Source organism: Lissotriton vulgaris, chromosome 1_1, assembly GCF_964263255.1.
Source record: "Lissotriton vulgaris chromosome 1_1, aLisVul1.2, whole genome shotgun sequence".
Taxonomy (NCBI): Eukaryota; Metazoa; Chordata; class Amphibia; order Caudata; family Salamandridae; genus Lissotriton; species Lissotriton vulgaris.
In genome coordinates this window covers 206,369,856-206,514,034 of record NC_141685.1, presented here as the reverse complement: position 1 = coordinate 206,514,034, position 144,179 = coordinate 206,369,856, and positions in this window count along the sequence as shown.

Sequence of the window (144,179 nt, the reverse complement as noted above, 5' to 3'; positions counted from 1 at the left end):
AGCCTCTTAAATGTTGATTATAAACTTCTGATGAAAATCTGGGCTAGTCGATTCACCTCTGTTGCACAATATGCAATTCATAAAGATCAATCATACTTTATAGCAGGTCGGTCAATGACATCATTCACCTGGTATTTAATACAAGCAATTGACTATTTTAATACACACCAAACTCCTGCAAAAATAATGATGTTTGATTCAGAGAAGGCATTTGATCTTGTGAACTTGGGTGTGTTATTTTATGGACTTCAAAGGTTTGGGTTTCTAGCACAAACTATTACTATGCTCCAGAATATCAAGGAGCTCAGGCTCAGATTATGATTAATTCAAAATCTTTAGGTACAATTGATATTAGACGTGGGACCCGGCAGGGCTGCCCCTTGTCACCAGTTTATTTACTTTCTTTATCAATCCCCTATCCGTCAGCATATGGGATCATATGGGATCATTTAGATATAAAAAATCCAATAGAGGGGATGTCAAAAATAAAACTATTTGCAGATGACATTATACTTTATCCTGAACCAGAGTAACAAAATATCAATAGGATTTTGAGGGAGTTCGTTAATTTTGAGGCAATAGGAGGACATAAAATCAATCATAAAAAAAACTGATGTACTGGAGTTAAATGCTGCTGAAATTTTCTCCCAGACAATTTAAAACAACAAGCATGCTCTTCTGAGCCGAGTCACTATCTGGGAATCTATGTTTCAAATAATTAACGGATTTGTTTAGACTAAATTATGAAGCCACAAATTAAAGATCTTTTGGAAAAGTGGATTTTTCTTCCCCTTACTCTGATAGGCCGGGTTGCGCTAATAAAGATGCCAGTACTACCCTTACTAATTTTTCTTTTTCCTAACATACCGATCAAAGTCAACACAGTTTATTTTAGAGAATTGGAAAAAGTATTTTGCCAGTTTATCTGGAACAAAAAGACGCCAAGGTTAAAATTAACAATTCTTCAACTCACCACTAGCTGGGGTGGGTTGGCATATTCGTACCTATTAAGAAGCAGCATTTATGGACATAGTAGTTCGTCTGCTTGATAATAGGGGATCTTTGGTAAAATGGCTCATGAAGCCGGGACTCACCATCCGGTCTTTTATAAAAACATCAAAACTTCCTAAAAAAGTAATGTACAGGACGCTTCAAGCTCTTTCTAATAGGCTACAGAAATTGTATTCTAAAAAGGCCCAATCTACAGGGTTTGAATATATGGGCTTGACAGAGGCCAGAAATTTGGGCCTTTACATTCGTAATGGTTATACTAAACTTTGGGAATCAAAAGGTTTAAAAGAACTAAGGCATAGATGCATCAAGGTAAAATCCGCTCGCTAAGGGGCAGATTCTCAGAATCTGCCCCTTTGCGACCGGTATTTTTGCATTTGGGATGCATCATCCCAAATGCAAAAATTGCAAATTAAGAAATCGCAAAATTGCGATTACTTGCATTTGAGGAATCTCAAATTGAGATTCCTTAAATGCAATGCATTCAAGTTTAAAAAATAGTGATTTCGCTAATAGGGCTCGCAAATTACCATGAAGTTGAACTTCATGGTAATTTGCAAAAACTTTGAAAAATGCACTAAAGTGCATTTTTCAAAGTTTCATGTTGCGCACACACATGCCCTAAGGGCATGTGTGTGCGCAACATATGTGCACAGATTAATTTCAGTGGTGCAACAGGGCGTCCTTTGGACACCCCTGCACCCTTAAAATCGCATTCTCAATTTGCGATTCGCTAATTGCGATTCACAAATTGAGAATGTCTTCCCATTCATTCCTATGGGCCTCTAGGCACATAGGAATGAATGTGGAGGTATTCCTTAATTGAGATTTGCCAGTCGCAATTAAGGAATTAAGGAATTTTAAGAAATCGCTATTTTTTTATGAATTTCTTCATGCATTGCATTTTGCTATTCCTTAATAGCAAATCGTTATTTTTCGCTATTAAGGAATAGCAAAATGGGTTCGTGATGCATCTGGGGGTAAGCCACTTTATAATAGGAGGCAGATGTATTAACTGGGAGGAGGTTCAGGCCAGATGCTGTATTCAGAGCATGTTACTTTTTTTTAGATTCCTTCAGATTAAATCATTGATAAATAAATATATACCATTAGGAAATTCAGGGACCCCATCGGTTCTTGCTGCTGTGTTTAGAACTAAACTGCGAGGTATCGGGAATTGATATCAAATTTTTCGAAATCAAGGGGAGCCCTTAGTTAATACTAATTTTCTTCAAAAAATAAAACATGAACTGTTCTGCAATTTTTCAGTTAGAGAGTGGCAGACTATTTCTCAACATGGCAGCAAGGCTTTGAGAGCCGCAAATTTTAAGAGAATGGCGTTCCTGTCATGCTGGACAGTCTATTATACCCCTTACGCTCTCCATAAAATATATCCTCAGGTTGAAAATAAGTGTTTTCACTGCCACCAGGCTGGGGAGGGCGGCTGGCTTCATATCTTTTGCAAATGTTGAAATTTGAGCGAGTTCTGGGGGAAAATGTGTGCTGAGCTCAGTCGTGCTCTTGCAAGCATTATACAACGAGCCGGAGCTTGTACTGTTTGGCCTGTTAAAACAGAATTTAAACCAGGTTTTAACAAGAGACGGGCAAATGTTTTTATCAATCTCCTTTCTGGTTGCACGCTCACTGATTCTCCAGAATTGGAAAACTACCAAAGCCCTGACCTTCCTCGAATGGTACAATAAAATGAAATGAGTAAGAGCATATGAAGAAGCCTATGCAAAAAGAGTGAGAGCTAGTAGAAAATTTATCTCAGTTTTGAAAAATTTTGATCAAATGAAAAGAGATCTTCAGGGGTAACATCTCTATTGGACTTGCTGGCACTTTAAGCGCTGTCACTTTGACATCTCTTTTTTGAATTAAGACATAAATGGAAAAGGACTTCTAGGGATATTATGTTTGTTTGTTATATGCCATTATTTAGCACTTGGATTTTACTTTATATGAAGTGATTTCTCTTAAATTTTTATCGATTTGTGATGATTTTTCTCTTTTTTGCAAGAAAATGATTGTATAGCATGAACTGAATCTTGATTTAATAGAAATGATTTTTAGGGCTTATACATCCAATGGTTCTTTTGCACTTTAGCACCTGCACTTTAGTTGATACGAAACGATCTTTTTCAACGGTATAATATATACCATGTATATAATGCTTTTTCTAAGTAACAGGATACCTCAGGATGAATTGTATTTGTCAGATTATTGCACTTTAGCATTTGCACTTTAGTCCATATGAAATGATCCTTTCCCAGATTAGAATAACTTGTGATGAGGACTGCTTTTCGCTATGTCAAATTGCTTTTTTCTATGTTATTAATCCTGCTCAATAATAAGATTTATTTTTAAAGGAATGAAACAATTCAACCACTTTAGATTCAAAACAGGTCTGAAGTCCCCGGTGCGCTTTTCCACCAGGAAGAGAATCCTCTGCTGATCCACGGGAACCGGAATGACAGCGTCCTTTGCCACCAGACAACGGACGCCTTCCGACAGAGCCATCAGCTTCGGAGAGTCCCTGGGGCAAGGAGTGACCTGAAAACAGTCTGGGGGAGTCCGGATGAATCTAAGGGAAATTACTTCCGACACCACCTGAAGAACCCATTGATCTGAAACAGTATGGTTCCAGGCTTCCAGAAAGAGGGACACCCAACTCCCCATGGGACCCAACCCTGGAGCAATCCAGTCATGACTTGGAGGGGGCAGAAGAGGAAGAAGAATTGTCAGGGAACCAGGACTTGCCAAAGGAAGGAGCACCCCGGCACGCCCCCTTCCACTAAAGGGCTGAGGAGCCCTACCCTGACGGGCAGGACCAAAGGCCCTTCGAGCGACAAAAAAGCGGGCAGGCACAGCACTCTCCGGAGCCAGCAGTTTACGATCCTCCGTAGAGTTTTTGACCATATCCTCTAAGGGGGCACTAAACAACTTCACACCAAAAAAAGGGATCTTCATGAGCAAACCCTTCTGCGCAGAATCAGCTTTCCATGATCGGAGCCACAACTTGCGGCGAGCAGCCACAGAAGAACCCGCAGTCGAAGCCACTTCCCCTAAAGAATCAAATGCGATGTCAGAAAGCAGACAAAACTGCTGCTCCATCAGAGCGCGTGTGGGGGAAACGTCCTGGCCCTGGTCCAACAACTCAGCCAAGGACTGGAAATCCTTCAGCAAAGATTGGATGGCATAGGAGGAATAGGCTGCAGCTGTAATGGAAAAATTGGCAGCGGAAAAAGTGCGTTTCACTGCAGCATCCACCTTTTTATCAACCGGATCATCCGGGGAAGCATCCTCAGAAATAATAGTTCCCTGAAAGGACATGTCTGCCATCAAAGAATACACCTTCACATAGGCTGGAAACTTAACTGTAATGTATTGCAAAGGATAGCGTTTGTCCAGAAACCTTGGAAAGTTATCCTATCTACATCCTTCAATTCCGACTCCAACACACGCAAAACAGAAGAGTGGACAGGCAAGTACTCTTGCTCCTTTCCTTGATACAGTGCAAAAAATCAGTGTTCTCCACATTCACCTCAGATTCGGGAAACATCAGATTGAAACGGATGTGTTGAAGAACATCCTTAAGATCCGACCCCTGCACAAAGCGACCTTTCAGATCCACATCCTCCTCCCCTTTTGAGACCTGGGAAGGACCAGGATGACACCGGGCCTTCTTAGAAGAAGGAACAGAGTCTTTGGCATGCAAGGCAGCAGCAACAGCATCATTAATCATTTTTTGAATTAACACAAGGGAAGGAATAGCATCTTGAGAACCAGAAGAACCCACCCTGGCCGCAGAATCCAACACAGCTTCAGCCTTCATTGAGGCAAACAAGAATGACCTGCAACACCACTACAGCAAGCAGGAGAGCTTAAAAAGCTAATTTTGGGATGCCCAAATGTAAGTACGTCACAGCACAAGCCCCATAATAAGCGCAGCACACCATGTGCAGACCCCTACAGATGACCGCATGAAGCCACACCTCTCCACGAAGCTGCGAGGGAGAGAGAACCCACGCGCAAGTGGGAAGCCGGAAATAATCAATGCATGCTGAGTCCGCTAAAGCCGGACTCTGTAGTACACCCAAACAACAGCACCATCGGGAGGTAAGAGAACCCAAAAAGACGTTGAGTCCGCTAAAGCAGGACTCGGTCTCTCAAGCCAAGGAAACACACAAGCGGGTGGGAACTGCGAGCGAACCATCAGCGTCTCCCCACGGCAGCATGCAAAAAGTTTAAACACACGCCGAGTCCGCTAAAGCAGGACTCGGTAACAGCAAAGAAGCAACACGCTGAAATCAAGCAATAGACGCCGAGTCCGCTAAAGCATGACCCGGCATCATAAACAATAAAGACAAGCATGGAAAAACCCTGCGTCCGCTATAGCAGGACAGGGGAAAACTCTAAAGTGCCAACCAAGGGGGAGTATAAACACTACGAAAACCTGCACACCACCTTAGAATAGGGCACAAGAGCCTGCTAAAGCAGGACCGCCGCCCCCAGCTCATCTGAATAACAGGAACATGAACAGCACTTGGAGCAGTGCAGAAACAAAAAAACAGGTTGTGTTGGGACGTTTATGTCCTTTTATATGATTGGTTGTTGCCACTGGGGGCCATATTGGAGGGATAGGGAGACTAGTATGTATCTTCTCTACTTGAAGCTTCTATTGGAACAGAATGATCACTGTTAATTACTGTGGTGAGAAAGACGGACGAGGAGGTAATGACCTGTGATGCATGCTTGAAGTCCATCAGGAATGAGATCTCTTTTCTATGCGGTGTGCAGTTTGTCCCTGATGAGCCGCTAGCAGGCAGATGTGACGTAACCGGAGGGAATCCTGGCTTTTTAGTCATCAGCCCTTGCTAAACACTAAACGGCAGCTCTCTAAATGCACAGGCTCTTGGATAAAAAGAAAACTAATACTGGTTGAAGCTGTCACTCACGCCTGATGCTCCATGGACCGAGCTTCCCTCTACCGGGGTGCCGCCCGTTGTTCGTGGCCCGGTGTACGGCTGGATCATAGGTGGGCATTGCGGCACCCTGAGGAAATGACGGAGCACGACCCCCGCCGTAACTGGGAAGGCCAAGGCTGAGGGGACCAGAGGCCCGAGACACAACCCCAGCTCCCCAGGAAACAGCAGAAGAAGCGCCAGGCTCCGGGGACAAACGGGCGGAGCAGGGCAGCAGTAGTGAAGGTGAGGCATATGGCGAAATGGGGTTAAGCACTTGCTGCAGCCAGGCTGGAGTACTTCACTGATATGGCCTTGAATCCCGGCACGCCTCTGCCTGCGTTTGTGCAATGGGCAATGAGGAGCAGGGTTCCCTAAGCAAGCGCCTTGATGCCTTCGGGTGATACGTGCGCTATATAAATCGTAATACATACATTTCTTCTTCTGTGCAGCTTTGGGGGCAGAAGGGGGGCTTGGGGTGGGTAGCCGACAGCAGGGACGTCCCCCCGGGAAGTTTTGGAGGGACGGGGGCGCTTCAAGACAGCCATTTCGTTTTGGGCTCTATTTTTTATATCCCAATTATAAAGTCTTTTGGCTCCTGCTCCCGGCCACCATTTTAGGTTTGGTGACCTGGTGGCTAGGAGCTTGCCGAACTACTCTTAGGATTAAACTTAACACAACAGGTATTCACGCCCACACATATTAAGGGGCACATCCTTGACCAGGTCTGGACTGTCAATATCACTATATCCCCCGTTTCAGTCTCACCATATACATGGTCTGATCAACATATAATCAAAATCACTGTTCATGATAATTTCGTGAATAACAACCTCAGCCTAGGTGGGGGCACTCGCAGAAATTGAAATAAGATCGAGAAACCCTTATTTCTTGACTCACCGCCAATTCGATTACCCTGGGCAACTCTTCAATCAATTCGGCTGATGCACAATTAACCAGTTGGTTATTGGCTGCCAGCGATAAGTTTGATCCTCCCAGGAAGATCCATACACCGCCGCCATGATGCCCAGAAGTGGTTGTCCACTGAGCTGAAACATCAAAAATTACCCTTAAGGCAATTGGAAAGAAAGTGGCGATGTAATTATCTACCTGAAGACAAACAGTCCTACTTAAACTCCTTAAAAACATATGAAAAATATATGCACTTCCCCACAATATGTGAGCACACTTTCATAAACCTTCTTTCGAAAGTCAAATCAGGTTCTCCTACTGATTGCTGTCCTCCCAGCATCTTCAAGGACATTTTTTACTGCTCTTCCCAGTCCTGCTCTTGATCTCTTAAACGAGTCTTCATCCCAAGGCATTGTCCCTGCAACTTCTAAGGAGGCATTCATTGTCCCTCTCCTAAAGAAGGTGGGATCGGATCCACTAATCTTGAATAAATACCGTCCAATCTCTCTTCTTCCTTACCTGGCTAAGATCTTGGAAGCTTATGTCACGCTTTGGCTCACAGACTTCTAGGAGGAATCTGAATTTCTTGATCTCCATCAAGCGGGTTTTCGCCCAGCTCATTCTACTGAGGCCGTAATCCTCACAGTGTTGGACAGCCTTCGTGGCAAGGTCGATAGGGGCTCCTTGCAGGCCCTTGTCCTGCTTGATCTTTCTGCGGCTTTCGACATGGTTGACCATACTCTCCTGGTCGACCGTGTGAGGGACGCAGGAATCTCGGGACCTGCCCTGAGCTGGATCAGCTTTTTCTGAAAAAAAGGCTCCCAATAGGTCTGTACTGCCCAGCTCACTGCCCCTAGAGTAAAAATTTCTTGCGGAGTCCCTCAGGGCTCCTCCCTCTCTCCCCTGTCATTTAACCTCTACCTTCTCCTTCTTGTCAAGAGCCTTGAAGGAGCGTAAAGTCTGTACATTTAATTAAGCAGACGATTTCCAACTCATCTTTTCCATCAACAACTCCTTGGAGTCAGTTCAGGCCTTTCAATCTACCATGCTGTTCATCAGTCGTTGGATGAACAGGAACCATTTAAAACTCAATCAGGATAAGACAGAATTGGTCTTAACAGGTGGTATCGCTAAAAACCCATGGGGACCCCACTTTTGGCCTAGGGAGCTGGGCCAATCCCCCTCCCTATTTAGCTCGGCTAAGAGCTTTGGAGTTGTTATCAGTCGGGATCTCACTTTGAAACCTTAGATCGGGTCGGTGATTTCCACCTGCTTTTTCCAACTCCAGAAAATAAAAATGATCTATTGATTTCTCACCCACGAAGCCCGGATTCAGGTAATAATCACCATGGTCATGTCCCATGTCGATTATGCCAACTCACTATACTTTGGCATCCCCCTCTATTCATCCAGACGTCTACAGATGGTACAAAAACAGACTGCGTGTCGGATTGTTCATCAGCCCAGACATCACCATATTACTCCTCTCATGAAGCAATTACACTGGCTTCCGGTTGTTCAGCGGTGTGCCTTTAAGACTGGATGTCTCATTTTTAAATCACTCAATGGAAGGAGCCCGAAATTTGTGAACAACATAATTAACAAATATGCTCCCAAACATAATCTCCGTTCAGCCCACAAACAGCTGCTATTCATCCCTCATTTCAGACTTAAGCGCACTGGAGGTGCCAGGTTCTCTACTTTGGCCCCTATGTTCTGGAATTCTCTTCCCTCCGAAATCCGCTCATGCACTAATCACCTCGGCTTCTGAAGTCTCCTAAAAACTTGGCTATTCAGATATGCTTTTTGAACACCTCTCTAGGACCTGGGTCTCAACCAAATGAGTGCCATGATACCTCCCCGGTGTACATGCGCTTTACAAATTAATTTTAACATAACATAACACATAACATTTTGTGAGTAGATTTAGGGAAGTTTTGTGAGTTTTGTTGGAGGCAGGTTGGTGGTAGGGGATTTTAGCGATGTTTTCAGTGGGGGAGTCATTGTGTTTGAGGTTTACTTACTGTGGCAATGGAGGGAAGGGAAGGGCTGAGCAGCTGGGTGGAGGGCAGGGAGAGTTCAATTTTGCCAGCTCCTAGCACCGGTGTTTTGGAGACAGGAGGTTTCTATTCTCCTGTACAGGGCACTGGGATAGAGCCTTTTGCAGGTGGGGAGGCAGAGTTTGGCATTGAGGGGAATTTGGGTAGCCCTCTCCTTTTTTCGCCTCATTACTCTGGGAGGGGGGGACTTGGTCTGAAGGGGGGTGCTCCAAGGGGGATGGCGAATGGGCCTAAGTGGGAGAGTGGGTGGGGCACCAAAGGGTGTCATCCAGTCAGGGAGTGGTGGCCACCAGGGTAGTTCCCTCTCATAGTCAGGGTGTGGCCCGGGGCCCGACCCGGGGGGCCTGGGACATGGCATTGGGGGGTCGGGTCTGGGGGCAGTGCAATGGGGTCTGAGTATGATATGCCGTTTGAGCTCGATCCGGCAGGAGGGAGCCCAGCTTGGGAGGGTCTGGACATTTTTCCTCAATGGTCAGAAGGGGTGCCTGGTGGCATTAGTGGGGAGCAGCTGGATTTTCAGTTCCCTCTGGGGGGTGTGTTGGACGCACGAAGGCCGGCAGGATCTCAGGCTGGGGATGGTGGCAGGGGAGGCCCTCGGATGGGGCTCGGACAGGGAAGGAGAGAGGGGAAAGGTTGTCGGGGCTGGGGCCCGCATCAGTCCAAACTTTTTCTTTACAGGGCACAGAGTGCCGCTCCGCAGCTGCCTCGGTAGGGCGGAGAGCGGCCTACTTACACCGAGGTGAAGGAAGGGTGGAGCAGTGCGTGGCGCATTCCATACCGGTGGGGGATCCCGTCGTGGCCAGCACACAAAGGTCCAGTACGACCTCGCTGGCCCCAAAGACTGGCAGGCCAAGGTGGTCTGCTACACCAGCGAAGTCGGAATCCCAGAGAGGTCAACGCATGGGGGAGTATCGGAGTGTACAGTTTGCTCCCCCACAAGGAGTGCATGTCAGGTCCGGTAGGGCCAGTGTAGGGCATGCTGGGTCCAGTAGGGCCTGTGGTGTTCATTTTGCTAATGAAGAGCTCCAGGTGGAGGAGCCTATTGTGTTGGATTATGATGAGGACAGCCCTGAAGAAGGGAAATTGCGTGAAAGTGAGGATGGGGGCCCTCTCATGTTTTACCTAGTATTTTGCAGACACCGGCGGGGGCACCAGCATCGGAAATATGGAGCACTGCCCCGCAGTGAGGGCTCAGCGGGCAGCGGATCAGATGGAGCCAGTGGCATGGCGGTCGGTGTCTGTCCGAGCACCCTCCTTAGAGCCAGGTGAGACCAGTAGAGCACAGGCCAAACCTAAGATGGTGTCTGTGGGGATGGGGGAGGAGGGGGTGGGGCTGAGATTGAAGGGAGATCACACAAAGGGAAGTATGTTAAGGATATGGGGGTAGGAACAGAGGACGGGGGAGCAGCACAGGGTGCCAAAGTTGAGAGCGGGACGAATTCAGAGGCAGCGGGGGGTAAGGAACCTTTGCAGAGAAAGGAGTTGAAAATTAAAAAACTGCCATATATGGAAGTGACAAAGCCCTTGGGTGCTCACTTAATGCTGGCAACCAAGGAGCGCATTTGGAAAGGGGAATAAGTCGAAATGCTGAAGCTTCTACACAGAGAAGTAAGGTCCAAGGGGGGCTCCAAAGAGGAGGAATTTTCGATTTACGGCAGCATTACCAGCTAGAAGTTTCCTGAGCGCTGCGTGGCCATTTTTAAGTACATGGATGTAATTTAAAAGGCACAGATCACGGCGGGCGGCTGAGCTTGGGCACAATATGATGAGGAGTTCTGGGCCTGTAGGGCTTGGGACCCAGGAGCAAAGTGGGGGGAACTGGACACAGATTTGTGGGAGCACACGATGGGGGCTGCATCTTTACGGCTAGCGGTTTGTCTTTGGTGTACAGGCCCTTTCAGGGGAAGCCCAACCGGGGAGGGGTGGGATGCACAGCTGCGGCACAAGCTGGGACAGGAGGCACATGCTAGGACTGTAATAAGGGCCTGTGCACGAGAGAGTACTGCAGGTTTAGGCATGAGTACTTCAAATGTAGCGGACGCCATACCCTTGTTAACTGTTGGGGCGGCAAGGCACAGAAAGGCCAGCAATGGCAGCAGCCAGGCGCAGGCACATCAGGACAATATCAGCAATACCAGAACAATAGGGCGGGGAAAGGACCTCAGGGTGCTGGACCCAAAGGCTCCTACGCCAGTTAAGATACTTAAGCTGGAAGAGGGCCTGCAGGGGTATGGGGATCTAAGGGCAAAGCGGGTGCTTCTGGAGGGGTTCAAAGAGAGGTTTCATCTGGGTTACCAAGGGCCACGTCAGAGGCGGTGGGCGGATAACCTGAAATCTGCTTCAGAACACAGGCAGGTGGTGGTGCAAGAAAATTTGAATAAAGAAGTGCCTGAAGGGAGAATGGCAGGCCCATTTGAAGATTGGACAATGGAGAACTTGATTATCTCGCCAACTGGGGTAGTGCCCAAAGAAGAGGAGGGGCAATTCAGATTAATTCAGCATCTATCGTGGCCAGGGGGGTCTTCGGTTAATGATTTTATTGTTGAGGAGGCGGCCTCAGTTTCTTATTCCTCAGTTGACGTGGCCATGTCATTAGTAGTGACGGCGGCGCAACTGCAGCGATGGCTAAATGTGACATAAAATCGGCTTTTCGGTTGCTTTCAGTCCATCCAGATGATTGGGATCTTCTGGGTATCCATTTAGAAGGTAAATAGTACGTGGACAAAGCTTTACCGATGGGTTGCTCTATGTTGTGTGCTTTATTTGTTGCAGTGGTACTTCAAGCAGCACACAGGTCACACATTGGTGAAGCACGACCTGGATGCTGGATGATTTCTTCTTTGTCGGTTCACCGGGCTCCACAGAATGCCAGACAGCCCTGGACACTTTCCATGAGCTCATGGATGAACTGGGGGTGCCTTTGGCACCTGAGAAGACAATGTCTTTTTTAGGGATCGAAATTGATTCTGTGGCAATGCGGGCTCACTTGCCAGCCGACAAAAAAGTGAAAATGTTTGAGCTGTTAGACAGAATAATGTCAAAGCAGAAGGTGACGGTAAAGGACATTTACTCGGTCATCTCAATTTTGCATGCAGGGTGGTCAGGGCAGGGAGGACCTTCTGTAGGCAGGACATCATTTACCTTATCACCATGTCTGCCTGTCGGCAGGGGTGAAGGAGGATTTGCGCATGTGGTCAGTTTTCTTACATTCTTTTAATGGAGTGCCACTGGCCAGGGAGGGGGATGTTCAATGGGATGTACAGATTTTTTCCGATGCAGCAGGCAGCGACGGCTTTGGCCTATATTGGCAGGGCAGGTGGTGTGCTGAGCGGTGGCCACAACGGTGGAAGGATGGGGGAGGGGCATAGCTTTTCTGGAGCTTTTCCCGTTAGTGGTGGCACTGACGCTGTGGGGTAAGGAGTTGGCACACAAGAGAGTTTTGTTTCGAGTTGATAACATGGCAGTTGTGGAGATCATCAATAGGCAGTCCGCCAGAGATTAGCAAATATTAAAATTGTTGAGAGTTTTTGTGCTGGGTTTCCTCAAACATGACATTGCTTTTAGGGCACTGCATATAGCTGGTGTGGACAATGACATAGCCAATGCTTTGTCTAGTTCACAGTGGGGGATATCCTGTGGGCTGGCTAAGGAGGCGGACAGGACACTGACCCCAATGCTGGATCATCTTTGGTATGTAGGCAACGTAGGGTGCTACAACTGGTGGTAGGCTCTCTGTCGGCGGCTACATAGGAGGCATATAATCTGGCCTGGAGGGATATTTTGGCATCTGGCGCCTGTAAGCGCTCCAAGGTCTGGCGGCGGTTGGAGGAGGGCCGAAGGCGTGCCAAAGGCAAGCCCGTCTGCGCCTCTCCGCGTCCGGCCGGGTCCAGGGGCCTTAGACCCTGCTCCCCGCACTGGCCAGCGGATGCAGTATAGCTCGGAAGAATTATGCCGCCTAGCAGGTTCGATGAGGGGAATATGCAAACAGTCTATTTCATTCTCTTACGACCTTCATAAATGCTCACACTGCAGATTCCACCTAACAATAGACAATCACCGCCCTCCCACCAACCCACGGAAATATAAAGTTTTTATGAAACTGTAGATCACTGCCTAGACACACAGATGAAATCTCCATCCTCCTTGAAGAAGAATCGCCTGAGGTACTGTTTCTCATAGAGACATGGCTTACCCCCAGCTCCGATCCTGATCTCGTCCAGGCTCTGCCTAGGAGCTATTCCATCATGAGGCTGGACCACCCCATAGGGAAAGGGGACGGGATAGCCATTATCTATAAACACGGTTTAACCTGCCGACTGATGGGCAGCCCTGTCCATGATTGCGAGTACGCTGCCTTCTCTATTGAGTTTTCTCCAGCTCTCACTTTTTCGGGTATTTTATCATACCGAACCCCAGGTCCTTCAGTGGAATTCTGTAAATCACTGCCAGATCTGGCCGCAAACTTAGCTAGCTCACAAGTTAACTTCTCCCTACTGGGGGATTTTAATCTTCATTTTAATGACCCACTACAGACAATGGCAACTGAGCTTACTAAGGACCTAGCCGTTTTGAAACTTCTAAAAAAAATTAGTGAACCCATCAATATTAAGGGTCATATATTAGAACCTATTTTTTCAAACCTGGATGACCAATTAGGCGGGAAACCTATACCTGCTATTAGGAGGGAAACCTATACCTGTCCCGTGGTCAGACCATTTTCTTATACCTTTTACGTGGTCACCACCCCATACAACACCATGTAAAACCCCCTCCGACTCAAAAAAACGCCCATGGTCCAAACTCTCAACTGAACAATGGACTACAGTATTGGGAAAAACTAAACCTGCCTCTTCCTTAAAAGTAGTCACGGCCAATGACAATTTTATTAACTGGCTCCAAAAATCTTTAGATGTCTTTGTCCCCGTAAAAAGTATCAAAATTAAAATAGGAAACACTCAAAACCTTGGTACTCAGCTGTACTATGGGGCCTAAAACAATACTGCAAAAACCTTGAGAGAGACTGGAGGAAAAGTTTCTCATTGGAAAAAAAGAAAAAATATAGAGAAATCATCCATCTCTACAAAGCTGAAATCAGAGCAGCACAGGCAGCCTATAACGAAAATAAAATTTTAGCAGCACCCAATTCCAATCGAGATTTTCAGCACTGTTAAAACTCTCTCAAAATCTCCCCCCCACCTGTCACCCCTGATACTTCGGGAGCACAGTTTGACTAACTAGCAGAATTCTTTTCAACTAAAATTGAAACCATTTTCTCTACATTTCTCCCCCATGAAAAATGACTTCCTAGCCCCTCAACTTGGCAGAAACCAGCCCACCTTGGATACTATTGCGGCGATGGAGATGCCAGTATTAGAAAGCCCCTATCTAAGGTAAAAAGTGGATCACCCATAGACCCTGCCCCACTATGAATATTAAGACAGGTGACAGGTGTGGTCTCCCCTGTAATCTTAGATCTACTCAACATCTCACTCTTCTCAGAGGTGGTCCCCCGCGTGGAAGGAAGCCATGGTAAAGGCTCTGTTGAAGAAACCCAGTCTTGACCATGCCAACGTGGCAAATTACCGCCCGATTTCCCTGCTTCCAGGGATTAGCAAAATCACAGAAAAATATTTTAATTCAATATTATTTCATTTCTAGCAACCCATAAACTCCTCCATCAGACCCAGACAGGGGTCCGCCCGCTACAGGGAACAGAAATAGCCCTGCTCTCAGTAGTGGAAGAGTCAAGAAAAATAGAAGATTCACGCGGCACCGCGGTGGTCCTTCTACTTGACCTTAGCACGGCATTTGATACCGTACACCCTTGTATTCTAATCCATAGGCTCAGTAATTTAGGTATCACTGGACCTGCCCTGGCTTAGCAACATACCTTCCTGAACAGATCCTTCCAAGTTTTTGACAATGAGGTGACCTCTAAACAGACACCCCTCTGCTGCAGAGTGCCTCAGGGATCCTCCCTGAGCCCACCTTATTTAATGTTTACACCTGCACCCTCGCAGAGGCAGTTCTACCCTTTGGAATACACATAGTCACCTACGCAGATGACTCGCAATGGGTGATTGGGCTTAATGGAGTTGAAAGCTCCACCCCCTGCCTGCGCTCCTGCTTGGGAGAGATTGCGAGTTGGATGAACGACTCCATTCTTAAATTAAATGGGGAAAAGAGTGAAATCATGATCCTGGGTAATCGCTCTGCCCTTGATCTAAAGGAAATATGGCCCACCTCCCTAGGCTCAGCCCCCATTCCCAAGACCCAGCTAAAGAGTCTGGGTGTTTGAATCGACCAGGATCTTACATTCAAAACCCAGGGACGGAAGACGGCCGCCTCGAGCTATGGTGTCCTGAAAATGATTTTGAGTGTTCTTCCTCTCCTGCCGTTTCAGGCTAGGAAAATCATGGTCCAGGCCCTTGTCCTATCCCGGCTAGACTATGCGAACGCGCTCTATTTAGGTGCCCCTGTCGCCACCCTCTCCAAATTAAAAACTATCCAGAATTGGGCCGCAAAACTCTTACTGGGCACCCCCAAACATCAGTCGGCCAAACCTGCCCTGAAATCACTCCATTGGCTTCCAGTCCAGGAGAGAGTCAAATTCAAGTCCCTGTGTATTGCCCATAAATCTCTACTCAAAACTGGTCCCCCTATTCTTCATAATGTTATCCAGCCCTATGAGCCCAACAGAAGCCTTCGATCCAAAACTATGAACCTGGCCACCATCCCTAGGATCAGGAAGGCTAGAAGTGGAGGCCGGCAATTCTCGCTCAATGCCGGCAGACTCTGGAATTCCCTTCCCTTCCACCTACGAGCAGAACCCAACCATCTCTCCTTTCGCACATCCCTAAAAAGACTACTTTTTCCTTAACTGGCTCTACACCTCACTGCTGTTACTGCAAGCGCTGGGATGCCTCCGGGTAGCCATGCGCTATATAAATGCTACTCAATTTCTCATTGAGAGGGGCCTTTCTAAGGTTACCATCGCCGGAAATTGGCGGGCATTGCTTTCATGGGGAAACTTCTGTGGGGTTACACCATGTCAGCGGGGGAGATGGGGAGGAGGATGCTGGAAGGTTGGGCTAGGGAGCGGGGGAGGGGAGAGTTTGGCGTGTAGCCCCCTTTCATGGCAGATGCTAGCCCGGTTACTTTCGGCTTTACCGTTTTGAGGCATGTTTGTTCTCAACCCTTATTGTTTGAATGTTTTTTGGGGCATTTAGGGTTTCCAAGCTCTTAGGCAACAAGGTAAACAAGCATTTACAATGCAACGGTTCCGCTTTTGTAAAAGTTAGAACTTTTGTTATTGCTTTTAACAAATTGTCTTATATATCTTCCTATAGAAATCTATTGAATAAAAGGCATGTAATTGATAATGACAATAACTTAATGTTTTTAATTTTGAAGAGTTGTAGTAGGGTTAGTAGTACAGAGTTAGTATTATAGGTATTTGATGGTAGAGTATTAGAGAGTGAGTAGTATAGAATGAGGCGAACAGCAGTAGGGAGTGCTGGTGATGAGAGTAGTTGAGTGAGTATTATAGAGTTATTATAGTTGTAGAGAGTAGAGAGTGTTTTGTATAGTGTGTCAAGAGTATGACAAAGCGAGTATTAAAGTATTAGTGAGTAATAGTGATTAGTTTTTGTTATTGTTAGAGAGCGCGCGTAGTAGAGTGTGTAAGAGTATTATATTTAGATATACATTACTAAAGTTAGTAATAGAGAGTGATTATTAGTGATGTGTACAGTAGTGTAGTTAGTATGTATTATTGTAAATAGTGTAGTGTGAGTACAAAGTAGGTGAGTGAGTAGGCAAATTTAGTGAGTTATCGAGTATTAGAGAGCATTAGAGAGTGAGTATTAAAGTGCAAGTATTAAAGTTTGAGTAGTTAGTGTATATAAAAGAGTGAGTAGTAAATAGTGAGTAGTGGAGTGTTAAGTGTAGTGAGTAGTATAGAGTATTAGTGAGTATAGTAGTACAGTATTAGAATGAGTAGTATAGAGTTAGAGTTGTAGGTTGTTAGTAGTAAATAGTAGAATGTTATTAGTATTGTGTTTAGAGAGTTGTAAAAATTTGTCAACAGAGTAAGTATTAGAGAGGGAGTATGAATTTTATTTTGTATTATTAGATATTTGTAGAGTATGTAGTAGAGTGTTAGTGGGAGTAGTATAGAGAGTATTAGAGAGGGAATATGAAAGTGTGAGTAGTAAAGTTGCGAATATAAAAGTGCGAGTAGTAATGTAAATGTACAGGGATTTATATAGCACAAAATCACCGAGCGGTTTCTAAGCGCTTGCTTAGGGAACCCGTCCTGGTATTCCCCTGTGAGATAACCCCGGCAGGGTATCCACAAGGTGAAAGCCAGGCATCCCGCCACGAGGGGCGGTTGTGGAGATTAAGCAAGCTATTGCCCAGAGTCGCAGAGTGTGAACCCGTGAATCTAGTAGGCACCGGAGCGAGAATTGTCGAGTCCATTTTAGGACTCAAGGCCCCGCCGAGCCGGGAATTGAACCCTGGTCCCGGGCTGACCTCTGCTTCCAGGTCTGCCTCCTCTAACCAGTGAGCCACACTTCTCCACTTTCTAGTAATGTGTGAGTAGTAAAGTGTGAGTAGTAAAGTATGATTTGTAAGGAGTCTGTAGTAATGAGTGACTAATATGAGCAAGTAGTAAAGAGTAGTGTAGTGAGTAGTAGAGAGTATTAGAGTCTTATTGTGTTTGGTATTATTGATTATTAGAATTAGTATAGAGTTCTAGTTCTAGTTATGAAGTAGTAGATAGTAGAGAGTTTTTAGTAGAGTGTGATTAGAGTAGTAGAAAGTGTTAAATAGAGTAAGTAGTATTGAATGAGTAGTAGAGTTAGTATGGTTGCTTAGAGGTGTAGAGTAGTAGAGTGAGTAGTTGAGCGAGTATTATATAGTTATTAGTAAAGTGTAAGTAGGTAAGTGGAAGTTGTAAAGTGTGAGTAGTGTAGTGTAATTTGTAAGGAACGAGTAGTAAAGAGTGAGTAAGTAAGTGGGAGTGGTAAAGTGTGAGTAATAAAGTGTGAGTGATGTAGTGGAAATGGTAAATAGTTTTTATTATAGAGCGAGTAGTATAGTGTGAGTATTAAAGTGTGAGAAGTGGAGTGAGCATTACATTAGTAGAGCAGTAGTGAGTATAGTAGCAGAGTTGTAGAATGAGTTATATAGTGTTAATTGTGTATAATTAGTTAGTAGTAGGTAGTATACATTTAATGTTAGTTATTTGTGAATAATAGAAACTGCTTTTTGTAGTAAGTAGTAGAGAGTGAGTAGTAGAGTATTGAGTATTATAGTATTGTAGAGTAAGTATTAGAGAGAGTATTAGAGAGTGAATAGTAATGTAAGAGTAGTAAAGTGTGAGTAGTAAAGTGAGAGTATCAAATATATATTAGTAAAGATCAATTAGTAGAGTAGTAGTAAGTACAGCAGTAGAGAGTTCTAAGAGAAAGGAATGTGACAATACTTATGCACTGCTTTCGAGTGCAGGTAATGTAAAACCAGGATGTGTTTTACTTTAAACAGAAAGATCTATTGCATTTGCAATGCAATGAGTTGCAGATGCACTGTGAATGAGAAGACTAGGTATTTAAAAAAGCATGAGAGCATTTGTTTTTGAGCCTTTATATATATATCCTTGCACAGTAATATATCTTTATGTAGTTTGTAAATAATAATGAAAATACAAGATAAAAAGTTTAACATGTTTTATTAAAGTAAATATATTTATTATATATTTTATTTTCAGTTTTTATAAAAGCAAAGTATTGTGCACTATTTTGTTATTCAAGGATTTGTATGATGTATCCATTTTGGAAAATTACATTAACTGTTTTTGGCAGGTATTGTATTAGAGCTTCTTCAAAGTCGTCAATGTCAGCTGGGATGTTTAAGTGATCCATTAGAACTGTATTATTTATTTCAACTGATTGAAAGTTTTCTGCATTTTCAATTTGTACAGTAATAGTACTTTGTTCTTGATTTGCACTTTCCAGTCCATATATGGTTGGATTAATTTCTTCTTGTGGCGGTTGTATTTTCTGTGAGGAAAAAAGAAAAGTGTTAGTTGGTTAAGTCTTTCCCTCCATTTTCTTCCCATGAATTTTCTTTGTGTTGACCTAAAGAGAAAAATGATTGTTATAGGCAGGGACAAATCACGTTAATAACTGGTGAAGGTAAGTATTATTGTAGAGTGTATAGTAGAGTAGAGAGTGTGCTGATAATGGTAGAGTTAGTAGTAGGTAAAAGAGTTATTAATAGAGAGTGAGTAGTAGGTAGTAGTAGTGAGTTGTAGAGTAGTATAGTAAGTAGCGAGTAGTGGAGTGTGAGTAGAGAGTAGTTGAGTTATTAGTAGAGAGAGACTAGTAGAGTTAATAGGGATTTTTTGAGTGGTGTAGAGTAGTTGAGAGACTAGTACAGTACCTTTGAGTGTATACTAAAGATTGAGTAGTAAATAGTTAATAGTGGAGTCATTAGTGGAGTGAGTAGTAGAGAGTATTAGTGAGTATAGTAGTATGGAGTAGTAAAATTTGTAGCATATATTTTTAGTTGTAAATAGTGAGAAGCATATAGTGGAGATTTATTAGTAGAGGGTGCGTAAAGAGTAGTAGCAAGTTGTTAATAGAGTTGTTAGAGAGTGAGTAGAATTTTGTGTACAGATTATTAGATATTTGTAGTGTATGTAGTAGAGTAGTAGAGGGAGTAGTATAGAGAGTATTAGAGAGGGAATACAAAACTGTGTGTAGTAAAGTGTGAGTATTAAAGTGAGTAGTAAAGTAAGAGTAGGTAATTGATAGTTGTAAAATGTGAGTATTAAAGAGTGAGTATTCATTTTAGTGTAGTAAAGTGTTATTTTTAAGGAGCGAGTAGTAAAGAGCGAGTAGTAAAGAGTGAGTAGTGGAGTGAGTAGGAGTATTAGGGAGTCTTGTAGTAGTAAGTAGTAGAATGTGTAGTATAGAGTTATAGTTGTAGATAGTGAGTATTAGATAGGAGAGTTATTAGTAGTGTGTGATTAGAGTATTAGAAAGTGGTTCAAAAAGTTAGTAGTATAGATTGACTAGTAGAGTCAGGTATAATATTTTATAGCAATTTGTACTTACTTGAAATTGTGTATTCCGCTTTGTATTTAATGTTTTATTGTTGTTGAATTCATGCACTGTTAGGTGAGTCATTTTTATGTAGAAACCGATTTCTACTGGGAAGTCTGTGGCATCTCTCCAAAGGGTTATTTTGACTGAGTCTGTTGTATCGTTAACAGTTATTGATTTTAGTTTTGTTTCTTGCCCAGCGATAAAGATAATTTTGGTTTCTTCTTCCTGTAAGACAAACATAGATATTTGTATCAATTTTTTGTACAATGTTAGAGTGTTGGTGTGTAAGGGTGTGAAAGAGTGGGTTTGAGAGTGTGGTTGTGAAAAAATGTGGTTGTGAAAGAATGTGGGTGTGAAAGAGTGTAGTTGTGAAAGAGTGTGGGTATGAAAGAGTGTGGGTATGAAAGGGTGTGGGTGTGAAAGAGTGCAAGTGTGAAAGAGTGTGTTTGTATAAGAGTGTGTTTGTTAAAGAGTGTTGTTGGGAAAGAGTGTTGGTGTGGAAGAGTGTAGGTGTGAAAGATTGTAGGTGTGAAAGATTGTAGGTGTGAAAGAATGTGTTTGTGCGTGGTTGTGAAAGAGCGTGGTTGTGAAAGAGCGTGGTTGTGAAAGAGCTTGGGTGTGAAAGAGCGTGGGTGTGAAAGAGTGTGGGTGTGAAAGAGGGTGGCTGTGTAATAGTGTGTGTGTGTCTGTGTGTGTGAAAGAGTGTGTGTGAAAGAGTGTGTGTGAACGAATGTGTTTGTGGAAGTGTGGGTGTGAAAGAGTGTGCGTGAAAGATTGTCTGAGAAAGAGTGTGTGTGAAAGTGTGTGAAAAGGTGTGTGTGAAAGGGTGTGTGTGTAAAGAGAGAGTAAAAGGGTGTGTGTGTAAAGAGAGAGTGAAAGGGTGTTTGTGAAAAATATGTGTACTTTTAATGAGCGTACCTCAGATATTGTCCCCGATAAGCTCATTAATGAGCGTTATTTAGCTTGGTGGAGCAGGCGGTTGTAGTATATATTCTGCCTCTTGCATAATTTCCTGAGGAATAGTTCAGGGTATCATTCTTGATATCTTTGTTTGCTTTGTGATGATTAGTACATTGTTTTTTGTTAGGAAAATTTGAATTATAATTGCATTTCTTTCTTTGGTTTGTTGGTAAAAGTCCTCATTGTAGCATGTTGCTTTAATTGAAGCACTTTCATCAGCTAGAGCAAGATGGTATAATACTTTTTTCTTGTTTTGCATTCTTATAGTTAGTTTTGGTCGAACATTTCACAATGTTAGCTCTGATGGCTTTTTGGTACGGTTTGCTTTCTTCTTGTTTTGTTTGTTTGAGTTCTTGTATGGAAATCATCTGAAACGAGAGTAAATGTTAGTACACATTCTGGACATAATGTTTTCCTCTTTGTAATTATCTGGAATAAAAGAACATGTTAAAGGATACTCTTTGCATTTTAAACTGCTACCCATAATCAGGGGCGGTGGGTGAGATTTTAAAGTGGTGGGGCGCAAACTAATTAGAATACAGCACCGTAGCGAGCGAGCGCAGCGAGCGAGCCCGAACCCCAAAAGGGGTGTTTGGGGGGGGTTACCCCCCCCATGAAAATTTTGAAAAAAAAGAAGAAAAATCATGCATTTTCAAGTAAATTTGAGAAAGCAGGAAGATTAATAAAGCAATTGTGAAAGTGCAGTTATTACATTAATAGATGGCATAACATAGGTAGCTGCTTATTCAGTATTACCACAGAGCTTCATACATTCGGTCCTATTATGCTCAGGTGCTGAATTCAGACTATAAGACTTTCATGGAAATCTCAGCTCGAAGAGTAGAAGAAGTTGCACAGCAGTGTAATGGTTGCCAGGCTCGTTCCGCAGGAGCGTCAGGAACTTGAAGAAAAGTCCACAGTCTTCCCCTACAGCCTTCCGACTCTATTAGACTCAGTAACGAATGGCACGCAAGAGGAAAACAGGGAAACAAAAGAAGGAAAGGCGGGGAAGAAAAACAGTCTTACAACATACTGAATATTAGACTCTAGAGTAACGAATGGCAAGCAAGGGGAAAACAGGGAAACAAAAGAAGGAAAGGCGGGGGAAGAAAAACAGTCTTACAATATACTGAATATAAAAGAGGCAGCGCAATGCGCTGTTACCGTGATTCTGGTTGAGCTGAGCTTTGTACACACACTTCACATAGGTCCACGCAAGTACCCCATACATAAATGGTATAAAGGTTTTCGCAATTTGCCAAGGGGAAAGGTTTGATAGGCAACACCAGCAACGAATCGTTCACCCTGCGGGAGACAGGTCCGGCCAGTGAACAAAGGTGAGCAAATCTGTGTAGTCTCCAAATAGAACAAACACTACAAAACTTTTAAAAACAGAGATAAAAGTGCATTTCTTACCTCAATCAGAATTTTTTGTATTCAACAAACAAGTAGCAGCATTCAATTTTTGTAAATGAAATCAGAACGTCTGTCTTTCAGTGTAGCAAACTTGTCCATTACTTTCATGTTGAAGTCCAGTATCTTTTGAACTAGCTTCCTCTCTACAGATAGCATCGCCAAAGCATTTAGTCTTTCCTCTAGCATGGTGTTCCTGAGGAATGTCTTTATGCGCTTTAAGGCGGAAAAACATCGTTCAGCTTCTACTGTTGTCATTGGAGTCGTAATCACAATTTTTAGTAAAGTCACTGTCTCTGTAAGTGAATTTTCCATAAGCAGTTTATGAATTAAACTCAGCAAAGTCAAGGCGCTTGTGGCCTTCCGGTACACAGGCATTCCGTAGAGTACAGTTAACTCAGTTCTCAGCTGCTCTTTTTTGAGCATAGGATATGCTTCTACAGCCTGATTCAGAGCACGCTCAGGGAAGGATTCATCATATTGTGCAAACTCTTTACTTTGCAATAAAGTTGCACTCACCAAATGTTTTGTGAAAGAAAAACGTTCTTTTGCCTGCACAATTACAATGTCACATATCTCCTTTCCAATTCGAACCAGAGAGGTGATGTTTTTGTCTGCGGTTTGCAAAAATAGAATGCTCCGGCAGTTTGCTCTCTAAATCGTCAACCCCATCTCTCACTTTCATAATCTTTTGTACAAATGCAGATGTATTGGCTTTCACAGAGACAGTATCTAGGTCTTATATTTGCAACTGATCGTATAACACATCAACAGGAATCATTATGTCATGAAATAAAAACAGTAAGAACTGAAACTCTTTGTCTTGTAGTGTTCTAATAAAGCCATGGGCTTCACTCTGACTTGTGTGATCAAAGTCTGCTCTGGATGCTATGGCGACAAAACATTTCTCAAGGCCCTCCCTCTGTTCAAAGATTAAGTTGACTGTACGAATGTGAAAGTTCCAAAGAGTTGAGGATCCCCTTGGTACGCTTTTGTCCACAATCTCATGAAGGGCTTCTGTTCTTTTGGGGGAACGTGTGAACAATGCTGCTATGCCTCCGATATACTGAAAGAAAACTTGTGTCTCTCTGATCTTTGATACCGCCTGTTGCATAATAAGATTGAGTTGGTGGGCGTAACAGTGCACAAAATGAGCATTAGGGTACACATCTCTAATTCGTTTCTGTACTCCACTAAGGCTTCCACTCATTACGGACGCACCATCATAGCTTTGTACGATAAGTTTTTGATGCAGGTCCGGGAAAATTAAGTCCAGTTGACACAGTATTGCTTCAGTGATGGTTGCTGCACTAGAGTCACTTAAATGCGTGAAGCCATAAAATCTTTCCACAACGTTTATGTCACTGTCAAGGTACCGAAACACTAACACGGACTGTGTTTGAGTGGACACATCAGTGGTGTCATCAGCCTGAATAGCCACAAAGTCTGTGTTTCGCAACTCTTGCACAATATGGCTTCTTATAATTTCGAGCATACAGTCAAGGAGTTCATTTTGTATTGTATTAGAGGTGCCCTTAAAGACTGTAGCACGTGCTAAATGTCTTTCCAAATGGTGGTCTATGGTTGACATTAAATCCACTAGGCCTCGGAAGATCCCAGGTTTTGAGGAAGTTTCTGATTCGTTATGGCCTCGCAATGCCAGTTCGAAAGCACCACAGAAACGAATGCAATCAATGATCTTGGATAGATTTTGTCTGTTCTTATCAACAGCTTCATTGTGTTTTTGAATGGATTTGCGATACGCATCATTTATCTGCTGCTCAATTGGTGCGTCTTCCCCCAACATTCCCAGTCTTGTCCGGTTTTCCAGATGATTTCTTGTGAGCGCATGCTTCTTTATTTTTTCAGCGATGTGCTTCAGGTTGACCATTCCTTGCCGTGTCCAAGAAAAGTCACCGCCAAACAGCAAGCAGGGGAAGCAGAACAGAGAATTTCTTATAGGGCACCCTGTAAGCCAATCAGCTTTTGTGTACCAGGCATTTGAGAATGTACGTTTTGACATTTTTCCTCTGTCCTGGGTAGTTTGCTGTAGGTTTATTTCAGGCTGATGAGGTCCTAATTGTTTTATCTGTAGTTTTTGTTCGAGCATTTTCTTTGCAAATCTCTGACTCTTCTGTTTTCTCTGGGGTTCTTATCTATCACCCCCCGGGTCCTCTCACAAAATTTTTGAACTCTATAGGTGATGTGCTGAGTGATTTTACACTCAGATTTTCCAACTTTTCTGTACTGGGGGATCTCAACCTGCATCTTGAGTCCCCAAATGATCCTGGGGTTACTTGTTTTCTGGACACTATTGAAGTGTTAGGCCTTACTCTTGTGAACAGTGAACCTACCCACCAGGCAGGGCATCTATTAGATTGCATATGTTCCAATCACCCCAGCCTAATAGTTAAACCCCCTTGTCCTCAGGTCTGGACAGATCATTTTTGAATTCCCTTTAACATAGTTGGGATTTAGAAACCCACTACAAATCTCTTAAAGTGTAAGGATGGATTGCAGACTAAAATCATTCCAGATTGGAAGTCACTAGCCAGCAGACCTGACATTATGGAAAAACTCAAGACTAATATTCCAGTCCTAGTCGACTGCACCTCTAAAGACAATCAGACCTTTTGTGACTGGATTGCTGGAGCAGGCACGTTGCTAAAACCATCTAGAAATAAGGACCTCAAACCCAGGAAGGTAAAAAAGAATGCCCCTTGGTTCTCAACAACCCTTAAGCCTGAACTTAGCGAAGTGAAAACACTGGAACGGAGGTGGCGTCGAAATTACGATATAGCCGCACGTAACATCTATATAGCAGCAAGACGGAAGTATCATGCAGAAACAAAATCAGCAAAAAAAACACATAATCTACAGGCCATAGCTACGGCAGGCCAGGAACAAAAAGCAATCTTTAAGATTGTTAAGGATTTTATGAATCCCTCAGCTCTATCGCAGGAGATTCCTCCATCGCAAGACCTTTGTAATGCGATATCTGATTATTTTGATAATAAAATCCTGGCCATTACAAAGACCTTTCCATCGGGAGCTATCGCAACGATGGAGGCTGAAGAGATAGTGAAGACGATATCTTCCCCCTGCTTTGATGACTTCGCCCCAGTATCCTTGGAGGAAACTGCCAATGCGATTTTAGCCAGCAAATCAGGCTCCCCTTTTGATCCCTGCCCCCTTCCGGTATTGCATCTTTTAATAGAGACGGTAAACCCAATGATTAACAAAATCATCAACTCCTCTCTAGCTACGGCAAGTATCCCTAACGATTGGAAACTTGCAGCTGTTAAGCCGTGCCAAAAAAAAAAAAACTGGCCGATCCGACTACTCTTTCCAACCTACGCCCGATTTCCTTGCTACCCATATTATCTAAGCTGACTGAAAAGTTTGTCAACAGTCAACTGACCAACTTTTTGGAGAAGAATAACGTTCTCCATCCTAATCAGTCAGGATTCCGGTCAGAACATTCTACCGAATCAGCCCTATTATACACTGCTGAAACATTAAGGGCAGCAATGGATCAAGGAAAGAAGGCCATCCTTATCCTACTTGACCTGTCGGCAGCCTTCGATACGGTCTCTCATAACATCTTATTAGACCGGTTGGCTGCCGCAGGGGTAGGAGGACAGGTGTTGACCTGGTGTAGGAACTTTCTTACCAACAGACGCCAAATAACAGTCTTAGGCCCTTATCAGTCTGAGGCAAAAAACGTCAGCTCAGGGGTACCGCAGGGCTCTAGTTTGAGCCCTGTTCTTTTCAATCTATATATGGTACCTCTGATGAAACTGATCGCGTCATTTAAGATCAGTTCTATTTCATACGCTGACGACACCCAACTGATATTGGTGTTGGATAGAGAGCGGCCAGGTGCCGAGGAAGATCTAAAGGACTGCTTGGCAGCAACTTTTAAATGGATGAACAACAACCATTTAAAGTGCAACGCCGGAAAAACCGAAATCCTTCCTATAGGGAATCATAATCTCTTTTCCCCGACAGCATGCTGGCCAGCGGATGCTAAAGGGCCCCCAATACAATAGCATCCGCCCGCAATTTGGGCATTAAATTTGACAACCACTTATCTTTTAAACCCCAGGCTGTAGCAGTAGCAGGCATGTGCTTCCAGATCATTAAAGCACTAAGGAAGTTCTTTGATCTTCTCCCACTATCGGCGAGGAAAACAGTCGCAGTGGCCTTGATAAATTCTAGGCTAGATTACTGTAATGGACTATACGTTGGAGCTAACAAAATCGTTCTCCACAAATTACAGATGGTCCAAAATGCGGCAGCCCGCCTTGTGCTGCGTCTGCCCCGTAAGTCGTCAGCCTCAGCAGCTCTAAACACCCTTCATTGGCTGCCAATAGGTAAAAGAGTCTTGTTCAAACTACTCTTAATCACTTTCAGGGCATTTCACCAACGAGGCCCAACCTATTTATATAACGGGTTTAAAAGATACCATCCAGCGCGTTGTCTAAGATCTGCAAGCCAAAACTTACTCACTTTGCCCCACTTCAAGCTGGCCACAAAGGGTGGCAAATCCCTTTTTGTACTGGGAACTAAAGCCTGGAACAAACTTCCTCTCTCCCTGCGGTCTTTCTCTCAAGAAGCCCCCTTCAGGAAGGCGTTAAAAACCTGGATTTTCTCTTTGCCTGACGCCATTTGCAGGACCCTGGTGTAATGTGTGTGTGGATATCAAGTCACTTTCTTTCCCTTCCAACTCCTCCATCTGAGTTGTGTGAGCGCCAAGATACTCCTTGGAGTGGAAGCTGCGCGGTAGAAATGTTTTTTACATTACATTACATTACAAGTGGCCGTGATTGGAATGACTTTGTAATCAGTTCTTGTACTGTATTCATGATGGTGTGTTGCTGGCCTTACCGATATATATATATATATATATTAAAGAAACCTGTCAATAATCAAAGTAATACGTATAAGGTGCAGTGCAATAATATCAAATTTCAGTATAAATACATTCTACATATATCTTGTACATTATCCTAATACATCTCAAATGACTGCTAAAAATAGAGCTGTACTCGCTACTGCCTCTCTGTGCCATAGTGGTGGCTGGAGGCACTGAAAGATACTGCTTGAGGGCCTTGAGAGTGACCACATACATACATAGCCCTAACTCCCATGTAAAAAAAGATATAGCATCAGTTTCCTTACCTTTAACACTGGTGTTTGCTGGGTTGTAGCCGGGGTCGGGTGAGAGAGCAGCAAAGGAGGTTGGGGTCCTCTTGTTGTTTGTTGATAAACCTGTCAATAATCAAAGTACAATGTATAAGGTGGAGTGGAATAATATGAAATTTCAGTACAAATACATCTCCAACAGCTCCCCTTCCCACAAAATGACTGCTAAAATACAGCCGTACTGCCTCCTGCCATTGTGTGCCATAGTGGTTGCTGCAGGCACTGAAAGAGACACTGCTTCAGGGCCTGGAGAGTGACCAGATACATAGCCCTAACTCCCATGTAAAAAAATATATAGCATCAGTTTCCTTACCTTTAACACTGGTGTTTGCTGGTTTGTGGCCGGGGTCGGGTGAGAGAGCAGCAAAGGAGGTTGGGGTCCCCTTGTTGTTTGCTGATAAACCTGTCAATAATCAAAGTACAACGTATAAGGTGCAGTGCAATAATATGAAATTTCAGTACAAATACAAATACATCTCCAACAGCTCCCCTTCCCACAAAATGACTGCTATAATACAGCTGTACTGCCTCCTGCCTCTCTGTTGCATAGTGGTTGCTGGAGGCACTGAAAGAGACACTGCTTCAGGGCCTGGAGAGGGACCAGATACATAGCCCTAACTCCCATGTAAAAAAAAAATGTATTATATAGCATCAGTTTCCTTACCTTTAACACTGGTCACTGGTGTTTGCTGGGTTGTAGCTGGGGTCAGGTGAGAGCAGCAAAGGAGGTTGGGGGTCCTCTTGTTGTTTGCTGATAAACCTGTTGTTGGACAGGCCACATGACGGGCCGCTCTCCCCCGGCTCGACCAGGCCCGAGCCCAGTCACGCAAGCACCACACACCACCATTGCACGTCCTACGTCCCCTCAGGGACCCCTGCCCTCGAACATGATAACCTCGTGGGTCCGATCCACTGCCGGCCCATGCGCCCAGCCCGGGCCGCCATCTTGGACACTTCGCCACGAGGCCGCCTGGCCCCTGATCGACCTCAACCCTGGGCCTAGCCCGGCCTCAGACATTCCGGCACCACCCTCCACCCAGGAGGTGAGCGGGCTACTTGGCAAGTCAATGGGAGAAAGAGGTGCCGATGGCTCTCCCCCGCCCAGTGCCGCTCGCCCATCGCCTCCCCAGGCGCTGGCTCCACCCCCCTGCTGGGTGTCTGGACTCCCTCATCCCGGACCCCCCGACCTCCAAGTGCGAGGGTCCGGACATCAAAGCACGTCAGCCCTATAACTGGGGCAGCTCCGGAGCAGGAAGGCAGTTGTATCTTGGAGTCGAGAGACGAAAGAAGAACTCATCCTGGACGGACTACTGGCGCTGCCGTAGCTCTGTCCTGTGCACCATCATCCTGCCTGTTGGCGCTGCCACAGCCGTCGTAACCTTCATCCTTCACCGTCGTCCGGATCTGCTGGCGAGGCCGCGGACCGTTGTAACCGTCATCTGCATCGGGACCTGCTTGGCTCCTCCACGGCCCGTCGACCATCCTTCATCCATCTCGGGACCTGCTTGGCTCCTCCACGGCCCGATCAGCAAACACGCCGAGCTCGAGGATTGAGAGCTATTGAACTCATTGGTAACTAAGACTGTCCCGCTACCCTTTTCCTCATCCAGAGATCAGAACCGAGGGGACCCCTGAGTCCAGACCTCCTTGTATTATATCACCGTAACCTAAGAATTGCATATAAAGTCTCGTTAACCTTCAATCTTGTGTGGTGTCCGTCTGTGGGGGGGAAGTTACTTATCTGTACAGTCGTTGGAGACGGCTCTCCCTGGAGACCTCTCCCCGTAATCTCGGCCGACCCTCCCGGTCCGTCTAACATTGGTGGCCAGCGGCGCGATCCGAATCACCGCATAACGTACAGAGAGTAGCTCACCCCACAACGAACAACAATGTCGACTAAAGAGAGCGGATCAACTGAGAAGTTCCAAATGGAAAAACTAGAGGAATACAGCCATCGTGAACTAAAGCAGTTCTGCATCGAACTAGGTATCGCTACCACCGGACTAAGCACCAAAGATGATTTCAAGCATGCCCTAGAATCTTGGGCAGAGACCGGGGATGTCGAAGCCCCTGAGCAAAGCACCGCGAAAAATACCAACACGGCCCCTGAGGGCCAAAGAACCAGTCTCTCGCAAGACGAGATCCAAGAAAGAGAAAAAGCCCGACTACACGAACTCGAAATGGCCCGACTCAAGATGGACATAGAACTCAAATTGGCCGAGCAAAAAATAAACTTAGAGCACCTTCGCCTCCGAGAAGAAAGAGAGGAGAAACAGAGGCAAAGGGAGCTCGAGGAAAAAAGACTAACGTACGAGCACGAACGGAACCTAGCCGAGATCAACCTGCGCAAACAAAATAAAGAGCTAGGGGTGCCCGACAGACCGTCCACCCCAGGGACCACGGAGAAAAAAGTGCACATCCCCAAGGATGTGGTCCGAGAATATTTTCGAGAAGACGACATCCAGCAATGGTTTAAGGCCTATGAAATCGCGATGACTGCGCACCGGATCGATAGAGCCGACTGGGGAGCCGGCTTATGGGGCAAATTCCTCAATGAGGGCCGAGATACTCTGTTACAGCTCCCAGACCACCAGATGACCTCCTACGACCATATGAAAGCGGCCCTCCTCACCCGCTATGGCCTCACGCCCGAGATGTACCGCCAGAGGTTCCGAGACTGCACACGCATTCCAGGTACAACTTGGGTGGACTATGTAACGTACTTTAGCCGAGCCTTCGAAGGCTGGATCAGAGGGAACAACGTCACGACCTACGAGCAGCTGTTCAATCTGATGGTATGGGAGCACCTGTCCAACAATTGCTTCATTGAACTGCGCCAACATCTCCTCGACAGCAAGTTAACCGATCCCCGGCAGCTCGCAGCCGAAGCTGACCGGTGGGAGATCACCAGAGTGGGCCGGAATGGGTCCTACGAGCAGAACAGGAACAACAATGGTCACCACCGATCCAGAGGAGGAGGAGGGGGCCAAGGACGAGGAAGAGACAACACTCCGGCCGCCCCCACTACCAGCACCACCCCCCCGGCCAACCGGGGCAGCACCCCGGCGCGACCGGGGTACAGAGCCAATGTTACATGTCACCGATGCCAACGAGTCGGCCACTATGCGAACGACCCAAGCTGCCCGCAGTATCAGAGTCCAAAACCCCGCCATGTGGCCGCCGCGGCACTAGGGGAGGAACAGATCTCCGAGGAACAAGAAACAGACGAGCAAGAGTATCAAGAGTGGGAGCCAGCCGCCATGACTCTCGCGTGCTTAGGGGGAAGAGACATGGTCCCGCGGGTCCCCCTACCCGCTAACACCCAGAAGTACAGCCAATGGGTGAGCATCAATGGACAACGGGCCGAAGCCCTTCGAGACACCGGGGCTAGTGTGACGGCCGTCCGCTGCCATCTGGTGACCCCAGAACAATACCTACCGAACATTCTCTGCCCTGTGCGATCAGCCGACAACTCGGAGAGTCTGTGTCGGATGGCCTGCGTCCCCTTTGAATGGGGAGGGGTCTCCGGCATGTTGAAGGTAACGGTCCGAGACGACGCCCCCGTGGACTGCCTTCTCGGAAATGATCTGGAAAGCTCCCCGTGGGCAGCCGTGGAGCGAAAAGAACACTTGGGGATGTTGGGCGTCCCGGACTGGGCGTGTGTCACCACCCGGTCCATGGCCGCCCGTGCCAACCATCACCCGGAAGAACCAGAATGGCCGGCGCCACCGCCTCCGGTCGCCCCCGCCGAGACCCCCGACCATGGCACCCCACTCGAACTTGCTCAACCTTCCGACCTCGCTAATCTTGACCAGTGGGCTCAAGAAGGGGGACCCACACAAGAACAATTTCGTCAGGAACAGAAGACCTGCCCCTCCCTTGAGGGACTCCGACAACAAGCGCTCGCCCAAAGCGCAGGGGACACCTCCGGAACTCATTGGGTCTACTGGGACAATGATCTATTATACAGCGAGCAACGAATCGCCGAGCTGGGGGCCAATCGAGTGCTAGTGGTGCCCCTCCGCTTTAGAGACTCCCTGCTAAATCTGGCCCACGATGTCCCCCTGGCAGGGCACCTGGGACAAGATAAAACCTACAGCCGCCTAGTGACCCACTTCTTCTGGCCCAAGATGAGAAACGATGTGCACCAGCATTGCCGATCTTGCCCCACGTGCCAAGCCAGTGGGAAGAGCGGCCGCAAATTAAAGGCCCCCCTGCAACCCTTTCCAGTAGTCACGACCCCATTTGAGAGGGTCGGGATAGACATTGTGGGACCCCTGGACCCGCGTACAAGACAAGGCCATCGCTTCATCCTGGTACTAGTGGACCACGCCACCCGCTACCCTGAGGCTATTCCTCTCCGGACCGTGACAGCCCCAGCGGTCGGCCGGGCCCTGATGGGGATCTTCTCCCGGGTGGGGTTCCCCCGAGAAGTCGTCAGTGACAGAGGCACGAACTTTATTTCTAAATATATGAAGTCCCTCTGGCAACAGTGTGGGGTCACCTACCGCTTCACGACCCCCTATCACCCCCAAGGAAACGGACTTGTTGAGCGGTTCAATCGCACGCTAAAAGGGATGATCGGGGGATTGGAAGAGCCCCTCCGTCGCCAGTGGGATGTGCTGCTGCCGTGCCTCCTCTTCGCCTACCGGGAGGTCCCACAGAAATCCTTAGGCTTCAGCCCCTTCGAACTGCTCTATGGGCACCCAGTGCGGGGGCCGCTCAGCCTGATCAAAGAAGGCTGGGAGATGCCTCCGGCAAAGAACCCTCCAGATGTCTTCCGGTACCTCCTCACCCTCCGCAACCAGTCCCGGCGGTTCAGAGACCTAGCAAAAGCCAACCTAGAGGCCAGTCAAGAGGACATGAAAAAATGGTATGACCAGAACGCCTCATCCATCGAATTCGAGCCGGGGCAACAGGTCTGGGTAATGTCCCCCACAGAGCCGTGCGCTCTCCAAGACAAATGGACGGGACCCTTCAAGGTAATCGAACGCAAAGGTCCTGCCACCTATCTGATCGATATGGAGTCCTCCCGGAATCCACTCCGAGTCCTCCACACCAACAGACTGAAGCCCCACTTTGCACGAACAGAACTCAGCCTACTGATGGCCACGGACAATGGGGTTGAAGACGACTCCGAGCCTCTCCCTGACCTCTTGCGGACCCAGGAGCAAGACGGCTCCGTGGATGGGGTCCGACTCTCGGAGACCCTCTCCGGAGAACAACGCCAAGAGTGCCAAGCCCTCCTATCACGGTTCGCCAGTCTGTTCTCCCTCACCCCAGGTGTCACTTCCTGGTGTGTGCACGATGTGGACACCGGAGACAGCCCTCCTATCCGCCACCGGGCCTACCGCGTACCTGATCGGGTACGGGCCTGCATCCAGGCGGAAGTGGCTAAGATGCTCACACTCGGGGTCATCGAGCCCTCAGACAGTCCATGGGCCAGCCCGGTCGTACTGGTCCCCAAAGCAGCCGCCCCCGGAACCACACCGGAACTCCGGTTCTGTGTCGACTACCGGGGCCTGAATGAGGTCACCAGAACGGACGCACACCCCATCCCCCGGGCGGATGAACTGGTCGACCGAATGGGCGCTGCCCGCTACCTCAGCATCTTCGACCTGACGGCAGGGTATTGGCAGATCGGCCTCACACCCCGAGCACAAGAACGTTCTGCCTTCTCCACCCCCGATGGCCACTATCATTTTACGGTCATGCCCTTCGGCATGAAGAATGCCCCAGCGACTTTCCAACGGCTCGTCAACCAGGTCCTGGCGGGGCTCGAAGAGTTCAGCGCCGCCTACCTGGACGACATCGCTGTGTACAGCCACCAGTGGACCGAGCACCTCCACCACCTCCAGGCAGTGCTGCAAGCCCTTCAGCGAGCTGGCCTTACGATCAAGGCTAGCAAATGCCAAATTGGACAAGGGTCAGTGACCTACCTCGGACACCAGGTGGGAAGCGGCCTAGTGGCCCCTCTACAGCTGAAAATTGCCGCCATCCAGAACTGGCAACCCCCTATCACTCAAACTGAGGTGCGAGCCTTCCTGGGCCTCACGGGCTACTACCGAAGGTTCGTGAAAGACTATGGTACCATCGTGGGGCCCCTCACCGAACTCACGTCAAAAAATCAGCCCAAGAAGGTGAACTGGACCCCAGAATGTCAAGCGGCCTTCGAACAATTAAAGGCCGCCATGTGTTCCGCTCCTGTGCTCCAGGCCCCAGACTACAGCCGGGAGTTCGTCGTCCAGACAGACGCCTCCGACCAGGGCATTGGGGCGGTCCTATCCCAAGTGAACACCGAAGGCCTTGATCAACCGGTGGCCTTCATCAGTCGGAGACTCCTACCACGGGAACAACGCTGGAGCACCATAGAGAGGGAAGCCTTCGCTGTGGTATGGGCCCTCAAGAAGCTCCGGCCCTACCTTTTTGGCACCCACTTTCGGGTGCAGACTGACCACCGACCCCTGCAGTGGTTGATGCACATGCGGGGGGAGAACCCAAAATTGCTACGCTGGTCCATCTCCTTGCAAGGTATGGACTTCACAGTCGAACACCGGCCTGGGGCCGACCACGCCAACGCGGATGGCCTGTCCCGGTTCTTCCGCCTCGACGGAGAGAGTCCCCAAGAGGATGGGTAACTCTCCCCGCCTTCAGCTGGGGGGGACGCATGTTGGACAGGCCACATGACGGGCCGCTCTCCCCCGGCTCGACCAGGCCCGAGCCCAGTCACGCAAGCACCACACACCACCATTGCACGTCCTACGTCCCCTCAGGGACCCCTGCCCTCGAACATGATAACCTCGTGGGTCCGATCCACTGCCGGCCCATGCGCCCAGCCCGGGCCGCCATCTTGGACACTTCGCCACGAGGCCGCCTGGCCCCTGATCGACCTCAACCCTGGGCCTAGCCCGGCCTCAGACATTCCGGCACCACCCTCCACCCAGGAGGTGAGCGGGCTACTTGGCAAGTCAATGGGAGAAAGAGGTGCCGATGGCTCTCCCCCGCCCAGTGCCGCTCGCCCATCGCCTCCCCAGGCGCTGGCTCCACCCCCCTGCTGGGTGTCTGGACTCCCTCATCCCGGACCCCCCGACCTCCAAGTGCGAGGGTCCGGACATCAAAGCACGTCAGCCCTATAACTGGGGCAGCTCCGGAGCAGGAAGGCAGTTGTATCTTGGAGTCGAGAGACGAAAGAAGAACTCATCCTGGACGGACTACTGGCGCTGCCGTAGCTCTGTCCTGTGCACCATCATCCTGCCTGTTGGCGCTGCCACAGCCGTCGTAACCTTCATCCTTCACCGTCGTCCGGATCTGCTGGCGAGGCCGCGGACCGTTGTAACCGTCATCTGCATCGGGACCTGCTTGGCTCCTCCACGGCCCGTCGACCATCCTTCATCCATCTCGGGACCTGCTTGGCTCCTCCACGGCCCGATCAGCAAACACGCCGAGCTCGAGGATTGAGAGCTATTGAACTCATTGGTAACTAAGACTGTCCCGCTACCCTTTTCCTCATCCAGAGATCAGAACCGAGGGGACCCCTGAGTCCAGACCTCCTTGTATTATATCACCGTAACCTAAGAATTGCATATAAAGTCTCGTTAACCTTCAATCTTGTGTGGTGTCCGTCTGTGGGGGGGAAGTTACTTATCTGTACAGTCGTTGGAGACGGCTCTCCCTGGAGACCTCTCCCCGTAATCTCGGCCGACCCTCCCGGTCCGTCTAACACCTGTCAATAATCAAAGTACAACGTATAAGGTGCAGTGCAATAATATGAAATTTCAGTACAAATACACATACATCTCCAACAGCTCCCCTTCCCACAAAATGACTGCTAAAATACAGCCGTACTGCCTCCTGCCTCTTTGTTGCATAGTGGTTGCTGGAGGCACTGAAAGAGACACTGCTTCAGGGCCTGGAGAGTGACCAGATACATAGCCCTAACTCCCATGTAAAAAAATATATAGCATCAGTTTCCTTACCTTCAACACTGGTGTTTGCTGGGTTGTAGCCGGGGTCGGGTGAGAGAGCAGCAAAGGAGGTTGGGGTCCTCTTGTTTTTTGCTGGAAAATTGCCCCAAAATGCGGTAATGTTTCAGGTTGTCAGGTGCTGAAAATGAAAAGATAAAAATTTATTTTTGAAACAGTAGGGTAATGAAACAAAGACTGTGGGGAAAAAACATAACGCTCCAATTTTTTCCTTGCAGTTTGCATCCAGCTCTTAGATGACAGTTAATAGCTCGCTGTTGTATTTTAGGATTTTAACTTAGAAACTGCAGGTAACAAAAGGATCTCTCTGACAAAAGCAGTGCCTCACTGACCTATTTACATATGCATTTTGTGATCTGCATCAGGTATATATGTTCTTTGCAGCAGGCACATTAAGCTTCTGCGCTTCCGCCTGCTGCTAGTTCACTACTGGGACCACAAACATAGTCTGGCAGACTGCCAACACTCCTACATATATAGGCCAACAACTGATGTTTCTATTTTTTCTTTTATATAGCGAAGTAGACCCGAGACATCGGGCATCAGAGCGCTTTACATGAGCACCAGTTTTGTAACATCACCATTATTGCCTAAATAAACATTAGAATAAATCTTAAAATCCATGCCGGGGTAATGTGGCCCAACATTGTCAGGAACGTGAAAACGAGAAATCAGATTAAACCAGGCAAGACATTCAATGGCACAGTTATAATTATTGCAACTTTATTTCACTTGTAATGAAACCTACTTTATCATAAAGCACTCTGACATCTTTGGGTAATGACCGCGATATGTAAAAATGAATAAATAAATAAATGAATAAGCACTGTCTTGGATTTATCAGTGAAGCAAACACTATCTTGGTAGCATTAAAGGATACAGGAGTGAAGGCAAAGCACAGGCGTGAATTCCATGCTCCAATCCTTGCCTGTGTACCTTGAGTCACGCTTGGGAGCAGAGCATGCTTGAGTGTAAGTTCAGCCACAGGGTATGTGTGCACATTACACACATATAGTAACACCACATAAACACTGTGAACTGTTGTCGCCTCATTACACACTGGAAATACATTGGAAATGAATAGGATATAAATTCTTGAAAATCCGTTTTTTAAGTATCATCCACCCACATAGATGAATACATACCAAATAAAATGTCAAGGTAAATGACACTGGGGAAAAAAATCTGGATTTTTAATGAGAAAAAAAATCTGAAACTGGCCCAGAAACTCACCTGTCAGACAGCCCCTCCGAGACTGCCTCTTGGCCTATAGGCCAGTCAGACCTTGGGCCTGTCCTTGCAGTTCAGTAAGGGTGCTCCCATTGGGGCATAGCTATCGCTGATTTGCATATATCTGTGTAGAGGCATAGTCAGGGTTACTGAAATTATGCATAATAGGAGCACGAAATTATGTGGCAGGGTTCACTAAATTATGTGGCAAGAAAAGGCAAATTGTGCCGCATATACGGCACATTTGTTGATACTGGGACTAGTAGTTTCAGGTTTTAGCATTACAAAAAGGGCATATACGTCTCGCTAGGCAATCTCCTGTTCTTTTTGTTATTTATATTAAAGCCTGGTGGTGGTGCACTTGGGCTGTTACAAGTACTAAGTAACAATAGCACGTGGCAGGACTCCACTTAGTAGTTATGAAGCTGACGTCAGTATCGAGGTAATTGAGTAATAAAAGCAAGCTGGGCAAATTTAAGCATCGTAATTCTCCCAGTGACATCACTGTCAGATGACCCCCGTAGCATATGACCGCTTCAGTCTGCCTTAGCTCAGCTGTATTGATTTCAAACTGTAATTTATATTCTAGAAAGGCCTGACTTGTAGGTCCCGAATATAATGTTAAACCTGAAACTACATGCCCCAGAATGCTCGTTGTTGCTATGATGCCAGTCCTGGATTGCGGTGTCACATGGATGCACTTTGGGCAGGTCCTAGTAATTCCGGCATTAATCTGCTTCAGCGCCACGATCCGGAAATGATGCGCTGCGTAAATACAATTACATTCCAAAGGCTTGAGAGTTAATCATGTTGCTACCATTATAAGAGCCTCCGGAATTTGATTTTATACCCCAAGTTGGTGAGGGAAGCCCGATGCAAATAAGGGTAGGACAACAGAACTGAACAGAAACAGCGTGAAGCAACAAAGCAAACTAACCAATACTAAAACTAGTCCCAACGAAGAGGAACTAAAAGCAACACTCTAAAAATAGACGAATGTGCAGTGGTTCCAGCGTTCTCACACAGGAACAATATGACCCACAGTATTGATAAAGGGAGCTGCCCTATACTATTAATGTAATGGCTACCTGAAGTATAACCCTGCGAAGTGCGTTCTGGTGAAGGTGAGTAATGTTTGCTCGCTTGCCGCCACATTGTGTGGCCAGTCTCAAGTGACAGCTTTCTGCTGTCATGGCCGCTCATTAGTAACATTCACAGGAGTTGCTGCAAAGAGTCCAATGCATCGTAAGTCATCAAGATAAATGCACTGACCCTATGAGAGCAGGGAAAACGGACATAATGCTCTATCAGATCACGTCAATCCTCTGGACTGTTTTTCTAAAGTCGGCAACGTGCCCTTTCATAATCTCTGACCCAATTTTGACATTGAGAGCTTTGGTCCCGTAGAGGACATGCCGCCTTCATTAGGAGTTTGAACTTTTACATTCGAAACGCAAAAGACCACCCAAACGTACGTCGGCCCATTTCAGAGACTTTGGCCGACAGGTGGCACCTGTACATGGTATGCAGGAAGTTGTGCTCTTCTGCAGACCACGGGAGTAACAGTCGCGTCACGTGCACTGCGTTTTCAGCTGGCAGGTTGACGTCAAATAATGCAGGGTCCCGCTATTGCAAGATTTCCATACGCTTCTGTTAAGCTGTCAGTGCCACAAAAAACAACACTCCTGTTCTAGGCACCCACGTTTCTTAATGTCATCCGCGAGCAGCTAATTTAGTTTTCTCTTAGAATTCTAGCACTTCTAGTTATAGGAGACAAAAAGGAAGACAGAGACTAGAGAGCTGTACTCACATCACACACTATAGAAGAATGAGACTCCAGAAAGAAAGGTAACAGGCGCGGAGTCAGGCAATCAAAGGCACTGTCTCCACTCCACACACCACGAGGCGAATGAACCGTTACCTGAACCGGATCCAACGACACTGCAGCGCCGCGCGCCGCAAATGGCCAATCACTGCATGACTACATTAAGTCAGAGACAGTGATTGGCCATTGTGCAGGGTGGCTGAGCCACCCACGCTCGGCATCCAATATGGATTGCCCCTGCTGTGCTGCGCGGTGACCGGCCAATCCTGGCGCTGCATGCATTGGCCTTTTCTGAACCGTTTTGTCCACCATAAGCGTGGAAGGGTATACTCAGAAGTGAGTCCCTTGCTCATTGCACCATCAGGATTCAAGCAAGCCGGGCCAAAGACGGCTGTAATGCCAGAAACCGGTCCCCGGAAGCTTGTTTCCTTCCCAGTATAAGAATTGGCTTGATAGTTTGGTCTGCCCTGTTCCCATGATGCACTGGGCCAGGGACAGACTAATTTGCAAGTAGCCAGGTTCTGAGCTGGGATGGTGCAGTGAGCTAAAAAACGGTGATGGATCAAGCCCTGATCTGTTGACTGGGTAAGAGTGTTCTGATTAATTCAGATACTCTGTCCATCACCACCCCCTTTTCTGAATCGTTTTGTCCACCATAAGCGTGGAAGGGTATACTCAGATGTGAGTCCCTTGCTCATTGCACCATCAGGATTCAAGCAAGCCGGGCCGAAGACGGCTATAATGCCAGAAACCGGTCCCCGGAAGCTTGTTTCCTTCCCAGTATAAGAATTGGCTTGGTAGTTTGGTCTGCCCTGTTCCCATGATGCACTGGGCCAGGGACAGACTAATTTGCATGTAGCCAGGTTCTGAGCTGGGATGGTGCAGTGAGCTAAAAAACGGTGATGGATCAAGCCCTGATCTGTTGACTGGGTATGAGTGTTCTGATTAATTCAGATACTCTGTCCATCACCACCCCCTTTTCTGAATCGTTTTGTCCACCATAAGCGTGGAAGGGTATACTCAGATGTGAGTCCCTTGCTCATTGCACCATCAGGATTCAAGCAAGCCGGGCCGAAGACGGCTGTAATGCCAGAAACCGGTCCCCGGAAGCTTGTTTCCTTCCCAGTATAAGACTGGACAGACTAATTTGCATGTAGCTAGGTTCTGAGCTGGGATTGTGCAGTGAGCTAAAAAACGGTGATGGATCAAGCCCTGATCTGTTGACTGGGTAAGAGTGTTCTGATTAATTCAGATACTCTGTCCATCACCACCCCCTTTTCTGAATCGTTTTGTCCACCTAAAGCGTGGAAGGGTATACTCAGATGTGAGTCCCTTGCTCATTGCACCATCAGGATTCAAGCAAGCCGGGCCGAAGACGGCTATAATGCCAGAAACCGGTCCCCGGAAGCTTGTTTCCTTCCCAGTATAAGAATTGGCTTGGTAGTTTGGTCTGCCCTGTTCCCATGATGCACTGGGCCAGGGACAGACTAATTTGCATGTAGCCAGGTTCTGAGCTGGGATGGTGCAGTGAGCTAAAAAACGGTGATGGATCAAGCCCTGATCTGTTGACTGGGTATGAGTGTTCTGATTAATTCAGATACTCTGTCCATCACCACCCCCTTTTATGAATCGTTTTGTCCACCATAAGCGTGGAAAGGTATACTCAGATGTGAGTCCCTTGCTCATTGCACCATCAGGATTCAAGCAAGCCGGGCCGAAGACGGCTGTAATGCCAGAAACCGGTCCCCGGAAGCTTGTTTTCTTCCCAGTATAAGACTGGACAGACTAATTTGCATGTAGCTAGGTTCTGAGCTGGGATTGTGCAGTGAGCTAAAAAACGGTGATGGATCAAGCCCTGATCTGTTGACTGGGTATGAGTGTTCTGATTAATTCAGATACTCTGTCCATCACCACCCCCTTTTCTGAAAGGATTGGCTTTGAGGGCACACTAACTGCTCGCCCTGTCGCCCTTTTGCTGCCAGGGGCTGCCGCACGAATAAACCTGCACCCCCCCCTACTAGTAGCTAATGGATTATGTGAGGGCCATGGGGACTTTAATGCGCATGCTCGGGCAAGTTGCTGCCCGAAGCATACATGCGAGAATTGGAAACAAACAACTTGGAGACTCGTCGTCGAGTCGACTCAGTCACTGTCAATCACCACACCAGCCCGCCCCCCCTGCGCACTCCCGTTTCAGTCGGGTGCTGCCCGGCGGTGCCGGATAAATATCGTGCTAATTTATTTAAAATATACACACAGTGAGTAAACATTTATTTTAATTATTTTACGCCCCTACGCCCCAATGGACGCACCGCGGCTGCCCATAATGCTTTGTGATAACTATAATATGATTCTAATGTACCATAGTGCATTAAATCTACATTACTATAGGTATGATCTAGTGTTGAATTGTAGTCTGTAGTGTATTGTTGTATTTTTTGGTGACATTGAAATTGTTCTAGAAAATATTCTAATAGTAATGTGTTTTGTGACATTTGTTAAATCTATGTTGAAGTCTCCCATGATTACATATTTATAATTTGGATAAAAGTTTATTATGGTAGTTAAAACTTGAAATAATGTATCTAGACGTACATGTGGTGGTTTGTATAGTATAACAAATAAGTAGTCACAATTATTAAGATGGTGAGTAAAAAATAAAATGTCAATTTTGTGTTGTGTTTCATATATTGGCAATAAGAAAATGTTTTTCCTGTAATAAATGGCAATTCCATGTTTTGTTTGCTGATTATTAAATGTAGCAAATAGTACTAGATGATATTGTTCTAGTAAGAAACTATTGCTATCTGCTTTTCTAGTAATGTTTATTTCAGTGAGGCATATAATATCACTAGTCATGATATTTTTGTCTGATTTAATAGCAGTGCAATTTCTTTGCAAAGACCGTATGTTATGGACAATTATATTACACTGTTGGCTATAGCTATCTAATTGTACTACTGATATTTGCAATTGCATGTCTGTCCGTAAGCGTGCCATTTCTTCATGTACTTTTGGATGTACAGCTATTTTGTCTTGCTGAAAGTTTTTAATATATATGTTGGCTAAAGATTTAGCTCTGCTTAAAGCTACGTAATGCAAATGATGTACCTTGCTATTGTTAAAGTGGATGTAAAGGGGTTCAATAGTTTCTCCTTGTGTCCTATGTATAGTACGTGCAGACGATTGTCGCAATGGGAATTATTTGCGTATAATTGTTATATATTTCTGTGTAAATTGAAAATGTCGTGTTATAGCATGAATTGGTGTCCAATGAGGCAAAATGTTACTGTGATATATGTGTCTATTTTCTTTCTTTGTTAATTTGCAAACCGTTTCTTTATCAAAATTAATCCAAATTACACTTGGGCTGTTATTGATAGCTTCTACAAATTCCACTATACCTGTTGCACCCTTTGTTAATCCATCATTAACATTTATATTGCTAGTTAAATCACATCTTAATTTTAATGCAATATGTAATATGAATGGCAGGCCCATTGTTTTAGTTGTGTCTTTGGGTAACTGTTTTAGTATTTTTTTTTTACTACTTCACTTAGGTCTGATGCAACTGTATCTATTGATGTAGCTGTGTAAACTGGGTATTGTGTTATATGTTTCAATAAAACTGCACTATTAATGTTATTCACTTCATTGTTAGTTCCCATACTATAAGGGATGGTTTTGCTAATGTTTTCAGGCGGTTCTATTTCTCGTGTTTGTATCTGTATTATATCTTCATTAGTTTGTTTCCCTTCTCTTAATCGGTTTAGTAGTTCAGCAAATGTCAAGTCATTTTGTTGTCTCATTATTTTAGTTAACTCAAATAACCTAAAATGTGTCTGCCATAAATTGGTACTTACTGGCCTGTATGAATGTTTTGGATTTTCAAATATGTATGTGTCAAAAACTGGCTTTAATTGGTAAAAATCTCCAATTGCTAAAATTGATATTCCGCCAAAAGGAAAGAAATCGAAAAATGTATTTAGAAGTATAATATTGCAATCTATGGTAGATATTCCGAAATAATCAACAAATGCTTACAATGTAACTAGGGTCAGTGAGAGGGTGTGCAGCATGCAGAGGGGCATTTAAGCAAGGACCGTGTGAAGCTGAAATAGAGATTGTGTGCCAGAGCAGAAGTTCACGGAGGGGACTGGTGCCTGAGTTAGAAGGAAGTTAAACACTGGCCTTTCATCCTTCTTTGGCCGATTGTAATAAGTGATTACTTGTGTGGACTGGGCGGATAATGCGACCGGTAAGGCGCTGTGGAGAAAGTTGTTAGCAGTAGAGGATATGGGGATTAGCGAGGGCGATAATGGCTGGGGGAGGCTGCATAGACAAAGGTGACAATGCAAGTGAGCATACTATATGAGGTTGCAAACTGCAAAACACAAAAAAGATTGGCATGCGTACACGTAATGGGAAAATACCTTAAAGACAAACAGAAATATAATACTGCAATATATAGCAGACGCTCCTAAAAACAAGCAAACGTTTAGAACGTAACTAGGGGCAGTGAAGGGGGAGGGCGGCATGCAGAGGGTATTTAAGCATGGTACGTTTGTATTTTTTGAAAGGGGATTGTGCGGCCGAGCAGATGTTTACAGAGTGGATTGATGGAGAAATGAAAAATGTGATTAGAAGTATAGTGCAATATATGGCATACACTTAATGAAAACAAACAAATGTTTTGAACGTAATTAGGGGCAGTGAGGGGGAGAGCGGCATGCAAAGAGGCATTTAAGCATGGAGCGTGTGAAGCTGGAATAGAGATTGTGCGCCAGAGCAGAAGTTCACTGAGGGGACTGGTGCCTGAGTTAGAAGGAAGTTTAACACGGGCCTTTCATTCCTCTATGGCCGATTGTAATGAGTGTTTACTTGTGTGGGCTGTGCGGATGTGAGGGGTAAGGCGCTGTGGAGAAACTTAAGCGCAGTAAAGGATGTGGGGATTTGCGAGGGCGATAACTGTGCGAGCGCAAAGAAATTGTTGTTGTTAGTGAGGATGTGTGAATTACGTGTAAAGTAAATGTGAAGGCGCGGTAGTTAAAACCCTCAAAAAGCGGCTCCAAAATGTCTATGCACTTGATACAAAGCCCTGCAACCGTCGATTCTAAAGTTATTTAAAATAAATAAAGCATGCACTTCTAATACAAGCAACTATAGCAAATTAATAAGCATTCTTACATTAATGAGCTCTTTTCACGGCGTACTAATCTCTATCTAAAGTACAGTGTAAAATTAAGTAACACAAGCTACATAGTATTTTAATAAAAATAGGGAAGACCCAACACAAAAGGCAGCAAGAGGAGACCTGAAAGTGGAAAATAATAAAAGATTAGAAAGATACAGAAAATGCATAACCTGAGCACAAAACATAAGATACGTTTAACAACTAAGAAACGAGCGAGCCGTACACGAGCGAGCCGTACACGAGCCACGGGTGACCTAAAGACACGAGCTGACCACAAAGCCAAAGAAACCTGGGAAACCTCCTTGGAGCACAGATGCCTACATAGAGAACAGAAAAATTAGCAGCAAAAATTGCACTTACCTTAATCTTTTTTACGGCAAGTATGGTTGACTGGAGAACTCTCTAGAAGATATCACCTTACCTACAACACGAAATCATGAGCATACATACTTTAAACACGAAAAGAGGAAGAGATGCACAGATAAGAGGACACGAGCCAGACACGAGGCAAACACGTACATAAGAGCCGATGCACAGAGCCTAGGACACGAGCCAAGCACGAGCTAAAAACAACCTAAAAAAATACATTATAATAGCACAAAAGGGAAGATACATTTAAAAATTAAAAGCCGAGCTGTACACGAGCCACAGGTGACCTAAAGGCACGAGCCGTACAGGAGGAATATGACGTATTTAATGAGTAATAAAACTGGGCCAACAACCACCACAAAAACAACTGTTGGCTGTGTGTAGAAATACAGAAACACAGGTATGGAATGGTTCCTGGAATGGGCGCAATGCGGCTGTTAGTGTGTTGACGTCATGAGCTCATCCTCAGAGAGCACAAGGGTTGTTTACAGATGAAAAGAACATGTCCTGCTCGCTTTGACCTATTATAGGATACGTGTATGACTTTTTATTTCACATAAGATTCCCGAAGTCAAAAGTCACAGTTTGCCGGCAGCAGATGTTGAATCCAGCTGGGAGATTCGGGCTTCTCATATTGATGAAGATTCTGCCATTCCTAACTGTAACAGGAGTACACTCAAGAACATGCACATACTTCATCAACTCTGGCTTTCTTCAGGTGAAGTTGTTTTACCACTGTGAAAATGTTTCCACGTGAAACTCGTTCTGGCAGTGGATACAGATTTACTCCTGCACTTGACTGTAGTAAATCCGTGACTGTATCCAGGCTGGGAATGTGCATTGCACTCAACCTGCCCAGACAGTGGTGTAATTGCACATGCCGCCGGGCCCTTTGCTGGTGCACTTTGTTTTGTGAATACAAACTGTAAATATACAGACACAAAGTACCCCCGAGCACACCTCTTTGTAATCATATGTGACCCAGCGGGTTCCAGACTCTGGCTCACAATGGGGGGTGGGGTCTCATAGGGGGTGCCCAAGGTGGGAGGGCTCCGTGATGGGCACTCAGGGGCTCCACATTAGAGCAAGTCACGAACCGGGAATCTGGGTGGAAATCGGGGGCTCTTCTCAAAAACCGTCCGCGCTCGAGCCCTTGTGGGCATGCATTGGACACCACTTGGTTTCGAGGCACTTCTAGTCCATTTACTTCAACTCATCAGTGTTTTTGATTCATGCTTACATATTGTACCGCAAGACTGCAAGCATAGAACTTGTTTCCTAAGCTCGCAAATTTTCTGGAACAGAGGGTGTGGGTCTTTGATAAGGTAACCCTGTGGGTTTTGAATATTCCAAATACTGGGAGGTTTTTCATAAGAGACCTGCGTCACTTTTCCACCACGCAGAGTGGTACATGAGTGACACAGGGATGTCATAGCGATTTATAAAGCCACTCAAAGCCACCATGCGTTACTTTAAGAGGCCTCATAAATCATGAGTAAAGCAAGGCAATGCAAATCACTGAGCGTTACTCTGCGCCTGGGAGGCATTCCATGGGCTCTGCGGTGGATGTTCCCATGCAACACTTATGAATTTGACACTGCTCTAGATTTACAAAGTGATGCCAACCTAGGGACGCGCCAAATCCATCCGCCTCCCGAGGTGAGGTGTAACAAGGAGAAATATTTCAATTTCTGCTATGTTTTCCTCTTTCTATGTGTGCTGCATTTTGCAGCCCACATACAAAGAGGAAAACGCCTCTCAGAATTGTTTTGTGCAGGAAGGTGTCCTTTTCGGCACAAAAACATTCTTGCATGCAACAGAGGCACCGTGTTGCAAGGGTGCCAACGTTTTCGTTAGGCCACAGAAACTGCGCTAGAGCAGGCAAAAAACACAGGAATGGGCCGTATTGCATCAATATGGTGCTTTCTTGCCCTTTTACTTTGGCTTAGGACAGTGCAGCAAGGTGCCTTGCTGCGCTGCCCTACACCAAAATGCCATAAATGAGGCTCTGAACATCTTACTTTTATGGAGGTAGTCAGATTCAGATAGCCTAGTAAGAGCACGATTCGGTGCCATAAACAATCTACCCGCTTGACGGACCATTTCCTAACTCATAAACATACAGCAGAAGATATGAAGTGGGTGGTTTTAGAACAGCCGTTCATCCCACCCCACATTAGTGACATCTCTAGATTCCTGTTTATTAAGGAACAAAGGTGGATTTTTTCCCTCAAAAGTGACAGCAGGGGCCTCAACGATGATATAGCTTGGATCTCGTTGTAGGTTATCTATTTGATCCTCCTATATACAACTGTAGGCGGCGCAACTGGCACTTGTCTATCCCCAAATAAAGGGCATTACAATAGTCCAGCCTGGCTAAAATTAAAGCCACCACAACCTTTTTTCGGGCTTCAATGGACAGAAACTGGGAGATCTTTCTAATCATCCGAATAAGGCGAAGGCAGGTAGCGACTGTTCTGGATACCTGGCGAAACATAGAGAGGCCAGTATCAAGCATCACTTCTAGATTTTTTCCCTGCGAGACAGGGGTGGGGCTGAGACCCAGGGAGATGGGCCACCACTTACTGGACCAGATGTCCGACCTGTCCCCAAAAATTAGAATCTCCGTCTCCTCACCGTTAAGTTTCAAATAATTCGAAACCATCCAAGTGGAGACAGCAGTAATGCAGTTCTTAAAATTGAGCGCAGCATCACTGGGATTTTGGGTGATAGATACCATAATCTGTGTGTCGTCCGCATAGGACAACACCTCAGTCCAAAAGATTGCAAAACCCTAGCCAGCGGGGCCACGTAGATATTAAAAAGGGTAGGACTCAAAGACGAGCCCTGAGGCACTCCGCAGACCAGGGGCCAGGACTCTTGTAATACACTTATTGATTATCCCATTACTTTTCATGTTTGCCTCCTATAAGAGCTTATATGTGGCCCTATCAATTGTATTATTTTATTATTACTAGCTCTTTCAATAAAGCATTTTCAAACTTCAAAAAACAGGGACGCCAAGAGTGATCCTAGACTTTCTGGTTTCTCATTGTGTAACTGAGCCTTTGGATTGGTTTACCTTTCTTGCTCCTCTCTTTAATTCTTGGTTCATGAGATTAGACCGCGATTGACAGGCAGGAGCCACTTGAAAGCTCAGCTCATTTTGGGCTTAAGGGTCAAACGTGACTCATCCATGTCTAACTTTCTTAGATATGTGCTATTTATATCTTTTCTACTATGTTTGATTAATAAAATAATAGGTGATTGCTGTGTTCCGTTTACAGATATAAATACTACAAGCAGCACAACAACAGCTTCGCCAACCACAACTGTCACAACAACAGCCTCACCAACCACAACTATTATAACAACTGAAACTACAGCCTCAACAATCACTGCAACAACTGACACTGCTACAACCTGCACTGCTAAAACTGGCCCCACTATGACCTGCTCTGCAAAAACAGACACTGCTATAACTGGCAGTGCTACAACCAGCTCTATCCCACCTAGCACATCTACAACAGGCACTTCAACAACCACTGCTGCGGCGAGCAATACCCTACCTAGCACATATACTACAGGTATTTCACCAACTAGTACTGCTACAACCAGCACTACTCCATCTAGCACATCTACAACAGGCACTTCAACAACTGACACTGGTTCGACCAGCACTACCTCAACTCCCACAACTATAACGATCACTGCAACAACTGGAACTGCCACATCAGACAGTGCTTTAACTGGCACTGTCACAACAGGCATTGCTACAACCAGTATTACCCCACCTAGCGCATCCACAACAGGAACATCAACAACTGACACTGCTATAACTGGCACTTCTACTACCATCACTGCCACAACAGGCATTGCTACAACTGCCACTGTCACCAGCTACAACCAGAGCAACCCAACCCAACAGGCACTTCATCAACTGGCACTGCCCCAACTACCACAACTATAACAATCACTGCATCAACCAGCACTGCATTAACAGGCAGTGCTACAACTGGCACTGCCACAAAAGGCACTGCTAGAACCAGCACAACCCCACCTAGCACATCCACAACAGGAACTTCAACAACTGGCACTGCTACAACTGGCACTTCTACGACTATCACTGCCACAACAAGCATTGCTACACCAGGGCTTGCTACAACTGCCACAGTCATGACAGGCACTGATACAAACAGCACAACGCCACCTAGCACTTCTAAAATATGCACTACAACGACTGGCGCTGCTGCAGCCAGCACTACTCCACCTAGCACATCTACAACTGGTACTTCAACAACTGACACTACTACCACTGGCATTACTACAACCACCACTGCATCAACCGGCACTGCCACAACAGTACAATCACCTCCACACTGCGACTGACCAATGGTTCAGCACATCAATCCTTGGTACAAAATTATAAGGGTCCTGTGCAGTTCACTTCCGGGAGCCGCCGCAGTTTGGCTGATGTCTTATCGCCTTTTTAATATATAGAAGAATAAAAGAAATATAAAGCAAACACTACCCCAGCTAGCACATCTACAACAGTTACTTCAACAACTGGTGCAGCCACAACCAGCCCTACTCCATCTAGCACATCTACAACAGGCACTTCAAGAACTGGCACTGGCTGAACTAGCATGACCCTACCTAGCACATCTACAACAATCACTGTAACAACTGGAACTGCCACAACAGGCAGATCAACAACAGGCCCTTCTACCACCATCACTGCCACAACAGGCATTGCTACAACCAGCGCAACACTACCTAGCACATCTACAACAGGCACTTCAACAACCACAGCAAAGGCGAGCAATACCCCAATTAGCACATATACTACAGGTATTTCACCAACTAGTACTGCTACAACCAGCACTGCTCCATCTAGCACATCTACAACAGGGACTTCAAAACTGACACTGGTTCAACCAGTACTGCCCCAACTACCACATCTATAGCAAATACTGCAACAACTGGCACTGCTACAACCAGCACTACCCCACCTAGCACATCTACAACAGGCACTTCAACAACTGACACTGGTTCAACCAACACTGCCCCAACTCCTACATTAACAACAATCACTGCAACAACTGGCACTGCCACAACAGACAGTGCTTCAACTGGCACTATCACAGCAGGCATTGCTACAACCAGTACTACCCCACCTAGCACATCTACAACAGGAACTTCAACAATTGACATTGCTACAACTGGCACTTCTACTACCATCACTGCCACATCATGCATGGCTACAACTGCCACTGTCACAACAGGCACTGCTACAAACAGTGCAACCCCACCTAGTACATCTACAAAAGGGACTTTAACAACTGGCCCTGCTATAGTGAATACTACCCCAGCTAGCACATCTAAAACAGTTACTTCAACAACTGGAATTGCTTCAAGAACTGACACCGGCTCAACCAGCATGACCCCACCTAGCACATGTAAAACTATCACTGTAACAAATGGCGCTGCCACAACAGGCAGAGCTTTAACTAGCCCTTCTACGACCATCACTGCCACAACAGGCATCGATACAACTGCCACTGTCACGACAGGCACTGCTACAACCGGTGCAACCCCCACCTAGCACATCTTCAACAGAATTATAAGGGTCCTGTGCAGTTCATTTCCGGAAGCTGCCGCAGTTTGGCTGATGTCTAATTGCTATTTTTATATATAGAAGAATAAAAGAAATATACAGGACTTCTGTAAGAGTCTGTGACCTCTTTCCTTGTGTACCTTCCGTTATTTGAACAACAGGCAGTGCTGCAACGGTCACTGTCACAAAAGACATTGCTAGAACCAGCACGACCCCACCTAGCACATCTACAACAGGCACTCCAACAACTGAAATGCTACAACTGGCACTTCTACCACAATCACTGGCACAATAAGCACTGCCAGAATTATCACTGCCACAACAGGCATTGCTACAACTGCCACTGTCATGACAGGCACTGCTACAACCAGAGCAACCCCACATAGCACATCTGCAACAGGCACTTCACTAACAGGCACATCAACAACAGGCACTGTACTAGCCCACCTAACACATCTACAAGCTATGAAACAACTGCCACTGCTACAACTGGCACTCCTACAATCAGCACTGAAAACACTGGCACTGCCACAATAGGCAGTTCTACAACAGGCACTTGTAAAATGGGTACTTCTACCACAGGTAAAACTGCAACTGACACTGAAACAGTGGGCACTACCACAACTGGAACTACGATGACAGAAACTGCAACTATTGCCACTGCTATATCTAGTCCTACTAAAACTATTATATCTACAACAGGCACTTCAACAACTGGAACTGGTACAACCAGCACTGCCACAACAGGCAGTGTTACAACTGGCGCTGTCACAGCAGGCACTGCCACAACCAGCACTACCCCATCTAGAATATCTACAATAGGTACTTCAACAACTGAAACTTCTACAACCAGCATTACCCCAGCTAGCACATCGATAACAGATACTTCAACAACCAGCACTACCGCAACTGACACATCTACAACAATCATTGCAACAAATCGAACTACGACAACTGGCACTGCTACAACCAGCAGTGAAACAACTGCTACAGCAGACACTTCAGCAACTGACTCTAGCACAAATGGAACTGTTATGACAGGAACTTCAGCAACTGGCACTTCTACAGCTAGCACTAACCCAGCTAGCACATCTTCAACTGGCACCTCAACAACTGTCAATGCTTTAACAATTCGTACTCCAACTAGCATATCTACAATAGGCATTTCAATAACTGGCAATGCTACAGCGAGCGCTAAACCAAGTACTACATCTACAACAGCCACTTCAACAACTGGGACTGTTACAACCAGCAGTATTCATACTAGAACATCTACAACAGGCACTTCAACAACTGGCACTGCTACAACCAGTACTAGAATAACTACAATAGGCACTTCAACTGCCACTGCTACCCAAATAGCACATCTACAAGAGGTACTTCAACAACAAGCACTGTCACAACCTGCACTGGTACAATGAGCACTGCTATAAAAGGCACTACAGCAACAGGCTCTACCACAACTGGAACTGCTATGACAGGAACTACAACAACTGGCACTGATCCATCTAGCCTTAATCCAACTAAAACATCTACAACAGACACTTCAACAACTGGAACTGGTACAACCAGCACCACACAAACAAGTACATCTAGAATGGGAACTGCAACAACTAGCGCTGCCACAACAGGCAGTGCTACAACTGGCACTGTTAAAACCAGCACTATACCACATAGTATATCTATAACAGGCACTTCATTAACAAGCACTAACCCAATGACATAGCTACAACAGTCATTGCAATAACTGGCATTGCTACAATCAGCACTGAAATAACCGGCACTGCCACAACTAGCACTGCTACAACACAGACTACAACAGTCACTGGCACACTAGGCACTGCTACAGCAGGAATTACAGCAACATGCACTACCACAAATGGAACTGTTATGACAGGAATCTCAACAACTGGCACTCTACAACCAGCACTACTCCTACTACCACATCTGCAACAGGCACATCAACAACTGGCACTGCTACAACCAGCACTAGCACATCTACTAGAGGCACTTCAACAACAAGCACTGTCACAACCTGCACAGGTACAATGAGCACTGCTATAACAGGCACTACAGCAACACTCTCTACCACAACTGGAACTGCTTTGGCAGGAACTACAACAACTGGCACTGATCCATCCAGTCCCAATCCAACTAAAACATCTACAACAGGCACTTCAACAACTGGAACTGGTACAACACACCAACTATTACATCTACAAGTTGAACTGCAACAACTGGCATTGCCACAATAAGCAGAGCTACAACTGGCACTGTTAAAGCCAGCACTATCCCACATAGAACATCTGTAACAGGCACTTCATTACCCAGCACTACCCCAATGACATATTTACGACAGTCATTGCAATAACTGGCACTGCTACAACTAGCACTGAAACAACTGGTGCTGCCACAACTGGCACTACTACAACACACAGAACTACAACAGTCATTGTCACAACCGGCACTGGCACTATAGGTACTGCTCCAGCAGGAATTACAGCAACATGCACTACCACAAATGAAACTGTTATGACAGGAATTTCAACACCTGGCCCTCTACAACCAGCACTACCCCTACTACCACATCTGCAACAGGCACTTCCATAACTGGCACTGCTACAACCAGCACTGGCAAATCTACAATAGGCACGTCAACAACAAGCACTCTCACAACCGGCACTGGTACAATGGGCACTGCTATAACAGGAAGTCTCCCGTGTCAATGCAAGGTACGTCGACTGCCGCATTCCAAACTGGCTATAAGTAAAGGAGGGGGGAGATATGAGACGGAATGCAGTCCTTATCTTCCGTTTCTAGTACTCTCCCGTCCTGGCTAGTGAATTCCTGACACACCGCAACCCCAGTTTTTTCCCGTTCGGGGAAACACCGATTACGTGAAAGAAAGTAAGCATTTCCATTTTCCCTTCCTTTCCGATGTCGTATGTCAAAGGAATAGGGTTATATGGATAAGAACCACCGTAAAACACGTGAGTTGTTGCCTTTATTGCGACTCTTCCACAACAGTGGAGCATGATTTGTATATAGGGTAAAGCGGGTTCCTTCTAAGTAATAACACAGCTTATCTATCGCCCATTTGATGGCCAGGCAGTCTTTTTCAATCGTGGAGTATTTCTTTTCTCTTGGGAATAGCTTACGGCTAATGAACAACACAGGACTTTTTATATTGTCCTTGGTATACTGAGAGAGGAGAGCCCCTCAAACTGCTTCTGAAGCATCAGTCTGTAATAGGAACAGTTTCTTGAAATTAGGTGAAACGAGAAAAGGACTGCTAGTCAGGGTCTCTTTGAGAGTACAAAATGGGAGAAGATGGGAGAAAGTTAGGTGTTATAACACCTAACTTTAACATGTTCTCTATCTCTGTGGTTATATAGTCTCTTCTGGCTGCTGGTATTCTATAAGAACGTTGCTTCGATATTTTCCCCGGTGGAGTAATGATGGCGTGCTTGACTATAGTCGTTCTACCAGTGAAATCAGAGAAAATGGAAGAAAGGGTATTTAAGAGGTGGAGGGATCCCTTCTGATTGTGGATCAGGTTTTCATTCATGTTTATCTGGTTCACGGAAGAGGGGAAAGACTCAATCTTAGTAAAGGCCACTTGGACGTTTTTGGGAAGAGGTCCCAACCATTTTTTAAAAAGATTTATGTGATAGATTTGGGTCCTTTTTGGTGACAGACATATCCAATAGGTCGTGTGGGGAAGATGGTAGGAGCACAATGGGGAAGATGGTAGGAGCACAAGAGCCCAATCATGAACATTAAGTTGTCTCCATTTCTTCTCTTTGTTATAGTATTTCTGTTGTTTTCTTTGGGCTTGTTTTAGATTTGCGAAGCAAAATCTCTTAGTTTCTGTAGACGTGATCTTAATGCCTAGGTGTCCTTGAGAAGGCTTTGGGTTTCTTTCTGAGTTTCCTGCTCCCATGCCTCACTCGTAATTTCCAGTAGTGTTCTGGGCTGTCTTCCATAGAGGAGTTCAAATGGGGAGCAGCCCAGACTGCTCTGGGTCTGACTACGGATGACAAAGAGAGCGAGGGGCAACAGCGTATCCCACTCCTTCCCTTCAGTGGCCAGCATTTTTCTTAGGATAAGCTTTAGGGTACGTTATATCGTTCACATAAACCGTCTGTTTGTGGGTGATATGCTGATGTTCTTATTTGAGAGACGTTTAGTGTTTTACAAACCTGCCTCATAAGGCGACAAACAAAGGGAGTGCCATGGTCTGTAAATATTTCTATAGGAAACCCCACCCTGGAGAATAGTTCCATCAGTTTTTCAATAATGGTTTTGGTATTTGGTGTTCGTAGGGGAAAGGCTTTGGGATATCGGGTTGCATAGTCAATGATGACTAATATGTATAGATACCCTTTTTAGGTCTCGCCTATGCAGCGCATGCACTCTGCAAAGGCAAAAAGACCTTTCAGCCTCCCTGCTCCCTCCTGTATCATTGCCTTGTGTTTATTTGTCAGTGTGTTCTTTAGTTCTAACTTCAGTTTCCTAATCCACAGGGTTGATCTGATTCTAAAACGGTGCTCCCAGTCTGAGTGGATCCTCTGTCGCTTTGTCATTGTCCTTGCCAGTTTCACACTGAGCTCTTCCGCCACAGGCCCCGCCTGCAAGCCTTAAACGTCATTGCACTATTAACTCGATTGTGCAACGTCAAAAAATTTCATCGAATGTGTATTTGCATTCTTCCTGGAATAGCAGTACCTGTATCTTATGCATAAATCGGATTCATTCTATCCCTTTCAATGAATTTATTAAGACAGTAAGCATATGTATATCACGGTTGAATGCAAGTTTCTGAATTAAATGTCTTGTGACAAATTCATGATAGTGATTGCATGGACTAAGAAAAAGCAGAATTGCAGGTTTAAAATAGTCATTCATTGTACTCCTAATGGTGTCTATTGAGAGGCTGCGATAAGAGCATCGCATACGATATTAAGAGACAATGGCCATGCTGCCCCCCGCCCTTCCCCCTCCTTGGCTCAGCATCTTAAGTACATTACACTGTTCCACCTAAAATAGGAATGTCAGCAGTGACACAAAATGATTAAAACAGGAGTAACTAGAAGTACACAGTAAGCACCTTTCAGCTTTCTGACATTTCTCATGCGGCGATGTGAAATGCAAGACATTGACCCACAAGACCAGGCACAAGGAGATTGTTTGGGGAGATGTGCCCACTAGCTCACTGTAATAAGTGGATTGCGTAGAAGACCAGAGGTAGCCAGGTAATATTTCCATGTATGAGGTTTATTGGTAATTAGTTACAGGTTCCATAGAAGTCTTTAGTAGGTCTTAAGTATATCACATGGAAGGTCCCACCAGGAGCTGCATGGTTGCTACTCAGCCCACTCTCTTCAACTGTCATACTCCACACACAACCAGGCACACTCACATTCTACTCTCTCTGTCATCAATCATTCCAACATTCCACGCAGACATCACTTTCATTCTGGCTGAGCAGCTAAGAAGGAGATGATTCAAGGTACAACATATCTCCTTTCCTTCAACAGCAATAAAACACAATAACTTGCAACATAGCAATTTTACAAACAGAATAATAAAAATTGCAATATTGCACACAGTACATATTAGCGAGGAAGAAAGACAAGAATAGATAGAAAAGAATAAGTAGTAGAAAGTGTCTAGAACGAAGGAAGTAACTAGAATGAGGGAAGGATGTAACGGTGCAAACAGTTACAAGATGGCACACAACCCCTTTCCTTGGAGAAAAACAAACAATCGAAAGCTTTGAAAGAAATGCTGTTTAGTAAGCGCGAAATAGTGCAGGACTGAAAGAGTGAAAAACAAAAGAGCAAATAAAAATATCTAGACACTCACTCTCTGCACAACTCAAAACTGTATGAGATATACGACCCATTGCACAAAGTATAGGATCAAGTAAAAGGCCCATCGCATAAAGGCACAGAGGCCCCAAATGAATAGGTACATAACCCACCGTCTAAAAGCACAAAGGCTCAAAGGCACAACAGTATATGGTAAACAACTCATTGCATAAAGGCACAACAGCACAAAAGTAAAAGTGCACAACTTATCGCACTAATTCGCAAATGTATAGGGTAGATACCCCCACCGCATCATAAATGTATAGGGTAGATACCCCATCACATAAAAGCATAAACGTATTGGTACATGACCCAAGAACAAGTGCATAACCTATTGCATAAAAGCATCATAAATGTATAGGGTAGATACCCTCACCGCATAAAAGCATAAATGTATAGGGTAGATACCCCCACCGCATAAAGGCATAAATGTATAGGGTAGATACCCCCACCGCACAAAGGCATAAATGTATAGGGTAGACAATCCACTGCATAAAGGCATAAATGAATAGGGTAGATACCCCCACCGCACAAAGGCACAAAAGTATCATTTCATGACTCATTACACTTTACAAGCTGAAGCGTGAGCACAACAAAATCAACTGTGAAGGGTAAAAACAGTGAAAAGGTGTGCGCACCACCCACACTGAAGAATTAAACAAATGTAAAGAGGCCAGCTCCTATACAAAACTACACCACAGGAAAAGACCAAACCTAGTGCTCCACAAGTGTCTAAATCGGCAAAATTTAGCACATATCATATAAGCAAAACACCCATTACAGAATCATGTAAAGTACAGTGTGTATAACATATAATCAGAAAATAAAGAATGCACTAAAAATACCATGTAATCACGTAAGTAACAATGACTGTTGTACACCTCCTCATACATCACAATTGCTAAACACATCACAGGCATGTTTAAATTGTAGCATAAGTCATTACAAGCCTATTAAATGACAGTTACAGTCACAAATGGTAATACATGTAATAGCATATAAACAAGAAAGTGAAAACTAAATAAATCAACATAATGAAGACATTGCTATGACAAAGCATCCCAGAGAATCAAGGTTGAAGAAAATGAAACCGGGTTCCGGCTAAAGCAGATTGCAGTTCGAATTACTGATCAGTAGAGAAATCGCCAATTCTATTACAGGACCAGAGGCTTCAGATTATGCTTCTCAATCTTTACTGCAAACATCACAGCAGCCAATGAAAATGCATATTTTCATTAAATAACAATAAACAAACTACATTTCCCATGATGACATGTACATTGGCACGCCCCCCATAGTCCATAAGAACCCCTTGGCAACAGGAGCTGTACCTACAAATACCCCATTTACCTTTGACCCTTCTTATATTATGCACCCTAGATCCTCGGACTGGGTGCCTCCCACCGCAGTCTCGGCCTATCTACACGAGAACTTTAGGAAGAGTTTCCCAAGAGAGGTGCGCAATCACCTAAAGTCGGAGTACCACGACCGGAATTCCCGGACAAGGTGTCAGCAACGCCGGAAATAGATGCTAGCCTCCTGACATTTCTACGAAAGTTTTCAAAGGACCCCAAACGCGGTCTAGACCGAGCATGGAGAGGATGCCAGGACAAAATGCTGGATGTGGTGGGCCCCTTGGCCAAGATCCTTGAAATGGCATTGGCAGCCAAGGAATCGTCCACGCCGGTAGACCCGGATCTATTGGCAGGATGGACCCAGCGGGCCATATGCCTTATTGGCAACGCCAACTGCGCTATATCCTCCGAGAGGCGCAAATCTCTCCTGATCAAGATGGATAGCAACGTGACCGAGTTAGCAGATGCGGAGCCAGGGCCCCTGGCAGCAGGTCAGCTCTTCGGCGACAAGTTCATAAAAGACGTATCTAAGTACGTCGGGACCTTCACAGCTTGAGATAAGGCACAGTCGGGGATTAAGAGAGCCCTTAGCCAGGGTGTTTTTAACCGGGCCGGACGAGGCGGGCCGCTCGTCAGGTCTTGGAGGTCCCCAAGGCTCCCAGAGAGGTGACTTTGGTCGTGGAAGGAACGACTACGACTCCACCAGAGGCGGGACCTTCTATCCATCCTGCAGGAGGTTCAACAGGGGACGCTTCCAGTCCAACAACAACAGGGCAAACTTCAAAGCTCAACAAAACTCAGGTGCGCGTTGCAGACCTTTCTCTTCTACCTGGGGGGTCATACTCAACACTGCCTTTGGCAGTGGCAAGAGCTGACACAGGACGCCTGGTTGTTGCAGACAGTGCAGGGCTTTCACTTGGAGTTTTATTCTCGTCCTATTCAATAAGGTACTCCAGCAGATCTCCATTTTTCCCAACAAGATCACAGTTTTATAGAGGAGGAGATCGTTTGGTTGCTGAAAAAGCGCACGATAGCACCAGACAGCCAAGGGCCTCACGGCTTCTGCTGCAACATATTTATTATACAAAAGAAGGGAGGTGGAAACAGACTTGTTCTGAATCTCAGGGATTTCAATCAGTTTCTAACGTACAATCACTTCAAGATGGAAGGCATCCATCTTTTAACAGATTTGCTACAGGAAGGGGATTGGATGGTCAGGTTGGACCTCAAAGACGCTTACCTCTTGGTCCCAATCTTCCCTCCGCATCGCAGGTATCTTCAGTTCAGGTGGAAGGGCCAATGGTACGAATATTTGGCTCTGCCTTTCGGGCTCTCCTCAGCTCCTTGGTGTTTCACCAAGATAATGAAGCCGGTTGTGGCTCATCTAAGAGAGAGGGGGATTCATCTCATAATTTACTTGGACGACATCCTGATAATGGCGCACAGTCAGCAGGTTCATCTGCAGCACCTCGCCCTTACAACAACGTAGCTTCAAAGCTTAGGTTTTGTGATCAATCCAAAGAAGTCGGTGATAGTTACCTCTCAAGTAATAGAATTCCTGGGATTCACAATAGACTCGTTGTCAGCCCAGTTGTGCCTCCCGAAGGCGAAACTGAAGGATCTAAAAAAGGAGATCCAGAAGTTGTTGAGCAATCAGACAGTCACCCTCAGGGCGATAGCCAGAGTGGTAGGGGTATTGGTCTCGTCAGTCCAAGGGATCTTCCCGGGCCCTCTTCATTACAGGGCCCTGCAACGACTAAAGATCAGACATCTCCAGAGAGGACTGTCCTATTCGGACGTCATCCCTCTGTCACAGGAAGTACGGACAGAGTTACAATGGTGGCTAGGCCATGTAGACGCCTGGAATGGCAGAGCAATATTCGGCTCCCAACCAGAAGTCATAATCGAGTCCGACGTCAGCCGGTGGGCCTGAGGGGCGCGCTGCGGGGACATTTCCACAGGCGGAAGATGGTCTCCACAGGAGCTTTCCTTGCATATAAATTGCTTAGAACTGCTCGCAGGGTCGTTCGACGTTCGGACATCATCCCCAAAGCAGACCTCTTGTTGTATCCTCCTTCGCATGGACAATGTGTCAGCGGTGAGGTACATCAACAAGTTGGGCGGCACGAGGTCGTCGCTTCTTGTGCACATAGCCAAGGATTTTTGGCATTATTGCCTGACGAATCAAATATTGGTAATGGAGGAGTACCTTCCCGGTCCATCCAATCAGGTGTCAGATTGGAATTCGAGGTACCTCAGGGATTACAGCGACTGGAAGTTACTTCCAGAAGTCTTTCAGTGGATACAGAGTATTTGGGGTCCATTCCAGACGGACCTCTTTGCCTCCAGACAACATACCAACTCCCGCAATTCTTCAGTTGTAGGCCGGACCCACTAGCGAAGGCAACCAATGCCTTTCTCCAGGATTGGTCGAGGGCAATCCAATATGCCTTTCCCCCCTTCATGTTGATCCCCAGGTGATCAGACAACAGGCGGAGATAGTCATGGTGACGCCATGGTGGACGTCCCAGTCGTGGTTTCCCAAGTTGTTGCAGTGGAGTTGCAATCTCCCCAGACTCCTTCCGGAGTCGGAATTGCTATTGCTGGGTCCCCATCGGGAGCGGCACCCATTGATTGTGGAAGGCAGGCTCCTGCTGATGGCTTGGAGGCTTTCAGGGAACAGTGGCAACTGCCAGGTGTTTCGAGCAGGACTTCCGACTTTATCAGGCAGGCCTAGGCACCATCCACACGAAAGCGGTATTCCTCAGCCTGGAAGAACTGGGTGGATTGGTGCGTGGAACGACACTTGGATCCCGTGGGGGCAGAGTTACCCCACGTGTTAAATTTTTTGTCGGATAAGGCGGCAGACGGATTGACTTATAGATCAGTAAACAATTTCCAGTCAGCCATTTCAGCGGGGCATGCCCAGATAGACGGGAAACCGGTAGGCATGCACCCAGTGGTGTGCAAGTTGCTTAAGGGTATTAGGGTTGCTAACCCACTTAAACCCAAATATACGGAGTTGTGGGATGTTTCTTTAGTTCTCGCGTTGTTTAACAGATGGCCTGTAAACGCGCTTTTATCCAGGAAACAGTTATCGGCCAAGTTGGCCATGCTACTTTGACTTTCAGCATGTAGACGTTCATCGGACGTGCGGGCTCTCGACGTTACAGGTAGAGTATTTACTCCGGAAGGAGTTTCCTTTACCATTACAAGACGCACCAAAACATTGTCACGTCATATTAGTTAAAATGCATTTCATGATAATGAGAAATTATGTGTGGTACAATGTTTGAAAATGTACGAGGAATGCACAAAGGCCATCAGGCCTCAGGGATGTTCACAATTATTGATTGCATTGCAAAAACCCTTTAAAGTTGTGGCGGCCGCCACCATTGCCAGATGGCTTCGTATTATTATGCAAGAGGCTGGCATTGACATCACCATATTCGGTGCTCATTCTGTAAGAGGCGCGATGGCATCAAAATCAGTCCTGTTGGGTTCCAGCATACAGGACAATATTGCGTATCGCAGATTGGTCCTCGGAGTCCACATTTAAGACATTTTATTATAAGCCGGTGGGGGATATTACCTCTGTTGTTTTCAATGAGCGTTAAACTAGCATAATCTGAAGCCTCCGGTCCCGTAATAGAATCAAAAATTTGCTAGCATTCGCGCCAAGAATTTTCAATTCTATTAAGGACACGGAGGCGAGGATTATCTCACCCGGCTTGGTTATGTGTAACAGCTTGCCCACCCAGATGTTTTCGGTGGTTACGGTTTCATCTCCTTTGTTTCAGGATCAGACAAGAAATCTGACTAAACGCAGAAGACTGCCTGGATATTCAACCTGAGGAGCACGTTCTTTCTTCCATGTTAGAGTTATGATGTTAATTCAAGTTATTTTGGACTTGTTCGCTACAAAGAAAGAGGAAGATTTTGGCACGCAAGGGGCTCTTATGGATTATGGGGGCGTGCCAATGTACATGTCATCATGGGAAATGTAGTTTGTTTATTGTTATTTAATGAAAATACGCATTTTCATTGGCTGCTGTGATGTTTGCAGTAAAGATTGAGAAGCATAATCCTCGCCTTCGTGTCCTTAAAAGAATTGAAAATTCTTGGCGCGAATGCTAGCAAATTTTTGATTGTCTTAGAAACTGAGTAGTAAGTGAGAACAATGCAAGAGAAAACTGTAGTGTTGCGCTCTAGTCTCCGACGGGCCAGCGTGATGACGCGGTATGCCGGAGCCAGAGCCGAACACTCACACATGCGCAGACACAGAGGCAAATGCGCGCGAAACGAGATTGAAGCAGAAGCGACCGGAGCTGGTCCTAGTTAGACACTAGGCGCTCTTTTGTAATAGCGGTTTCTATGACTTATTAAAGAAACCTGTTCAACGACCAGACGTCTCTCTGTCCTCATTGTGGGGTGAAACCAGTACATTACAGTGGCAACAAGGAGTGGGATCTCCCCACCAACTCTACCCCAGCGAAACAACGATCGGATCGGCAGCACGGCGACACCAGCGATGAGAGAAGGTCAGAAATCGTTGTGGGGGCACCAATAAAGAGAGCACGTCTAGGCGCAAGCACGCTATTCACAAGAGAGCGTGGCAGCAGCGCACGACCTCACAAGCCTAGGAGCCACGTGGCCCGAGGCCAAACGCCCACAGCCCCAAGGCGATTAGAGAGCAGCGGGAGCATGCAGCTGAGACCCTGGCAGAAAACAGAGATAGTGACACGGGGGACGAAAAGGAACGCTGTCCCAGCAACTCACGAGACGGGAACACCGGTGCACCCGGCAGCCCTAAAAGCCAGGGAAACGACTCAGACCGAGAGGAAAACCTCAGCTCGCCAGGCAGCCCCGGAAACCGAGGCGAAGGACCAGGAATAGTGCCCAGGATGAGTAACCAAATGACAACCCTCACCGCACCCGTTCCCTTTCTACCCAGACCAGGAGAGCCCCCGATGAAGTGGGAGGACTGGAGGGAATACTTCAAAAATGATGTGGAGGCCTTGGAAGATGAAAATGGGGAGCCATTTCCTAGTGCCAGGAAGAAACGATTACTGCTGCATAACCTGGGCCCGGAAGGCGTAAGAGTATTTGCAAACATTGTACCAGCGACGAGACAAGCTGCGGACGACGACGTCTTCAAACATGCCCTTGAGGACCTTGACAATCACTATCGCCCGGCTGTATGTGCATCTATTGACAGGTACAACTTCCACCAAAGGAAGCAGGAAGAAGGTGAATCCATAGACGATTATGTAGCAGCACTGAGACGACTAGCTATCACGTGTAAATATGGACAGCTCCAGGATGAATACATCAAGGACCAGATAGTCATGCACACCACAAACAAGTCTGTTTAGGACAAGTTGTGGGTAGGCATGGGCGAATTTAGCAAATTCGCGAATTTTGGGAATTTGCGAATTCGCGATCCGCATAATCCGTGAATTCGCAGATTCGCGGATTTTGCGGATTGTGTGGGGAATGGCTGGGCGGGAAAACAGTGCATATCCCTAGTGTGAGGGGCAGGGCCAAACGGGCGAGGCTTATATGCGAGTTCACATGCCTCTTGTGTGCATAAAAGGACAGGCACGGATCAGAGAAGCTCGTGGTCACAGGAACTGCACAGGGATTGAGCTCGTGAAAGTCAATAATGCAAAGGCCTCCATCAAGCATCATAGCTATTTTTCGACGATAGATATGGCGAGAACGCACACCTGCCCAGCCTCGACAAAACTCACATTTTTGGGGGGGCTGATTAACTTTGCCATCACACCAAAGAGCGCCGGGGTCCCTCGAGTGAGTTGTCCATCAAGTGGGTAAAGGGCACGAAGACGGTGCACGCACCACTAGTGTGTGGGGAGGGGCCAATCGGACGGGGCTTATATGCGAGTTCACATGCCTCTTGTGTGTATAAAAGGACAGGCACCGATCAGAGAAGCTCGTGGTCACAGGAACTGCACATGGATGGAGCTCGTGGAAGTCAATTATGCAAAGGCCTCCATCAAGCATCATAGCTAATTTTCGACGATAGATATGGGGAGAGCGCACACCTACCCAGCCTCAACAAAACACACATTTTTGGGGGGGCTGATTAACTTTGCCATCACACCAAAGAGCGCCGGGGTCCCTCGAGTGAGCTGTCCATCAAGTGGGTAAAGGGCACGAAGACGGTGCACACACCACTAGTGTGTGGGGAGGGGCCAAACGGACGGGGCTTATATGCGAGTTCACATGCCTCTTGTGTGTATAAAAGGACAGGCACGGATCAGAGAAGCTCGTGGTCACAGGAACTGCACAGGGATGGAGCTCGTGGAAGTCAATTATGCAAAGGCCTCCATCAAGCATCATAGCTAATTTTCAACGATAGACATGGGGAGAGCGCACACCTACCCAGCCTCGACAAAACACACATTTTTGGGGGGGCTGATTAACTTTGCAATCACACCAACAGAGCGCCGGGGTCTCTCGAGTGAGCTGTCCATCAAGTGGGTAAAGGGCGCGACGACGGTGCACACACCACTAGTGTGTGGGGAGGGGCCAAACGGACGGGGCTTATATGCGAGTTCACATGCCTCTTGTGTGTATAAAAGGACAGGCACGGATCAGAGAAGCTCGTGGTCACAGGAACTGCGCAGGGATGGAGCTCATGGAAGTCAATTATGCAAAGGCCTCCATCAAGCATCATAGCTAATTTTCGACGATAGATATGGGGAGAGCGCACACCTACCCAGCCTCAACAAAACACACATTTTTGGGGGGGCTGATTAACTTTGCCATCACACCAAAGAGCGCCGGGGTCCCTCGAGTGAGCTGTCTATCAAGTGGGTAAAGGGCACGAAGACGGTGCACACACCACTAGTGTGTGGGGAGGGGCCAAACGGACGGGGCTTATATGCGAGTTCACATGCCTCTTGTGTGTATAAAAGGACAGGCACGGATCAGAGAAGCTCGTGGTCACAGGAACTGCACAGGGATGGAGCTCGTGGAAGTCAATTATGCAAAGGCCTCCATCAAGCATCATAGCTAATTTTCAACGATAGACATGGGGAGAGCGCACACCTACCCAGCCTCGACAAAACACACATTTTTGGGGGGGCTGATTAACTTTGCAATCACACCAACAGAGCGCCGGGGTCTCTCGAGTGAGCTGTCCATCAAGTGGGTAAAGGGCGCGACGACGGTGCACACACCACTAGTGTGTGGGGAGGGGCCAAACGGACGGGGCTTATATGCGAGTTCACATGCCTCTTGTGTGTATAAAAGGACAGGCACGGATCAGAGAAGCTCGTGGTGACAGGAACTGCGCAGGGATGGAGCTCATGGAAGTCAATTATGCAAAGGCCTCCATCAAGCATCATAGCTAATTTTCGACGATAGATATGGGGAGAGCGCACACCTACCCAGCCTCAACAAAACACACATTTTTGGGGGGCTGATTAACTTTGCTATCACACCAACAGAGCGCCGGGGTCTCTCGAGTGAGCTGTCCATCAAGTGGGTAAAGGGCGCGACGACGGTGCACACACCACTAGTGTGTGGGGAGGGGCCAAACGGACGGGGCTTATATGCGAGTTCACATGCCTCTTGTGTGTATAAAAGGACAGGCACCGATCAGAGAAGCTCGTGGTCACAGGAACTGCACAGGGATGGAGCTCATGGAAGTCAATTATGCAAAGGCCTCCATCAAGCATCATAGCTAATTTTCGACGATAGATATGGGGAGAGCGCACACCTACCCAGCCTCGACAAAACACACATTTTTGGGGGGTCTGATTAACTTTGCCATCACACCAAAGAGCGCCGGGGCCCCTCGAGTGAGCTGTCCATCAAGTGGGTAAAGGGCGCGAAGACGGTGCACACACCACTAGTGTGTGAGGAGGGGCCAAACGGACGGGGCTTATATGCAAGTTCACATGCCTCTTGTGTGTATAAAAGGACAGGCACGGATCAGAGAAGCTCGTGGTCACAGGAACTGCACAGGGATTGAGCTAGTGAAAGTCAATTAGGCAAAGGCCTCCATCAAGCATCATGGCTAATTTTCGACTATAGATATGGGGAGAGCGCACACCTACCCAGCCTCGACAAAACACACATCATCCTAACTAACTATTTTAGGATGGCGCCGGCAAGCTGCCAGCGCCATCCTAAAATAGTTACTAAATTAGCTTCATCAGGGCACTAATAGATAAAATAAAGCAGGTGCTCGAGCACCTGCTTTATTTTATCTATTAGTGCTTCCTGTTGAAGCTAACTTAGTAACTATTTTAGGATGGCGCTGGCAGCTTGCCGGCGCCATCCTCAAACAGGCTTGAACTTTTGCCCCCGAAATCAGCTGCTCGCGGATTTTCAGTAAATTCGCAGGAGCTCGCGGATTTACAGAAAATCCGTGAAATCCGCGAGCGGAACGGATTTTCCGGTCATGATTAGTTGTGGGCACAAGGAGAAGCGACCCTAAAGGACGTGATCGCAATGGTCAAGAAGGCTGAACTTTCAAAACGCTGCGCAGAAGCGGCAAAAAAGGAGAACCCCCAGAGACAGATGGTCAACAAAATAGACGAAGCTCAATCCTCAAACAGGCAGAGGAGACTCACAGGAGAGGGGAGACACAAGTCCAGGTGGGCAGGGAAACCAGGACTACCAGGAAAACAGTCCACGGACAGCAGGTTCTCATGATACAGGTGCGGGAGCACGGCACACACAGCGCAGGATCAGCGGTGCCCAGCGTTTCGCGCCAGATGCTCGTTCTGCGGGTTGGTTGGCCATTATGAGAAAGTGTGCCGCAAGAAGGGGAAGAAATCCATAGTGAAATGCATTGAGCAGCCTCAGTGAGAGGACCAAACGGAAGACGACCTGGAAGAAGATGACATGGTCTTATGTGTCGATGAACAGGTGCTGGAGGTAACGGGTAAACGTTCAGACAAACGGCGAACAGACCTGCTGATCGGAGGGGTGAAAATTCACATAGCGATAGACTCAGGGTCACCGTACTCCATTGTGCAAAGATCAGCATGGGAGTAGGATTTTGTGCCCACCCTCGGCCCGCAGTTAAACCCGCCAGACATACGACCGATTTCGTGCACCAGCAACGCAATCCCCATGGTAGGGTTCCGCACCCTGAAATTCGAATTCAGAGGAAGATCAGCGCTATGTAAGCTATATGTAGCGGAACGAGGGCCCTCGGTGCTGGGCTGGAGAGACCAAGGTGACCTTGGGATAAAATTAGACCCAGGAGGCAAAGAACAAATACTTCTGATGGAAGATAGCCATTGGCCAGACCTGCAGAAATTGAAGCAAGTCTTCCCCAAGGTGTTTGGAGGCACGGTCGGAAAACTAGACAAATTTGTGCACAAAATACTTCTCAAAGAGGATGCTCGCCCTGTGTCCCACAAAGTCAGGAACATTCCCATTGCCGTTAAGGATGCTGTCCAACAGGAACTACAAAGACTGGAGGAGCAAGGTATAATGGAACCAATCGATAGCTCTGAATGGTTGGCCCCCTTAGTCGTGACCAGGAAACCCAATGGCAAGGTACGCCTATGCGTGGACCTGCGCGAACTCAACAAATGCCTGATAGTTGAAAAGTTTCCATTACCAAGAATTGAGGAAATGTTGGCGAAAACGAGAGGGGTGACATGGTTTTCCACCATCGACCTCACCTCGGCGTACCATCAAATAGACTTGCACCCTGCGAGCAGAAGGCTCACCTCTTTCATCACGCCCTTCGGGTGTTATCAGTTTCGCCGAATGCCGTTCGGATTGGCATCTGCGGCTGCAGTGTTCCAAAAGCGAATGCACCGCCTGTTCAAAGACATACAAGGCGTCCAGTACTTTCAGGACGACATCCTGATAATGGGGACAAGCCGAAAAGACCACGATAAGAAACTGACCAGGGTTTTGACAGTGCTCCAAGAGAGGGGCCTCACCGCTGAGTGGAGCAAGTGTAAGCTGGGCATGTCAGCAGTCACCTATCTTGGACATGAGATAGGGAATCAAGGGATCACTCCCAAGAGGCAAAATGTGAAAGCCATTTGTGACGCCAGAGCCCCAGTCAACAAAGAAGAGGTGAGGTCATTTCTGGGAATGGCGGAGTATTATAGCAAATTCGTTAGACATTTTGCCACCAAGACTCATAGGCTCAGACAACTGATCAGAGACAAGATGACGTTCCAATGGGACGGGGAAGCCCAGAGTGAATTCGAAGAACTGAAAAACAACATAAGCCAGACAGTGCCCCTGCATGGATACGATCCTTTGGGTCACACAATCTTGACAACTGATGCCAGTGAAAGAGGTTTAGGAGCAGTGCTAGCACTGGAGAGAGATGGAAACACTTAGCTTCGCCTCCCGGGCACTGTGCCCCACCGAACAGAAATATAGTGTCATTGAGAAGGAGATGCTGGCAGTCACATGGGCCATGGGTAAATTCAATCTATACCATAAGAAACACAGATGGTCTATTAGCTGCTTATTAGGGCTATACTATCACTTCAGACAGTTCCTATGGGGCACCCGCTTCAAACTGCAAACGGACCACAAACCACTGGTCAAGGTGCTAACCTCCAGCGGGCATTATACAGCAACGCCTCGCATTGCAAAAATGACACTCAAGTTGCTAGACTACACCTATGATGTTGAGTACTTGCCAGGGACGCGCAATAAAGTAGCAGACTATTTGAGCCGGGCCTCAGCCATGGAAGAAGCACCAGTAGTCCTGCCGGGCACAGATGAAATGGTAGCTGAAATGGCTGACGCGGAAAAGACTATCAGCAGGCAAGAATGGGCCCAAGCCTATGAAGGAGACTACAAAATGAAGGAAGTCAAACACTTTCCGATTACCGGGTGGCCAGAAAAAAAACATCTTAAAGAAACCCTGAGGAAATACTACAAAGTGCGTGAGGAGTTATCAATGAGTGATTCAGGGATCTTCATGTACCGAGGAGATAAGGTAGTCCCCCCAGCGACATTGATCCCACTACTGTTGAAACAACTTCATGAAGGGCACCTCAGCATTGTAAAGACGAAGATGCGTGTGAAACAAATGTACTGGTGGCCTGGCATGACAATCAGATAGAGAGACAAGTGAGAGAATGTGTCCAGTGCCAGGGAGCGGACAAGATCTAGAGACCGTTAAGGCCCGCCCTGGGTATGTTTGAGCAACCCCACAACCCATGGGAAGACATAGCGGTGGACATATTGGGTCCTGTGCTCGACTCCAGAGGAACGGCCAAATACCTGTGCGTCGTTGTAGACAAATATTCCAAATGGCCAGAGGTAGATGTGCAGGAAGTCATGGACTCTGACACAGTGTTGACATTTCTCACCTCAGTGTTTCTACGTGAAGGAATACTGAGGACGATCCTAAGTGATAACGGGCCTCAATTTACTTCGGAGAAATGGACTTAGTACATGGAGAGAAACGGGATCAAGTCCAAGCACACAGCAGTATACCATCCCGCATGCAACGGACAAGTGGAGCGGTTCAACCGCGTCCTGATGGGGTCCATACAAGCCGCAATAAGGCAAGGAAAAGATTGGGAAACAGAGATTCAGAGCATGCTATGGGCATACAGGATCACCCCGACTGGGCTAGGCTATAGCCCCTTCCAGATTTTGAGAGGCAGACTCCCCTTTACGAGGGACAATGTTGTCTGGAGAGAGAAAACAGTAACGAGCAAGTGGTCGCCTGCTGTGGTACAGTACAACCTGGAAAGAGCTCAAAAGGTGTACACTGATCATTACAACAGGAGGCACAACACAAAAGACACCGATCTGGAAAAAGGGGAATGGGTTGGAGTCAAACTTGCCACACTCAAAAGAAAAGGTGAGAGCAAGTACAGCAAACCCCTGCAGGTGGAGGAAGTGTATGGAAGAGCGGCTTTACTTAGTGATGGTAGAGTGTGGTCCCAAGACCGCATGGCGAAAATCAACAGGATCATGCAGTGGCCCGCCAGCAAGGAAGAAGACACAGAGGATCAGAGACAAGCCAGCGGGGCAGAAGAGATGACCGTAGGAAGAGAGAGTCAGGAGGAAGGACAAGTTCAAAAAGATAATGAAGGGTGCGAGGAAGTCAGTGCTGAAGGAAGGGCGGCCGGAAACAAAATCTCCACTACAAAGAAGGAAGCTGGAACACCGAGGATGGAGAGGAGTCCTGCACGTGAAAGTACCAGGGAAGAGTTCACCCCGGTAAGACGCACCTGCGCAAGGAGGGCTGTGATCCGGCCCTCTCGATTCAAAGACTATGAAGTGAATGACTGTTGAACTTGGGACTCGAAATGTTGTTTATATTGGTTGGAAAAAAGAGGAGATATGTAGTGTTGCGCTCTAGTCTCCGACGGGCCAGCGTGATGACGCGGTACGCCGGAGCCAGAGCGGAACACTCACGCATGCGCAGACACAGCGGCAAATGCGCACAAAGCGAGATTGAAGCAGAAGCGACCGGAGCTGGTCCTAGTTAGACGCTTGGAGCTCTTTTGTAATAGCGGTTTCTATGACTTATTAAAGAAACCTGTTTAACCACCAGACGTCTCTCTGTCCTCATTGTGGGGTGAAACCAGTACATTACAAAAACGTGTTCTTCATTGAAAAACGGGTTACTAGATAAGTACAGCAAATTTCAATCGAGTATTGCTAATTGTGGTGCAGTCTTGTCAAACGATCTTCGCCATAGGCATTTCCGGTAGTCCCCACAGTCATATTCTAAATGGGGCACGTAAGAGTTAACAGAGTCGGGTGGCTCACAGCAGCTGCGTGCTCTAGCTGAATCGCACAACGTCATAGTAGAGATGAAACTCCGGAGGCGGATTGCACAGAAACTCTTGTGACGCTGGCAGTCCACGCGACAGAATCTCGAGGTAAGAGAGAGCCTTGTGGTAAATTCAAATGTGGCATGAAGTGTGCCAGTAACTGCTAATTGTTTTCTCAGCGTTGAGGATGAGCCCATCTTTAATATCGAAAACAACCAAGTATGAATAAAAAGAGTCTGACCTGTATTTAGACAGCAGTGATTTCCAAACCGCTAGTCACCGAGCTTGTAATCCAAGGCTCCGCAATAACACCTCACAACGGACAGGACACATAAATGTTCATAGATATTAGAACAAACCTGTGTATAAAGTCAGATGTAGTACCCGGAAAGCCCCACTTTGTCAAACACTGAAAATCTCTACTTGTATGCTACGATCTCTTATGATGCTTCTTGTAAAGCAGAATGTCTCATTAAGACATTTCATTGAGAAGATTGGAGCTTGCTCCTCATGCATTAAGACACTGTAATTCACTGTGTAATCACAAACGATCTCCTCTTACGCTTGTTAGAAAGCAGGAAGCGTCAAAGTAAATAGGTGACAGGTTGTCTTCAAGGGACACGACCACATCTTCGCCTGTTCTTTTTTCTTGAAATAAATAAAACTAAGGAGTGTGAAGCGCCCGGGGCAGACTGTCCTGATGGTGGAGGACACTAGTGGGACTAAACGGGCGTTCTTCTCCTTGTTCCTTGTATAAAGAGTCTCTTAATAAATTCAAATATTTTACCTCAGTAAGCCAGCAGACAGGATCCCATCCTCGTTGCCAAAATGTAATAAGTGGATTGCAAAGAAGACCAGAGGTAGCCAGGTAATATTTCCATGTATGAGGTTTATTGGTAATTAGTTACAGGTTCCATAGAAGTCTTTAGTAGGTCTTAAGTATATCATATGGAAGGTACCACCAGAGCGCCATGGTTGCTGCTCAGCCCACTCTCTTCAACTGTCATACTCCACACACAACCAGGCACATGCTACTCTCTCCGTCATCAATCATTCCAACATTCCACGCAGACATCACTTTCATTCTGGCTGAGCAGCTAAGAAGGAGATGATTCAAGGTACAACATACACATTGAAGGCAGACAGAGGCTGAAGTAGACAGAACCATTGATTCATGGTGTATACATTGGTGGGCTGAAACAAAGTGTGACTGACACTACAACAAGGCAGTGGGCGAGGAGGGCTCACTGAATGATATATACATATTGAACTTTTTTATGAGAACATCCGTTTAGAAAAACAAAAGGCCTTGTCTTACGCCACACAGACTACAAAAACCAAAATTGTATCCTGCCTTCTGTTAGACATAACATTGTTCAAGAACGACATTTTGCCTTCTACATATGTGGAGCGAAACTGTATTAACGTGATATTTGTATTTCTTGAACAGTGCCCTAATTTAGGACAAAAAAGATTAAACACAAAGAATTGTCCTTTGGCGGTCAAGGGACAGAGGAGATATTCTTCCAGTGGCTGAAGAGTACAAATCCCAGATTCCCTTTCTTGTCTAAATCGAGTCACCTCATTTTATGGCCACATCAAATCTGAGACCACCGTGAAGAAATTAATTCAGAATATGCTCCCTATGAAAACCTAACGGATGGTTTAATGGATAATAATATTGCTGAACATACAGCAACTATCTTGGCCGTATAAGCAGCACATGTGATAAACTCACATCTCCTGGTTCACTCATGGCGCTGTTGTCAGGGCATTGGAATTTGGGAAAAGTTCATTTTTAAAAACACTTACTTTTAATGCATGTAAAAAAAAGTGATATTATCCAATCTACTGACATGAATCAGTCACTCAAGAAACAACCAAGGCTTAATCTAGCCTTGATCATATTTTATATGATGTTTTCTCTATCTCTTATCTCTTTTGATGTCTCGCCTCAACCTTGACATCCTGAAGCCAAGCCAGGCCCTCTGGCAAGGCTCTGCCTGTTAATTTCCTAACTCGTCACAACTTTACTATTCTTGTTCAGTGTGTCAGGGAAGCATCCATTGCTTTCTGCCCATAATGTGCCTATGATATGCGTTAGTCAGGCTTGAGAAAACCTTGCTGTACAAATACCTTAACCTCCAGCTTTGTCAGTATTCCAGAAAGAGCAGCTCTGGCCCCAACTTTCAAGGACAAGCTTAAGTTTTATGTACCATAAATAGTGTAGAACTTTACCCCACTTTTCCTGTAGTCTCTACTAAACCATATTTCTACTAGCATAAAAAACAAGTCTAGGGTTCAAACGTCACTCCCGACAAGGAAAATGTTGTGGGTAAATGAAGATATAAAGTAGATGGTAGCCAGGTAATTAATCCAAGCAAGATGTTTATTAGTTGGTTTCAATATGATAAGTATTAGGTCCCACCAGGAGCTTGATAGATGTTGCTCAGCCCTCACTCACCAACTGACATTCTCCACACACACCAGGCACACACACATTCTATTCACTCTGACATCACGCACACCAACATTCCACGCAGACATCTCACTCATTCTGGCTGAGCAACCTAAAAGGAGATAAATCTAGTTACAACATAAAGCAAGAAGTAGTAGTAATGAAATGGCTTTACTTTAATCCAGAGTAAAGGTTTGATGAATCTTTCCCCTATATATATCTACAGATCTACATTAGTTACCAGCCTTAGGAATTGCTAGAATTTGGAGTTTCCTACTAGAGCCCCCCTGTGTGTCTAAGCAGTGGATCCACAGGCATGGCAAATGCAAAGTCGAAAGCATAGGCCCTAGAGGGCCTCTTGAGTGTCTATCTTTGTCTCAACCACATGAACACTTGCCTTCTTGGATGATATTGCAATGCGTCAAAAGACAGGGATCAAATGAAGCAAACACAAGGAGATGATGAACGGAGTGCTGAAACTTTTCAGACACTTACCCTCAGTCACTATTAGATCTGAGTTGAATCCATCATCATTCTTTAGGTTACTTCGCCACCCTAGTTCAGACCCAGTCATATGCAAATCAGTCTTGATCCTCTTCCTCATGGGAACAGTCCAGCCCGAACTGCCAAGCTAGGTCTTCCCTGGTCCGGAAATAAGCATCCTGGGACCGGTCTCGGAGTAACACCCCTCATCAGCCAGGCTAGCTTGAATCAGTGGCAAAGTGAGCAAGGGACCCATGTCTGGGCATACACTGCCAGCAAACACAAGGAGATGATGAACGGAGTGCTGAAACTTTCCAGACACTTACCCTCAGTCACTATTAGATCTGGGTTGAATCCATCATCGTTCTTTAGGTCACTTCGCCACCCTAGTTCAGACCCAGTCATATGCAAATCAGTCTTGATCCTCTTCCTCATGGGAACAGTCCAGCCCGAACTGCCAAGCTAGGTCGTCCCTGGACCGGAAATAAGCATCCTGGACCGGTCTCGGAGTAACACCCCTCATCAGCCAGGCTAGCTTGAATCAGTGGCAAAGTGAGCAAGGGACCCATGTCTGGGCATACACTGCCAACTTAGGGCGATAAAAGCAAACACAAGGAGATGATGGACAGAGAGCTGAAACTTTTCAGACACTCACCCCCAGTTACAGGTATGGGTTGAATACATCATTATTCTCTAGCTCAGCTTAATGGAGGCCGAGATGGAGCTCCATCCCCGAACAGTCTTCCAAAGGCCACCCTCGCAGAACATACCCAATTCTGGTCAGCGGTATTGGCCACGCTATTCAAGGAGGTTCAGCCGACTGGCACTATACCTGAGAGTTGCCGTGATTCAATAATAAACCCTTTAGTCAAGGGAGGTGATAAGACCAACCCGGCCAACTATAGGCTGATAGCACTACTGGATACAGAAGCCAAGTATTGGCGTTTCGGGCATTCCTTTGCCCTTGTTCACAGGCACTCGCAAAGGGAAACAGCAGCTGAATAGTGAAACACCTGCACCTATTTTAATGTCCCACCCCAAAATAGGTGCAGGTGTTTCACTATTCTGCTGCCGTTCCCCTTTGCGAGTGCCTGTGAACAAGGGCAAAGGAATGCCCAAAACGATTCTGGACTAATATGATATTTGTTGAAGCTCATGACTGAATCTACTGCAGTCCTCGAAATACAGGATTAAAGCTCGCCATGAGTGGCGTCTTCATTTGGGGTCAACTCTAGTTGATGGATATATATATATATATATATATTACCTACTGGCGGTCGCCAGTAGGTATATATAGTTAGGATTTTTTCCCTATGGCATTTCTGAAAATTCTATGTCTAATAACTTTGGCGTTTGTGGACGGAATCGGCTGAAATTTTCAGGAAAATGGCACATTTTGTTTCTGAGCAGCTCCTGGAAATTTGGGGGGTGTTCGGCAAGGGGGGGCCGAGAAAAAAGGGGGGTCCCAAAACGCGTTTTTTACATTGAGTTTTCCATAGGGCGGTTGGACTCACTTTTAGCTCGAACGGCTGAATGGATTTGCACGAAACTTGGCAAAATTGTAGGGACTGTTAGCCCGATGTGCCTTTGCTAGGTCTCAATATATGTGCTTCAGTGGATTTTGAGAAATTAACGTTTAAATCAAGATATATATCTGTAACAGCGCTCCGGGCAGCGATCCGGTCCGCTTACTTTTCGCGTTTCGGAACTTTGCGCGCAGAAAGGTGATTGGCTCGCCGGTGTCTGTCAACATTCTAAACAGTCCGGAGCGGCCGCCATCTTGTCTCTCGGTAGGATCGAGAGAGAAGAGGTGAAAAACGAAGGGGGAATTTAATGAAAGGGGGCAAGGTATCCCCCTCTTGACCCCCTAGGAATGTTGCTGGGGTTATTAAAGGGTCCCGTGGGGAAAAGAAAAAAAAATGATTTTTCACGGTAGAAGCGCTTCACGGGCCGCGAACTGGGCCGCAAACTGGTAGCGAAACGGGAATTCGCCATTTTGTGCTTCGTTAATTAAATTACTAGGTATAAGGGGGTGCGGGAGACGTATCCTAATCCCCTATGTTTCCTGAGGGTGGCTGAGGAGGCTGATATATGTTGATACATCTCTTCCAGCGGCTGTGCGTGAGCTTTTTTTTTTTTTTGCTGCGTGACAGTCCGGAGCGGCCGCCATCTTGTCTCTCGGTAGGATCGAGAGAGAAGAAGAGGTGAAAAACGAAGGGGGAATTTAATGAAAGGGGGCAAGGTATCCCCCTCTTGACCCCCTAGGAATGTTGTTGGGGTTATTAAAGGGTCCCGTGGGGAAAAAAAAAAAAAAATGATTTTTCACGGTAGAAGCGCTTCACGGGCCGCGAACTGGGCCGCAAACTGGTAGTGAAACGGGAATTCGCCATTTTGTGCTTCGTTAATTAAATTACTAGGTATAAGGGGGTGCGGGAGACGTATCCTAATCCCCTATGTTTCCTGAGGGTGGCTGAGGAGGCTGATATATGTTGATACATCTCTTCCAGCGGCTGCGCCATCTTGCCTTTTTTCCAATGCCACAATTTTGTCGTGCACGGCAGCCATTTTAGATGCCAGGCTGGTCCCAGGCTATCACCTACCCCTGCGGATGTAGTTTATGGCCCCAGCTGTAGAGAATTCAGACATGCCAACCCTCCCGATTCAGGCGTGTGACTACTGATTTCAGTGCTAGTCTCCCGCCTCCCGATTTCTGCAAGCAAAAACCCGGGGGCATATTACGAACAACTAGCGATAATTTTTGTCTCTAACTTGTTTAGAGACAAAAATTATCGCCGCACATCGGCGATTTTTATCGCAGATAAACCTTGCTATTATCGCAGAAAAGTCAGCGATATTCATGTATTATCGAGCAAATGCTCTTAGCCATGTTATCCACCTCCCATTGGATAACATGGCTAAGAACTGCTCAGGGCAGGTGTTAGATTTTGGAGATATTCGCGCTTAGCGCGAATATCTCCAAAAGTTGGTAATAGGAGATAGCGATGTTAGGGACTGTTTCCAGTCACTAACATCTTGGCACGCCACTTTGCATGTCATTAGTGATAAGTATCACTGACATGCAAAGCGGGGCCCAAGATGGTCGCTATCTCCTTTTAGCTGTCACTAACTGGTGTTAGCGACAGCTTGGTAATAGGGAGATAATTTTATCTCCGCTTTCATGGCTTTTAAAGCCAAAAAAGCGGAGATAAACCCCCTTGATAATATGCCCCACGATTCCTTGGGGGTTTCAGCTGACAGGGCTTGGTATTGTGTTACATGGTAATTTTTCCAGGAAACGTCAGAGGGTCGATGCAGGGGTTCTAGAAGAGGTGATAAACCATTTAAGCCTCATGAACAAGCGCATGGTCTTTTAAAGATTTGTGAAGTACTCGGGGCGGCGGTGTGTGTGTGCCCTCTTTCAGGAGCGGGCGGGGGGGCACTGCCAGCAACTTGCCAGGTCAGGTAGTGTTCAACACGTGCATCACCCTTTCTCTGCCTGCTATTGCGCTCCATGCTTCGGAAAGGTAAGAAAAAGAACGTGCATTTGAGTTTGAAATGTCCGATCCTGCAGCAGCACACTTCCAAAGCCCACACATGACAATAACCCGATTCAAGGCCCTATTCACCCGTTTTTAAAAAAATAGATAACACTCCAACAAAGTAAGATTATAAAACTTTATTAACTTTTAACTATAATGAACGGAACAAAAACTAAAAACATTTAAACATTTTTCAACTCAAAAAGCAACAATGGTTAGAAGCTGTCTTTTGTGCGAATAGTCCCAAGGCAGCACAACGTGCAGAGTTCTGGACGGCACCCAGGTGATGTCGCCTGGGTGCCGCACTGGTTTTGGGATCCTACAATGCAGCACAGAAAAACAGCGTGGGGCGTCCCGGGTGGTGCGGGGGGAGGCCTCGTCAGTAGCGGTCTGTTGTGCGAATAGTCCCAAGGCAGCAGAACGCATTGAGATGTTGATGGGACTGTGTCCAGTGTCCCATGGCTGACACAACATGTACGACAGGCACCCAGGTGATGTCCAGTAAACTGCCGCACTGGTTTTGGTATCCTACAATGCTGCTCCGAAAATTGGCGTGCGGCGGCCCGGGGGGGGGGGGGCGTGGGGGAGGCGGCGTGAACGGGCCTCCCCAGGTGGCGGCCATCTAGCTGAGTTGCGCCCGCTCTTGCGGCTACAGCGTCTCGCTCACCATGTTGTTGAGTTGCTCCCACTCTTGCAGTGCAGCGATAGGCGGCTGCCACATGGCTCTTAAAATGGCGGACGGCTCCTCGGTTTTGGGCCTGGTCCACTGAAATGGCCCTGGGACACCTTGGAACTCGGACGCTTGCCTGCTAGGGCTTGGGCTCCATTCTCGAAAAGCGTCCCCTCAGCCGTGAAGATTCTACAAAAGTCTTGGGGGCCCCCGACTCCCGCAGGCTTCCGGTGGGGAGCGGCTGCCATGATTGCTCGCGGAATGACCACGACGGAGCCACGAGATGGTGGTGCTCTCATGCTGACGCCAGCTTCAGTCTGAATGATCCAGAAACAAGGTGGGGCTTTCATCGTTTGGGAAAAAAAAATGTTCTAAACCAATGAAAAGTGTTATTTTTAGGTCATATGACCAAGACTTCCATCTTTAGGAAACCAAAAGTAAAATGAACCAATGAAAAGTTTTATAAACAAGTCACATGACCTGTTATGCGGCATAGGGCTACAAAAAGCGTAGAAAATCCGTTGGCACGTGAGGCGGCGTCAGTAGCGGACCGATGTGCGAATAGGCCGAAGGCAGCACAACGCGCCGAGATCCGGATGGCACCGAGGTGGTGTCCAGCAAATTGCCGCACTGGTGTGGCCATCCTACAATGCTGCGCCGAAAGACGGCGTGTCCAGCTGAGTTGTGGTCACTGTTGCGGTACAGTGACTCGAACGCGCCGAAATCCGGATGGCACCGAGGTGGTGTCCAGCAAATTGCCGCACTGGTGTGGCCATCCTACAATGCTGCGCCGAAAGACGGCGTGTCCAGCTGAGTTGCGGTCACTGTTGCGGTACAGTGACTCGAACGCGCCGAGATCCGGATGGCACCGAGGTGGTGTCCAGCAAATTGCCGCACTGGTGTGGCCATCCTACAATGCTGCGCCGAAAGATGGCGTGTCCAGCTGAGTTGCGGTCACTCTTGCGGTACAGTGAGTCGAACGCGCCGAGATCTGGATGGCCCCGATGTTGTGTCCAGCAAGTTGCCGCACTGGTGTGGCCATCCTACAATGCTGCGCCGAAAGTCGGCGTGGGGTGCCCCGTTGGCTTATGAGGTGATGTCAGTAGTGGACCGATGTGTGAATAGGTCGGAACCAGCACAAGGCGCCAAGATCCGAATGGCAAGTCCTGGATGTTGAGTGCCTCAGTTGAGAGTTCTGAGCAGTGCTTGTAAGACTGTCTGAAGCTTATTTGCACCTGCTGCAGCTTCACTATTGCCCTGGTGTGGCCAAAGGTCGCACATGACATAGGCGGCCGGCTCCCGAGGTCCGGCGGAACTTTTTTCCTTTACCTTTCTGCTTCTTTTCCTACAATCCGTTTCATCTGAAGACACGACCAGGTCCCTGAATGTGTGCAGGGGGACGCTATTGATTGAATGAAAATGGCGGCTTGACACAAAGCTGACTCAAGCGTTACTGTTGATGCTATACAGACAAAAATTGGTTTTCAGTTTGTACATTCTTCAGGTTTTTTTTTTCCATCCAAGTCTGATTGAGAGTTTGTAGAAAAATGGCTTCAGATTTTCCACATACTACTCTTCAACATTCTTCCTAAATGTAACAATGTGAAACTCACTAGGAGAACGGCTGTTTCTGTTTCCTTTCAAAATGCTGCCAACAATATTTTCTGAATGGAAGACACCATCTTGTAGCATAAAGGGCCGAAAGGGGTTCTGGTCTGGCCGATGGTTGGTGGAGACATTTTGACTATATCTTGGACCTGCCCGGCCTCGCCCAAAATGGCGCCGGTATAAATGGGACTCGTAACTCCTTGCCCGCAAATGTATATCTAGAAAATGTTATTGTAAGTGGCCCTGTCGTATTTTAATTACAAAATGTACGTCCACCGATTCCGCAACTGTTAGACACCTTTGTTCTTGCAACCTAATGGCCCGCTCGTTACGTTTTTCTACAGTGTAAATGTCTCCTCATCATATACGATTTCAGTTTGCTCCGTGGCCGGCCCACGTGGTTATAGGCCCGTATTTGTATACTGACATTTTCACAATAAAGGTTTTTAAAACAAAACACGGTAGTAGTATTTACATTGGTAAAGTTTTTACTTTTAGTCACTGTTTTCGAATCAGTAAAAGGCAAGTGAAATAAAGCAGTCCAATTACATGACGGATAAAAGGTATAATATGTAGGAACGCAGTAAAGATAAATGGTCAAGGGCAGTTGTGTTTTTCATGTCTGCAATATAAAGTGATCGATAAGAATCTGATAATCAGGCGTATCGGCGACTAAGACAGCAGGCCGAATCTCTTTTACTCAACGGCTCCGTCATGGAAGGAAGAAACGCCCTTTTTCTCGAAAAAGGAATATATTTTACTTGCAAGACAGTTGTAAATTTTCCGGGAAAGTACATTAGCCTGGAATATTATAACATATGTTTGAAAAAAAAATATTGTTCGAAAACAATAAAAAGCGTAATTTTTAGGTCATATGACCAAGCTTTTCATCATTAAATTAACAAAAGTAAAATGAACCAATGAAAAGTTTTATTAACAAGTCACATGACCTGTTATGCTTACGTTACGCGCTGCGCGCCGCGCGCCGCGCCTCGGATCACTTCCGGGTGCGGTAACGCGGCGTGTCATATAACGCATTACGCGACAACGTAGGTCAAGAATATAGTCAAAATGTCTCCACCAACCAGCGTTCGGAACACAACCCCTTTCAGCAGTCCAAAAAGTTCTGTTAAATGACAACAGAGGGGACAGGCAACAAGAACCATCAGTCAAAGAGGGGAGGGCAAGTTCTTCTCTTCCGGGTCATGTTGGGGCGCTACCGGAACTGATCGAATTGGTAGTCTACAGTGTTTCTGGATGTTTCAGACTAAAGCTGGCGTCAGCATGAGACCACTACCATCTCGTAGCTCCGTCGTGGCCATTCCACGAGCAATCATGGCAGCCGCTCCCCACCAGAAGCCTGCGGGAGTCGGAGGCCCCCAAGACTTTTGTAGAATCTTCACGGCTGAGGGGACGCTTTTCGAGAATGGGACCCAAGCCCTATCAGGGAAGCGTCCGAGTTCAAAGGTGTCCCAGGGCCATTTTAGTGGACCAGGCCCAAAACCGAAGAGCCGGCCGCCATTTTGAGAGTCCTGTGGCAGCCGCCTATCGCTGCACCGCAAGAGCGGGAGCAACTCAACTACATGATGAGCGAGACGCTGTAGTCGCAAGAGCGGGCGGTAAACAGCTGAATGGCGGAAGAGGCACAGTGTAGCAAAAGCGGGCGGAATGGCAACTGAAACGGTAAAGGGGCGCCCCACTACAGCGTGTCTTCAGGTCAAACGGATTGTGGGACAAGGTTCAGAATTGAAGAGTCATCAAAAGGCAAAAAGTTCTGCCGGACCCCGGGAGCCGGCCGCCTATGTCGGGGGCGATCTCAGGCTACACCAGTGCTATAAGACTTGGGGAGGGTGTCGGAGCCAAGCGTCTTCTCCGAGTCCATGGCCATTACACCGCCCCTCAGGGGCCTCCGTCAAGCTGTTTAGGAAGGTAACATATCACATTGTTTTCTAATGCAGTCAGGTCCACAAACAACACTCACTTACTTTGAGAATAGTGAAGCTGCAGTAGGTGGAAATAAGCTTCAGACAGTGTTACAAGCACTGCTCAGAACTCTTAACTATGGCACCCAACATCCAGAACTTATGCCATTTGAGAATGGCAGTGACATCGAAGCAACTCAGGGACCAAAACCATTAACATACTTTCACGTATGAAAATCTTACTTGGGGAGGGGGCAGGAGCGAAGCGCCCCCTCCCAGTCAGCGCCACCACACCGTATGTTGAAAATTTGAAGCCATCGTTCTACAAAGTCAACCAAACTTGGATTGAAAAATCTAGAAAAATGTACAAACTGAAAACCAGTTTTGGTCTGCATAGCATCAGTAGCAACGCTTGAGTCAGCTTTGTGTCAAGCCGCCATTTTGATTCAACAAAGCACAGGAATTGAAAAAGGCTCAAACTCAGAACTCTGAACTATGGCACCCAACATCCAGGAGCTTGCCATCCGGATCTTGGAGCCTTGTGCTGCTTTCGACCTATTCACACATCGGTCCACTACTGACATCATCTTATAAACCAACGTTATGTAAATAGTTTTTTAATAAAATGTTTTACCCTGTTTCTTTGCTGGTGTGTTGTCTATATTTTTAATATTTGCATAGGGTTTGTCGTTATTTTGTGCGGGATGGGTGATGGAGCCGAGCTGTCTTGCAGCCCTCATGGTGTGGAGCTCAGTTCATCTCACTATTTTCGTATTTCTCATGAAGGGTTGTTCCTAATATTTCTATTTTAGCGAGGTCAAAAAGAGATCCAATTAGTGGCCTACTGATTTTGCTCGATTACTTTTATTTTTTTACACGATTTTTCACTATCTGCAAAGACTAAACAGAGTATTGCGACTTTGTGCTTGTTTGTAAATAGAGAATGACCCAAAGAGAACCAATTCTAAAACAGTAAATGCTTGGACAACAATCAATCAAATGGAGAGACAAGCAGGCACGACGGATTACAACGGGGGTAAAGGCCTGCGTTAACTACCCTTCAGTATCTGCAAAGAGAGAGTACTACTAAGACAAAAGAGGGGAGGGGGGGGTGCAGCGTTCAAAGCACATCAGCGTGCATAAATACGAAAATGTTTTTATCTATCACGTACTTGACATTTTAAAGCTTTTCATATTTGCTATTAAAAAACCAATGAAATTCACAGAAAAAACCATAGGTTATAGTGGATATATAGTTAGGAATTTGCATTTACAAAACCTTGAAAATTCAATGAAAAAACCATTGGTTTTAGGCCATATATAGTTAGGGATTTGCATTTACAAAACCTTATTTTACTCGCATAAAACCATTGAAATTCCATATATAGTTATAAGCGCTAACTATATATCGCGCACCCGCAATCCACTGCTGATGATGTCACATATTACATCATTCATGACATGGTTAGTGACATCACTGATGACATCACTGATGACATCTCAAATGACATCACTGATGACATCACTGAAAACATCTCATTTGACATGACTGATAACATCACTGATGATATCATTCATGTGATAATACGATGAACCTCTTCAGACTCTAATATAACCTTAGATACAATCAGTGTAAACAGACACTCACAGACTGTCACTCATCCATGGAGTTACTCACACACCTAGTCAGTCATGCAAAGAATCAATCACACCTCCATTTCCTCAACTATACAGTTATACAAACTTTACTTATTCAAACATATACTAACACATATTTACTCTATTATACAATCCCTGATACAAGTTCACAATGATCCATACAGCCACTCACACATTCACTGGCTCTTATGCACAGTTATTTATATATGTCAACTCTCACATGTACTGTGTTTTACATATGTACTTACTTTGACATGTAGCACTGAGATATCCATTCACTCACCAATACACTCATGCACACAGTCAACCGCCCATACAGCTGTTTCCACATGCACTTTTGAAACCATACATCTAGTGAATCAACTGCTCACACATCTATGCACAGAGTCACACACCTCCCAGCCACCCACACACACACTCAGTATCCCATACAAATACTTGGGCAACCAATCAATAACCCATATAGTTACTCATATAGCTACTTATCAACACATGCAACAGTTTACAGAACAACAGACATAATGATGCACAAATTAAGACAGTTTAGTCACTAACCCATGCACTCAGTGAGACACATTTAATCACTCACTCATACAGTCAGTCATGCACCTACTAAAACCTTCATCCAGACACTTATATATCCACTCATTCTTCAATATGTAAGAGATATTTTAACTTTACATAAACATACAGTCACTGGATGATGTCATCAGTGATGTCATCAGTGATGTCATTTGAGATGTCATCAGTGATGTCATCAGTGATGTCACTAACCATGTCATGAATGATGTAATATGTGACATCATCAGCAGTGGATTTCGGGTGCGCGATATATAGTTAGCGCTTATAACTATATATGGAATTTCAATGGTTTTATGCGAGTAAAATAAGGTTTTGTAAATGCAAATCCCTAACTATATATGGCCTAAAACCAATGGTTTTTTCATTGAATTTTCAAGGTTTTGTAAATGCAAATTCCTAACTATATATCCACTATAACCTATGGTTTTTTCTGTGAATATATATATATATATATATATATATATATATAGAGATGCAAAGCGTGTAAAAACAGCATAGATTGCACAACCTTACAGATACCCAATCTTAACAGGGAATTCGTGATCAAGAAAAGTTTGACGTGCACTACTACATACTGCATCTATGTTTTGATATGCCCCTGCCAGAAATGGTACATTGGCAGTACAAAACATGCGGCCAAAAAACGAGTACTGGAACACTTGCGAGCAATAAAGAACAAGAACAGACAGTATCCAGTTTCTCGCCACTTTGCAGAACACCATTTCAGTGACGAGAACCTGGTACGCTTAGTGGTGGTTGACAGTGTGGATCTCGGAGTGAGAGGGGGCAATCGAGAATTGTCAATGCGCAAATTGGAATCCAGGTACATTGTTGACTTGGAAAGTCTGGCTCCAAATGGGCTGAACATTAGTGAAGAGCTTGCAATTCACTTACATGAATGAAATATTGTCTACGTCTGAATTCAGTTTGCTGAAGTGTAATTTTATCATGTTTTTAATTCCAGATTAATTTGAGCACAGACAATTGTAAAACAACTGATGGTTAGAAGATCAAGGTCAACAATTTATGAACACGTGTGAGATGTATTTTCTAAAAGACATTGAAATATCATTTGCCCACTAGGGCAATACACCAAGAACGGACTAGCCCACTGGGGCGAGACTGCAAGCATGATGGGTATCACAGCCTACTGAAATTCCGCAATTGCTTGATTATATGTGTCAACTTAAATAATAATACAATGAATTGTACTGTGATATGCCCAAAAGATACTATCCCGGGTACTTGTCAATGTGATAAACATAAGAAATACATACGTGTTTAAGGTAACATTGCACCTTACAAGATGGCCGCCACAGTTGTAAGCATATGTCACGTGGTGTAAATGGGTTTGTTTATGTATTTAAACATGGTGGCACTGAAAGTTTGACGAGCGTGATCAAGGGTCATTCCCGAAACGCGTCGTTTTTCCCGGTTTGCTGAATAAACCAGAGCAAAAGCACTCAAGGTGTCCGAGTGGTTCTTTATGCATAACGAGAACCTGGGAGCGGATATATATATATATATATATATATATATATATATATATATATATATATATATATATATATATATTTACTAAGCAGCTGTGCAGTTATATTTAGTACCTAGTTATCGTAGGAAGAGCTATTTTTGGTTTGCAGATAACTTTGGCGCCATTTGACAAATCTTCATTACACTTTTCAAAAAAGAAGTTCACCAACCTCTCCTTCCGCTTGGAAACCTTTGGAGTAATCTGTCAAATCACAGCTGAGAAACAAGCATTGGCATAGCCAATAGGTCTCGTTTTTGGAGATTTTTGCCAATGTTTGCTTGACTTTGGGAGCGGTCCTACCAAGTCCAAACAGATCCTCTTAAACAGTTTCTCAATAATTGGTAGTAGGGGCGTGGTTTGCAGCCGAGAGGAATGGCCGCGTTCTAAAGCGGCTCCTCGGCCCTCGCCCATAACTTCGGCTTTAAATATCAGCCAGTGACACAGATACCCCCAAAATTGAGGGGCACACATCGCGGGCTCACCTGGGTGCTTCCACCTGCTTCCTGGCTGCCTCTACACTCCTGTGTACACTATTGATCTCCTGGGCTCGGCTGCTCCCTTGGCCTAAAATGGCGGCTGGGACTGCTGACTGCTGCAGGCTCTGACTCCGGGGCAGATTCTGGGGTCGGTGAGCCTCCGCAACGTGGACCCAACTATGTCGGAACTAGCAGAACCAACTGCCTGCTGCCGCGTGAAGCCTCCACTCCGCTGGCGCAACTAGGTGCGGACCATCGCTGCGGATAGCGCACCCCCCTGGTGCCTGGGGTGACATTTACGCGAGTCCCCGGCTTCAGGCCAACCGCCGGGTACCGCTCCACATCGACCGCACCTTCGCAGGCTGCCCCTGCGGTCTATCGCCTGCCGCACTGCATGCTCTGGCTCACCACTAACCCTCGTGGGGTGAGGAGGGACCATTACACTGCAACGAGGTGCTCCGTGAGGCCGCCCTGGCTGTGAGGAGCTGGTGAGTACTACAGCCTAACTTTGCTACACCAGAGGGAGCTCCTACGACCGAGCTCACCGGGCCTACATGAACTGTCCTCGAGCGCCTGGCACCCCTGACAACGTGGTGGCTGGGGTGGAGCTCTCCGTGGAGGGCCTGGCCTCCTTTCCCACGGGGATACCTGCCTGAAGCCACAGGTTGAAAAGAACGCTTGCTGCTTCACACTTGGCCCTGGGGCATACTGATGGGCCACTTAACCACTCTGCTACGAGGCGCTTGATTGGATGACCAACCACATGGCTGGATTCTAGGGGAGCCCCCCCTCGCCATATGAACTGCCTACTTGGACTCTTGTGTGCATAGGGCTTTCCCCTATGCGCCCTGTGGCCTACTGATTGATGAGTGGCGCTTTTGCGATCCCCTGTGTATTCCTGTCACTCTGCTCCTCCTCCTCTGCCCCCTCCTAAGCCATAATCACTCTGGTGTTGTCAAACAAGCAGGGGTGGTGAAGGACTGCCTAGACCAGGGGGGTGAAGATCTACTCCTGTTTGACTGTTTCCAGACCCATGCCATTGGATTATACCGGGCGTATCGGCGCCCAAAATGTCCTCCAACAAAGGCAACAGACCATCTAACCAGAGACAGATTAATAAACTCTCATGGGGCTCTAAAGGAGAGCCCAAGGAGGTGAACCCTGAGACTGCGCCTAAAACTGCGACCCCCCTCCGGCAGCACGTACCCCCACACTGGAAGACGTGATGGAGGCGATTGCTGGAGTCTGCTTGTCGCTGGGGACCCGCATAGACTCGGTGAATATAGAAGTCACCCTACTGCGAGCGGACCTCCGCAAAATATATTCCAAAGTGCGAGATATAGAGGTCAAAACCACGGCGCTAGTAGATGACACCTCCACCCTCCAGCAACAGGTGACCCAACTACAAAAACAACCGGTGAAAATGGAGGAGCTCTTGGACAATTATGAAGGACGCGCAAGGCGCAACAACCTCCGCATGACCTCTTTGTTGAAAATCTAATCCTGAAACACCTTCAGTCAAAACAGCTGACCAACTACTTCTCCATTAAGCGAGCGCACAGGGTCCCTGGAGGAAGACCGAAACCGGGCCCCCTCCGACCCATAATTGCCCAGGTGTTTAACTTCCGAGACCGGGATGTCATCCTCCAAACCGCAAGAGCAGGACCACCCTTACGACTGGAAAAAGCCCAGATAACACTCTTTCCCGACTTTACAGTGAAGGTTCAGGCTCGTAGACGCAGTTTCCTTGAAGTCAAAAAGGCGCTTCGAGCCAAGGACATAAAATACGCTATGCTGTTTCCCGCTAAACTACGAGTGGAATCGGAGGGAAAGACTTGGTTCTTTTTGTCACCTGAAGAAGTCTGGGACTGCCTCGAGGGATGGCGTCAATCAGGCACCACTCAGAACCATCGCTGTGGATCGACCGAGCGTGTTGGCCCTGGCCTGCTCCCAGAAAGCCAGGATCTGTTCTCTGACGGCTCCTTCCGCTGATCGAGTGAGACATTGGCCAAGGACCCACATGGTACGACTGAGGTCTCCTGATCTAGACTGGCCGGGGGCACACTGGTTCTATGTACACCCCTGATATTCAATTCATTCCTCTTTGCGGTCCGGACATCATGGAACGTCCAGGTTGATTCATTGTTTAATGTACTATGTGAATACTACTGCTGATATAAGTTGATTGCAGCTTCGCTAGGCTTAATTATCTGGTTAGCTTTGGGTGAGGGCACTCATGGCTCTCCATGCACCCCGTATATGTCTTGGAGGGCGACAGGCACTCTGCCTAGTTGGGGAGTGGAGAGTTTCAAGTCCGAGGGCAGGGGGGCAGGGTGGGGGGTTGGAATGAGAGGGAGGGGGATTCTAAGATGTTTTGTTCTGTTTTTTTTTTATTCTCCTTGGCATTTATAGCAGAGTCATCCCTTGTCACACTTCACTTCTGCTTTAGTGTACAAACATGATGGGCCGGCCCCCTTGGGTATCACCTGGTCCCCGAGAAGATCGGAAGCCTCCTGATCCTCTATCCCATCTTGTCACGATAGACCGGCGGCACAAGCCGCCTTTCCTACAGTTCTCCTTCCACAAATCCCACACTATCCACCACCATGTCGCAGCCCATCTCTAGAACCCTCACGATAATGTCATGGAATGCTAACGGGTTGGGGCACAAAATAAAACGCGGCATAGTCCTTCAATATTTAAGGCGCCACTCCCCTGACATCGTATTGTTGCAGGAGACACACTTGGTGGGCAACACTTGTCAAGCTCTTCATAGAGGCAGCTTCAAACTACTGGTACACGCAGGATTTACCTTTGGATCCCGTGGCATGGGGATTATTGTTAAAAAGAATCTCGTACTCACTCACACGAAGACATGGGCTGACCGTATGGGCCGTTTTGCACTAGTTGAGGCTGCCTGGGAGGGACGTCCACTAAACATTATCTCTGCATATCTCCCACCGACCCTAGTTAGAGACTCCCTCAGAGAGCTGGGCGCCCGACTACTAGGCCTCCCCACTGGCACACTCCTAATCGGGGGGGGGGACTTCAACATGACAAATGTGTGACGAACTAGACCGCCGACCTAAGCGCACCTCACACAGGCAGGGCTCAGATCTGTCCGACTTTGTGCATGCTATGGGGCTTGAGGACGTTTGGCGTACTTACTATCCCGACACACCTTACTTCACACACTACTCTAACGCACACAACAGCATGTTCCGAATTGATTATCTATTTTGCCCCACAACAGACATTGGCTTCTTCATTCGCCCGAAAGGCCTTACCCGGGCATCTCTGATCACTCACCTCTTAGCGTTGACCTAACCTATCACCGCCAATTCACTTGCGGTCCTATTATTATTAACCCCTGGCTCATGCAGATTCCGGACATCAAAGACAGCCTGACAGAGCGAACTGAATTCTATTTCGCAAAAAAATGTTTGTTCGGTGAGCTCAGCTGTCACGCTCTGGGAGGCATACCTAGCGGTTGTTAAGGGTGAGACATTAGCACTCAAGATGGGGTATCTACGGAAACACAACAAACAGATTCTTCAGGCCGAATCTGACCTTCTTAGCTTTGAAATGTCCCATAATGCCACCCCCTCGGAAGAAACGGCCCGCCGTCTCCGAGCCCAGCAAATGGCCTATAAAGCACTAGCACAGGAAAAGGCACAAGCTCGATCACTCCACACGCGCCACCGCATATACGAGTTCGGTGACAGCGCGGGTAAGATGCTTGCAGGGCTGGAACGGCGTGACCAGGGGTCTAGATGGGTGTCATCCATAATAAAACCGGATGGGTCCAAAATTGTGGACCCACAAGAAATAGCGGAGGCCTTTGCTGACCATTTAGAACTTATTCATACCGCGGGTGTGTATTACACTCCGGAGGAGTCAAGACAACTTTTGGATGAGATGCGCCTACTAACTTCGGGAAATACTTGGGTTACTCGATTAGTTGGGCTAAATCAACATTGTACATGCTACATGGCATCCCGCCCCTTCTACCCCGGGGGTTTTCCATCGCAGTTCGCCCCAGACGGATTCAAATATCTAGGTATCTATGTTACATCAGACCCCAAGGTGTTCCATGATCGCAACCTACTGGGTCCCTTCCGAAGATTACACAGTTACGTGGCCCACTGGCGGTCCCTCCCACTCTCCCTCCCCTGTAGGGCGGCCTTGTTTAAAATGCTGGCGCTCCCGCGTTTCCTGTATGCCCTGCAAAACTGTCCCTTTATGATCCAGGACTCCTATTTTAGCACTGTGGAAAGCAACATCCGTCTTCTGTTATGGGATGGCGGGGTAGCCCGCATCGCCCTCCACAAACTCTTCCAAGGATGGTACGACGGAGGTGTTGCCCTACCTAACCTCCGCTTCGACTATTGGGCATCGCAATTGGTAGCCGTGAATCATTGGATACATGGTTCACCCTTGAATCCGGCCTTCCTCCTTGACAGATGTCAGACTGGACGGGAGGGCTACCTGGGGTCCTCTACAGCAAACCGGTCAGGAATCGATATGTCAGACCCATGGCACACACGGTCGCATTATGGCATAGGGCCAACAAGAGTATGGGGTGGTCGGATAAACTCACCGAGGCAACACCCTTATGGTCGTCGCAACGCCTGGGTTCCCTTTGCTTCCTTCAGGGATTCGACAAATGGGACACAATAGCGATTTTGACGGTTGGAGACCTTGTTAATAGGGGTAAACTACTGACATTTGCGGATCTTCAGGCCAAATATTCCCTTGCATTGGCAGTGTCTTTCCGTTACCTGCAAATCAAACACACCATCCTCGCCGCCATCCCAGATCTTACATCCATACCTGAGAATTCCCCCCTGGAGGATAGACTACTGTCGGAACCTCTCCCTGCAAAAGCCATCTCCTACACTTATCGCAAGCTTTGTAACAATCTCCCTAATTCCTTCCAGCCCTTGAGGAACAAATGGGAGGGAGACTTTGGTCCTTTAGACGACGAGGAATGGCAGGCGGCCCTAATGTCCCCTAGAGAATCGGCTGTCTGCCATCGGTTCAGACTGATTCAGCTGAAGATTTTGCATAGAGCCTACATGTCTGCTCCTACACTGGCTAAAATTGGTAGACGCCCGGACGCACTGTGTCTGCGGGACAGCAACTTACCTGGCACCTTCTATCACATCCTATGGGACTGCCCAGTGGTGCAACACTTCTGGGGTGGAACGATCCATAAAATGAGCAACTCCCTGGGTAAGCCACTCCTACAGTCGCCAAAAGAATGTGTCCTTAATATGTGGGGGGCCACAGACCTTAATGAACTGGAATTACAATGGGCGGCGTTAGGTTTCCTACTAGCTAAGCGATCCATTGCGATGAGATGGGGCTCCCCTGAGAGGCCGCTGGTGGTGGGCTGGGTGGCTGAGATGGACCGCTGCATGATTGCCGAGAAAACAGTGTACAAAATAAGAGGCTGCCCCAAGAAGTGGGACAAGAAATGGGGACACTGGAACAAATATCGAGGTGAACTCTGCGAATCTCCGACAATTGAGTTAGCCATGGTCCGAGCTGGACCCACGGGACGAACTGTATGCTAATTTATTCTTTTACTTGATTTGTACCTTGATTCAAATGTGTCGTTTTTGTTGTGACTGACTTCCTGACTCTGTTTTTCTTTCTAATAAAATCTTATGTTAAAAAAATAATAATCGGTAGTAGTTGTTAAGGGACAGATGGTGGTGTGTATATGGATTCCTTTTTTGACATATTTCACACTCTATAATATCGATTTATATTGGCATATATACCGGGCAAATAGAAATATCGTATAACATTCTGGGTTGTTTTTTCTGTACCGCTATGACCGGCTAAGAGATGTGAATGAGCAAAAGAGCATGATTTGCTCACAAAACCTTTGGGGAACTACCAGCTGTGAGGGCTCTTCGGGCTTTCCTACTCGGTACAACAAACCATTCTTAATTTGAAAAGAAGGATAAGAGGGTGGTGATGCGGTATCCATGGCTTGTTGCCATGCATTCTGGAGGGTGGGATCTTGGTTTTGTGCATAGCGTAAGGATTTATCTGATAACCATGGGGCTTGCGTGAGAAGAACGTAAGGGAGAGTTGGAGCCTTCATCAAGGAGTGTTTAAGTAAGACGTTAAACACAGAGTTGTCTGTTTCTAGAAGTAACTGTTCTCGGAGGGTATCCATCACCCCTACCTTTGCCTGTACAGTAACTCCATTAGGTAATGTAATAGGGATATTGACCACGGGATAAATACGGACATCCCCATGCACACAGCGTATAGGGATCTGTTCATTGGGACAGAGTTGAGATTTCTTTACTAACATGCTGCGTACAACAGACTGCCTACAACCGGAGTCTAAAAGGGCTTTGCCTGTATGTCCGTTCAAGGTAAAACTTACAAAAAAAGAGGAACCACATCCCTCTGCATATAGGATTCTTCGCGGAACACAACTAACATCCATCGGTTTATCATAGTTTTGCTTTTGGGGGCAAAATATGGGTATATGGCCCCACTCTCTACACAGTCATAACACTGGGGGCCTTTAAATATGTGGCTTCATTTTTGGGGATGCAATCTTTTGCTAGTTCCACAAAAGGCTTACTTTTCTTCTCAACTAGCAAATGTCCCGAACTGAAGCGTGTGGTTTTCTTGGGTTTGTATGATAACAGCTTTGGTTGGGCTCAGGCAAAGGACATTGCCATATCCACTGCTTGCTCTATAGAGAGATTGGTCTGTTGTCTGAGCCATCTTTGGGTAGGCGCAGGTAAAGCCTCCAGGAACTGCTCTAAATAGATCAGTCAACAAAACAAATGCCAGTGCTGCAACACTAATATTCACGTAAATGTTGAAAAGCAATGACCAAAACAATTGGTTTTAAGAAACCACTTTTTCCGTTTCATGCAAAAGGCAAACACCTTTATGTCGCTTCTTTTTTTCTTTCATTAAAGTATATCTTTTTGAGACTGTTTTTTTCGTTTTACAAATGAGAAAAGAAACAATTTTTGTATAAAAGGGAAGCCCCTAACACATTCAACCTCAATGTCTTTGGGGTGTCTCCAAGATGACCCCGTTCCTTCCTAAACCGCACCCGGAATGCTTCTGGATCCAGCCCTAGGTGGTCCAGTATGACCTTCTTTATCTCTTTGTAATTTGTAGTGCCTGTGGGGTTTGCCACTTGATAGGCGGCCTGTGCCTCCCCAGACAGCAGTGGTGCCAAAAAGAATGGCCACTTCACCTCTGGCCACCCACAGGCCTGAGCGGCTCTTTCAAAGTTTAAAAGGAATGCATCCGGATCTTCGCCAGGCTGATACTTTTTTAATGAGACGGTGTGATAACCAGCGTGTACCCCTGGTTGGCTCTGTAGACCTGAGGGCGAGAGAGCCTGTCCTTCAGTAACCCTCTAAATACAGTCCACTTGTTGGGTTAGAGAGGCCTTGAACATATCTCTATCAGCTTGAGCAGACGTCATTTGTCTCTCGATGGCCCATTCTAGTTTTTCGTGTCCATGTATTAGTTACTGTATAAGGCTCTCCATTATGCCAGACTAATGGAGCAATGCCCTCATTCTTCACCAAGTGTCATGAATCGTAATCTGTGGGGACCCGAAAAAGACCTATACAGCTTTGAAATGAGTGTGATAATTCTTTATTTAAGAATAACAGTATGCCACAACAGTCTACTGACGGTCTTTCTTTTCTTGCCTTTGTCTCCTTTTCTCTGGGTCTTCTTTGGCAATCCCTTGGATGACGTCCTCCTGGCCAACAACCTCCCTCAGAGAGAAGAAAGGCTCAGGTAAGTGTTTCTGGAATTTTCTTAGTAATTATTTTGTGAGGAAGGGCGTGGGGGACCACCAATACCAAAATGAAAAGAGAAGAACTAATACAAAAAAATAAAAACTAACCAAGCAAACGTGAGGAGTGCGGGAGCAGTTACAGGAAGAAGATCAGTGTGCACTTTCAAAGTTGCCTCCTTTCTATTTTGCGATCTTTCCCTTGCCCTCCTTGTCCCTCCCGACCTCTATTTGTCTCTCCCCGGGTAAAGCCTCCAGGAACTGCTCTAAATAGATCAGTGCCATTTTTTCTTCCTTACTATTTTCCTGAGGGCTTAGCCATTTATTAGCAGCTGCTTTTAATCTGAAAAACAATGTCTTTGGGGTGTCTCCAAGATGACCCCGTTCCTTCCTAAACCGCACCCGGAATGCTTCTGGATCCACCCCTAGGTGGTCAGGTATGACCTTCTTTATCTCTTCGTAATTTATAGTGCCTGTGGGGTTTGCCACTTGATAGGCGGCCTGTCCCTCCCCAGTCAGCAGTGATGCCAAAAAGAGTGGCCCTTTCAAAGTTCAAAAGGAATGCATCCGGATCTTCGCCAGACTGATACTTTTTTAATGAGACGGTGTGATAACCAGCGTGTACCCCTGGTTGGCTCTGTAGACCTGAGGGCGTGAGGGCCTGTCCTTCAGTAACCCTCTAAATACAGTCCACTTGTTGGGTTAGAGAGGCCTTGAACATATCTCTATCAGCTTGAGCAGATGTGATTTGTCTCTCGATGGCCCATTCTAGTTTTTTGTGTCCGCGTATTAGTTACTGTATAAGGATCTCCATTATGCCAGACTAATCGAGCAATGCCCTCATTCTCCACCAAGTGTCATAAATCGTAATCTGTGGGTACCCGAAAAAGACTTATGCAGCTTCAAAGTGTGATAATCCTTTATTTAAGAAAAACAGTATGCCACAACAGTCTATTGACAGTCTTTCTTTTCTTGTCTTAGTCTCCTTTTCTCAGGGTCTTCTTTGGCAGTCCCTTGGATGAGATTGAGATCCTCCTGGCCAACAACCTCCCTCGGAGAGAAGAAAGGCTCAGATAAGTGTTTCTGGAATTTTCTTAGTAATTATTATGTGAGGAAGGGTGTGGGGGACCACCAATACCAAAATGAAAAGAGATGAACTAATTAAAAAAATAAAAACTAATCAAGCAAACGTGAGGAGGGCGGGAGCAGTGACAGGAAGAAGATGCAGTGTGCACTTTCAAAGTTGCCTCCTTTGTATTTTCCGATCTTCCCCTTGCCCTCCTTGCCCCACATTTTCATGTGTGCATGTTAGCGTGTGTTTAATCTCTATTTGTCTCTCCCCGTAAGTAACCCCGTAGGCGCCCACGCACCTGTGAGAGCCACAACCCTTAGGGGCGTAGCAGACTCTTGCGCTCTGCTCTGCGGTGGCTGGATTCCTTTGCCTGCTTCTCCGGTCTGTTGACCCGCTCTCCTATCGCAATCTTCTTGCTTCTTCTTTACAAGGAACTCCTCCCGCGTCGGGCACACCACCTCTCCTTCTCCTCCGTGGATTGGCGACCTTTGCCCCGCCCCCGTGCTTTCTCTTGTCGTCCTTCTTCCGGCGTTGTCCACCCCACGTGGGTTGTAATTGAGGCAGTTTTAAAGGACCCGCTGTCATCATTCTCGTCTCCTGTGTCAATGGAAGGCACGTCGACTGCCGCATTCCAAACGGGCCGTAAGTAAAGGAGGGGTAAGATTTGAGACGGAATGCAGTCTTTATCTTCCGTTTCTGGTACTCTTCCGTCCTGGCTAGTGACCTCCTGACAGCTGGATATTATAAGCTTCACATCTCCTCATATTGTTGCTAACCATGCCTGCCCACTGATGTGGTCAGATCATTTTATGATTCCATTCAAAATCCACAGCAATTGTAGACCCTTAATGACTGGACGCTCTGCAAGAGGTCTTCAAAGATGCTGGCACAGAGTTGCATCTGAATCTTTCGGAAAAATTTACGATCCCCAGGTTTTTAATGAGCTTATGGACGGTTCTTCAACACTTAATATTTTTAATAAAACCATGAGTGATGCACTAGACAGGTTGGCACCCATGTCACTTCATCTCAATAACTCCAGGAAAAAAAGTGAAGAATGGTACACTGATGACCTATGCAGTGAAAAATCCAGATGGCGGAAATCCCAGCTGGAGACAGATACATTGAAATTTAAACTGGCCCTCACTATTCATCATAAGAATTTAAAAAGGGCACTTAAAGACCATTATATAAAAAAACTTATTCAGGAAGGAAACTCATGACTCACGCTTCTTAGGCGGTGACCAGACCGGTGCCTCGGGCACCACAGAAGGGCGGCAGACAAACTCTGAACCCCCTATTCACATTGAGAGTGACGAGAACGATGAGGCAGAAATCGATAACTCCTGCTCATCAGACTTTGACTCAGAAGATGAAAATCTAGGAGACAAAGCTTTGGGAAGCTATGAAGAGGCGAGTAAGGACTCAGGATCGAAAATGGAGTTTACTGACCCCTTCGGGGAGAATATGTTTGACTCTCTTCTTATCAAACACCCTCTATCCCCAGAATAGTTCCCTTCTCAACATGTTGCGGACGTCAGCTGCTGGCTGAGAAGAGAAATTCCTAAAGAGGTCAGATCAAGACTAAGATCTGAGTGCCCGTGCCCATCCCTTCCTGAAAAAGTCGCTATGACCCCTGAACTTGACCCTAAGGTCAGGCCTTTATAGCCAAGGGTGCCAAGGACCCTGGAAAAGGGATTGACAAAAGCCTAAGATCATGTCAAGATCGCCTCTTGGACAGAATTGGTCCACTAACAAAACATTTTGAAATAGCAGAAAATGCCTACATCAGTGGCACACCTGTCAACCCCGAAGAGTTACGCCAGTGGGTCCAGAGGACCATCTGCCTGATTGGAAACGCTAATACTGCTATTTCTAATGAACGAAGAAAAGGAATCCTCCTTAAAATTGACCCAAAACTAATTGAACTGGCAAATAAGGACGGAGGTCCCTCTTCTCAAGGACTCCTCTTTGGGGAGAATTTTTTTCGAGATATGGGTAAGTACGTGGGTGCCTTTAGCTCTATTCAGAAGTCGCAACGCGACATAAAGAAATTATTTTTTCAAGACAACATTTTTGGAAGCACCGGGCGAATGCGGGGTCGGTTCCCCGGCCACGGACAATCAACTTCTAGACCCTTTCTGGGACGAGCCTTTAAATTCCAGCAGACTTCCTCTTATGGGGGCTAATCCTTCTTCCCACAAAGGCAAATAAACCGTTCAAGACCCTTCCGGGGAGAAAGAAGAAAGAGAGGTTTTCCATAGGTAAGAATCTTCAAAGACCCTTTAGATACCCCTATAAAGGTGGGAGGGAGACTAGCACTTTTCTCTGGGAATTGGACTATGATAACTCAAGACACATGGGTTCTAGAATCAGTCAGGGGTTACCCCCTTCCAGACCAAACATCCCCGAGAAATAACCTTTTCTCAGGAACAGAGGAAAGTAGTCTCCCAAGAGGTCAAGGAGCTGTTGTCCAAAGGATTAATAAAAGAGAGCTCACAAAAAGGTTTTGAAAGCAACATATTCCTGATCGAAAAGAAAGACAAAGGGCAAAGAACAGTGATGAATCTGAAAAGCTTAAACGGATGGGTAACATACCACCACTTCAAAATGGAAGGAATATACCTCCTAAGGGATGTTTTAAGGAAGGGAGACTGGTTAACTCGCCTAGATTTAAAGGATACCTTCCTGACTATCCCGATTTGGGAGCCACACAGAACAATCCTCCAATTCACATCGAAAGGAAAACTTTGGGAATCCTGCACCCTCCCCTTCGGGCTTTCTTCAGCCCCATGGTGTTTCACCAAAGTACTTCGTCCCGTAGTAGCATTGTTGAGGGAAAGTGGCATAAGGTTATCTATCTATCTGGACGATATCCTTATAATGGGTCAGTCCAAGACAACGGTAGCTCGTCACATGGATCTTACCATCCGCCTACTTCAACATTTAGGGTTCGTAATAAACATAAAGAAATCCTGCACAATTCCAAGCCAAGAAACACAATTTCTGGGCTTCTTGGTCAACATGCAGAATTGAAATTACCAAGGGAAAAGGTAACGAAACTCCGGAAGGAGCTCAGAAAGGAGCTACCATTGGCCTTTTTTCCGTTGAAACTTTTGGCGAGAATCCTGGGTCTTCTCTCTTCAACCATCCAGGCAATTTTTCCAGGACCTCTACATTACAGAGCTCTTCAGAGACTGAAAGTGAAAGCTCTCAAGACCAACCTCTCCTACTCACAACGGATTTGTCTAGATCAGGATTCCAAGAAGGAATTAACTTGGTGTCTCAAGAATGCGGAAGCCTGGAATGGCAGGGCCATCTTTGGCGAATCCCCAGAATTCTATCTTGTAACCTTTGACGGTATCTAGTACCCAGGGGTCTTGGTTCACCATGTTCCAGTTCCCACAAAAAAGGCCTAGCCTCCCTCCCACCTTTATAGGGGTATCTGAAAGGTCTTTGGTTGCTCTGCTGAAAAGCCTCTTAGTCTTCTTTCACCCTTGAAACCCCTTCCTCAGAATCTTTGTCGTTGGGATTAGAGGGATGATTGACCTCCAAAGCCAGATTGGGAGGATCTTCCTCCTCGTCCCATGAAGGGTCTGGATGTGAAATTTCCGCGGCCGGGGAATATACCCTGCATTCTCCTGGCCCTTGTAAAAACTCTGTTTTTAAAGACTTTTTAAATATCTTTTTGTAACTTTTGAATGGAGTTGAAAACTCCTACGTATTTGGCCATCTCCTTTATAAATTCCTCACTAAAGAGGAGGCCCTGAGAGGAAACTCCCTCTTCCTTGTTGGCTAGCTCAACTAGCTTGGGATCTATTTTTAAAAGCACACTTTTTCGTCTCTCATTTGAGAGCGCAGTGTTTGCATTGCCCACTACGCAAATTGCTCTTTGCGCCCATTGGCGCAGCTCTTTTGGGTCTAAGGGAGTTTTGTTAAGGTAGGCTCCTTCTGCAAGCTCAAACATTTTAATCAGAGGACCAGTAATGTCCAAGAGTCTATCATGACATGACTTGAGGCCCTTGTTATGTCCTTTTCTTCCGTCTCTCCTGGTTTTAGCAATGAATGCCATCACTTTGCTGTCCAAATCGAGGGTCAGAGCTATCTTATCAGGCAAAGAGGGGCGAGGACATTTAGACGTAAGTCGAGATCTGACCTCCTTGTGGATCTCTTTACGGAGCCAGAAGGAAAGGTATTCCCCTATGTGTTGGGAGGGGACCCACTCTGCAGAGAGGGGGTGTTTTATGAGGAGTGGGTCGAACATATATTCCTCAAAGGGGTCAACAATTCCCATCTTAGACCCTGAGGCCCTTGAAGCATCCACAAGTTCACCTTCCTCTTCAGAATCAAAATCTGATAGCACCCTAGAAGGGAAATTAGAACTAATGGTTTCGAAGGCCATGGATTCATTTAATGAAACCATTAATAAAAGATTTAATGACACTATTCATAACAAATTTGAGATGCTCATAAGGGCTTGGCCCTCTACTAGTGCTGCGCATACCTCTGGCGCAAAAGAAAGGGCAGCTAAGGCCCCAAAGAAAAGAGCCGCAGCAGAGCAGCCTGGCTTAAGTTCCAAAATTATAAGCTTTCAAGTTTTTTGTTAATGGTGTCATCAAGTGACCCCATTACTCTATCTAAGGGCAGCATAAAGGCCCGACTTTACCCATCCCTATTGACAGTAAGGATGGGCAGGAGGATGAGATTGATCTCTCCTACTCCTCTGAGGGTAGAAGGTTTGGTTCCCGTAGAATGATGTCTGTTGGAACCTATACCCTCATCCCAGAAAGGGTCTTGAGGTGGATTGTCCACGGCCAGGGAATCAACCCCGCAGTCTCTATTTCCATTGCGTTGCCCCTTCTTCCCACTCCCTCTTTTTTCATTAGTGTAGAGGCAGTCTTTGGCTAAGGTGAAGGGTAAAGTGTGAGATTAATGAGGATAAGAATGTATGCCCTCGTGTTGTAAAAATATTTACTTTCGCTCTGTGATCGTAATATTTCTTTGAATAATTATTTATTTTTAAAACACTGGACCTCCGTGAGCGAGTCTCCTGTTTGCGCTCATACGGAAGGTCTTTACTGTCTGTCGTTGCCTTGGCAACCCAGCACAGCCTCTGCATGTCACAGTTGAGGCCGCAGGGTTGCCAGAGAAACAGAGCCAGCCCGTCTCTCGGCTCGGGGTCGGCATTCAAAAGACACCGATCCCGTGGGAGGGAAGCTTTCTACGGCTTGAAGGATCCGAAGAAAGCTTTGCCAAAGTGAGTCGGACAGGGACAAGAGGTGTCTCAGTTCTACTCCGAATATTTCAAGAAGCAGATCTCCACTTCAAAGGGGGGCATTCTGGGGTTAAAGAAAAAAGGATTGAGATAAGATCAAGATCAGCGGTTAAACAAATCCGGTTAAAAGGCAAAGAGTCAACAAGAGACACAAAAGAGTAATTGAATGAAATTAAAATTAAACAGTTGAATCAAAATAATGTTAAACAAAGTAGTAGTACTGCTTATGGAATTAAAAGTAGAAATTATGCTGCTTAAAGGGTGCTGTAGGGAGGGGGTCCAGCCACCTAATCAACCAGTCACCCAATTTAGCCATAAAAAAAATGCTGAAACAGGCACACATCAGAGAAGCGAAAGAAAAAAGTACTTATCTTGTGAGCAGCAGCAACAAAGATGAGAGAAGACATGGACTATATACTATGTTGGAATGTTTTGAAGTTCTAGATCTCTTCATTGTTGCTGCTGTGAGCTGCGCAATAAAGGAGAATTGAATAATGTTGTCCTCCATGTCATGCCATAAAATTCAAACTGGCCCTCACTATTTATCATAAGAATTTAAAAAGGGTACTTAAAAGAGACAAGTGTGAAGATAAATAGGTAGTAAATGTGTAGTGGGCTCGTCTGTCTCGCGCGCCCCGCGCGCGATGCCTGAAGAGTGTGTCTTGCGCTGCCCGTTGGGACTCGTGAGGCGGTGACAGTTGGTGGCGTTACGGTCATTTTATGTGCACCTTGCCATTGATGAGACGTGCCTGTGGGAACTGTAAATAAAGCTTTATCTTTGAAACACTGCTGTTCCATGCGAGTTATTACAAAATGGTAAACATAACAAATCAGATTTGATCTTTAAATTAATTGACACAGAAGAAACTGAGGCAATTCTGTGCTCATCACAAATAGGATTCCACCAATGCATAAAGGATAATTTAGAGTTGTCTTTCCAGCAAGACAATATAACTTTAAAAGCGACTGCAATAAACAAGTCAAACAAAGCAGATTTGGAGAGAACCTGATCAAAACCAGGAGACAAAGTGCCTAAAAAAACATTACGGATATTAAAAGGAACATTATATGAAAAAATCAATAAACATTTTGACCAAATATTTTCCCAAAAAGAATGAACTTTCGGACAACAGAAAAGTAAATGTGTCAAAGAACCTTTAGCAGTGACCAACAGGAGGATGATACTAAAGGATTAAGGGGCACATGCATCAAGGGTTTTTGCATTCGCAAACGGTGCGAATCACAAAATTCGGCCGCTTGCAAATGCAAATCCCTTTTTTGGGATGCATTAAGGTTTTTGCTTTTCTCGCAATTAAAGAAATCGCAATTTATTTGCGATTTCTTATATTGCAATTGCATTTAAGAAATCGCAATTTTGCAATTACTTAAATGCAATGCATGATTTTTTCTTAAATTGCGAAATTGCAAATAGGAAGTGGTAAATTACCATGAAGTTAACCTTCATGGTAATTTGCAAAAACTTTCAAAAATGCACAAAAGTGCATTTTTGAAAGTTTCATTTTACACACACACACTCTAGGGGCATGTGTGTGTGAAAAAAAGTACTTAAAGGTACATTTCAGGGGTGCAGGGGGGGTCCTTTGAAACTGCATTCTCATTTTGCGATTCCTTAATTGCGAATCGCAAAATGAGAATGCCTTCACATTCATTCCTATTTGCCTCTAGGCCCATAGGAATCAATGGAAAGAGATTCCTTCATTGCGATTCGCAAATTGTGAATCGCAATTAAGGAAAATTAAGAAATCGCAAAAAAATTGCGATTTCTTAATGCATAGCCGTTTGCGAATTCTTAATTGCGATTCCTTAATTTTCGCAATTAAGAATTCGCAAACGGGAACATTGATGCATGTGGCTGTATGAAGAAGGCAATGAGTTATAACAATTCTATTATAAATAAAATAAAGAGATTGTGTTATATGTGCAGCCTTCGAGGTTTTAAATAATTTCTGCCATAACTTGTCCCATTGAGGAGTAGACAATGAGTGGGATAAATCTTGTTCCCAATGAAGTTCAGCTTTAGACTTAGTGCGAGGGCATAACACATTAAATAAAGTTTTGTAGATGAATGAGGCACTTGGTGTTGTGTTAGAAGGAACAGTATATAGAGGAGTGTCAGGTGAAAATGAGAGTGGAAAGAGTAGAGAATTGAATTTCTGTAGAGAATTTTGAAGATTCATAATAAGTGTATTATATTGGTGAATACATGAAGCAGGTAAATCAAAATTCTCTTGTAATTCATGGTAAGTTAAATTCGAACCATTGGCGAACAGTTGGTGTACATAAAATATGCCATTGCTGTCTTCTTTTTCCTCCTTTCCTGTTCTCCCCTTCTTTCTTTCTATCCCTTCCCACACTTTTCTTACATTTTCTTCCTTCCTTTTTATAATAAAACTAATTTCCTCTAGCTTTTCTTCTCTTTTGCTTCTTTCACAGATATGCTTTCTTTAATGTTATTACTGTTCAATTTTACCTATATTAATTGTTTTATTATGACTATTTTATAAGAGTTCATGTAATCTTCAGTTATATTATTCTTATCTCCAAAAGTTTTTTTTCATATGTCCTCATTATTTGTTATTCATTTTATTTTATTGTTGAACATATTTATTATGTGTATTTTCTGTGGTCTTTTTCATTAATAAAAATCATATAACAAAAAAAAGGGCACTTAAAGACTATTAAATAAATAAACCTAATCAGCCAGGAAATTCATCAAAAGATCTTTATAAAATTCTTAATGCCCTTACCCATCCTACAGCATGTGCACAGTTGATTTATTAACAATTACCTCAAAATATGGGCCTGGTGCTACCCATCAAATCTGAATTAAAACCGATATTCGACGCAGGAGGTCTGAAGCAATTTAACCATACTGTTGTTGCACAAGCGAAAGCCATGCTAAAAAAAGGCAACATCTGGTTCTCCTCTGGACTTTATATTTACCTGCCCATAAGTTTGCCCTTTTTGCCACTTTCTTGGCTGCCCCTATTGTTGAGATCTTAAACTTGTCATTAAGTGAATGTAGTGTGCCTTTAGATTGGAAGTCCGCCCAAGGACTTCCCATCAAGAAAAAAGATCAGGTGCCTATCAAAGTGCTCTCCAACTACAGTCCCAATTCGCTCCTTCCTCTAATGGGCAAAATGGTGGAGAGCCATGTTAACATGCAGTTGATGGACTACTTTGAGACAAACGGCATCCTTGATCTCTCACAGTCTGGGTTTAGATCCAACTATTCCACTGAGGCAACTCTCATTGGGGTAACGGACATGGTTAAATGGCCTTGGTTGATAATAAAGGAGTGATGTTGGTCCTGTTGGACCTAACAGCAGCCTTTGACACAGTCTCTCATCAGACACTGATATTTCGACTGAGAGAGGCCGGTCTGCAGGGGCTGGCGCTTAACTGGCTTGTTAGTTTTTTGGGCCAGAGGACGCAAACTGTCAATCTGGGCCCTTTTCGATCTCGAACAGTGAAGCTTAGTAAGGGGGTGTCCCAGGGCTCTTGTTTGAGTCCGACTTTATTCAATATCTATGTGGCCCCCCCTTGCTTTATACGCAGACGACACACAATTACGCATGTCCTTTGATAAGGATACGGAGTCAGTCGATCAGCGTTTTGTCTGCCATAGCCGACTGGATGACAGAACACTTCTTGCAGCTAAATGCGGCCAGAACCAAAATCCTGCTATCTGTCCTTGCACTTATTTCCTGGTCCCCTGCATGGTGGCGGACAGCGTTAGGACTAGCCCTCTCTCCTACCTTGGCTGGATGCATGGTTATCGATGAAAGATCAAATAATGATCACTGCCGGGACCAGCTATCATACCTTGAGCCTTTTGCGCAGAGTGTTTATTTGGCTGCCCCACTCAGTACGTAGAACCATAGTTCAGGCTCTGATAATAGGTCGCCTCGACTTTTGTAATGCTTTACTGGCCTCTGCAAATGAGGCTTTCCTTAGCAGATTGCAGATCGTTCAGAATGTGGCTGCACGCCTAGTCCTTAATAAATCACCTCGCACCACCCCTTGGCCACTACTGAAATTTCTCCATTGGCTTCCTAGCCGCCAGAATATAAAGTTCAAGCTCTGTTGCTTTGCCCACAGAGCAGTTTTTGGCACAAGCCTGAGCTATATGGCGGATAAGTTCAAACTGTATTGTCCGAACGGGTGTCTCAGATCGGAAGGCAAAGGGCTGCTGGTGGTCCCTCGTTTTAGGAAAATTCGACCTGGAGGCAAAATGTTTGCCTATCTAGCTCCAAAACATTGGAATTCCTTGCCAGAGGAGCTACGTATATGTTCTAGTTTCGCTCGCTTCAGAAAACTTCTGAAGACGGAGGGGCATATTATCAAGAAGGGCATTACAATTATCGCCGCTTTCGCGGCAGGAAACTGCCGCTAAAGCAGCGATAATGGGCTTGATAATATGCCCTTGAGAATTCCAATAGAAACCCATGTTCATACCAGAACATGGGCTTCTGTGGGAATTCACAATAGAATATTATCAAGCTCACTTTTCCCACTTTAGCAGCAGTTTCCTGCCGCTAAAGGGGCGATAATTTTAAAGCCATTTCTTGATAATAGGCCCCGGAATTATTCAAGGCTTGAGATATGGAAGTCTGTGCCTGTCTGATCTGTTTTCTATGCTAGTGCAGAGATAACCCTGCGGGGGTGATCCCTGCACTCTACAAATTCCTTACATACATACATACAAAGCAAGATTTTAGAGAGGATCTGTATTTGGAGGGAGCTGGAACTGTAAGGTGAAGAAACCAGTGATTAATTTGAGCTGGTGGTCACTGGAACGTTTTTACCTGCATCAGAGATTTCCCAAGAGGGAGACAACAAATATATGAAGCGAAAAGAAGAGGAAGAGAAGATGGCAAAACCGGCACAAAGGGAGAAAGAAGAACCCTGCAAGAGTGAGATGAAGCGGAAGGGGGTCTAGTAAGGAATTAAAGAGGCATTAGGTGGATTTACCGGCTGTGAGCTTCTGATTAAAGCTTTGGACACCAGCACTCTTTCTTTTACAAATCAAGCACTGGATGAAATGAGGGCAGGGTGGAGATAGGAGCACAGTGTGAGGCAATATCAGCAGAGAGACATCTGAGTGTGAGGTGCACCAGCTGAAAGATATCTCAGTGTGAGGTGACACCAGCAGAGAGATATCCCAGTGTGAAGTGATACTGGCACAGAGATATCTCAGTGTGAGGTGAAACCTTCATGGAGATATCTCAGTGTGATGTGATAAAAGTAGAGAGATATCTCAGTGTGAGGTGACACCATTAAAGAGATATCTCAGTGTAAGGTAACACCAGCAGAGAGATATCTCAGTGTGAGGTGATGCTAGGAAAGAGATATCTCAGTTTGAGGTGATACCAGCAAAGAGATATCTCAGTGTGAGGTAACACCAGCAGAGAGATATCTCAGTGTGAGGTAACACCAGCAGAGAGATGTTTCAGTGTGAGGTAACACCAGCAGAGAGATATCTCAGTATGAGGTGATGCCAGCAAAGAGATTTCGCTCTCTCAAAAACCAAGACTATGATATGTAAAAGTTCTTCGAGATTAAGAAACCATTTCTGGGTATAGGGAGGGAATAATAAAAATGTTTGACATAATTTTAATTTCTGGACATTTGATCTGATGGACCTCAAGGGCAGGAGCACATCAAAAAAGGCAAGGGAATGTTACTGCAATCCTGTAATGCCATCCATAGATTGACAAAAAAGGCAGGGAGCCCGTTCTTGAGTACAGTTTAACTGATCCAAATACAAACAGCTGTGGCTGCTACAATCTACGAGGCAGAATGATGGGAATATATATATTAACTTAAATGAGCTACAAGTGGTGAAGAACACATTCTTGAGGTCTCTGTTAGGATTAGGTCCAGCACCCCATTAATATTGAGAAGCCCAAATGCAGTCACATATTTGAAATCTATCCTTGAGACGTTGGCGTAGGTAATAATGGCCCATCATATATGAACTTTGCTCTTGTTGACTTACACATGGGTCATCTCTTGAGCAATCCTAGTTCAGGTGGCCCCGATACTATTGCAGTTGGTAATGAACTGTATTGGTGGGGGGCGTGGCCAAGTGCCGATCATGGTGGACGTGTAGCTTTGGAGCTCCGTCCTTGGCCCGTAATATAAGCTTATTATCCTGATAACCTGACCTGCAGCCCACCTGCACTAGGTGCCCAGAAACCCCGGGGGCGACCGGCGTGCAGCGGACGGGCGCTGCTCCTCCAAAGCTTACACCGTGGGAGCGCCGGGACCGAGGTGACTGCTGAGGCCTGTGACACAGAGTGCAGCCCCGGCCTCAATTTGTGGACTGCCCGGCTCACCCTAGGGCATTGACTGGCTGTGGGAGAGATCTTGGCCCGGAGACGCGGCGGTCGCTTTACCGCGACATCGGGACATACGGCGGGGGCCCCCCCCGCGCCGCCTGTGACCTCACTGCCTCCTACATCGGCCCCCCGGACACTCGCTGGTCTCCCCTGCTGCGAGACCCTTTGGCCGGCCGGGACTCCAGACCCGACATGACACTATCGCCGTGCAGCTACAGCGTCTGAGCCCGGACCCCCCGCTGGTGTGCAGCACGAGTGCAGTGAAGGACGAGGCCCGCCATCGGCACTACACAAGTGAAGTCTGCTCGCGGCACAACGCGTCGGGAGGCGAAGAGAAGCCCGGCAATAAGGAGGTACTGCAGGCGCCATTTTGTTTGCGCCCCGGAGCGGGGCCCAGGACAGTGGGGACTCGGTCCCGGCAATTGCCACACCCGGACGCCGGCGCAGGCGGTCATTTCACGGTGGGAGTACGTGAGGCTGTCCACTCCCGAGGTTAGTGCCTACTAGCATAGCGGCTTACCTACGACCTCACAGACAGGGGCTGGGGGCATCGGACACACGTGGGGGAAAGAAGTCTCACCCTTTGCAGCCCTGGCGCCACACTGCAACCCTAGCGCCTGCCGCGATACTGGCCGTTGACGCTGCCCCCACTTATCGCCTTCCCCGGCCTGCGGAATCCCCCCTGCACCTTGCGCAGCCAGGCACCTACCGGTTCTCAAGACCACCAGTGGAACCCCACTCTGCCTTGTGACGACACCACGGCACGCCGACCGCCGCCACCCGGACACAAACTGGCCTGAAGCATCCCCGGCTGCCCGAAGGCTGCGCCGCAATCACCTGTATTCAGCGGAACCTGGGTGCCTCGCTTTCGGAGCCCGGCGCCCCTGCGTGGACACTTGCATAGAGGAGTCCGACGGCCACGAATACTCCAGCATCGCCCTGCTTACCAGGTCAATGGGTAGACACAGGGGCAGGAACCAAGACCCAGGCGCCCCGGCAGACATGCAGTCCACGGGCTCAGAAGACCCTCTGGCCTCTTCGAACGCAGACATCATCCCGCCGACGGGGAAGGGTTCTCAAAACGCCAAGTTGGACCTAATCCTCAATGAAATACGCGCCACGCGCGAAGCGTTGGAATCACGCATTGATAGCATGGCGACTGGCCTATCCCTACTGCGTGCTGACCATAACAAGCTGGCAGAGCGCGTTTCGGAGCAGAAGATAGCACTAAATGACCTCATACCCCAACAGACGGAGCATTCCACGAAACTGGAAGCCGTGGAGAAGCAGCTTAAACAGCTATGGGACAGGGTGGACGATGCGGAGGGACGAGCCCGCCGCAACAACGTCCGCATCCTAGGTATTCCGGAGCGAAGCGAGGGGAGGGACCCCACCCGATTCGTCGAGGACTGGCTGCGGAAACTGGTGTGCCAGGACGACCTTACGGCCTTATACAGCGTGGAGCGGGCACACAGGATGCCGTCGCGCCCCCCGCAACCGGGTGCGCCCCCTCGACCATTGATTGCACGCCTGCTCCATTACAAAGATCGAGACACTGTCTTAAGAGCGGCTAGGGAGAAGGCGCCTATACGCTTCGAAGACAAAAACATATCAGTGTACCCCGACTTCACGCCAACGGTACAGAGAGCCCGGTCCACTTTCCTGGGGGTGAAGCGCAAACTCAGAGACAGAGACGTGAAATATGCGCTGTTATTCCCTGCAAGACTCAAGATACTACACGGCAATAAATCCCACTTCTTCGACTCGCCGGAAGAGGCGGAGGAATGGATGGAAGTCACACTCATCCCTCCGGCCTCACAAGACCCATTCGCAGACGACCACAGTGGGGGACACAAAGCGTCACAGGGGCGACAAAGCAGTCCCTCCACTTCAGGACAACACCCCACGCGAGGCGCACAGATGAAAGCTCGATCACCCGGGGACCAAACAGCGGGTCCCACTTCAACTTCAACAGCACGGATGCGATTAACAGAGGAGGCGCTGGCCGCCCACGACGCGGGAGCAACTGGGGACGGGGGCACCGTCACCACCGACACCCACACTGAGGTTTCCGGGTCGGTGGACAGCCTACAGCTGTTCCCCAAGATCACGGCCCAGATGGCGGAGGAGTTCTGACTTTTGGCATGACTGATCCTCTCCAGGTGGTAAAGTATAACCGGCCCCCTTTCCTCATACATGCATACATGGTGGGTTGCAAGAGGGCTCACCCTATTCAGGGCTACCATGCCAGAGCAGGCCATCAAGAGACAGTCAACAGAGGCCTGCTTCCCCCGTTTTGAACATGGAACACACTGACTTGTGCCCACGTTGGGCACCCTTGTTTGGCTCCCGAGCCCGTTGGCCTGGGAACCTTTCAGTTCAGGGGTTATACGTTTACAAGGCACTCTTACCTGGCACCACGACGAACCTACCATGGTCACTTATTAGCTTCACTCCACCACCACACACAGCTGGCTATGGGACCTCTTAATGTATATCGATTGTGCACCTGGAATGTACGGGGACTGGGCTCGATACACAAACGACACAGAATCCTGGCCCAACTTAACCGTAGAGGGACACAGATAGCTTGTCTGCAAGAGACACATCTAAACAGTGCTGAGACTGTGAAGTTACGCAAAAAATGGAGGGGACAGCTCTTTGCTACCTCCTATTCTGCGTTCTCAAGGGGGGCGGCGATCTGGCTTCGCAACTCTGTCCCCTTCAAGGCATTAGATCAGAAGATTGATAAGGAGGGGCGATATGTATTTGTGCGGGGTTCACTAGATGGGGATGCCGTTGTGATAGGATGTGTGTACTCCCCAAACACAGGCCAATCTGAATTCTTGCTTACACTAAATGAGACGCTGGCTGACTCGGCTGACCACCCGTGGATTATTGGGGGGGATTTCAATGCTGTTCTCGATCTTACACTAGATAGGTCACACCCCCCCCTGCTGGCCACAGAGAGCAGAAAGCAGGCGGAAGCCCTGGCACGTTGGGCCGAAGGCTGGGACATGGCAGACGCATGGCGCAGCACACACGCACAGGAGAGGGAATACACCTTTTTCTCCCCGCCCCACCAGCTCCACACGAGAATTGACCATATCTTCTGCTCCCGCTCCCTAACGACCTCAATTGTACAGGCCCAACACATGGGAAAAACCCTATCGGACCACAACCCCGTTGAACTCGCCTGGCACTGGGGCAACTTGACGCCCCCAATCCCGACATGGCGACTACCCCCTGACCTGCTTGAAGACACAGTTTTCAGATCGTCCCTTTCCGACACCATAGACACATACTTCACCACGAACGCGAACACAGCCAGCACCCGTCAGATCGAATGGGACGCATTTAAGGTCTGCCTAAGGGGAGAGGCGATGGCCGCTCGAGTGGGCAGAAAGAAAGAGGTCATCAATCAATTGAAGGAAGTGGAGGGTTCCCTAGCGTCCCTGGAGAGTGAGGCTGCGGGCACCAATGCACATTTCACCCCGCTACAGGAGGCCCACATCAGACACGCAGAGCTTCTAGAGGACCTAAGACTCCTGGATTACAGAGAACACACAAATAGGCAGCATACACAGGCAGACCGAGCTGGTACCCTTCTGGCCCGGATACTACGGGATTCCCCTCCATGCCACCCAATCTTAGAAATTGTGGACCAAACAGGCACCCCTACCACCACACAAATAGGGATTAATACGGCGTTCAAGGACTATTACACCACACTATATAGTCCCCATCGGCCCCAGGCAGAGCTCGCCTATGAGGCCTTTATGGGGGACCTAGCCCTGCCCCGGCTTACCGACATATAAAGCAAAGCCCTACAGCGCAGCATCTCACTAGCGGAAATCAGACAAGCGATAAGAGCCCTCCCTAAGAACAAGGTCCCAGGGACCGACGGCCTCCCGGACGAATTCTACACAACGTTCATAGACCTATTGGCCCCACGTTTACATACTCTCTATCTGGAAGCCTTACGAACTGCCTCTCTGCCGCAATCATCCATGCAGGCATTGATCACATCTCTCTTAAAACCAGGTAAAGAAGGGCTCCAGCTGGCCGACTACAGACCCCTATCCCTCCTGAACACTGACTCGAAGATCTTGAGTAAAGTGCTGGCGACGAGACTGATTCAATATATTCCCCAGTTGATCCATCTGGACCAATGTGGTTTTGTGCCGGGCCGGAGCACGGCCATGAATCTCAGACGCTTGGCCCAGCTGATGTTGGGAGGCATGGGGGGTACGAGCCAGGAGGGCTGCATCTCACTAGACCTCAGACAGGCGTTCGACTCCATTAGATGGGACTACATGTTTGCCACACTCTTGAGATTCGGGATACCGCCCGAATTCGTTGCCTGGGTCAGGCTTCTGTACACTCTCCCTACAGCGAGAGTGCGCACTTCTAGACATATTTCGGGTCCTATAGCTATAGCTAGGGGCACCCGGCAGGGCTGCCCGCTTTCCCCTCTCCTATTTATCCTTGCCCTCGAACCGTTGCTGTGCAGCCTCAGGGCGAAGGCCCCCCGCTATGGCATCCAGAGACATGGGGCGACGCACATTGCGTCCGCCTATGCCGACGACATCATACTGTACCTTCGAGACATACGGGGAGATATGGGCCCTATACCCCAATTGTTTGAGGACTTCAGGGAGATCTCGGGCCTTGCTATAAGCGAACCCAAGTCATATGGGTTCACCTTCAGGAATACAGACTCTTCCACTCCCCTACCCTTCGCTCCACACGAATTCCAGATGTCGGGTACTACCTTCCGATACCTGGGGATACACATCTATAGGGAAGCGGACATGATGATTGACGGCAACCTCGGCAGAGCCATGAGAGCGCTGAAAGCGCAAATTCAGTTCTGGCTGACACTGCCCCTCTCTGTTGCTGGCAGAGTGGCCATCTCCAAGATGGTAATGCTCCCTCGCCTAGTTTACCACTTCACCAACCTGCCTTTCCTGATCCCAGCCGCGACGTTTCGACATCTCGATACACTGCTCACAGAACTTGTGTGGGGTCACGGGCGCAGACGTATAGGTCTAGCCAAACTGCAGCTCCCCTCAACTTCCGGTGGTATGGGCCTCCCAGACTTTAGGGCGTACAACTATGCGTGCCAACTACAATGGCTGGCCTACTGGGTGGCGGGCCGCAACCTCCACGAGCTCAATATGACAGAGAGGGAACATGAAAGAGGGGACATACACAAGTTGCTCCTCCCCCATTCGGACATACCGAGACATGCCCCGCCACTCCTCCGGCTGGCGGTGTCATACTGGCGGAAGGCAGTGAAATACTCTTCCCCCACAACATCTTATGCCCCCACGATCCCGCTTCTGGGCATCCCACTGGGCTCGGGTACACTGACAACAAACAGACTGACGCAGTGGCAGGACGCAGGGGTGACTCATGTGGGAGACCTGTTCGCGGAGGGACGCCTCCTGTCCTTCGCAGACTGCAGGGCTGTGCATAACGTCCCTAGAGGCTCATTCCTATCACATGCAGGCCTTAGACACTATATAACACACACCTGGGCGCCTGAGGGAGAGGAACCAGCTACCAACCCCCTGATAACGATGCAATACCTCATGGGCACGGGCAGCCACCTAACCAAATGGCTCACTGCTAGCATTAAGGCAGGGAGGGCGGTCCCTCTAACAACTCCCAGATTAGCATGGGAAGGAGACATTGGCAGGCCACTGAGGGACAAAGAATGGGAACGCATCCTCCAGTTCCCCAAGAAGGTAGCCAGAAACCCCAAATACAAGTTTATTCAGCTGATGCTGCTGCATAGGGCATACCTGACCCCACATCGCCTGCATGTGATGTTCCCCGACGCGAGCAGCAACTGCCCCCGGTGCGACGCTGACGATGCGTCACTAATACACATGCTCTGGCAATGCCCTAAGTTGGGTCATTATTGGGCCACCATAGCTGACTCGCTTGAGAGTGCCGGAACCCTGTCCCAATCGCTCACTATAGAACACACACTACTGGGGTTGGGTCCGTCGACACGCACAAGGACCGTGGCGGCACGTTTCACTGACTTGGCCCTACTTCTAGCAAAGCGAGCAATCACGATGAGGTGGAAATCCCCCAGACCCCCTGACCCGGATTTATGGAAAACAGACGTGATTAGGTGGGGCAAGGCAGAGGGCGAGGCATTACAACGAGAAGAATACAGAGGTCTCAGGAAAACACTGATCTCCCTGGACTGGTGCGCGGTGCTGGGGGCCTTCGAAACTGGAGGGGTGGAGGAAGGGGGGGGACACAGATGACTCGATTCAGGCGGGATGATGGGGTCCGGCCCCTTAAGACATTCATGATGTAAGGTGCACTTAATTGAGTGCGGGGAACCCTGTACCATTGACAATGCTATGGCCACCGGCCGCCATGAGTGATGAAAAAAGAGGAATAGTCAGAATCACTATACTTTGCGGAGCAACGGGTGACCAGGATGTGAATGTCACATTTACTCGCATATGTAAGGAGTGCCGGGAGGGATTTAAACGGGTGGGGGTGGGAGTGGGTATGTTAGGGGATTGTTCAGTTGCTGTGATTTCAGAAGAAAATGGAAAATCAAGGTTACTACACGCTTGTGAATACTGAGCAGGCATATGAATATGACGTACTGTTAATAGCTGTGCCCGAGTATGTATGTAACTGCTCCAATTACTATGCTAATAAACAGATTTAAAAAAAAAAAAAAAAAATGAACTGTATTGGTACCTTCAAATCAAGCATCGTGGCAGGCAGCTTAGCAGCAAGCTAATTGGATCTTAAAGCCAAAGTGGTGTTTCAATAATATCTGGACCTATTTAAATTAGGCTCAGGTTGGACACTTTCCAAACGAGGAGGAGACTTGCAAAGTGCGGAAGACTTGTAGGAGGAAATACAGTTTGTAACTGTGCCAGTAGTGTGAGAAAGAGTAAATAATACACTTTGTGCACTTTGGTACAATGACTGAGAAAGAACGTTGTTTGGGCTTTTCCTACTATTTAGGACTTAAGTTGTCAAATCACGCATGGATGTCGTAGCATTCTAATACAAGATGGCTGAATCAGTAATATTCTGCTGTGTCGCTTCTTATATATGGGCTGTGTAATCTCTACTAGGGAAGCAACCACAGTGAAATAGGGCAGTACATTCAATTGCTTTTAAATTTCTAATTTCTGACATGCCTATTTGTAAACAACCATGATGGTTTATCCATAATATGTTAATTGTTTCTTTTTAATTGTAAGATTTGTATAGCTGATAAATCTGTTTTTCTGGTGGATGTGTGGTGGTGTGGTAGCATTTACTTCTTTTTATAATTATTGTATGGCTGATGACAGTAAATAAAATATTAACAAAATTCTATGTAGTCTGACCATTCTCTTTTCTCTTTGATCATTTTTGATGTTCTCACAATTCCAGGTGTTGGTGCATTGCCAGAGGAGACAATGCCTTGGGGCCATCGTTCTCATTGTCCTTTAAAGTGTGGGGATCTGTCTTCTGCCCTTCATCTTTTGGGAGGTGAGTAAACTGACTATGTCTTGAGTAATGGTGGAAAAGCTCAGGTCAGTCAAGCCACCCATCTGCCTACTGCTCAGTGCCCTTAAGGGCAAGTCTTGAGGGGGCAGTCAGTCACATCTAATGTGCATGCCATTCTACTGAATGCCTGTCGCCTCACCTGATGCAGAAGGGGGCTGACCTCAGTCTCCATTGCGTAGTTATGGCACTTGCATATAAGCACTTTCCTCGGATTACCAAGAACAATGTGGAAGATGTTTGCTTGGAGGACCTCAATTGTTAATTCACCAAATCCTGCCCACCACATTGTCTGCTGCACTATCTGTGGTGACACCGCCACAAGCTCTGTGTTAGCAGAAAGTTACTAGGGTGAAGGGTATCTTTGGACATACAATTGTGAGTGCCTGTCAGGGCATGACCAAAAAGCAATGACTTCTCTGTTTCTTGAAAAAGAGCTTAACTGCACAAAATGTGGACTGGTTCTATGTTAGTTTTAAATTATTTCTTCTTGAGAACCACCCATCAGGAATATCCCATGGTGTTGCAGGTTGAGGAAAGCACTGATTCAATTAGTTCTGGATCAGTTCATGATATGAATTTTTATTTTACCAGGAGCCAGGCAGGTTACGTCCGTAGAATACTGTCACCTTGATCCCAGTTCAGGAGTAATACCCTCCCTTTTTTAGGTCTCGGCCTGATCCAGTACATGCGCTGCTCTGGCCGAGACATTTAGTAGCTGCTTTTAAAAGTGCTACCTTGCCGGCGACCAGCTTGCTTGAACGCGAATGAGAGCACGCATGCGCGTAATAGCAAGCTGGAGGCCGGCAAGGTAGCACTTGCAGTGACGCACGTGCGCACCACTCGCGTTTTTTGTTTGTTTTTGCGATCGTGCTAGGCGCATTTGACGCGCGCGCACACAACTCCCGCTTCTCCTCCTCCCCCACCTCACGCGCGGCCAATGCTTGTGCTCTGAATGCCAGACACTCCATTTATGATGTTGTTGCACCACCTTGTGGTTCTTTTTAGTACCTCTTGAACTGGGATGGTCGTTTTGTTTGCCAGTTATTCTCTTTGGTTCCCCCTCACTGGACACAGTTACTGGGCTTTAACTCACCTAGATTCAGAACCGATAACTGCCAACGCAAACGTCTGTCAGGCTTTGTAACTCTGGTAAAGGCTGACTCCCTCTTCTTCAGTACTCAAACCCGCACTGCGGCGTGAAGCAACTAGACATATTGAGATGAGTATACTCTCACCCCAGGGATATTTAGAGATTTTAACTGTCCAAGGAAGAGTAAAATTTGGCTTGAGATACAGGAGAAAGTAAATTCTGTTGGAGTGACCCCAAGAACCAATGAAGAACTTAAAAAACGGTGGTATGATATGCGCCTGAGGTCGAAAGAAAAACTTACTGAAAGGATTAAAGAAGCAAACAAGTCAGGCGGGGGCCCCTACACTGCAGACCAGCCCACTCCTCATTAGGAGTTTGTAGAGGCAACACTCTTCACTGAGAGTGTTAGTGGAGTTGCACATATTGACAGTTCAGAGCCTGGCAAGGAGCAGAAGGTAAGAAGGATGCATGTATGTATGTGCATTTGTAGGTCATGCATGTAGTTTATGTTAGGGGATGCTCACATTTTGTTCCCCTTGAAGTTAGGTATCCTGACTTTTACAGATTTTTAAATGTCTTCTTACATTAAATTAGCATTTCTATACTTTCTAGACATGCGAAAAGTAATAAGAAATATTCATAAATGTTAATTTATTTACTTTATGTTAATGAAATACTTAATATTGGTTCAAAAATGGAAACAATTTATTTGAATGTAATAGACAGGCACACAACATACTCATATGTCTCTATCTACATCTACAGCACATGCAGAACATCCTAGTGTGGAGTTTGAAGACATTTCTTCGCATGTTCAGGACTTGACACCACCTGATGTAAATTCAAATGAGGTGGTGGACTCGAATCCCATTGTTAGGGCCAAAAGAAGACATTTGGTCCCTCTGCCTCATTTTGATGATGAGGAAATAGAACCTGAAGGGTCAAGAGACAGTACACATGAGAAAATGATTAGATCTGACCATGCAGAGCAAAGTAATCCAAACAGAAGAAGAGCCTACACTTTGGAAAGATCCAGGCCCAACAGGGTTGTTGTAGAGGACAATCCTACTGTGTTTGCAGGGTTGGAGCAGAACATGTAGGATGTACAGCCGAAGCAGCATAAAGCCCTAAGATCTATTAACAGACAGCTTGTAAAGTTGAATAGGATCAATGCTGGCATGGGAGAAGGGATGAGGAAAGTAGCTGTTTCCATTGACAGACTTTGTATGGCAATAGAGAGGTCAGAAGAAACCAGGAATAGGGCAGCACACCGTCAACATTCCAGAATGCTAGGGTACTGCAAAGCAATTAACAGACTGTGCAGTGTGACGTCAAACTTCACTAGGCGCAGTGTTTCTAAGCAGCGCAAGGTTACTGAGTGCACCCGGAGTGTTGCAAAAGGCCTAGATAAGGTGACTGCTGCTGTAGAATTGCTGCATACAGCTAACTCTGGGGCACGTGCTTTTTTTGAACAGGGAGATACAGAGGAGACTACTAGTAGGAGCAGTAGCAACCCAACACCAACTTCTGACAGCAGTCCGCGCAAGAGTGCTAGAAATGCCATCCCTGATTCAGCTAGTAGGAGCAATGAAGCAGGGCAGCGCTCTAGCAATGGACAACGCAGAAAGTAATATTTTCTACATTTAAAAATGTGCCTTTGAACAGATAAGCACTAGTAATATTTTACAAAGATTATTACAATTTCCTGTGCAGTAACAGGTTCAACTTTGAAAATACCACTATGTATTCTGTGTTTGATTACATAAAAATGTACTTTGGTTAATCTAAATATTTTTCATGGTTTTTATTCTTACCTAAAAGTAATTGTGTGTAATTTCTGCACGTCTTTGTCGTCCAGCTGCAGCTCCTACTCCAGCTACAACTCTTCTTGGGGGTAGTAATTCGTCACTGTCAGAAGAATCTGAGTCACTCAAATCCAAATGTGTTCCTTTTCTCATGGCCATGTCATGTAACATTGCACAGCGAGTTATTATTTTGCAGCACATTGGTGGAGTTTATTGTAAAGACCCACCACTTTTGTGAATCCTACGAAACAGGCTTTTTAAAATTCCAAAAGTCCTTTCTATGACTTCACGTGTTGAACGGTGTGCCTTATCATATCTCCTTTCATGTACATTGGAAGGATTTAGATAAGGGGTCAAGATGAAATCCCGTACAGCATATGCACTATCACCTGCATGAAAACATTTAAGTAGCGTTACTTCATGAAATTATAATAGTTAAGTTGTTTAAAAATAATTTTTTTAATGAAAATAAAATTACCAAGTAGAAATCCCTCTCCAAATTGGCCAGCACTCAAACGTCTATGCAATCCACTGTGCCTAAAGATGTAAGAGTCATGAGTGCTTCCTGGGTATTGAGCCACTATATCAGTGATTATGTACTTGGCATTTCACACCATTTGAATGTTGAGGGAATGGTAACTATTTCTATTTCTATAAACAAATTCTGTGGCAGCAGGAGGAGTGATGGCAATATGGGTTCCATCTATGCATCCAATCACATGTGGGAAACGTGCAATTTGATAAAATTCCAATTTTGTATCTTGAATGTCTTGTTGATTGTTGGAGAGATAGATATGATGCTGAAGCCTACTCATCATTGCTTCTAGGAACACTCTAAAGAAACGTGAAAGAGCACTCTGAGACACACCTCCAACCTCTGCAATGACCCTTTGAAAAGAACCAGCAGCCAGAAGGTGCAGGGAGCACAATACCTGCACATGTGTGGGAATTGAATGTGTTCTGTTTGTTTCATGTTCCAAAAATGTCTTTAATTAATCAATTAGGTCCAAAATGGTGTGTGGATGCAGTCTATATTTTTCATAAATGTCCTCTTCTGTTTGCTGGAAAAGCGTTATCCGCAGTCTGAATATTCTCTCCTGCCTCTGTCTACTCTGTGCAAGAGCTTGAATGCGCAGCCTCCTAGCTATCAGGTAAAGTCCAGCCATTGTGTTTTAAAAAAATGCATTGTGGGTTCTTATTTATACTTTCAAAGTGGTTACCACCTGAATGAAGTTAGTGCTAATAGCGATTTCTTAATTTGAGAATTTCATGTTTTCGCAGTTTGCGACATTTTCAAACATCTTTCTGCGATTTCTTAAGCTGCGATTTCTAATTTCTAACCGTGCAAATTTAGAAATCACAGACAAAATTTGCAGAATTCTACAAATCGCAAGTAAGTAATGCAAAAAAATATTACTTATTTTGTGATGCGAATACTCACATACATCGCAAATTTCTATTTTATTGTTGCAAACGGTGCATTTTAGCGATTTGCACCGTTTGCAACAAACATTTAGCTTGATACATCTAGGCCCAAATGTGGTAATACTCCCTTCAAGCCAGTAACGATAGGAATGGCCGACTCTCCTCCACTTGAAGAAAGATCTGTAGATTTGCCTCAACACATCTCAACATCCTCATTTAGTCTCTCTCGATCTTCATGGACATTAGTATATTCCTTCCCTTGCTCGGTAAACAATTGGGGATCCATACAATGCCCATTGACCCCTACAGTACTCCACTGCACTTTGCTAAGTTTGCATAACACAAATACACATTTTATTTGTATTGCATGGAAATATACCTTCTAGTTAAGATTTTGACAATCTTAAATAAAATATCATAAATAAGCAGTGCCAGAATGTAGACATCCTAGTGCAGGCGTTTTTGACGTTTGTCGCAAGGACGATGTATAGGTTGCCTATTTCTATTACTCACTCCAACTACGGTCTGGCCACTACAAGAGATCAAGAGTTTAAGCCATGAAGTCTGGCTGACGCAGGTGCAAGTTCACTAAGGTCGCTAGGACAACAAGAGCAGACTTACTTTTTAGGATTAAGTTATTACACTCTACTTTTCGGCAACGCGTACAAGACTCGTGGTACAGTTCTGAATTACATGAGCCACTTCAAATAAAATTGTAAATATATGGGACCATTAACAACGGTGACACATTCGAGGGCATGCAAGCCATTTACTGACTTTTCCCCTTTAGCAGCAGTCACTGTGTATGCAAAACGGTTTAAAGGCATCATGCATAATCGAAAACAAATATGCACTGTTTATGACTCCCATATGCATCAACAAAAGGCTCGACCAATAACCCGACGGTCTGTATTCCATTAAAAAGTTCTGCTTCTAAACTGAAAACAACTTGTAAATGTAAACTTCCACTTTCTACCCAATTACTGTGACAAAGTTCACTTTGGAGAACCAATGTGTACAAAGACGGCATTTTCCTTAAAAGCTTAGCAGCGCATCACTGATCATTAATGCACCAAGAAGGTAACTGTATTTGACACTAAACAAATTCAAGCCACTTTATATATACGCCTCTTCACCGACTGTGTAGTGATTTACAAACAGCAAAAATTACAAGTTGAAGTCACCATGCACCACCTCAAAACACTCCTCAAATGGACCACAAAACATTCAACATCCTTCCAACTAAGGAAGGCCGACAGTGAAGCATGCTACCAATCCACTGAAGTGCCTAGGTGCCCAGTCGGAGCAATGAAGCATTTTGAAGGCAGATATTAAGTCCAACAACTCGGTTCAGAACAGCATCTACATTGGACAATGGTTAAACTGCAACTGGTCCAACTGCAAGAATGTAACTACATAGCTTTTCTTCACTTTCCATTGCCCCTTCTGTCTGAGAGCTAGTTAGCCTTTACTGAGAAGCTTAGTGCACCTGTATGATATGAGGAAGGAATTCTACAGCCCTTTCCTTCTTAGAAGGAAAGACAATATGCTGCAAGACTTATACCAAACAGCATTCGGCACCAGCATTGTGGTGCATTCTGTAAAAGCTCTGAACACACCCGAGTGGCGTTTCTCTCTCCGCTCTCTGCAGTTTTGCTAATGCCAATGTCGGCAGTGTTACTACTGAATTTCCACAGCTCAGCTTGGAACTAATAGATCTTAGAGTTACTTGTGCGTCACAACATCGTGCCATTGAACCAACAATGCCCTTAACAGCACCCCTGGCTTTCCATGTCCCTCCCACCCTGAAGGTGGTTATAATTCAGAATTTCCCCGAGGAAAGTAGTCTTTGGATGATTCAGACTCCGAGATCTGAACAAAGGGACCTTTTTTGCCTGCCATCCTTCTTAATCTTTTTTTTTTGCTTTTGTCAACAGCCGCAGTGCACCTGTTCTCATCTTCCTCTGAGCTAGTGGCCAAGAAAGGTGCATGGTGGGTAAGGTGAGGTTGCTTGGAGGTTGTAAGTTGTGAGCAATCATTCTGCTTGACCTGAGCTAAAGTCAGTGGCGGACTCAGAAGTGGAGGAGTGCTGTTCTCTTGAGGAGTACCTCTCATTTATGGTGTGATCCCTGTGGCGTTACAAACTTTTAAAGAACATTTTAAGCAGGAATTAGCAGAGTCAAGTAGAACAATGCAGAGCGAGGTAGCAGTGGACCTCGGTGTGTTCTGACAAAAAGTGTTTTAAACTAGATTTTAGAGCATTTCCAGATAGAAGACAACTTCTAGTCATGCACTGAGAATAATATGGCTCATGAACATACCTTCTCTGGAGACAACTTTAGTTTAATGAACATTAGTTCTCTACTGTATTAGATGTTATTTCTTTCAATTATTGGACACACTGTAAAACTGAAGAGCATTATATGAATTAACAAGCATTGGCATTGCCAATAGGTCTCGCCTTTGGGACCTTATAAGTGTTTAGCCACGCAACAGTTGATGTTATTGAACCAAGGATATTGTGCTGCATAACTAAATACTTATAAGGTTCCAAAGGCGAAACGTATTGGCCATGCCAATGCTTGTTTACCATGAGGTCCATTGCTAAATGTAAATCAGTTCTTACAGGAATGACCCAGGTGAGCCTCCCCTGCTTCGAATAACGTTCCTGTCCCTTCTTTAGTGGAAATGCTCTCTTCACCCTTATGGAGAGCACATAACCTTTACAGCCCCATGCATCATACACTGTGTTCCCCAGGCCTCTGCTCTGTCACCCTATCTTTATAAAAGTTATATTGAGCCCTTGGATTACCTGAGGAAATTACATCAAAATCTCACTTTCCTCACAAAATGACACGTTTTTATCAATATTGGCGATCATGTTTAAATATACTTACTCCATTTACCTTGGGTTGTGTAACCATCAAACCCATTGTACCCAGGTTTTTGAAAACCAAGCTGTGCACCTGCCCACGGGTGTCCACAGGTTCAGCCACGCTTCAGCTTCTTTGTCAAGTTCTACATTCTCAACCGATGACACAGCATGTTATCTTTAAAATCCCTTACCTTATATGTAGTGACTTTTACTGAATTTATCTTCCTACAAGATATGTTTGTTCCTCATCTACACTGTTTTTGTCTCTTGCCATGTTTTAAAAAAACCCTATGAGAGACCAGAGTTTTTCATTGCAAGGCTCTTCTCTTTGGAATCAGCTGTTCATTCAGTTTTGCACTATGGTGTATCTCAGCTTTTAGGAAACTTGGGAAACCTGGTCATTTTCAAAGTCATGTTAGTGAACAACAGGATCCTTACCATACTTTCTTATTCATCAAGCAATAGTAAATCATGTGGTGATTGAGCACTTTAAAAATAGTGAATGACTTAGGGCCTTATTATGACTACAGTGGTCTATTGGACTGCCGTAGTCGTGGTGGTGGTCCATGGACCACCAGACTGGCGGTCCACCTGCCATAATCTGACTGTGGCAGTTGGACCACCACTCGTCCACTGATACTGCTGGGGATACGTGATCCCTCTGCAGTGTTTTAGCAGTATAAGATTGTAAGGAGAAGTGTGGCTAACTGGTTAGAGGAGGCAGACCTGGAAGCAGAGGACACCCCGGGACCAGGGTTCAATTCCCGGCTCGGCGGGTCTTGAAGCCTAAAAATGTCCATGGACTCGACAATTCTCGCTCTGGTGCCTACTCGATTCACGGGTTCACACTCTGCGACTCTGGGCAATAGCTTGCTTAATCTCCACAACGGCCTCTCGCGGTGGGATGCCTGGCTTTCACCTTGTAGATACCCTGCCGGGGCTATCTCACAGGGGAATACCAGGACGGTTTCCCTAAGCAAGCGCTTAGATACCGGGTCAGTGATTTGCGCTATATAAATACATGTACATGTACATTTAAAATGTTGCCGGTGCCGCTGCGGCAGCACACAGCATATTACAAATGTCCTCACCGCCACAGTATTCATGTCAGTGAGCCCCTCTTGAAAAGTGTGGCAGTGGGAAAACTAAAGGGGCCCTACAGGAGCCCCTGATTCATCTTCACGAGTAATGCATGCAGAGGGGCACATGGTGTTCCTCATTGTCTGCATGCAACCCCATTTCCTACATGGGCCAGATGCTGCAGGACAGCCCGACCTGGATTCAGCCGGAATTCGCCAAGTGGTCTCATTATGGTTTTGGGGGTCTTGGATGGGGGTGACGGCGCTGCTGCCCGCTCCGAGAGCTCCAATCTCATAATAAGGCCCTTAGTAAAAGATAAAATAACATGATGGCAGTGCCCTTATACTTTCCACTGTGGTGGAAATATGGAAATGCCCTAGTTGATTATATCCTGGTGAGAATGCCCCCATTTTTTCTGCTGCTGTGGGATGCGTTTGTTGATCCTTCCTTTCTAGGATAGTTATCATTGGTCATGCACTGACACTTAAGCCCTCATAGATCCTTCCATGCTAGGAATCCTCTCATTGGTCATGTAATGGTGATTACTCCTTCTCTACCATTCCATGCTAGGATCGCTCTTATTATTTGATTTATTTATTTGAAAAGTTTTATAAAGCCCGAACATGACCCGTGAGGGTATCAGAATGCTGCACAAAGGAGCAGAAGCAAAAAGGAGGAAGAGGCAAAACTACAACTGCAAATAGTAACTTAATAAACACAAAAAAAACTGGAACAACAACCCACCATGTGGGACAAGTAAAGTAACAGACGAGCAACCAATCTTGTGGCGCATGTAGAGTCACAGAAAGTTGCTACACTGAATGAGATCTCATGGAATATCCACAGGATATAAAAGTTAGTTATGTTGGCCTAGGAACTATTTCTGTAGATCAGGTGTCTCCAACCAGTCGATCGCGAGCTACCGGTAGCTCGCAGAAGCCTTCCGAGTAGCTCCCAGCCTTGAGTTCATTTTTAACTAAGAACTGAAATAAATAAGTGTTGCGTTTTCCATTGAAAGTTAAGGAAAGGCTATGTTTATTTACATTAATATCATACTGCAGAAAGAAAGAGCATGATAATAATCAGTGCTCCACCCAGATGTATGACCCATGTGGATCACAGAGGTTAGGAACTGAAGCCCTTAGGTATCTAACACTTACATAAATGCCCTTCTCAACTCAATAGTAGAGAATGAGCACAGAATTATGTTTCTGAATGCTTTTAAATGAGACAAAATTAAAATGAAGAGTTGACTTAATAATCTTGCTCACAGTGGCAGGTAGACACATTGACATATTTATGACAGAAAAATACAGCCTTTTTTAATGGAAGAAATTTGAAGTTCAGAAAAATCTTCCTTATTATGAACATGTTGGAAGAACATGTTTCTGCGCTTTTCTCCTATGTTTTTCTGAGCCCACAAGGAGGAGCTTTCCATATTCTTAGTGCAAGACAAGAGAAAGCACGATTGTAGGTACTTTTCTGTTTGAATTTGGGAGATTTCAAAAGGAACATGTTTGACCGAGCTTCTTAGGGAGCTATTAAAACCAGATAATTCATGTTTCTTAGCCAGGTACACTGGGGTGTGGCAGTGAATAGCTTTGTGCTTCAGGCAGGCTTTCTTGACCTGTATCCCTGCTTCAATAGTAAGCCTGTCGTAACAGGCCTCAGCCAGACCCGCTAGTGCAAGGGGTTCACCCTTCTCTGCACAAAAGTCCTCAGACCAATAGGAAGAAGTTGGCACAGAAACTGGAATAGAAAAAGTAACATTTATTACACCTCATGAGGTGGTGCTACGGTTCAGACAGTACCCTTCGGTATTGTAAGAAGTAGCACCACGAGCTAAGAAAGCATGGTTTATTTATACCCGCACAGGGGCTCAAAAGAAGGCGGTACAAACACAAGAGCACAACTTATGTACATATAAGGTAATATCGAGAAGCACAAGTGATCAGTGGGAGGAGCTAACAGTTTTGGGGCTGACAAACACATTCCTATCTGGAACTAATCACTAAAAGATGTGGACCCTAATAGACATGAGCGAAAATGAGGGATGCTTAATATAACTTGTTGCCGGGCAGCTTCCAAGCGTCTTGAACAGGAAGATAGGACAAAGCACATGGTCGGCATTAGGCAACAAGTGGCAGACAAGATGGCTGCCATAAATACAAAATGGAGTCCACTAAATGTCAAGATAACGGCTATAACTAAGATGTCTTCTGCTAATGCTTAATCTAATCGCTGTTAAATTACAACAGACGACCCTTTCAGCATTAGCTGAAGGCATTCGCTTTTCTGAGATAGTCTAAATATTCATCCTGTATATCTATACGCATCATGTCAGCTACTTTCTTATTTAACATGTGTTGTGCTTTTATTTTTACAACATCCTTCCTGATTGGTATGCAAGCAGTAATGCACATAGAACATAGCACTAAGTTCACATGCTCGTGTCAAGGCTATCAATTCAGCTGCTTGGGCCGATTTCTGTGGTATGCGAGCTGTCTCCACTATTGTCTCAAGCGTATTGATTGCATATGCGGCTGACGTCGTGCCATCTGGCAATTTCAAACAAGACCCATCAACCCACAATTCACCATCCACATCTGGAAGGGGCGTATCTTGCAAATCAATGCGACCCTTTGTCTGTTCCTCAGTCAAGAATATACAATCATGTGTTTCTTGTGACTGAAGCTGAGTCGTCGGATACGGCAACAAAGTAGCTGGGTTTAAAGTTGCACATCTCTTCAATGTAATGTGAGGAGCTAGCAATGTCAGTTCATATCCTGTCATACGAGCGCTAGTTAAGTGCTGCCTCTTTGTTTGATTTAAAAGGGCATCAACTGCATGGGGTACCAACACTAACAGCTTATGTGACAAAACTATTTGAAAAGGGGGGGCCCTTGGCTCCCCTGCTCGCCTGGCGGTGCGGCGATCTCCCCTCCCCTTGCCTCCCAGTGGTGTGGGGGCGTGATCTCCCGGCGTCCAATGATTACGCGGGAGGTGTGCGCCACACCACCGGTCGGCCGGCGCCCAATCCCTGATCCAGAAGGCGTGGTGCAGTCTTCCGGGTCAAAGGGGCGGGCGTCGAGGGGTGGGGGGAGGGGGCGGCCCGCCCTCTCCCCGCGTCCCCGGGAATAAAGGAGGGGGGAGCGCTCAGCTGGCCCTTCTTGTTGCCTGATGCTCCCCCACACTGGTCGTGCCCCGTGCTTGGGCCGCCTAATTTTCTGTTCTTATCTTTCAGGTCATGGATTGCTGCTAGGAGTGTGTGGTAGCGCGACATTAGAAGCAGACAGACGGAGCGTGGATTGTACGTGCCGAAGCGTTCACCCGGTAGAATGGTGTACAGTGGATGTGTAGAGTACGGGACGTCGAATACGCAGGACGTCGACAGTAAGAGGAGAGCGGGGGCTTGCATTTCATTGCTTCGTGTGGCCGCCGGGTGGGTCTACGTTAGAGTTTGGCCACCCCTAACAATCGGAATAGCCGGCGTGTTGCGGTCGCAGTTGCGTGGTGCTCATAGCCCCCTGCGCATCCTCCGTCTCGTGAAGGTACAGGGTGCACAGGTTGCGAATCCGAGCAATAAGCGAGTCGGTCAGTAGACAAAATGCCGGGAGCCAAGGGTGCTAAGGAGACAAAAATGGAGTTGATGTTGCAGGCCATGATGCGTAAAATGAATGCCATGGATAAGAGATTGGATAAGGTTGATAGCCTAGAGGCTCGCGTGATGGAAAGGATTGATGATATCGCAGGCCCACGCAGTAGACCCAAGCGGCAGATTGCTGCGCCTTTCCTTGATGGGGATTCCGACTCCTCTCCTAAAAGGAGCAAGTCCAAGAGATCGAGGCGCAGTGCACCCGCGCCTGCACCTGTGGCTGTCCCACTACCCCGGAGCCCGTAGTCCCGGCTCCCATGGCACCGGCTCCTGCCGTGCCATCAGGGACCCCTCCTGTCGGGCTGGCGCCGCCTGCCCCTGCTTGCCCACTTCCGTTGCCTCCCGTGCCGGCACCCATGGTGCCCTCCCCGCCGGTGGTGCCGGCAGCAGTGCCGGGTGTTGAAGCTCCGATCCCACCCGAGCTAACTGCGCAGATAGCGGCTTTACTTCCTTGGCTGCAGAAGGGGGGTATGATGCCCTCAATACTAGACCATGCCGCTGAGGCGGCCAAGATGGTGGAAAAGATTAGGGCGGGAACAGTTGCGAGTGGAGCTGCGGCCTCTGTTTCTCCTTCTTCTGCAGGTTTGGATGCCGCTCGACCGAATGGAAGCGACGCTGGACCGGCCCCAGTGTCCGGTAATGGTAAGGAGGTGGCCCTGCCTCTCTTATGGGATGGCACGATCCCGTCTAGGAGCGAAGATTTAGCGCAACATGTTTCTCGGGCGGTGAAAGAAATGATTTGGGCGGGAAAGTACATATATATTTTCTCTCTGCTATTGAACAATAAGGAAATGGAGAATGCCAAAATGCTTAAGGAATGGATGCACCCTAGTGAATGGAGAGTACAGTGTGCGAAGTTTAGGGTGGAGGAAACTCTGGGCAATTGGATCAGGGCCTTCTCTATCCTTACGGCTATCACTGTTGAACGCCCTCCTAATGTACATGCGGCAATGGCTTGCTATCAGAGCAGGATTGTAGGGTAGAGCGATCAGTATCCTGGGGAGGCATGGAAGGAATATGATGTAAATTTCAGGAAAGCGAAGGAATTTGACTTGTCATTGGCATGGGACAAGGTTGACTCGCTGTCGTGGCATAAGCAGTTCTCAGGGAACATGGCCCCTGCCCAGCCCGCTAGCGTAGCCAGTGTGTTCCCCGTTAAAACCCAGCAGCCCTTTCGTGCAGCACAGGGGAATGAGTTCCCGGGGAAGAATAGGGGGGCAGCGGGGAAAGGAAGGATGTTTCTTGGGACTTTAATAAGTGCTCCTGTACGAGGCCGGCCGGCACATGTAGATTCAGACATGCATGCGCAATCTGCGGTCACACCTCCCATCCCGAGACAACATGCAGATCCAGAAGTGGTAATCAGAGTCAGAGAGGGGAAAGAAACCAGAATAGCGTAGGATGCACGGTTGGCCCCTCCCCCATTAATGTCTAGGCAATGATCCCATGGTTGAACAGATACCCAGACCACGCTGCAGCTGCCCTACTGCAGGAAGGTTTCTCCCAAGGTTTCCGGATCCCGGCAGGGGGATACACAGGCAGTGCATACTGTAGGAATCAGTTATCAGTACAACATAATCCTGCAGTAGTTATGGCTAAGATTCTAAAGGAACTGTCCTTGGGCAGGATAGCTGGGCCATTCCTGGAGGTCCCAGTGCCCGACTTTGTGTGTTCACCATTGGGTGTAGTCCCCAAGAAAGAGAAGGGCAAGTTTAGACTGATCCACAACTTATCGGCACCAAGAGGGGCGTCCTTGAATGATGCGATAGACGAGGGAATTTGTAGTGTGAAGTACGCTTTCTTTGACCAAGCAGTAGAGCTATTGCGGGGGTTGGGGCGGGACACTCTCATGGCCAAATCGGACATTGAATCTGCCTTTTATCTGTGACCGGTACATCCTTTGGACCACCACTTACTTAGTTTCGCTTTTGATGAAAAATGTTACATGGACAAATGCATGCCTATGGGTTGTTCTATTTGTTGTGCATACTTTGAGACTTTTAGCTCTTTTTTAGAGTGGATCATGAGACAGTCCACGGGCCACAAACAGGTCTTGCATTATTTGGACGACTTCCTTTTCTTGGGAGCGGCGGGGACTCTGGAGTGTGCCTGGGCATTGCAGGAATTTTGGGTGCTCATGCGGGCTTTCAGGGTTCCTCTAGCGCCTGGGAAGACGGTTGGCCCGTCCACCTGTTTGGAATTTTTGGGTATCGAGATTGATTCATTGGAAGGGTGCTTCAGGTTACCCAAAGACAAAGTGTTTAAGTTCAAGGCGGCCATGCGCCAGTGCCTACTCAAGGATAAGGTTACCTTGCAGCAGCTACAGGAGACGGTGGGTCAATTGAACTTTGCATTGCGAGTCATCCCAATGGCACGCCCCTTCTCTCGGTCGATTGCCCAAGCTATGAAGGGTTTGAGAGAGAAACATCATTGCACTAGGTTGTCAGCCGAGGTTCGCCAGGATATGCGGATATGGATGGCATTCCTGGAGGCTTTCAATGGCAGGATAGTGTGGCCTGGCCCCCCCACGACATCAGCAGAGTTGGGTTTATAGACGGACGCAGCTGGTAGCGTGGGCTTTGGCGCCATCCTGGGGACCAAGTGGGTCGCCCAGAAATGGGCTGAGGAATGGGGGTCGTGGGGATTGACCAGCAACATCGGATTCCTGGAACTATTCCCAATATGGGTAGTACTGATGGTCTGGCCGGAGCACCTTCGCCATCATTCGGTGGTGTTCTGGTCGGATAACATGAGCGTGATAGAATGCATTAACCAGCAAGTGGCACGGTGTCCATTCATACTGCGCTTGGTAAAGGAGATTGTGCTACAATGTTTGAAATGGAATGTGACTTTCAGGGCCAAACATGTGCCAGGCGTACTCAAAAATGCAGCTGACGTCCTTTCTCGCTTTAAAATGCAGGTATTCCAGCAGCAGACCCATCGCCAGCATGTTTTCCGGTTGCTCTCTGGCAGATTGGTGCCCCAGACTACCGTACCTCGTGGCATCTAGCTTAGCTCCCAGGACCAAGACAGCATACGAAGGGGCGTTCTTGTCTTACCGTACTTTCTTAGGGCACAATTGGGAGGCTAGCTGGGCACAGGAGGACAGTTTTGTTGCATACCTAGAGTTGATGCACAAGGAAGGGCGATCGGTGGCAGCCGCAAACAGGCACAGGGCGGCAGTTTCCTTCTTCGCACAGGCCAGGGGCATGAGGGACACTACGAACACGTTTGTAGTTCGCAAGGCGTTGAGGGGCTGGCGTCGCATACAGGGACACTCGACAGATTCAAGAAAGCCTATTGGGCTGGTATGGCTCACATCCCTGTTGTTAGCACTCCAGGGCGTCTGTAGCTCAACATGGGAGGTGCTGCTTTTCAAAGCGGCGTTCACACTAGCGTTCTATGGAGCTCTAAGAGTAGGCGAGCGGGTAGCTGCGTCAAAGGGTGACAAAATGGGCGGCCTTCAAGTGGGCTGTGTGGTGATCCAGGATGATACAATGTGGGTAACAATTCAAAGATCGAAAACCGACCAGGAGGGAAGGGGGGATACCATAGTGCTTCACCGGGCTCGGACCAACCCTTGTTGCCCAGTCTCGCATGTAGAGGCTTTTAGGAGGCAGCGCGAGGGTATGCTGGGCGGGCACTATTGTGTCACACGGATGGTACACCTTTGACCAGGTATCAGTTTAGGAGAGTCCTGGATCTGGCAGTCGCAAAAGCAGGCCTGGATCCCACGGAATTTGGCTCCCATTCTATCAGAATCGGGGCAGCAACTGAGGCAGTTGTAAGGGGACTCACAGTCGAAAAGGTTAAAAGGATTGGGAGATGGTCTTCTGAGTGTTACAAACGTTATGTACGTATTGACATGTTGTGACATAGCCAGATGACTCACGCTTGGTATCTCTTGGTTTTGCAGTTTCTCGAACCTGTCACGCGGGAGAGGAACTCGCTGAATGTCGGCAAGAAACATCAGCTTCGCAACACAAGCAACAAGAAGATCGACGGACATTGGTGACTTGGATAGTGGGCCACTCTTATGTTCGGCGCCAAAAAATGTATTTCTTTCAGGTGACAGGATGAGAAGGGCTGAAGAAAAGGGGTTCTCCGTTTCCTTCTTCGGGAATGGGAGGCTTAGGCATTAGACAGTTCAAGGACTACTTTGTGGAATTATTATCTCAGCAACCCGCTCCCCCATCAGTGGTGATACTTCACTTGGGGAAGAACGATTTGATCAAACTAGGGAGACGCATCCTGATAGCGAAATCATAGCCACTGCGGGGTGGGTGTCTAGAACATGCGCGGGCTGCACGGTAGTCTGGTCGCAACTTATTCCTCGTTGGTAGTGGCGAGGGGGGGACTCGGTCAAGGCATTGAATCACTCGGTAAAGAGGATCAACACACAGTGGGACAAATTATTTCGAGCCCCCCGGTTGCAGACGATTCCTCACGGGTGTATTTGGGGGGAGCATTTCTACCTGCGGGACGGGGTGCACTTAACTGAGGCTGGGAATGTTTTGTGGTCGAACAACATATTAGCATGGCTAGAGGGATTTGCGAGGTGAACATGACCTTTCTTAGGATTGGAAGGGGGAGGCCAGATCGTCGGGTAACAATGCTGGCCTGTGGCGGTAAGGTCATGAGCGGTGAGCAGCTATTTTAAGGTCTGAGGGGGCGGCATCATCCTTTGGAGGTGTCCGCCCAGGGGGAGGAGGGGTCACTGGCCCCTCCTAGAACTTCAGGGGCAACTGGTGACGCAAGTTAGGGCCCTCCTTCAGTGGTTAAATGGAGTTCACGGGGTGGACCTAGTAATTAATGGGTTCGGCTGCATGGGTGGACCGAGTAATTAACGGGCTCGGCTGCATGGGTGGACCAAGTAATTAACAGGTTCGGCTGCATGGGTGGACCGTGTAATTAGAGGGCTCGGTTGCGCATGCGCACCTGCGTAAGGACGAAGCTTGTAAGACCTGACACCGGTTAGCGACCTTGCCATATGGCCATAAATGTTAGTATGCAAAAGTTTTCAGATGAGGATGTTAGATTCGGTTAGGAAACAAGCTGTATTAGAATCTTGTTGAGGCTAGCCGATCACACTTGTCGATATGAATGTATCTACATGTTCCTGAATATTTTTGCATAAAAAATTGTATATTTTGTTTAACAATTTTATTATTTTGTATCTTAATAAATACGGCCGGGGGTCTTGCGACCCCCCGCCTTCCAAAGGCAAATCATGTTCCGTGTCGTTGTGTTCTGGGTTGATGTGAGTATACAGGGAGAGGGGCGGTAGCCGTCACTGACCATGCCTTCACTCTGTCGTATTGACACAGCCGTTGCTGCAACTGAGCGGAAACACACAGGCAACGCTCAGGCAACAGGATCAAGAACTGCTGAAAAATAAGCACAGGGACGTTGCTTATCACCATGTAATTGGCCTAAGACTGACAATGGGCATCCATCTTTCTCATGCACGTAAAGTGTAAAAGGCTTCGTGTAATCTGGTGTACCTAACACTGGTGCTAAATAAAGGGCTTGTCGTAACTGTCGAAAGGCAGTTGCACATTCATCTGTCCATGGAAGGGGTATTGGAGTGTCTTTTGTCAAAAGTGCTAACAAAGGCTTAACAATATACGAAAACCTCAAAATCCATTGCCTGCAAAAAGAAGTAAGACCAAGAAATGCACGCACATCTTTCTGTGTAGTAGGTACTGGAGTATCTAAAATTGCTTGTATAGGATCTGACGTCAATGCACGTCCCTCCTTAGACAAAAGGTGACCTAAATAGGTTACCTTTGGTCTACAATATTGCAATTTCTTTTGTGACACTTTGTGATGATGTGAAGCAAGAAAAGAAAGCAAAGACAGAGGGCACGTTTCACATTGTGCTGGGGTATCGGCTGCAAACAAGATGTCATCGACATATTGTATGAGAGCCACACCTTCAGGCAAAACAAAGGAATCAAGTTGTCTTTTCAATGCTTGACTGTAAATACTCAGACTCTCGGTATAGCCTTGAGGAACTCTCCAAAATCTGAACGTTCGATTTTTCAAAGTGAAACCGAACAAATATTGGCTATCAGGAGGAATAGGGATCGAAAAGAAAGCATTCTTCTAGTCTATAACAGAGAACGTGGTTGCAGTCGGAGGAACCAAAGTAAGAAGTGTCGTAATATCAGAAACCACAGGGTATTGTGGCACTACAATCTTGTTCACCTCCCTGAGGTCTATAATGAACCTGTAAACTCTAGTGTCAGTGTCAAGAATCGGGCTGTTGCAGACATTAAATGGAACTTCCTCAACAACCCCAACTTGAATGAGATCATATACAATTTGTATGAGTGCTTCTTCACCCTCCTGTGAAATTCTGTATTGAGGCAAGCGAGGTAACACAGCTCCCTCCTTGACGCTAACGTGTACCGATGGGATAACCATTTGGCCCACATCAGTGTCTGAAGTAGCCCACAAAGTTTTAGGAAGTGAAGCCAATGCAATATTCTCTTTTCAAGACAAGCTCTTTCAGGCACAGAGAGATTATCATTCAAAATGACATGCACTCCTACAGGATAACATCGTATTGTGGCTTTGAAATACTTGAGCATATCGATACCCACAATATTGTCTGGTGTGTTTGGAGAAAGCAAAAACGAACATGAAACACTAAATTTATCAACATGGAATGCAAGTGGTTATGACAATGGGCTATGGGAAGGTGTTCCATCGAAACCTATCGAAGTAATAGTTACGCCAGACAGGGGAGCCCTTGGAACCAATTGTTTAGACAAAGCACTACAAGTAGCACCTGCATCAACCAGAAACCGATGAGTAGAACCCAAAATATGTGCTGTAACATAGGGACCCGTCTGATCTACTGGAACTTCAACTGATTCCTTACCCCATCCTAGGCAATCCTATGCATGAACAGAATCGTAAAGGTCAGGCTGAACATAATCAGACATTTGATACTGATTTTGTCGATCAAAGGTATTAAACCCATCCTGTGTTCGCACATTAGTATCAAATCGAGGCACGGTCATTCGCATTTCCCCTAGGCCGTGAATACCCTGAAATGATTTCTCATTTGTCCCCGCCCTCATGAATTCTGTTGGGCACGCAACACTGGGCAATCGGCCATCCAATGGCCACATTTCTTACAATACGCACATTGATTAATAGACAGATTCGTAAGAGTATTGGGGGGGATTAAAAGATCCACGTCCGCCTCTATCATAGCCTCTAGAGGGCAGACCATAAACTTGAGCTAACATAACCTTTGTTTTCAAATCTTTAGATTTCGTTTCTTCGTTACCTTTTGCTTCTAATTCTTGACGCTCATAATATTGAGCCATCATTAAAACAGATGCTGGAGAAGATGGTGTCCAAGAACTTTTACTGGCTTTTAAATGGCTAGCTATCCCTGGTAACAGATTCGTAACATATTTGTCGACAAAAAGATGTCTGCCTGTATCATGCGTTAAAGACTGACTGCTAAAATCGTGAAAAGCTTCTTCAAAACGCGTGAAGAAATCAGAAACCGATTTGTCTACCTTTTGTTTACACAATGCTAAAACTGTCGAAGCTATCTTTTTAGGGGGGATAACTGTTTTAAGCTTAGTTAATATAGCTGCAGGAAGATCTAATATTAACTTATGTGGCTTTTGAGCGGATTTCCTCTCCACATCCAATTGTTCTAGATCCTTCCATTCCGCGTCAAAAGTAGTACGATCATCATTATAAATAAAATAACCTTTAGCATCAACAGAATTTTTATCATCATTGTCACCCGCTCCTTTAGGGGGAACATACAAGGGTGCGGCTTCCTGCATAGGTTCTGTCATTGTCTTATATGTTCCCGAAGATAGAAGACTGCGACCCTCTGGCCTGGGATTTCTGCGCAGCTGCATCTGCAAGCTTTTTCTTCTCATTCAAGTGAACCGCATCAGCTCGTAATTTAACCAACCGTCTAATCGTATCAGAAACCTGAGAGAAAACAAAAAGACCATCACGCATGTTCTTACAATCAGCTGCTAAATCATCAGGTTCTAAATCTAGAGAGAATTTCCGAAATAATTCAACAACTTCTGAGGCAAACGTCTCAGTGAAATATTTCTGCTCTTTCTCCAACCACCCTGCATACTAGCTAAAAGATCGGAAGCAGGATCAGTGCTACGTAATGCTTAACGAGCAGCCTGTCTGATATTGGCCGCACGTTGAGTAGGCAGCATAGAACGAGTGTCCCGCGCCTTTCATTGATCTGCATCAAAATCCTCATCGCCTTCAGACGGAGCGGACGGAATGGCATACGGAGGTGGAGGTCGATCTAATAACAAAAAATCATCTTGTGGTTTATTAAGGACAGGATAGAGAGGTTGTCAGACAGGGTATTGGCCAGATACATGCAATCTTTGTTCTTTCTCCTCTCTCTCTCAACTCTTTCACTTCTTTCTTTCTTAACTCAAACGCTTTCTCATACATATTCTTCAGCTGCTCTTTCTCAATCAATGCTTACTCACGCTTCGCTCGTTCACACACTTCTTTCTCCCACATACGTACGCATTCAAACATATCACGTCTACACTTCTGCTCAAACATACACTGCTCCACATACTCAATCTTTCGTATATATCAAATGAACCATGCATAGGCCAACGTAATTCAGGATCCTTATGAGTGTATTTATGCCATAACGTGCTGTACATTATGGAAAAAAGACCAAATTTTACATACATATCCCTATTGGGCGTCCTCTCTGGGGAGCCGGTTGCGATTCTTCGAGTCTCAGTCTGGTACCATTACAAAAGCAACATATCTTTCGAAGTGCTCTAAAAAAAGGCATGCCAAAAATAATGCAAAATATGCAGTATTATACACAAAGTAGCACTTAAAGTACTTTTAGTACGTTGCGCCGTTCAATTTCGACTCATTGAAGAAAAATCTCCACATTACCTGCCTATATGGGTTGCAACACATATTTACCAAATACAAATGCAAATTAGACTAGTCTTTTCCAAATGCAAATATGCCACGGTAAGTTTTCCTAAAACTACCTTACCATACAAGGGCATCCAAAACCCGTAGTATGTGCCGCAAAAACTGCTCTTACCAATCATAGGGTGTCCAGATTCCAAAGGCCAAGTTCTAAATTCGACCAAACGGCCACTGCACAGCGAACCGACAGAAGAGATCTCAGTCGAGGACCAGCGCCACCTGGAAGGTCACATCGGAAAGAAGGGAAGAAACGCCTTGGATGCCAAGACTCTGTTCTCTTCTGGCAGTGATCACGTCCGCGGCATGATTCCAAACCTTCGTCACGATCAATCCTTCAGGCATCCGAGTGGCCGATGAGCCCCACGTGTCGGGCGCCAATTTGTCGTAACAGGCCTCAGCCAGACCCGCTAGTGCAAGGGGTTCGCCCTTCTCTGCACAAAAGTCCTCAGACCAATAGGAAGAAGTTGGCACAGAAACTGGAATAGAAAAAGTAACATTTATTACACCTCATGAGGTGGTGCTACGGTTCAGACAGTACACTTCGGTATTGCAAGAAGTAGCACCACGAGCTAAGGAAGCATGGTTTATTTATACCCGCACAGGGGCTCAAAAGAAGGCGGTACAAAGACAAGAGCACAACTTACGTACATATAAGATAATATTGAGAAGCACAAGTGATCAGTGGGAGGAGCTAACAGTTTTGGGGCTGACAAACACATTCCTATCTGGAACTAATCACTAAAAGATGTGGACCCTAATAGACATGAGCGAAAATGAGGGATGCTTAATATAACTTGTTGCCGGGCAGCTTCCAAGCGTCTTGAACAGGAAGATAGGACAAAGCACATGGTCGGCATTAGGCAACAAGTGGCAGACAAGATGACTGCCGTAAATACAAAATGGAGTCCACTAAATGTCAAGATAACGGCTAGAACTAAGATGTCTTCTGATAATGCCTAATCTAATCGCTGTTTTTACAACAAGCCAACTGATTTGAATTACGTCTGGAGTGATGTGATCATGTTTCCTAAAGCCAGTGATGAGTCTGGCTGCAGGGTTCAGAGTACCTCTTAGAGGGGCCAATTTAACCTGGGTAAACCTGCCAGGGTCCACAATTCCATACTGTAAGTGTAAGAATATTAGGGATTGGAGAGCAGACTGAATGTCCTCAGCAGGCAGGAATAGCTTGATTTTATGACAAGACCGGAGGCTATAATTATTGCAATCTTCCTTTATTTTCCCACCCACAGCAGCACCTTTAAAGAACAAAGAACATTAAACAAGTACTAAGAATCCAACAAAGGGCGAGAACCTCTAACCATCTAACTTCTTTTTGCTGCTGCCCAAATAGATTAGTCTTGTGTGTAGTTGCTCTGGTGGTTGTTTGATTATTAATGTTTCTGAGTAGATTTGCTGGGTTAAATTCATATGTGTACGAATGAGCTTTAGTCTACTTAAATAGTTTAAATACGCACAGGTTTTTAAGTTAAATGTAGTATGTTGGCTTGGTAATTTCTTCGTGTATAATTAAGTAACTTATACTTTTAAAGAAGTACAGACTTTGCATAGGATTTATTTATTATGTAACGGCTTGAAGATTAAGTCAACCGAGTATGTGGATCAGCTCCATTTTGTGTTTGAAAGCTATTTAAATTGTCAGATATTTTCATGAGTTTCGCGACGGCAGCTTTTGTACACTCACATTAGCACTGTGTTGTGTCTCAGAGGTTTAAAGTAAATTATGCGATCTCTCGGGGTATACAGCTAGGTTATTTAATGGCCAGATCAGGGTTTAAACAAAATTCAGCCTACATATTGTTTTTCAAATTTGAAATAACCGTTAGACCAGCGCGCGCTGGGAATTCTAACGTCACAAAGCATTGCCGGCAGCCATGTCTGGATTTGGCTGATTGCACAGTGGCTCACCGGGGTGACGTTTATGCTTGCACGTCGAGTTTAGCACGTGGACAAGCGTAGTTGTCAGTTTCTGATTGGGAATCTGACAGGAATACATGCACTTATTGCATTGGGGTTAAATAGGTATTGGGTGTGAATCAGTTCTAATTGAGGTATTTGTGAGAGAGATATATTTTGACACATTTGGGATTACATTTTTAAAAGTATTTTGTGAAAATATTTTAAAAGAATATTTTGTGATATTATATTTTAAGAATTTATTTGGTTTACAGAATATATATATTCATCACGTGCAAGAAAAGGTGGCTAAATAATTATAAAGGTTATCTTTTTTTGGAGTGACTAAATTAGTGAAAATTACTCAAAGTAAAAATGACAGAGGAAAATGTCAGTAGACAAGTTGACTTGGGTTTGGAGGAAAAGATTGACAATATATTAAATACATTTGCAAATGATGTGGATAAAAAACATGGAGAAGGAATTTGAGGATTTCCTAAAAAATAAAGGTAGTTCCTCCCAAGAGGAGCGGTTTGGTCTGCAGGAGAGGAACAAGGTCCTATGATGTAAAAGGGAGGTAAAGTTAGTAGAAAAAGAAAGAATTTGGATGCTGATGGTTTTAAGAACAAAAAGCAAAGTCTGCTTATACTGTTGTGGGTTTTTGTAAAAGTACGAACCATGGAAGGGTCGAGGACACACAAGGAGACCTTGGTAGAGGTCAGATGACTACGGAATCTAGGAATAAAATTAGTAGAAGACATACTACTCTTTTGTGTGATGAGTCATCAGGTAGCACAATGATTGAGCTGAGTTGCTCATCTACCTTTGTATTAATTTACATTTTTAGTAACATATGCTTGTTGCAAGGTTAAGTGTGCAGAATCTTACATTTGTGAGTATTCTGTGTTAAGGTTCTATCTCGTACAGTTGGTTGGTGACTTGGATCAACTGCTGCCGCTCTGCTGATGGTCCAGCAACGTTATGGAATAAAGACTACTGAAATTACCTAATGTCCTCTTTCTTTACCACATCTCTTATTAGCCACGTCGGGCCATCCACACGAACCCACAAGCAACATAAGATTTGAATTATCACTTTCGGAACTGGAGGAACAGCGGAGCGATCAAGCCTTCAAGCTTAAAATTGATGGTGGTTGTAGCTGTCATATTTATTCAACTGTCAACCCTCACGTTGAGCAGCGAAGGAGCGGTCTGATGATATGAAGCGAATGACAGCAGATTTGTCATCACTTTCGCTACTGGAGTGACGGCGGCAGCAGAACGACAGAGTGTTTAATTATAGCTCAAAAAAACTGCCGACTCCCGTTCTTGGCAACTGCTGTGCTTCTGTCGCATATCGAGAGAACAGTCTTGGGTGAGCAGAGCAGAGCACAAGGAATTGAGATTAGTGTAACTGGAACTCACAACATGGACATGCGTTCCAGCAACGGTAAAGACTAGTGCCTAGTGACGCTTTCGCGTTTGCATGCTACACAGGCAATGCAAGGACGCTTGCGTTTCAACACAATAACCAGGAAGTATTTCTATAGTGACTAGGCCATTGTGACATCACATAGACGCTACACAGAACAGTTCGAGATGATTCCAAAGACTCTGCTAGAATCTTTCTCCACGTCACAAAGGGAGCGGCACAAAAGGAGTTCCATTCTGTGTTTTTTTCCCATTCTTCTCCACAGAGAACACATAACTTTATTATTCTTTCATGTGGGCAATATTACAAACTACATTTTACTGTGTTCATACACTAGCAAGACTAGTATGTAGTTACTCATATAAACTGTCACATCTTTACTTTATTCATAACTACGTTTCATAACAGCGAACTAGTTTATTCCATCATATTTTTTTATTTTTTTTAAACATATCGCTTATTTTATTGGAACACTCTAAGTGACTGACACAGATTTTATCATCGATATTAGCACAGACAAATATATTTCCCTGTTTAAAAATGACCCTGTGTTGCTCTTTCTTTTACATATTTAAAAATGACGATGCAGTCGGGGCGGCGCTAGAGGGCGCACGGCAAGATGGCCGCACTCATGTGAGGATCTGCCAGACGGAGCAAAAATCCTTTTAATATCTGTTACATTGATAGTCTCTTATCGCGCTTTTGTCCCCTGCATGCTCCCGTCCCTGCCGCGCGACTTCCCTCATTTACATGTGTGACGTCAGTGGCTGTCCACTGACAGTTAAGGTTTTGACAGTTGAGTTATGAGCGGCTGCGATCTATGTTGTGAGCCGGTTGCGGAGCGCTTCTGTGCCTACCAGTGTGTCGCTTATCTTGAAATAAAGTGTTAACTGGTTATGCCTTGAAACTTCTTTACAAATTTGGCGACGAGGATCCGACACACTGAAGAATTCACGATTTGTAAGGCAACTAATCTAAGAGGAAGGCGGTGCGAGGCATCGGCAGAGGAGCATAAATGCACATGAATAATTTATTAGTAAGGAAAGCTCTGTCAACGGATTTGAGTTTTAAAAAAAAAAAAACATAAGTGAAGTTTGGGGTGTCTTAAGGAAACGGAGGAAGACCCGAAGCAAAAGGAGTTGACATCAGCGGAATTGAGTTGAGATGAGCCGGTAATGCTGGAGGAGGTAGAGTGATCAGTGTGGGAATATAGTGAGGTTCCCGCAACCGTGAATTAAACGGTTTTGAGTAGACGCGATAGCGTGTGAGGAAAAACTCGCCTCATCTTTCCAGAACACTTCATGAGCAAACGTGATGACGTAATTGACGGCTGGGGGCCATTTTGAGTGAGGAAGCCACCGAGCCTACTTTGTGAGCGAGGGAAGCAATAGCGTGAGGTGAATCGTAAGTGAAGCATTGACAGCACCGCGCAGTTCTCTAAACAATAACAGTTATCCAGCACGTGTGTGGAGAAAGTACATTTAAAAAATACTGTAAACAAAATTACATTAGAAACCCCATTGGAAAAAAAAAGAAAAGAAGGACTGTATTAGGTTAAAATAAAATTATAGCAACATTTTAGTGGTACATTCAAAGGAAGATCCCTTCTATTTCTAAATGGCTACTGGCAACTTATTTAATCTACCACCCCCACAATCATTCTTAATAGGTAAAGGGGAACTGGAAATCAAATGGGAAGAATGGAGAGAGTTCTTCAATAATTACATATCATCTTTTGACAAACCTGAAGAAGCCTTACCACCAGTGGAAAAGAAAAAAATACTGTTACACTGTTTAGGGGCAGGTGGCCTGAGGGTGTACAACAACATTGCAAAAAAAACACGTGGCGTAAATGAATGAGACGTGTTCAGTAATGCCATGGATGATTTGGACAATTATTACAAGCCAACTGTGTGTGTAGCAGTTAACAGATATACATTTTATAGGCGTAAACAAGGGAAGGAAGAAGGTATAGAAGATTATGTTTCCGCCTTAAAAAATTTGGCACTGACTTGCAAATTCGAGAACATGCATGATGACTTGATAAGAGACCAGATAGTAATGTGTGCAGCTAATCCCGACATCCAGGACGCCATATGGGCTAAAGGAGAGAAACCACTCAAAGAGGTAATTGAAATTGTAAAGAAGAAAGAATTAACAGGTGGTTGTGCAAAAGCAGTCATAAAAGAGGAAGAGAATAAAAAGGAAGAAACTGGAATAGTAGCTAAAATAAGCGGAAGTAGGAAGAAGCATTCCAAAAGGAAAAATGTGAAGGAGGAAGATAATGATACCAGAAGTGAAACTAGGAAATACAAAGATCAGAGATGTTTCAGATGTGGAAGCAAAAGACACTTGGCAGATGATTGGGAATGTCCAGCAAGGAACAGCAAATGTACCCAATGTGGACTGATAGGTCATTCTCAGAAGGTGTGCTACATGAAAGTTAAGGGAAAAATGAATTATATGGCGGAGAGAGAAGAAGAGGAATCAGAAGCTTCGGACGAGTCACAACACAACCTATGTGTGCTCATCATAACCGAAGAAGATACCAATGATAAAGAAGAAGAGTGTGTAAAAAAACCAGAGTGTGTCATCACCATAGGTGGAGAGGAGATTGAAATGGTCGCTGATTCTGGGTCAGATTGCACAATAGTTAACAAAAATGTGTGGGAAAGGAAATTGGCAGGAAAACTAGGAGAAGAGTTAAGGGAAGCAAATTTAACGCTAAAAACATACACAGGTGAAAACATCGACCTGGTTGGATGCAAAGAGGTGATTATGAGTTTCAAAGAGAGAAGTACCAGGAGTAAAATATACATTTCAGACAAAAAGCATGTCGGTACTGGGATGGAGAGAGCAGAGTAAATTACGAATAACACTAAATCCAAATGTTTCTGAACAAGTGAGCTGCTTCGCACCCCAAGCAAAGGACAATGACGGATGGGAAAAAACTACTTCTAGTGCTGAAAGAACAAGTGAAGCAACTATGGGGGACAGCAGTGAAAACCATGGTATTTACAAGAAAAATTATGATGGAGAACACGTAAGCAAAGAATGCGAGACCCGGAAAAGTTAAGGAGTAAAGGTGGAAGAGGATGTAATTGTTGAACAAGGACAGAGTATACCTACACAACCCGAGGGGGAAGAAGTGGATTTGTGTCAGGAGGAACTTGAGTGCAACAATAAAGCGGATTACCATGACTGGCTGTATCTGGAGGAGTCAGAAGATAAGGAGAAAAAGAGACTTGATCAACTACAAAGTGTACCACCCAAGGTTGATTTTGGGATGAGCGGAATGCATAATAGGTCCAGGAGTGACTACGTGTACAGGGGTACAGAGGACTCTTCCTGTGCAATTCAATCGTCCAGGTTGATGGGAGAAAGGGTCCTAGAAGAAGTTTCTACGGAAGAAATGGAGCCAGGGGTCAGCAACGCCACGGGCTGTTCCAGTACTGAGCACAACAAGTGGCCAGATGTTGGTGAAAAGACGGCAACCAGTGTCAAGAGGTATCCTGAGGAAGAGGATTATCTTACTAGTGACACTGACCTGTGCGGAGAAGAATGTGCGAGTAAGAAAAGGCTTGGGCACAATGACATAGAGGATTGCTACGAATGGATGCACCGCGAAGAGTTGGGGAACGTGGGTAAAGAGACACTAGAACACCTACAACATCCACACCCTAAAGAGGACTTGTGAGCGAACTGGATACATATAGAGTCTAGGGAGAAGCACAGGTTCGGGGGATCAGAGGACCCTGCAAATTCCTTTTGCGAAATTGAATCACCCATGTTGAAGGGAGGTCAGGACTGGGTGGAAGCCATTCCGGAAGGTATAAACCCTATTTGCCGGGACAACACCAGTGATTCTGGAACAGTGGACGAAAAGAGGTCCGAAGTGGGGTGTAACCCAAATAATTACGACGGGGAAGAAACTTGTCTCACGTTTGACATGGGCACCTGGTGGTCCGGTCCATGAAGTACAAGGACTTATGGTCCTACTACAGTTCATGTTTTTCTTCTTTCTTAGGGAAGGAGATGTGTTACGTTGATAGTCTCTTATTGCGCTTTTGTCCCCTGCATGCTCCCGTCCCTGCCGCGCGACTTCCTTCATTTACATGTGTGACATCAGTGGCTGTCCACGGACAGTTAAGGTTTTGACAGTTGAGTTTTGAGCGGCTGCGATCTATGTTGTGAGCCGGTTGCGGAGTACTGCTGTGCCTACCAGTGTGTCGCTTATCTTGAAACAAAAGAAGTGTTAACTGGTTATGCCTTGAAACTTCTTTACAATATCTGACACATCCTGCCTTTGCCACCTACTAATTTGATGGCTGCGTGTGCCTAATAACATGCGGCACTGATTGGGGCTGTTTCCTGTCGCCGGACCCCCCTTTTGAGGCGAATTCTGGAGCTTGGGTTCCCTACCGGGGTCTCTGCCTCATGGGGCCCGGGGCCGACCTGCAGCTGCTGACTCCGACTGGGCCTAGCGGATGTGAGGCGACCCGACGGCGAATGGAGTTATAGCCGAGTGACGTGGGAACACAGCGGATTGTGCGGGACCGGAGCCGGAGGAGATCCTGGAGGCGTGCAGCGGCTCTGCGCTCCGTGGCTGCATCGGCTGGTTGTGACTGGGACCGGCGCCCGCCTGTGCTGGTAGCGGTGAGTGGGGTAGCGGCCTAGGAGAGGCCGGGGCTGTGGAGGCGGCGCTGGGCCGGACTGGGCTGCTCCGCGCGATCTGCGGCCGGCGGGGGCGGGGTGCAGGCCAGGGCGACCGACGGGAGGCGGCAGGGAAGCGGTGGCCCCCGTAGTGCCTGGGGCACTTGAAGTTGACTAAATAACGAAGCCGTCGTGGTGCTCAATATCTGCCCATTGCCTGAGGAGGGGAGTCAGGTGGCTTGAGGAGGCGATTGGCCTGGAACCTAGCCTTGCTTACTATTGCTTTGCCGGTGGCAGTGCCCGTGTGGTGCCTAAGATTTGCTGTTATAGGGTACTGGATCTTGCAGCACCCTTTTGGTTCCTGATAAATATAATAAGTTTCTGCACGTGGCGCTCAGTGTTTGCTGTTTGGCATTGCCATTCCACTTCCAGTTCGGCTGCCGCTGCAGGGGCCCAAACGCAGTTGCATTAGCTATACTAGATTGGTGGCAGCATGGGCAGGCCAGTGAGGAATCAACCCAAAATAAACTTTGAAACGAGAAAGACTGCGATGTCCTCTTCACAGGCTCCTTCGGACGCTGAGTCGGCGGGGGCATCGGGGGGGGACGCCGAATTTAGAGGCCACGCTCATAGCTATGCAGAAAACATTGCAATCCATTGGGGGAACCAATGGAGGCAGTTAACCACAGACTTGATCACATGGCCACGCAATTCGACAGGCAGAATGAGAGGATGGGAGAAGTGGAGCAGAGGGTTTCAGCCACGGAGGATAGTCTCGCCACAGTAACTAATAAAGTATTCAATATGGAGCGGGTATTGGCGGTTATTCAGGCTAAAAATGAGGAGTTGGAAGGGTGGTCCCGACGCAACAACATCCGCGTCACGGGACTGCCGGAGTCCACGAATGTTGGCAAAATGGAAGACTTTATGGAACGATTATTTGTTGAATTATTTGGGACTGAGCAACTGTCTCGAGTATTCATACTTGAACGTGCACATCGCTCCTTAGCGAAACGACCAGTGCCTGGTGCGCCACCCCGCCCCATCATTACCCGCATACTCAATTATAAAGACAGAGATGTGCTTCTACGCTTGGCACGAGAGAAGGGCACCATAGAGTATCAAGGCAGTAATTGGAGTTTTTCCCTGATTTCACGATGGCAGTGCAAACAGCGCGGAAGACATACCGTAAGCCATGTTGTACCTAGCTCCATTGCGGATCTGAGCGCCGTCGGATAATAAAATCTTCACGTCCCCGAAAGCGGCCATGGATTATGCTAAAAAGCAGAAGAAACGAAAGCGAGACTCCACTACGGCGCAGGAAGGGGATGAAGAGCTGCAAGACGAAGCTGCCTGAACCTTTGAACTTCTCAAGCATCTCAGGATTCTTCGATCATCTTAACAGGGGAGCAGCTGCTAATCACTGTGCCACTCACCTCACTAGAATTTAAACATTACATGACTTATATAATGTTGGGTGGTGGGTTTGTGAGACTCCAAAATTTTAAACGGTGGTTACGTGCACTTTGAATGATATTGCAGAACGTATGCACTGATTGAGTTAATAATTTCTGGGGCACATAGCTGGAACCAAGATATTACGCTTACACGAAGGGGTGAGGGTGTAGAAGAGAAATGCACTGTTGGTTAGATACCTGCTAGGAACCAATGCCTGTCAATGTGCTGTAATGTTTTAATGGAGGCACCGTGGCGCTGTATGGGTATCTGTTTGGTGTATAGTCCCTCATTCTGTGAGGTACAAAACTGCTACAGCGTAGGGACATGGAACTAATGTGGTAGAGGTGGGCTGTTCATACAAATGGCTTGGTCTCCTCCCGTTTTTTTCCATTAACGGGAGTTGAACGCCTCTATGCCCCCACATATGGGAGAACCCCACAATATGCTTGGAGCTGTGTTGGGAGTTTGGAGTTGGGGGGGTTGGAGATGGCTTTGGCAGGTTGGGGGAGCTGAAGTGGATGGGGGGTGACAGGGGAATTTCAGGGATTCCACGTCTGGTTTGGTTCTACAACTGAAAAAGGTAGGAGATTGGTAGGGATGGAAGGTGGGAATGGGGCCTGTTGGCTGGAATACTGCTTAGATTCTAAAAAGATGCTTGCAGATACTTGCTCGGTTTGTTATTCTGTGCTTAGTAACTGGTACTGGGAGGTGAGCTCGTTCGCTATGCCTAAAGGTCTAACAACTGGAAGGTCATATGGATAAGGGGGGCAGGATTAATTGGGTCACATGGAATGTGCGGGGACTGAACCGACCACAAAAGACGAGGCAGGTATTGGCATATTTGAACAGGCACAGAGTGCAAGTGGTCTTCCTTCAGGAGACACACCTTAGGGGACGGGCAGCAGAGACAGTAGCCAGACAGTGGGCGGGTACTAGACTAGCGTCAAATTACTCCTCATATGCTCGAGGGGTCGTGA